The sequence below is a fragment of the Zootoca vivipara genome, chromosome 4 (genome assembly GCF_963506605.1).
Source record: "Zootoca vivipara chromosome 4, rZooViv1.1, whole genome shotgun sequence".
Classification (NCBI taxonomy): domain Eukaryota; kingdom Metazoa; phylum Chordata; class Lepidosauria; order Squamata; family Lacertidae; genus Zootoca; species Zootoca vivipara.
Window position 1 is genome coordinate 64,494,681 of NC_083279.1, and position 113,783 is coordinate 64,608,463.

The 113,783-nt window shown below is 41.0% G+C and overlaps 3 protein-coding genes across 6 annotated transcripts; 1 reads left to right on the forward strand and 2 right to left on the reverse strand.

Annotated features, from left to right (window-relative positions):
- Window positions 1-49,592: 49,592 nt before the first annotated feature.
- Window positions 49,593-67,160, reverse strand: NSUN3 (NOP2/Sun RNA methyltransferase 3). The gene is made up of 6 exons (XM_035114826.2): window positions 67,049-67,160; window positions 64,697-64,806; window positions 62,878-63,221; window positions 61,317-61,471; window positions 60,340-60,461; window positions 49,593-51,808 (listed from the first exon to the last, which is right to left on the reverse strand). Exons 1-6 carry the CDS (start codon window positions 67,145-67,147, stop codon window positions 51,547-51,549), a joined length of 1,092 nt encoding a protein of 363 aa, XP_034970717.2. The 5' UTR covers window positions 67,148-67,160; the 3' UTR covers window positions 49,593-51,546.
- A 2,087-nt stretch (window positions 67,161-69,247) lies between these two features.
- On the reverse strand, window positions 69,248-112,575 carry ARL13B (ADP ribosylation factor like GTPase 13B). Of its 4 annotated transcripts, XM_035114824.2 has the most exons (12): window positions 112,317-112,574; window positions 111,417-111,574; window positions 109,949-110,019; window positions 106,872-107,121; window positions 84,659-84,764; window positions 83,042-83,244; window positions 77,143-77,257; window positions 74,911-75,166; window positions 73,290-73,406; window positions 72,235-72,306; window positions 71,255-71,298; window positions 69,315-69,405 (listed from the first exon to the last, which is right to left on the reverse strand). In XM_035114824.2, the coding sequence occupies exons 2-11, from the start codon at window positions 111,473-111,475 to the stop codon at window positions 71,291-71,293; spliced, it is 1,257 nt and encodes a 418-aa protein (XP_034970715.2). In that variant the 5' UTR covers window positions 111,476-111,574; window positions 112,317-112,574; the 3' UTR covers window positions 69,315-69,405; window positions 71,255-71,290. The 4 variants fall into 4 exon arrangements, with proteins under 4 accessions (XP_034970714.2, XP_034970715.2, XP_060129649.1 ...); XM_035114823.2 differs by lacking the exon at window positions 71,255-71,298 and having other exon boundaries at window positions 69,248-69,405; XM_060273666.1 differs by lacking the exons at window positions 69,315-69,405; window positions 71,255-71,298 and adding an exon at window positions 71,589-71,728.
- On the forward strand, window positions 87,406-98,390 carry STX19 (syntaxin 19). The gene is made up of 2 exons (XM_035114825.2): window positions 87,406-87,676; window positions 94,024-98,390. The coding sequence occupies exon 2, from the start codon at window positions 94,080-94,082 to the stop codon at window positions 94,953-94,955; it is 876 nt and encodes a 291-aa protein (XP_034970716.1). The 5' UTR covers window positions 87,406-87,676; window positions 94,024-94,079; the 3' UTR covers window positions 94,956-98,390.
- Window positions 112,576-113,783: the final 1,208 nt, after the last annotated feature.

The following is a 113,783-nucleotide window of genomic DNA, read 5'->3' on the forward strand; positions in this document are numbered from 1 at the left end:
GTCTGTGCATATGAATGGTTGCAGTGAAATGCCATGATAAGGGCTGATCTGGCCCCTCAGCTAGGATCACAGAGGGCATCTCTGCAGGTGGGTTTATTTAGATGTTCAATGTGCTGATTCGGTGGATTTGATTGCTGCCAGGCACACAGCACATGTGGCATCTTGCTAAGCAGCACAGGGGACCATGTGCTTGGAGACAGACAGTAAAAGAGAAGAAAAAGAGTGTCACCCACACTACAGTGCTTTCCCCAAAGCACTAAATGTTTGGATATAAGATCTGGATATAAAGTCCTCCTGTACACCCTGTGAATCCAAAAGTCTAGCAGCTTGCCTTACCACTGCCCATGCTGTGATGCTTTTATGGATAAGGGAAACGCTTCAAATTCTAGGTCAGGCAATCCAAGACCCCTGTCAAGTATTACAGTCACTTACAGAATAATTCGGGATTATCTCCGATTAATGTTCACCCAGGTCACATTCAGTGCTTTGAATCTCTCATCCTCTCTTTCCTCTTCCCCTCCCTCTCTCTTTTTAAACTGTTTCAAAATCATCTTAAACTTTAGTAACTATATGTAACTTCTCACTGCATCTTGCAATACTGGCTTCATTTTTACATGCGCGTACTTAGGCACGCCAGGTATCTGTATCTTCCTGATTCCACATTCTACAAAAGTGAAAAGATGCATAATGGAATAGCCATTAAAATGACTAGAATTTTTAACCTATTGGCAGTATGCCTGTTTATAAAACTCTGAGGCGCACGAATTCCAAAAGCACTACACTGTCACTATTTTCCAAGTGGGATTTAATCTCATAACAGCAAGTTGTGCAATTAAAGTAGATTTGGCACTCTTATGCAACAAACCTTCAAAATATGACTTTTCTCTGGAAGGAACATGACTGGGAAATTAACTGGAAAGTTTGGTATAACCAATGCTTTTTTCTGGGGGTACCCAAAGGTACGCAGTACTGACACCATTTTTTTCCTAGAAGAAAAGCACATTAAAAGTGTGGCAGTTACTGTAACAACTTCATGATGAGTAAGAGCACCTTTTTTTTTCCTAGAAGAAAAGCACTGGGCATAACAACTGCTTGATGCTACAGCCTCTAAATTCCCTGCAAATACATCTTTGCTTTGCGATCAGCGCAATCATCAAGATCTCCCAGTGGGGGCAAACTGTTTTCATAAATGTCTAATTGCTGCACTTGCTTGCTAGTTGCCTTCACTTAGGAAAGTGCCATGTCTGAGCACTCAGCAGCCCATGAACTCGTGCATTTTTTCACATTGCGTGACTAGATACCCAAGGGCAGGAAGGCAACCCTCTCAAATGCATAACAAATGCACTCAGCTTGAAAGAGACATGGATGTTGTCATTGGCCTCTGGAATCAGCTTGTCAGATGTGGTGGGAAGAGGAAACAAAAAGCCTTGAGTGTGGAGAGAGAGGGGGAGAGATGGAGAGAGAAGTGCAAGTGTCACAGGAAATGTAACTGCTCAGTGTTTACTAACAATGTCAGATGCAGTTTGATGACTTTGATTTTTTTCATATTCACTCCAGTGATCAGAATGCTTTGCATTAAGAGTGGGAACCATAAAGCACTGGGGGTGGGGTGTTTTATCTTTTCTTCTTTGTCTCCCTTTTCCCTTTTTGCCAATTCACACTTAGAATCCGAAAGTCACTTATTAAATGGCTCTTGAATGTATGGGATTTCCCAAGCCCATCAGAAATCATTTTGCTACATCTCAAACACAAATGACAAGCATGCTTTTGAGGCTAGGACCCAGGTTAATACTACTTACTACTACTACTAATAATAATAATAATAATAATAATAATAATAATAATAATAATTTGCCTACCCTCCCAAAAGAGCCCGGAGCTCTGTTAGATTTAAAACATTTCAGAAATATGATATTAAAACATTTCTATATTAAAACATTTCAGAAATATGATATGATATTTGAAATGGTGCTGTTGTTTTTAATGCCCACCTCTACGAAACACCGTAGCCTTCTTCAAGCATTTTCATTGTCAACAACTCCATTACAATCTTTTGAGAAATGCAAAATCTGGTGGCTAAGTAAGTTCAAATCCACACATTAGTCTGACCGGTGTGGATCAGATAATTTCATATAGGAACCCAAATACTGAATTCCTCAAGCTTTTCTGGTTCTTGGGCTATTAAGAAATATACAGAAGCATAAACACTGCAGTCCTATAAACTGCATGCCTCTTAAGGTCAAATACATTTAAATAGAAAGACTGCAAATCCTATGCCTGAAAGTAAGCCCCATTCACCTCATTTGTACTTATTTCAGAGTAGGCATGCATAGGCATGCACTATAAAAGAGTTTGCACAGAGCTACCAAGGAATCACAAGCATGCTCTTCTTGTTTCTTGGCCCCTCACTCCTTCATTCCCTCTTCCTTTCCCCCCTCCCTTTCCTCCCAGTTTTCTTATCTATCCACCTATTCCATTTCTTCCTATTACCTTTGTTCATTTGTTTGTTCAATAACTAACCTAAAAATACAATGCAATATTATTAAACAAAAACTACATATTTTAACATTCAAGGGGTAGACACATGTAGCAGGAATCAAGGTGAACCAAGGTGAATTTACTCTAGAAGTCACCAGAGAAGAACAAACAGATATTGAAATCCAGCAAGAGAAAGCTGTATGTAAGCAGGTTGTTATGTAGTCTTCTGTTGCATCAGCAACTATAACTAGATGCCTACTAGCTCATAAGCCATGCATGCAACACTCAACAGATGGGAAATTAGGCTCATACACAGATGTGTTATGAATGCTTCCCAGCTGCATACCTAGATGCTGTCTAGCCAGTGTATGAAATGGACTGTGTCTTGCACTGCAGATGTAAATTTGCACCCCCTGATTCCCTCTGCTCTTTAGACCCAGTTAGCACAATTATTACCCCAGGTTCCGCTAGTTGCTTCCCACCCCTTGTTGCATATTGTCAGGGGATTGTTGTGGCTACTCTCAAGTAAAGACGCTCCAGTCCGCACTGTCTTTAAGAGTTTTATTGTGCATACTATTTACAGTGAAGAGATAACAGAAAACATGACCGCCTAGTCCAATTCAGAACCCGGCAATGGCTGCCACCTGCATTTTGGCCAGCATAAAAGCCTGGGCACCCTTTCACCCTATGTGTGGGCGCGCACCTCAATTCGGGCGCCGGAAGGAGAGGTCTCCTCTCTTGCTGGGGCGGTGCCTGAGCTCTGATGTCTCGCTGAGTCCCTCATCCGCTGACCCTTGACCAGAGCAGTGCCAGGGCTCTGACACATCTCTGAGCCCTCTCTCCAAACCACTCCATTCCTCATTCCCTCTTCCTGACTTGCAGCACGGGGGGGGGGGGGGAGGCTCCCTGTAGGGAGTCCCCCTGACACATATGATAATCTCAAGACCAAGGCCAACTTCTTCCTGAAAAATCCCTAACTATTCATAGGGTGCAACCAACTCTGAGGTCTTTCCATCAATGGTTTACTAATAGTATGGGACAAATGGGACAGTGAAACACAGAGATTTCTGAGTGGCACCATTGCAATTCCTGGTACTCTTTAGGTATGAAAAACCCAGGACTCTCCTGGTACTGGGTTTTCATACCTAAAGTTCATCTTCAGCTCTTCATTTCCCCCTTTCCCTGGCTTTCGGCAATCTCTATTCCTGCTCGTGACAGAAGCAGCCACTGCATCTTTCTTCTATCCCTGTGATTTAACTAAATTTCACATCAAAACAGCAGCTAGGGAAAATAAACCCTCAATACCAAGAGAGAAAAGTTCATTGCCATTCACCAGTATCCTTCCACTAATACTTACAATGTTTCTTTGAGTGATGAATGCCATCATGTGGCTGAGCTGGGTAACGTTCTATCAGCCTTCGGCTTGGTGGTGCTAATGCTTCTGCAATTAGTAAACATGGCCTGATTGTGGGAATATATATCTGAAAGCGTGGGCCAGAAATCACCAAAGCTTTTGCTCCAGGAGGAGCACCTGCTTGACTGGCAATAATAGCTCCTACTCAACTTTAAAGCTACCGACAGACTTAATAACAGGCATCATGTTAGCTGCTCTCGATAATGATATTGCCTGCTACAAAAATAGAACCCTGAATGTCTCTGCAGTATTTCTCAGCCAGCTCTATATTTCTAATATGTTCCTTTAAAAAGAACTAGGCAGTATTATATCCCCATGAGTCAGAGAAGAACTCGGTCCTGTTTATAACTGCTGAGAGGGAAAAGGAGAGGGGGGGAGCTCACTGCCCACATCACCAAATGAATCAACCTGATTAGCTGTCGAGCACAGAACTGCTGAGGGTCTAACATGGAGCGGTCACCTTTACACATAACGGCACAGGATAATTACAATTTCAAAAACATTTAGACACTTATACCGAAGGAGCAAATCCAGTCATTTTCTTGAGCGTTGCTTAACACAATTTCATGCCCTCCCAGCCTGGCTGAGCAGCATTATCTGCTCCTGTCTCGCGACGAAGGCAAGGTAAGCGATTAAAGCTGGCAGAACGGGCAAGTCCTAAACATCACTGGCTTGGAGGTGCTGAAAACTGCAAATAGACTTTGGACTGTTATTCAGGCAGAGGCTGGGCTGGAGAAAGCAGCTAGATGCCGTGTCTGCTTGGGTGAACATACCCATTTTCTGGGTTCCAGGGGCCAAAGATGCCCAACAGAACCCAGTTCCTGCTTAGCACTAGGCCCCATCCACCTCTCTCACAAGGACATATAATTTATGAGTCACATTTTTGCACCCAAGGGCCTCAAAGCAGGGTGTGTGCAATATATATATATATATATATATATATATATATATATATATATATATAACCACAGCCTTTAGCAGAAAGCATTGCCTTTAACAGAAAACTAAAGTACATCAAGTCATTGGGATATTTGCACATATGCAATAAATAAACCTTTTCATTATGAGGAACCTCAGAGGTCAGATACATTTCTCTCCATCTAACCCTCAGGACTCTCCTCCCAGGCCACACTCCTCACCAGCTCTGCTTGCAACCCTCCTTGGAAGCAAGAAATGCTTTTAAAAATATAATTTACTATTGCTGTATGTCCAGCCTGGCCTAGGTCCAGTAATGACCCTTTAAAAGCATTTCTGTATAGGCAAGCCTACCCAGACATGTAGAATGTTGACATGTGTTTTCATCCATGTCTTTTAGTTTATAGTTGATTTTAATCATTATTTTTTAAAAAAAATGTTTTAAATAATTGTTTTTAACTGTTTTGCTTGTTTGTTTGTTTTTGCTAATGGTATGATTATTTTATTCTTTTTGTAAACAGCTTTGAAGTTCGCTCATGGTGGGGGGTGTCGTGGGGTTTTGTGTGTGTTTTTGTGTTCATCTTCAATGAAGCTCCTATGTTAAGATCTATAGGAATGAATCAGAAAGACGTAGTACTGCGGTGGATGCCTGCCTTCCACATGTACATCCTTTCTGGTTGCAGCCTGAGTACACTGGCTGCATGCGTTGCTGACAAGGTAAAGGTAAAAGGTAAAGGGGCCCCTGACCATCAGGTCCAGTCGTGTCCGACTCTGGGGTTGCGGCGCTCATCTCGCTCTATAGGCCGAGGGAGCTGGCGTTTGTCCACAGACAGCTTCTGGGTCATGTGGCCAGCATGACAAAGCTGCTTCTGGAGAACCAGAGCAGCACACGGAAACGCCGTTTACCTTCCCGCCAGAGTGGTCCCTATTTATCTACTTGCACTTTTGATGTGCTTTCGAACTGCTAGGTGGGCAGGAGCTGGGACCGAGCAACGGGAGCTCACCCCGTTACAGGGATTCGAACCGCCGACCTTCTGATCAGCAAGCCCTAGACTCTGTGGTTTAACCCACAGCGCCACGTGGGTCCCCTGAGTGCACTGGCTGCATGCGTTGCTGACAAAGTGCAGATCAAAACATCACAAGTCTAATTTTTGACCCTAACCCACCACCCCCAACCTTGAAAGTCCTACAAACACATAAACTGAGAGTAAGAGGAGACAGTTGTATCTTTGTTTCCCCAGGCACTGCAGGCATCTGCATGCTGTAAAATTTGAAAATCGCCATAACTGTTGAGAAATCCTGAGCCCAGCAGGTCTGTGCTTGAGGCGAGGAAAGGCTTTGTGCCAATTTTGTTATCACCTCCTTTTCAGGGCCGCTTTGAGTACAAGGGTGATCGGAACTGTGCTTCTTTCCCTGGCCCCAATATGTGATCTAGATGAGAAACTAAAGAATTAGTGGCACAATGCCAGTTAGGATTACACATGAAAACCAAGAAAAAAATTCTCCTGCTGCGGTAATCTTTTGTTAACCAACCATTACGTCAATTTGAGACCCTTGGATCTAACAGAGTGCATTTAGAATTACCGTTGAGATGCATCTAAAGGCTGAAACTAAACTGTGGGTGAAAACCCATTAGCCCCTTTGTAGACAAACCACAAAATTAATTGCACAAAGTGTCCCAGCATTAAACATATACTGGAGGATGGTATTTTTTACAAATGCAGTCTATTGTCATAATTTTCAGTGGCACTATACTGTTGTGTTTCTTCATAGCTAAAGGAGGGATAGGAAACATTTCCAATTGCAGGCCAGGGGTGCCAACCTGAATAAAATATTGGGGGGAGGGCAGGTAAGCCCCACTGCACATAATCAATCACATGAAGTGATGTACATGCACCATTTGAATGGTAATACCCCTCAACTTTGGGGGGCCCAGCCCCCTCAAATATTTTACTGGGAGGAGTGAAAAGACCTTAGCCTCTGGGAGTTGGCTGCTATATTTCAGGCTGAGACCTTCCCTAAGGTGTGAGATGCACTTGAACAACCATGAGCCTATTTTGAGTCAAATCAACTCCTTGGGTCTGTGTGTATGTCTCTAGCAGTTACATAGTCTTCATTTCAGTGTTCCATAGATGGGAGGCAATTTTGCCAGGGGAGGGAGCAAATTGTTGTGCTATCCAGCTCTCAGAACTCTCCCCAGGCCACAGCCATCACTGGCTCTGCTTTGCACTGCAAGTGGTTTTGCCGGATGAGAATGTGTCCTTGGATTCTGATAATACCAAATGCTTCTTTGGATGATAGCGTGTATAGAAAGCAGTCTACTGTAAAATATACATGTTAGGCCCACTTTTCTCTGGTCCCACCCACAACTGGCATGCTGCCCTCAGAAGGTGGCACAGAAGGGAATGAGGCCCTTGGACTAAGAAAGGTGTCCCCCCACTGTATTCTCTAGTTTGCATTTTGTTTCATGCCTGCTGCCTACTTACAGGCAACCTCTGCAGGGCTACTGAAATCAATGAATGTGACTAAGTCAGGGATCCATTAATTTTAATGGGCTTACTCTGAGGAAAACTTAGTTGAATGCCATTGGGCCATTCTGAGTAAAGGGAGATGGTCTAAATTACGATGGCGTAAGTTAAGCTTCATCCTGAGCCCATTCAGGAGGGCCTCGGAGGGGCAAATGTAGGTGGAGGCATTCCCAACCTGGAAGAATGTGGAGAACCACCAAAACACGGAGAGGAGACATCACCATGGGCATTGCACTCTAACCTTTTGACATGCATGAGGGTTCCCAGGCACCCTTATATTCTCCACTCTCAGGCTATGCAATAAATCAGTTTCAGTCTCCTCTCACTCCTTATATATAGGTGTGGATTAAAGTAAATGTCAAGAGGGCTTTAAACAAAGTGCAGTCAAACTGCTCATGAGTGTCTGTTGTCTCCCACTGCTCCAGATGTAAGGGAAAAACCATTTTAGGCATCAGAACAAAATAGTGGATAACATTGTCTTTCATTAAGATTCATGTATTCAATAAGGGGTTCCATATATCTTTCATTTTATTCCATAGCTTATATTTAACGTTACCTTTTAGTATGTTATTGTCTGCCTTATTGTCATGGTCCATTCTGCTTCAGGAAATGATAATTTATCCCTCCATTGCCCTTAATATGAAACAGTAGGGACATTAATCAGCTGCCTATTAGGCAGTGTTCTCCTACTGCTCTGTTTCACCGGATTTTCATTTAAAGGCAAAAAATACAACTACAGTACATTAATTTTAATAATTCTGAAAATGTTTTCACAGCATCTTACCTGTGTGTGTTTTGGTATAGGGCCTTTCCCCGAAGCAATTATTGCTGTATTGGGCTCAAAAAGAAAACAAAATAAGGGGTCATCTTTTAAGGTAAGCTTCTATTGGTGTAAATATATGCCAGCTTTTGATGGACGATAAGAGGAACTCGTTGTACCTCTTTTAATTTACACAACAGTCCTCAATGTTGTGGATGCAGCTTTAGTAGGGGCCATCTGTCTTGGACTGTGGTCAAGAGGATTAGAGGCTTTACGCAGACATCTTTGGCATATCAAATTTTGTATGCCACACACATTTCAGAGACAAAAATATAGATACTAGTGGTGCTGTTATTATATGGAAATAAAGATGGCTGCATCCACAGAGGGTCTTGCTAGTCCGTCCCTCCTTCCACCCTCCCCAAATTTGGGAGAGGACTAAAAAGAATTACTTCATTGCAGTTGTAGTCCAGTATAGTCCTAAACTGCCTCCTAACTCAGCCAATCCCTCATTCTGCATAATGCATAGTATGATACTCACTGGCAGTGATTCTCTAATATGTTTCTGGATCAGCTATTTTGGCTCCTAGATATCACTGGGCAATTTCTCTGCCGCCATAATACATGTTGCTGTTTTTTTAAAAAAAAAACAACCCTTTGAACTCCCATACACTGCAGAAATACTTAGGCTTTTTGAATGTGTGATTCATCAATCCTATTTTCCGCTCAATACTTCTGTGCAAATAATGTGTGGTCCCAAGAGCAGAGCAGTGTACACTAAATTGGCTCACTTGCAAGAAAGCTAAGCCAGGACCCAATATAGTAGGCCTAATGTGAGTGGCTTGGGATGTTTGGTTTTGTAGCTATTTTGTTCAACACAAAGGTTCAATTTCCTCAACAAATGATAGACACTGCCTCCAGAATTGTGGAACTCTGGTCTCAATGGAGCCCTGTGTTATTATAACATAAAAATGGTTATTAAGCTGTCAGTAGGTTAATAGTTTCATCTTAATAATGATAGATGACACACATTTCAGTTGCCCACCAAAGTCCCACAATGGGGTTTAAAATATTTTCCTTTTGGCTTACCGTTCATTTCTCACAAAAATGTAAGGACAATGTTCTTGCTAATGCATATAGGTTTCTTGTCATAACAGCTGCTTTTCCATTGCTGGGTCTGGCTGATTAATTGATCTAATTTTATCGACAAAATTAAACACTCTCCTTTCTCTAGATAGGTATTTAAAGAAGCCACTTGGATACCTAAGGGCCTAAATTTGCTTACAGTTCTGCCTCCTAGTCAGTCTTGCTATTTTTGAAATGGTTCCCCCTTTGAAAGATTCCCTCCAATATCAAGGTTATTTATCTTCATTCCATTTCAAAATAAAAACATAGCTTGTGAATATTTTTAGAAAGATTAATCAGATTAATTCATATCAAAGCTCGAGGCATTCAAAAAAGATGGTGGCACTTGCTTTCATATCTTAGGAAGGCTGGCCAACTGGCAAGTGTAAAGGATTTACTATTCTTGATCTTTTACAAAGCTCTTTGTAAAACTGAAGCTTGATCCTATGAATTCAAAGAAAGGCCCATTGAACCCAGTGGTGTTTACCTGCAAGCAAACATAGCTAGCATCAGAATGTTTGAGTACAATTCTAATACTGTAGTCCTATGCACACACCTGGAAGTAAGTTCCATGAACTCATTGTTGACATGTATATTACTGCACTGTAAAGGAAATGAATTATATTGAAATCAGTGGGACATATAATCATATATATATATAAATGTAGGCATTGCGTGCGTAGAGGTCACAGCCTTTCTCCACTGAACTGTAATGTAACAAATTTGGCCACAACGTTCCATGCCCATCAGTGAGGGATCTGGCATAATTTTTTTTCCCCAAAAGCAAACCTTGCATACCTAAAATAATGATTAAACATACAAAAAAGTGACACCGAAATTAGACATCACTAGCAGAAGCTCTGAAGACTCCAGCAGCATCCAATAGAAAGGCAGATCGGCCACTGCTGCCTCGAAAGCCGCACCACCAGATGCATAGCTGCCAAGTTATCCCTTTTTTACAGGGATTTTCCCTTATGCTGAATAGGCTTCCTCGCGAGAAAAGGGAAAACTTGGCAGCTATGACCAGATGACATCACAAAATTCCACAGCAACCAACTGAAAACAGGCCTTTTGCAGCAACAAGGCCCAACATTGCCAAGTGGAGGTAGGGGCCTGCCTGAGGGGGTGGGGGGGCGGATAGGGGGCAGGGATAGGTAATGGGTCGGAACAGGGTGGGGGGAGACACAGGGATGAAACCTGCCCTCTCCACAGTATCTTGCCTCAGCTTTGCAGACTAGGCTGAGTGGATTTAGGGGCCTGCCTGGGTGGGGGATTGGGGGGGGGCTGAATAGACTGCAGCATAGAATCAACTGAATATGTGCCTTTTGCAGGGCCGTGCCTTTGGGTAGAATAAATGTTATTTCACATAACACACGTGGGTAGGGGAGTCAGGGTTGGGACAGGGCAAAATTTTACAGAACACGCGCATTGGGGAAATGATTGTGTGCAAAATGAATGGGTCACAGGGATAATCTGGTGGGGGGTGGATGGAAGAGAAGAGGGAAATAACAGGGATATGTGGGAGGGTTAGGGGAAGGAGAGGGGGGAAATCACAGGAATAAGCCGGGGTGGGGGGAAGAGGGGCATAATAGGTCATAGATCAGGAGAGAGTTGGGGGATTCACAGGGATGAGGGAGGGGGAGGAGTGGGGGAATCACAGGGATACGTGATGGATCGGCACAGGGTAGGGGAAATCACACAAATAACCCACAGCAACGCGTGGCAGGGCCAGCTAGTATGACTATAAAAGTTCTAGCTACCTCACCATCAAATCAGTCTTGTGTAACTAAAACACAATGCCTTAATTTTACAGGCAGAAATTGAGAGTAAGAAATAGTGACTCTGAAGTGCAATAGTGACTCCATAGTCCAATAGTGACTGTGCAAGTCATCCAAGACCAAGCTAGAATTTGAATGTAGGCTTCTCCCCATGTCTATCTAATGGATTAGGATCTTCAACCTGTGGTCCTCCAGAAGCTGCTATACTCCCGACTCCCATCACACCCAGCTGTTATGGCTGATGTTCAGGGATGATGGGTGAAGTTGATGTTCAGCGACATCTGGAAGGCCACAGGTTTCTCACCCCTGTACTAGATGCTAGTAGAGTCAAAGGATCAAATTTGTCAAATATTAGGAGGTTTTTGGGCATCCTTATATCACCTGCATATTGTAACTGGAATAATAGAACTTCTGAACTAGATCCACAAAATTAAAATCATCCAGGTATGGCCTAACATTAAAAGCAACCCTTGTTGGAACAAAAACAGAAAACAAGAAGTCCAGTTATACATAGCCCTAATTGCCCGATTACCGTATTTCTTGTGTCTCATAACCGGGCAATGAGTTTGTGACCATGATTGCTCCATTTTGGTCCATGCAAAGGACCACCGCTGATGATGCTGATGCTGGAAAAGCAACAATTAATTTGTTCATAAAAAAACATATTCCCCTTTTTATTTTTGACTCTCTTGGGTGCAGGAATTTAACCCCAGTTATTTACAAAGAAGGGCTTTTTCGCTAGCTAGGTTCAATTCTAATCCCTCTAACCTCCGCTGGGGTAGGTTTGTGGGGATGGCAGAAGGAGATAGGATCTGCCCATGTGATGCCCACCTGGTGGAAACTCTAACTCACATGGTCCTCAATTGTAGAATGTATGGTGATCTCCACCAACAATTCCTAGACCATCTATGTATCCCAATATGGAAACCGGAGACAGAGGTTATACGCTTCCTATTACACGGGAGAGATCAGGAGCTCACCAAGACAGTAGCTAAATTCCTCTATTTGATCTTTTGCCGCCGAAGTACATTACAGGACCCTGCCCTTGTTGGAGACCCACAGAGATGAAATAGATGGTTGGCCCCTCTTCCCTTTGGCAAGTGACTGTGCTGATGATATGGCAAAGAGATCGTCCTGTCCTATTTACTTTGAATGTTTGTAAGTGATGCCAATAAAGGTTTTGATACTGATACTGATAATTTGTTCATGGCAGTAAACTAATTTACATACCATGGCAATAAGAAACACATAACTATTATACATAAAACAGAATAAAGTCACAGGCTGCTCTCCAAAGATAACTCTTCAAATAATATTTCCAAAGGATTTCCACTATGAAGAGAGATCAAGCATTTATTCTTCTGCCATCTACTAAATTATCCATGTGCCTGGCAGCATCGTTATTCCTAACACAATTACTCATAAGCTATTATCAGGATCAAGAATTTAGGAAGTACAATGCAAAGTGCTTATAGAATCTTTCATAGTACCTTTTTTTTCAGCCCGGGTCATTGTGCTGTAACAGGATGCATACTACAGAAAGACAGTTATGTAGGATGACATAAATGCACCGTTAAGCTCTTCTAACCCATTGGTTTCAATGGAGAATAAGTGCACTCAACAGCCTCTGGATCAAGTGTACTCTGTACTATTGACAAAGGAGGCTGAATAGAAAGCAGCACAGATTAGATACAAAGCCTGAAACAAAGCTGGCTTAATAGTTTAATTGTAGGTGTAGGGTGCTGATTTTCATCAGGACTGCATTGCTTAGGAAGGGCAGTTAACTCCCCCTCTCCCCTACTGGGAAGCTAATGAAAATAACCTCCCCATAAGTTGCAATTGGCTTTACCAATTGGGAGGGCTCGTATTGACTCCCATAGGACGAAGAGTTATTAAGGCTAATTGCAAGGTGTTTTTTTTATTGGAATCATGGCTGTGAACTCCTTGCATATTACAGTTTGTATGTAAATTACACACACACACTTTATACAGCCTGAAATAGCTGCTATCTATGCAGTTAGCGCAACATCCAATATGACCCTATGCTTACAACAAGAATGGATATGGTCTGCATTCTCCTCTGCTGCATAATACTCCAGACAGATGGCCTTGGGGTATCTGAACCCAGGTTTGTGATTTGCCTCTCCCAGAGTTACTGCTTGGTTATAGCTTGTGTTTTGTCTGAAGCAAGACCAGGTTCAGACGACAGGCGAAGCCAAGTCATGGCTTAGCTCCCAGCAGCAGAAGAGCAACAGGACTGTAGGAGGAGCTGAGTGGCCAAGATTTCCTCTTCAGGAGCCTGCACTGTTGCACCAGACTAAGCCCTGTTTTGGCTTAGCATTACATGAGAACCAGGTCTCTGAGAACAGGATGCTGGACTTGCTGGGCCTTTGGGCTGATCTAGCAGATCTCCTATAATGTCCTTGCACTGTAGCCCTTATCAGATATGCGCCTGACCCTCATTCATTTATGGTAAGATCCGAAAGAGCCCCTAAGTGTACATGAAGCTCTTTCCATGCAGTCAAGAATGGCCACTTACCCCCTCTTGGGTGGGCAACTGTTGTAGCCCCTCATGGATTGGTCACAGTCCCTGGCAGCTGGGCCACACAGTTTTCGCTGGCTGCTGATAATCTCTCCAACCAGCTGCGCTGCAGGGCAGGACTGCCCACCAAAATCCTGAATTCAAACAGGCCAATCACAACTTTTGGCACTTAAGCCACTGGGTGGAATCCTAGTCATCAAGCTTTTAGGTGAAATGGTGCATCACCCAGATCTGAACAAGCATTGTATTCAGATACCCTGTTAGAGGGGTCTTGGTAGAAGTCTCTGTCCATTAGCCAAATGTGTAGCAGATGGGCCATAGAGCTTCCAGCAGTGGCCTAGCAGGGCCACCTCAGTAGCTTGGTGTCTTGCAGAGGCCATACTCCTTGGCACAACCCTGTCAAAAGTTTCAGCCCTCTGGCAGGAGGCTACATCATATATATAACCAATGCCTGAGCCAAAATCCACCTAACTCTGGAATCTATGAAGTTGTGGCCATTTTTAGCCCAGATGGTTGCCAGCTTCAGTTTGTTCATTTCACCTTAGCTATAGCCACTGCACAGGGAGGGTGGCGCTGTGACTGGGACCACAATTCTGCTTTTTCAGGGATTCTAGCTGCATGAAGAAAGGCCTCTGTTTGTATCATAAATGTGTAGATGTCAAGCACATGTGATCTCACTCCCTTCTCCTTCCACTATATAGTCCGGACAGGTGAGGTAGTGTATAGAACAAGTAAGCATAAAGAAGGTCTTGAGGAAGAATTTTATGGAACCTAAAACATGTGGGTGGGGGTGGTTCTGTTTTCCCTGCACTCCCTAAATTGCTCCCCTGGACTGGAGCAGACAAACAGCAACAATGCTATCACTTGCAGCAAGGTTGCGCCCTTCTCATGTATGCAATGTAGATGGAATATTACACTTCACCAAAAACAGAGGATTTGTGTGGCTGGACTGGGGCATGCTTTGATTGATCATACAGAAAAGTCCTGTGCCTAATTAGCTTTTGTGGATACACATTAACATCACTGGTCCTTCAAATATAGATTTTTTTCAAGTTGGATAATCAGACACTGCAGTTATTTCTGCCATCAAATTAGATTTTCTGCAGGAAGTCTCTCTTTTTCAAAGTGAATGTATTGATTGTAAGTGTGAGAGTAATAACCCAGGAGATGCAAGCTTTCTGATTATTTTGGGAATGGCTTGCGATGTGCACCATGCTGGAGCAAAGACTTCCCTATTGTGCTTTCACAATCTGCCTCCATCATGCCCTATGGGAGCCAAGGATTATTCAGTCATAAAGCTCTGTCAGGCTTTGGTTTTCCTGCTGGGCTTACCAACAAGCAAACCAATTAGTTAAATCAGTGGATGACTTGGCTGCTGGGGGATGAACTGGAGTTAAGCATCAACATGAGTTGGAACTGGTGATGGACCACAAGGCAGATAATATATTACTCTCGGTTATTGTGGGATAACCAGCCTCATATAACCAACATACTTAAGTTTAATTAATGCATGGAGGGATTACTACCATAGAGTAAGATGTCCTGCCAGGCTTAGCTATGCACACTTTCCTTACCTTGGGAGGAAATAGGTAATCAGGCTTATTGTCTTCCCTAGTCTACCTGAGAAGCTCAGTGTGTGAAGAGCCTATGCTGGTTGCTCTAGATCTAGGACATACCACATGGCTCTCACAAGCCACTCTTGAGTTCCTTTACCAATAATTTAGGAACTTTTACAACTGTAACTAGGTCAATCAAACTAAGCAGCCAATCAAAACAAGTCCGAATTTTGCTGAATATGTCCGGTTTGTGACCAAGGGAGTGAAAATTGGTACATTCTGTTATTTCCTTTACCCATTTAAAAATAACAGAAATTAAGCACAGGGGTGACCAACCTTTTTGGGCTTATGGGCATGTTTATAAACTGGAGAAAGTGACACACAGAGAGAGGTCCACTTGACCCAGCAAGACACACACACTGCAACCAACCACACTCTGGGCCCTATGGTATCTCGTAGCACCAGCAAAAATAAAATGCCTGCTTACATGATGCTGACAAGAAGCTTTGCTCATATGCAATGTAAAAGAATGAAACTTTACTGTCTCCCCTTTTGCTCTTCTCTCTCGTTCCACTTCTCTTTTCCCTCAACCCCATATTGCCTATAAGAGTAATGTCTTACTTTGAATATGACTGACTTGTTTGAATGATTCTTTGACTTGAAAACAGATTCTGTATGTTCTACTGTCACTCAAGAAAATCTTTTAATAAAAATATTTTTTTAAAAAAACAAAACAAAACCTGGGCCTTGACCATCGGCACTTCATGTTTATCTCTGTACCATAAAAAGTTTCAGCTGCCAATCCCTGTATATCAAACGGCTGCTAAAGGCACAACTACAGAGGCCAGGTGGGCAGCTGGCAATATTGTTAGCTACACAGTGATAATTTAGAGTATATTTAAATTATCAATCCCTTTCTCCTCCTCCCTTCCTTTCCTTATGTTTGATTTCACACATAACAAATGGAATAATCAGCCCTCCCACTCATTTTCTGCTACAGTTTCATGCCTGAAAGGATATGAGTCATCATTAGGTGACCTTTTAAAAGCAGCACAAAGGAAGCCATAGGTCACATAAAATCAGTGTACATGGACAAGTGACGTAGTTTAGATACCACCCACAAGCGATATGGAAAGCTTTCCTGATAAACACCCCCCTCCCCCAATAATCTGCATTTGAGGAGATAAAATACTGAGTTGAGTAAAAATAGAGGGAGTGAAATGTGAGCAGTAGACCTTACTCACAAGAGACCAGGTGTGGCATTGTGCTTCCATTCTTAATGTTTTAAAACAGCATAAATCTATGAATATGGCAGGTGCTTTTCTTTTTCCAATAAAGGGATATGGGTTTTTGAAAAACAACCATCACATTAAATGGGCACAAAATATATACAATTTGAGGATTGGGAAAAATTATAGAAGGTAGATTTGAAATTCACATACTGTTCTCTTTTGAAGGAAAACTACATGAAAATGATATACAGATGGTATATTAAAGGTAAAGGGGGCCCTGACCATTAGATCCAGTCATGACCGACTCTGGGGTTGCGGCACTCATCTTGCATTATTGGCCGAGGGAGCCAGCGTACAGCTTCCAGGTCATGTGACCAGCATGACTAAGCCACTTCTGGCAAACCAGAGCAGCACACAGAAACGCTATTTATATACCTATTTATATACTTGCACTTTGACGTGTTTTCGAACTGCTAGGTTGGCAGGAGCTGGGACTGAGCAACGGGAGCTCACCCCGTCACAGGGATTCGAACCACCGACCTTCTGATCAGCAAGCCCTAGCCTCTGTGGTTTATACCACAGCGCCACCTGCGTCCCCAGCATATTACAATATATTAGAGTATATTACAATATGGTATATTACACCAGTAAAAAATGGCAAAAATGTATAAAACCGGATCAAACATATGTTGGAAATGTGAAGAAAAATAAGGTACTTTATATGTATGAGGAATGTAGAGAAGTCAAAAAATTCTGGGAGATGATATATAATCAATTGAAAAAGATGTTTAAAATGACATTTGTAAAAAAAATCCAGAAGCATTTTTGTTAGGGGTTCTAGGACAAGACCTGCCAAGGAAAACAAAGAACTTGCTCATGTATGCTACAACAGTGGCAAGAGTCTTGTTAGCACAAAGATGGAAGAATGAGGAAATCCCAACGAAAGAACAATGGCGAGAAAAACACAATTGGACTAAGTGCACTGGTGCTGCTGTGCTCTTACAGGCCATTTTAAAGGGGTGGGATGTGAAACTGACAAGCCTTTTCCAGGGCCTTGCCATTTTGGCCAGAAATAAGACAGCAGGAAGGTGGTGAAGGATATGCTCATGCTACAGGTATCTATAGAAATGGAAAAGGGAAGACCTGCTGAGGATCAAAAAGTCACTTCCATATAGGGTTAGGTGTAAAACATTGTTCCCAAATGTGTGCAGTTCAATTTTAAAAAATAGTGGACGTCAAAAATAGAATGCACCTGATCCCCGGCTATGCAAAAAAACACATACAAGTAAAAATGTATACATCATAAGTTTGTTGAGGGAGACTCCCAACCCTGACCCAATAAATTAGTGGATGTTAGAATATAGCTAATATTTAGGATAGGAAAGGAAAATGCATCCTACAGAAATGTGCAGACAATGAATCCTTGGGCTGGCTTCTGCAAACCAGCCTGGATAGGCTGGTTGAACTCAAGCCATTATGAAAAAATGGCCAGGCATTTACACATCCAATAAAGTTCTCGGGCCAGTGCAAAACAGGGGTTGTCAAGGTGATGGAGAGGAAGCTTGGGTTTTTGGAAGAGAGGTGTGCGGGGGTGGGGGGGAGAAGGAGAACAAAGTGCAGACTTCTGAACTGCTGGGCAGGCCAGAACCACCATGGCACTGGCTGGAGGAGGCTGCACGAAGACAGGAGCCATGGCTGACCACTGCTTTGGGCGCAACCTTGGTGAAGCTATGAGCGGGGCAATGAGAGATAGTCTTGGGGTATAATGTTCTGCACCCCCTCAACTGAAGCCCCCTCCAACTGTAAATATGTGTGCAATAAACCATATTTCTTAAAGACACTAGCCTCTGCTCTTCCTTGATCTTCCCAACGGAAACACAACCCTGGGGATAAGTGCCTGGAACCTTTGAAATAATCACCACTTGTGAAGATTGGGGTGGCATGTAACAATATTCAAACATCTGATCCATCTGCATTGAAAACAGCATTTCTGTCTTTTGTATATATGTGCTTAAAGTGGGAGAATGGCTGGAAATAACACGGGAGAAACTAAACCTTTCAGGGAGAAATAAAGCAGTGGAGAGTGGTGTTGCCCAAGCTCATGTCCTAGCAGGGCTTTTTTTCCCAGCCGAAACCCCCTGGAAATCAGTTCTGGCACCTCTCAGGTGGTCACCATGGCCATTCTAAGAGAATGAGGGATGTGTTCATGGTGAGTTCCGGCAGCTCTTTATCTAGAAAAACAGCACTTTGTCCTAGTAAGATCACTCAGGATAGCTGCCTAAGCATAACAGTTGACACTGGTGAAGTTAACCGTCTGCTTAAGAGCTTTGCTAAACAGGAGTTGGCTCCAGCAAGTTATTCTTAAAAGCTTTCCTGCCTCGGGGCTTTGGAGAGCTCTCGCTGAAAATGGGGACAGATTTGCATTTCTGCCTTTTCCATATTCCCCCAGAACATAATAGGTTTTACTTCTGCTTCTAAACATCCCCAGAATGTTACACTCTCTTCTCAGCTTCCCCCATCTACCCAGAACATTTTCTTTCAAATGGCCTTTCAGAAACAAGGAAATGGAAATGGAAAAGGTATTAGAAATAGGAAAAAATATGTATCATGCCATGTGTTGGGTGTTAGTAAAAGAGAAAGGATACCACCTGGGAGAGAGACAGTACTTGGGGAAGCATGTACTCTCTTATTAATTCTTACTTTTAAACTTGAAACACTTGTGACAGTTCTAGCTGAAGTTGCCGGGAAATGTCTGTTCTGAAGCCCTGTTCTTTCAGTTACTTATAACTTTTGAAGCTTTTATGTTTCTTCTACAGTCTATGCTCTAACAAAAGTTTTCCTTTACTGAGCAAAAAATAAAATGAAATATGGGTGTTAGAAGTCAGGAATATAAACGTATCTTTTCAGATATGAATGTCAGAGCCATCTAAAGAGGATTCTTTAAAAGACTCGATTCCTTAAGATTGCCATGCAAAATGAAATAGTGGCAAGTGTAATGAAGGGATGGCCTTACTATGACATTATCCAAAATGCATGTCACTTTTTATTTTAACCTCCTCTTTTTATACTTCTCTCCTTTGTCACATTCTGCTTTGCTAAATACTCAATGCCTCATTTCTCACATTTTTTTTTACCTGTCACCCATTGTTGCATGCCATACTTTATGGATGGTCCCCATGGAGCAATATGGGGAAAGGCTATAACTAAGTGGTAGAGCCCCTTTTTTGTATTCAGAAGGTCCCAGGTTCAATTGCCAGCATCTCCAGGTATGGCAGGCAATGCCCTCTGCCTGAAACCCTGGACAGCCACTGCCAGTTAGCGTAGACAGATAGACCAATGATCTGAAGAAGCTTCCTGTCTTCCTACCGACTTTACAAGAAAGACTGTTCTGAGGATTATGTGGCGTGGTTCAAATCCTGGTGTGTAACTTTAAGTTCAACAAAGGAAGGGCAGAATCCAAATGTGAAGAAGAATTATAAGTGGAGGAAAAATGCAGCTTGAACAAGTATTCAGCAAACAGATCCATTTTGCTTTCAACTGTTTTCAGGTTCTCAGTGAAGTTCTAATCATGTTTTCCATTGCTTTTAAAGTAAGCAATGCCATGCAACAAGGGTGTAAATAACCACAAAGAGTCTTACTCCGAGACAAAGGTTCTTAGCGGAATAATTCTCTCTTCCTGCAGAGATCCATCTAAAAGCTTCCCCAGCTATTTCTTGCTTGGCTTCCAGTATTGATTTGCACCAAAAAAAGTACAGAATACTTACAGATGGAAAACCCTGTAGTGTCTTTGGCCTGTAAAACACTTCAAATAATTTGAGGGGTGTGGACGGGAAATAAATAGTGATGCACAATATGGTGCTTGGAATGATCAGCTGGAATACAAGACAGATGAAATTAGCGATGCTTTCCCTAGCAATACTTTGGGACCAACTTCATCAAAGCATTCTGCTTCCTATAGAAACTTTTAAACAGCTTGAAGGCATTCTCTCTTTTTTGACCAGCTGTACATTACATCAGTAAAACATCGAGAGGAAAGAGATTCCCCCAACAGAGGCACCTGCAGGATGAGCTCTCTCCTGCTGCTTCTCCTTTGCAGATTTCTTCAATGCAACCATGCGCCATCACAGCCTCATCAATTCCATTCACAATAGACAGCTGGTGCCTGGTAAATGAAACACTCCACTTGTTTATGTTGTCAATTGTTTAAAGGAAAGGCCAGCTGAAGAGGTTTCTCCATATTTGAAAATGTTTAATTGCACTTTGCATCTGCACATCCTCCCTAAATATACTATTTCCCTGTGAAAGAAGAACTGGGTGGGGGTATTGCTTTGCATTTGCCAGAAGAGAGATGAATTGCCTTGCCTAATCAGAGGCTTAGAAAAAGAAGTGTGTGATTATTGCAAGAATCTACTTGATAAAGACAACACTTGTGTGGAGAGAGCTGATATAGGATAGAGGCTAAGAGAATACGGTACAGTAATCCCTGGACTGAATCTTGTCTACACCATGAACTAAACCTGCCGGCCTTATATATTATATTGTTCCGCATTGTCCCATGAATTTGCGTAATAAGCTCCGCCTAGTGTGCATTATGTCGTACCTTGATGAACTGATTCCAGAAGCATCTTATATACACCGGGGCAAATAATATTGTGTCTCATTCTGAAGAGGCACTCTACGCTTGGTTTAGATATGCTACAGGAAGAGAAGTATGAAAAATGGCTCTAACTGAATTTGCATAAATGGCCAATCTCATTGTGGCAGGGTTATGATCTCCAAGTCATGTCTTCCCTTCCATCAAGTATTGCTACTCTGAGCTCTCTGTCATAGCTGAAGTGAAAAGTGGAGCTGGGGAAAAAAGGCAAGATCGGAACAATTTGTGTGTCTGCTATTAAGCCCAACACAAAAGAGAATCTTCTGAGTGACAAAAAACAAGAAAATGTAATGGAATTATGTGCCCTGAGAGCAAACCCAGTCAATGATTTTTTTTTAGCTTTTCACTATTTAGTTGAAGAGGGGTTTTTTGGGGGGGGGAGAGAAACCTCACAGTTACAGAGGGCTTGAATACTGAACAAATTCTTGAATGACATCTTAGACTCTTTTACAGGCCGCTTTTGTAACTGCATTTGCCAAATGAACAAAATACCTGTGGGTTTCCCCCTATCCTAAATGAATCTACGTACAGTACTAGCATTTTGTTGCATCAGCTGCATAAAGTTTATTGACTCATTTATTGATAAAAGTGAATTAATTCCAATTAACAAAAGAGTTATAGCAGTGTATTTGCAATTAATGTAATATATATTGCCATTATACATTAGGATTCTAGTTTTATCTTGTAGAAATTTCTTAAAATGGGGTACTTAATACTGTGTTGATGTAAACTGTTGCTAGAAATCTATTGTCTATAAATACTACAGAGCGGACTTTAAAAGGGAAAAGGAATGTATAGATTTCTATAAAGACCTTACAGCAGAGACAGGGAACCTGTGGCTTTCCACCTGCTGTTGGACTACAACACCAATCATTCCTGACCGTTGGCCATGTTGGCTGTGGCTGATGGGAGTTGGAGTTTGCAACATCTGGAGAGTCACAGGTTTCCCCATCCCTGCCTTGTATGTGTACTGTATACAATATAGGCAACACTCAGTTTATATCATGGGGGTTACATTCCTAGGATAGCACATTAAGCCAACATCAGGTAGAGTCTAAACGCTTTGGGAGAAAGAGAAGGTGAAATTTCAGAAGTCTTTTTTCCTGGACATCTGCCCCAATTCTGCCCCCTTTCTTATTTTATTTTATTTTTAATTGCCAAACACATACAGCTGAATTGTGCTAGGCTCAGCCCAGCAGCTGTATCCATGGAAATGAAGTATCCATGTAAATGTCATGGGGGAGGGTTTTGCTTGCTGCAATGGGGGAAGTCTGTCTGCACCTTTTTTTAAAAAAAAAAGCAAGATGACATACAAGCACACACTGGGATCTTGTTGGGCGAGAGAAAGCGTGGTGGGGACATCTTGGATGCTTTTGCCCATGTAAAGAATTTTTGTCTGGGTTAAGAAACCAGAGCGGATAACTCTAAAACTATCTCAGGTGTCTAACATGTGTCTGCTAGAAATCAAGAAGGAAAAGCATGGTGAGATATAATGTGAATCTGATCTCTAAATGGCGTCAGAGTTGGTATCCGTGTGTTTCAAGAAAATGGAGTGTACCTCCAGGGGTGAAGTCAAACAGCTACGTTAGCAGCATTGAAGTGACTTCTCTGGGGCACAAGCCTGGGCATTGTGTATAGAGGTCCTGGGCTGCCCAGATGACAAGACCCCTCTCTTAGCCTCACTTTCATTCATTTGTTCATTCATTCATTCATTCATTCATTCAACAGATTTCTAGAAAGTTATTACTCTCCCCCATAGTCCTAATATGAATACAGGGGTGGTGGTGCTGGTGGTTAGTGTGCTGTGTTCTATATAGATTGATTTTCCTACTACTCAGCAGTGCATTTTCCACCTGTGTTCTCCCTATAAATGTGCTTCTTTGAACACAATCAAGCTGTTGTTTGTTTTTTCATGGATTCGAACAATGTTCCCCATGTATCTTGTTAAACAAGAATGCACAGCTACAAGCATTCACCCTGTAGGAGAGCGGAGGAAAATAAATATGATAGATATCTAGGTGCTAAGCAAGGCATACTCCTGCAAAGTTTTCCCTAACCGTGTAAATGTGCATAACACTATGCTCAAATTATTTATGCCCTTAAAGAGCCAGAGAGACATTACCAACCTACGAGTCATTAATATAGGAAACCTAAAAGAAATAGCCATGCTCTCAGAGCTGTGGAAAATTGAAACAGCAGGGCTTGGGCTGATCATTTGGCTGTAAATAAACACTGAAAGGCCTTGATCAAAGATGAATGACCCATTCAGACATTAGTAATGCAGCCTGTAACAGTGAATGCTTTATGGAAGTGTGTTCTCCCTGTGTCATGCATATGAGTGCATACATATATATGGAACAGAAATATCCATCTTGCATGGAAACATGGATGAGCAAAGAGCAAAGCATACCACAGTATTTTCGCAGATGATGCCAGACTCCCTAGAGCAACTGCAGTGGTAGAGTCTGTATTCAAGTCTGGGTTTTATTAGAATTTTTCACACAACCTCCCCCCCCCCCCACATGTGTTGAAAGAAGATTTGAGGGAATCAGAATGTGTCAGAAATGTTCCATAAGTGGGTGGCCCTTTGTGTGATGAGGGACTAAGACTCAATCCCCTGTGTGGAGGATCAACACAAGAGCACATTGGTATGTAAATAGAATTTCTTTCGCATGTACAGTCATACCTTGGTTTAAGTACGCTTTGGTTTGAGTACTTTCAGTTTAGGTACTCCGCGGACCGTCTGGAACGGATTAATCCACTTTCCATTACTTTCAATGGGAAAGTTCGCTTCAGGTTAAGTACACTTCAGGTTAAGTACTCTGCGGACCGTCTGGAACAGATTAATCCACTTTCCATGACTTTCAATGGGAAAGTTCGCTTCAGGTTAAGTACAGACTTCCGGAACCAATTGTGTACTTAAACCAAGGTACCACTGTACTTTGAACATGCGGACGTTGGGGGCATAGCAATTGGGGCCTGAAGAGGTCACCTCATTCTGTCTAATGGTAGAGCTGGTCCATGAAAAGACCTTTTCAGAAGAGGCTGGTTATTAGTAGAAATGAAACATATGTACACAGAAGTGTTGATTGCCTGTAGCATACAGTTAACTTGGGGTTTAAGGACATCAAAGAGCTGGAGTCAGGTTCAAAATGAACCATGTATGAAAATCTATCAAGCTCCACAGTCTCCTCACGCCTCAGCTACTTAATAAAAGGCATGCAATCAAGCCACCATTCTGAGCTGAATGCCTCTAACTTATTAATTCCTCACCGACAAGATAAGGAGAAAGAAAACCTCTGAAGCATGTAAATTCCATTGTCTTAAAGCACAATCACTTTAACCCTCTGTAGTCTTGCCAGATCTTTGAAGTACCTATGTTCTGTCAGTCCCTGAATGTTAAACAGGAGATTTATTTCCTGGCTTGTGATGGTTATCTTAGTGTACTTGTTCTGAAGTTAAGAAAACAAAACAAGGATGGGGGGGGATGGGGGAAGGGTTTATGGGAGATTTAAAGAAGACTGGTTTGCCCCCAAAGCCAGGGTTATAACAAAATATATTGTCACTAAAACAAAACAAAAAACACGATTAGCAATTTTTGTTGAGAAGATAGGGTTTCTTTCTACTATTATTGTGTTTGTATATTAATACAGAGATATTTCCCAGGTCAAATGGTATGTTGAAGGCCTGAATAACTAATGAAACATCCTTGTAACTGATTGCTGTGATTTCATAGCTGTAGGATTTGGGCCTACAGAAAAAGGAGGCTGCTGAAATGGTCAATCTAGTTTGCAAGTCAGTTAAGTAGCTGCAAGCTTGGACCATAGCCTTGACATGTAGAAAGAAAATAGCTAGTGATGTGTCTGGAAGGTGAGCTGAAGGGGGCATGGCATCGCTCCCCTTTCCTTGGCTGAAGGTGGTGTCATCAAGGCATGTATTTGAAACAGAACAGTTAATTTGAGGACGGAGACAAAAGAGGTCTGACTCACTGTTTCTGCTGAATCCCATAATATGACACTTGAGAGCCACCTGCAAACCTAATGGGGGAGCAGGATCTGTGAGAAAATTAATGTTGTGAACCTTTCATTTTATGATCAGCCTTACATCCCCCCAAATGCCAGCAGGCTCGTGACTTATGTTCTATGGAAACCAAACCCCCAAGGTATGCACTGGAACCCCTGAGTTCTCTTACCATTCACAGATTGGTATGTATGTCAAGTTATGGTTCTTAGCAAACAATGAGAATAATCCTGGTTTGAATGTAAACAGGTATTTCAACCCAGTTAACAAAGCTGCATTCACTGATTTTCTCCCTTGTTAGATGCGGATACAATAAAGTTCTCTGTGTGTGGTTTTCTTCTCTGATGTATCTTGGCTATTAACCACCAGAAAAATTAAATGGGCTGCAGTTTCCATCATTCTACCATCCTGTGGAACAACTGACTGGTAGGGTTTAGCCATTTGAAAAAGGAGTCTGTGGGCACTACTCTGGATCTGGGTGACATAACCCTCCTCTTCAGTAGAAAGCATAAATCTGGGCCAGGATCACACCAGTATTATTACATTATCTAATATAGCAGAGAATTCCCTAAATACTGATTTATTGCAGAACTAGGCAAGGTTAATTTAGTGGAGCCGAGTTCGACTTTGTTCCAAGGGGACAGATGAGGAGACTTCAGTGAATCCAAAAGGTCTTTTGATCAAGCTAAAAAATTCAAGAGCAGGTACAAGAAGAAATATGGCATTTCCTTTCCCGACTGAAACGACAGGGTGTAGGGTTTTTTTTGCCATAAAACTCCCAGGGAGCCCACCAGAGTTCAGAAGACTACATGACTGCGATACACTGTCCAACCTCACACGCCTTTATGGTGTTCATTCATTAGTGTATGTGTGGCTTCATTTCTTGCTTCTGCAGAGAGACTCTCAGCAGGGGCGAGAGAAAATTAATTTCCCAGAGTATTTGCAGTGGCATGCAACCACACAGCCAACTTTTCAAGTGCAGCCTGACCGTGTTCAAAGAGCCCTAACTGTTTGCAGGGAATTGAATTCCAAATGATTAACTCCTACAAAAGCCATATTTTTTTCTCCTGCTATACAGTGCTCACAGGATAGAACTATTTATGAACAGCAAGTCCTGTGGCTCAATCTAGTGCTCTATCATAGGTACACAGTGGTTATAGTCACACACACAATTAAAAGTAGAGGGAAACTCTCTAAGCAAGGACTCTCTAGAAGCCCGTCATGACAGTGGCAGGCTTTGGACTCTCAAATTTTAGTGGTGTCCTATGTGATGCTAAAATCTGGCAACCTCCCCCACAATGCTCCATTCTACAGGATTGTTTTGGCACACCCTGGGCAGTACCCAGGGCAACCGCACCAGTCATGCTACCCTAAAACAGTCTCTGATCATGAGGATGCATACATAAACAAGGAACACTCCAATTAGAGTTATAAAGCTCTTGACAAATCTGTGGTTCACACTGTTCTAGCATTGGGTTGGACCTGCAGTGGATGCAATTTTTCTAAAAGTCCCATTTGCAGAATTCAGCTAGTCATGAGATGGGATTTGAATCCAGATTTTGAATATCCTGTGCCTGGGAGGAGGAGGACCACATTACTGACTCATAACATCGCCTGCATTCTTTTCTGAATAGGATATATTGCTTTTTGTCAAAGACATTGGCTACCCTTGATTATGGCACTCAGTACTAATTTAAAGAAAGCCGATCATTTTGATAATTAGTATTGGGAAAGAATTGAATTGGAGTTGGCTCAAATGAAAGCAGATAACCAATAGCATTACCCAAAACTATTAGTTAGTTGTTGACAACTGGAAGAGCTAAACACTGGGGACTCTTTATCTTTGCTTGAAAGTATGGAGTCTTAACTGCTTATGTGTTCCAAGTGTTTATATCCATAAAAGTACAAGATTCAAAAGAGACATTGAGATGGAGAAGTTAAACGATTCTCTCCCTAACATCTTTAAAATAGTCTATTGACAAGTTAAATGCTGGAATCAAACATCTGATCTTCAGAGTGACAGAGCTTAGTTTTCTCCCTTTCACTTATATGACATACCATTTTTAATAAGGGGGGAAATGAGACAAATTGCTTGACTACAAAATCACCAGCTATTTCCAGCTAACTGAAGCTGAGCTTGGGGTTAGCAATAAGTGGGAATCTAACCATTTCTGGATTTTGAATTCCTGTCTAATTGAAAACTTGGAAAATAAAAGAACAAAAACTTACTGAAGTTTTGAGGAGGGTGTGCTTTCAAAAGATATGTTGAAGTGGAGAGGGAATAGCTATAAAACCTTGTCAGCTGCAAGGAAAAAATAAGAAAGAACAACTCTGGTGTGCTGGCAGGTAGAAGCCATATACAGGTTTATTTTTATCACGCTCCTTTACAGTATGAGTTAAGAAATGATAAGGCTATACGATAAGTAGTTGAACAATCATCTACCCTTTTATTCATTCATTCCCTGCATTTAAATACATATGAATATTATCAAAAACCTCGGTGCAGCTGCCTGTTTCAGATTCTGAAGGAAGACTAAGATTATCTACAATTTATTCAGTATAAACTACCTTTTTTTTTTTACGAAGGACTGTTCTTGGATTGTGCTGATTATTTTGATCCATTCCACTGGATGGCAGATAGACTTGCACTAGGGAATGAATGAATGAATGAATGAATGAATGAATGTGTGTGCAATCCTGTTGTTTCTCCTGTGCTATGCCCCCTGGGGTCAAACTGCAGGGCATGAGGCTAGGGATTCGGAGTGGGAAAATGAATTGTCCTCAGAGACAGTCCAACATGGATGTACTGAATTAGAGGCTCTGGGCAAGAGCAACCTGTTGGGTCTGTGCCTGTCCAGGCCAAGGAGATTGCATTGTCCTCCTTTACTCTGAAGACTCCAGCTCAGTGTTCTCCACTCTTGTTGGTGGAAATAGGATGATCAAGCCTGTTAACACCAATATGATATGGATTGCACTGGTTGTCAGTACATTTCTTAGCCCAGTTTAAGGTGTTGCTGTTTAACCTATAAAGCCTTAAACAGTTTGGAACCAGGTTATCTGAGGAATCATCTTCACCTGTACCAGCCTGCCTATGCTTATGAAGATCAGGCTCAGAGGCTCTCCTTTTGTACCCAAAGGTACAATCTGTCAGGTTGTTACACAAAAGTGGCAGTGGTCCCACAATTAAGGAATTCCCTCTGGAGGGCAATGCGGGGGATGCCTTGAAGGCTCATTTGATTTAGAAGGCCTTTGAGTAAATAGGCTGTGGTCCTAAAGAATTTTAACTGGCTGAAGGATTTTTAAGGTTTGCTGCATTCAAATTTATTTTACTATGCTGGTTTGTTAGGTTCTTTGTTATGGCCACTGTTAGGACATTGCTTTTTTTAATAATAATAATAATAATAATAATAATAATAATAATAATAATAATAATGTCAGCTTTGTAATTAGCCTGTTGATATTGTGGTTTTTGTATTGCACTGAAGCTCCCATGTAAGGAAAGAAAACTCCACATTTAAAAACAAAACCATCCTTTATAATTTATTTATTTTTCATATCAAAACCAAAATGGCTTTTAGAATATGAATGAATAAATGAAAGTGTGTGGGTGGACCACATAATAGCTGAAACAAACATGTTAGGCAAACAAGCGTATTAGAAACTATGTGAACTTCTGGTAACTTGAACAGCCCTTCCCTGCTTATTGGCTGATTTTAACCCAGTGCTCCTGCTGTGCATTTATATTTTGCTGCTTCTTTAAAGGTAACAATTCAGCATTCATAGTAGTTTCCCACCTGGAGAAATTAACAGCTGTGTAGAGGAGTGAGTGGGGAAGAGTTACAAGCCCCCTCCCTCATACCATGGTACCAATCCTGATACGACCCACCAAAGCTATTCTATTTGAAGTAACAACAGGACTGGGCTGTGTTCATTTCCTTACATAGTGCTTCAGAGGGGCTACCAATGGCTAATAACCATGATGGTGATTTACTGCCTCCAGGCATGGAGACAGTCATGCTTTTGAGTACTACCGTAGTTGCTGGAAGCCACAGGAGGGCTCTTGTGCTCAGGTCCTGCTCAGTGATTTCCCACAGGCATCTATTTGGCCACTGTGAGAACAAGATGCTGGACTAGATGGGCCATTGGTATAATCCAGAAGCTTCCTCTTATGTAGGATTTCAAGCTTTCTTGATGGTGGGTAACTACTGTAGTAGTCAGCTATACTGAAGATTCCCTTTGCTTGGGACACTGTTATTGTCCTCCCTGAGACCCTTAGTGTTTTTGAACCAGCTGTCCAGTCATCTGCTGGCAACTCTCTAGCTAAGTTCCTGTCTCCCCATGGTGGGTCTCAACCGTCCATGTGAGAATAATTGACTTAGAATACCACATTTAATAATCCCATTTAATTTCTACGTTGCTGGTGTAGGCAGATATATATTTAACAAGAATGATTCTGATTTTGTTACTGTAACTATACAAGGAAGCTGGAGAGCCAGAATTGCCTAACCACAGAATACAACTAACTCCATGGAATTCAATGGAAATTATTCATATCCTGCTGGGAGAAAAGTAGGCCTTGGGATCAACCTCTGACATTGCATCTTTAAATCTTCTTGACAAGTACAATATACCCATCTGTGCTGCTGTCCTGAAGATGAACCTGCTGGCATAATTGACTCTCAATCTTTTGGAAAGAGCCATTGAAAATAACTTTATCTAATGCAACTTCTTTATTACAACTGCAAAGGCCTTGTCTTCTTTTTTCAAGGTCATGGGCAGAAAGCTCAGCAAGTTGCATAGCTAAAGTGGTCTATTGAAATTCAGCACATCCACAAGCAACATTGCACAGATCTCCACCACACTAGCCAGCCAATGGGTTTAGAAAGGTCTAATGCTAAATTAAACAAAGAACTCTTTACATCCAATATATGGTGTTGGTTGAAAAACAACATCAATGATTACAAACCATTGGCCATAAGAGAAGCACTTCTGGATCAGGAGAATAGTGTATCTAGCGGCTAGCCCATCATCCTGTTCTTGCAGTGGTCAACCAGGTTCCTACAGGAAGTCTGTAAGCAAAAGAAGGGTGATTAGCAAAGACAAAAACAAAAGAAAATCCCACCATTTAGAAAATGCAATATACAGCTTCCTGGCATTTTCAACCATTTCTCTTTATCAAGACAACCTGGGCGAACAAAACAAAACCAATTTTAAAAGGATACAATTATATACTCTAAAAAGACAACACCCAAATGATTGAACTGTGTCAGAAAAATTCTACCATTTTTAGCACTGAACGTTCACACATTACATTCAGCAAAAATGCCATCTGTGTACGGAAAACAGTTGAGCTGTACACTTGTAAATTGATGGACGTGTAATTTTCAATGAATGCACAGTATGTGCCTGTGTAAGGAATAGCAGAGCAATACAAATGAACAAGTATACACTTGTACAAAACTAGAGGCAGCTTGTCCCTGTATTCAATATTAGATGAACATTCAGAGTATATTTTACTTAAACATTTTATACTCAAACTATAATATCAATTACTCACACATCTATCATTCATTACAAAATCTTATAAAACTTATAATGGAAAGGCTTAGAACCCCTGCCTCCTTTTCATTGAATAGCCCAATCTGACTTCTTCCAGTTTTAAACTTTTCAAGACAACTTCTCTTTCAGCTCACCTAAGCAGACTGAAATATAACCAATCCATATTAGTCTTTTCTTATGTTGTGAACCACCCTGTGATCTTCGGATGAAGGGTGGTTTACTTACTTACTTACTAAATAAAGTCATGATCTGGAAACATGCCCAGCACACCAAAATGTTGTTGTTGTTGTTGTTGTTTAGTCGTTTAGTCGTGTCCGACTCTTCGTGACCCCATGGACCATAGCACGCCAGGCACTCCTGTCTTGCACTGCCTCCCTCAGTTTGGTCAAACTCATGTTCGTAGCTTCGAGAACACTGTCCAACCATCTTGTCCTCTGACGTCCCCTTCTCCTAGTGCCCTCAATCTTTCCCAACATCAGGGTCTTTTCCAAGGATTCTTCTCTTCTCATGAGGTGGCCAAAGTATTGGAGCCTCAGCTTCACGATCTGTCCTTCCAGGGAGCACTCAGGGCTGATTTCCTTAAGAATGGATAGGTTTGATCTTCTTGCAGTCCATGGGACTCTCAAGAGTCTCCTCCAGCACCATAATTCAAAAGCATCAATTCTTCAGCGATCAGCCTTCTTTATGGTCCAGCTCTCACTTCCATACATCACTACTGGGAAAACCATAGCTTTAACTATACGGACCTTTGTCGGCAAGGTGATGTCTCTGCTTTTTAAGATGCTGTCTAGGTTTGTCATTGCTTTTCTCCCAAGAAGCAGGCGTCTTTTAATTTCGTGACTGCTGTCACCATCTGCAGTGATCAAGGAGCCCAAGAAGGTAAAATCTCTCACTGCCTCCATTTCTTCCCCTTCTATTTGCCAGGAGGTGATGGGACCAGTGGCCATGATCTTGGTTTTTTTGATGTTGAGCTTCAGACCATATTTTGCGCTCTCCTCTTTCACCCTCATTAAAAGGTTCTTTAATTCCTCCTCGCTTTCTGCCATCAAGGTTGTGTCATCTGCATATCTGAGGTTGTTGATATTTCTTCCGGCAATCTTAATTCCGGCTTGGGATTCATCTAGTCCAGCCTTTCGCATGATGAATTCTGCATATAAGTTAAATAAGCAGGGAGACAATATACAACCTTGTCGTACTCCTTTCCCAATTTTGAACCACTCAGTTGTTCCATATCCAGTTCTAACTGTAGCTTCTTGTCCCACATAGAGATTTCTCAGGAGACAGATGAGGTGATCAGGCACTCCCATTTCTTTAAGAACTTGCCATAGTTTGCTGTGGTCGACACAGTCAAAGGCTTTTGCATAGTCAATGAAGCAGAAGTAGACGTTTTTCTGGAATTCTCTAGCTTTCTCCATAATCCAGTGCATGTTTGCTATTTGGTCTCTGGTTCCTCTGCCCTTTCGAAATCCAGCTTGCACTTCTGGGAGTTCTCGGTCCACATACTGCCTAAGCCTGCCTTGTAGAATTTTAAGCATAACCTTGCTAGCATGTGAAATGAGCGCAATTGTGCGGTAGTTGGAGCATTCTTTGGCACTGCCCTTCTTTGGAATTGGGATGTAGACTGATCTTCTCCAATCCTCTGGCCATTGCTGAGTTTTCCAAACTTGCTGGCATATTGGGTGTAGCACCTTAACAGCATCATCTTTTAAAATTTTAAATAGTTCAGCTGGAATATCATCACTTCCACTGGCCTTGTTATTAGCAGTGCTTTCTAAGGCCCATTTGACCTTGTTATTAGCAGTGCTTTCTAAGGCCCACTCTCCAAGATGTCTGGCTCAAGGTCAGCAACCACACTACCTGGGGTCACCAAAATGTGAACTTGTGCTAATTTCAACACATTAAAATGGTTGCATGAATCAAGCTCTGATTATAAATGATCGTGGTAAGAAGTAAAGACAATAATCTGAAAATCTGGTCTCGCCTAATGTGAAGGGGAGGTCAGGTTACCATAGAAAATAAGCTATGCCATTACTTTTCATAATGAAATGATTAAGCACTCTTCTGCTTCAAAATTCAACACATCTTCTATCTTCTTTATTGAAAACCCATAACTACCAGCATGATGTGGCTAATCTGTGAGCCTCTGGACCTTTCAAAAAAAAATCTCTAATTGCTGCCATTTTGCACCAATCAATACATTACAATTCCTAATAGACAGCCCTGCTAATCAGTGAAAACAATTCACACCAAGAATATATGACTGCATTCACATGTGAGTGCAAAGGTTAATTCATACTATACTTGTATTATACTGATCTAATTATCTACTAAAGGAATCTTTTCAAGGTATGTTGTCAGTTCTGCAGACTGGGTTCAATGGAGTGAAACTCAGTTGAATGCCTTTTATCTAAAAGCAAAAGCAAAAAATAAATAAAAATGTCTTGACTTTGCTTTGTAAAGTGATTAGAAAACAAGATGAGGTTGCTTTTGTGTTGTACCATCCCCACTCTCAGGCATAGCATGTGTCAGGGCTATTGTCAGAATAAGTTTGCCTCATTTTATTTTGTTATGCAAGAGGGCACATCTCCAGAAGGATGGCTATTATGCAGTAATGAAAATCTGGGTTTTCAAGTAGCCTTTCAGAGAAGGCATTCCAAAATGTAATGGCTAGAGTCATAAAGCAGAAGACCCTGGATGCCACCGAGCCATCTCCTCCATGGGGAATATTACTGAGAGTTCTTACAAGTGCACTGGCAGAAGCAAAAGACCCAAAATTAGAACTGGTTGCTAACAATTGCTTAACTTAAGCAAGAAAGCAAGGGGTTTTTTTATATAGTGGGAGCTAAAGACCAGAGGCAAAGCTAATGATGTTATGAAGATTCATTCGGGGAAAGCCTTATGTTGTTAGTGCAATGGTTTTATGACAGGATTTTTAAGGTCCACTAATTTTGCTACAGAATAATGGAAAGGGGCAACAGTTCTCATACTAGATTAGATTAGAGACAGACTATAGTTCCATTTTAGAGAGCTGAAAGCGGCATGTTAGAGCAAGGTGATACACTTACTTTTCCTGAATTGCATAATTTGTCGTCAAACAGGCTTCAAGCTTTTGTAGCACCTCATGAACCAAAATTAGCATGAACAGAGATTAATGTGATGGGCACAAACCTGGCCTCTCCTGGGTCAACACAGGGAACTGCCTTATACCGAATCAGAATGTTGGCCCATCAAGCTCAGCATAGGCTACAGTGATTGGCAGAGACTCTCCAGAGTTTCCAGGGGAAGACATTCCCAGCTCTGCTTGGAGATGCCTGAGATTCAAACTGGGATTTTCTGCATGCAAAGAAGAAGAAGAAGAGGAGTTTGGATTTGATATCCCGCTTTATCACTACCCGAAGGAGTCTCAAAGCGGCTAACAATCTCCTTTCCCCTCCTCCCCACAACAGACACCCTGTGAGGTGGGTGGGGCTGAGAGACTTCAAAGAAGTGTGACTAGCCCAAGGTCACCCAGCAGCTGCATGTGGAGGAGCGGAGACGCGAACCCGGCTTCCCAGATTACGAGTCTACCGCTCTTAACCACTACACCACAGCTGCTCTACTGTGGATAGCCCTCCCCCTCCCAGACTTCTGATGCAGCTACATGGCGGAGTTCAGAAGTTTTTATTTCTGTTTTTTTAAATCAACCTTAGCTTGCTATAATTGCTTAAACCAAGGCTTAACAATGGTTTGTTTAAATCGAGCAGGCTTGAAACCTACATATTTATATATTTTTGCCAGCTGTATACACCCCTTGGTTGTAATACAACTTCAAAGTGGTTTACAAAAAGAATAAAACAAAATTTCAGTTAAAATCAACTATTTATAAAGCACTCAAAAATCAGTAAATTCAATGATAAACAAAAAAAAACCAGATTGAAACACACTACAACATTCTTTATGCAGTTGTGTGTCGTCGCCCCCCTCCCCAGCAAATTGTAGTTAGGATTAACCACAGTTTAGGATTTGGTTGTAACATGAAACTAAGGGTAAGGAATGTGTGGCTGTCCAGATGTTGTTGGACTCCAAATCCAATTAGCCCTAGCCAGCATGACCAATGGCCAGAGATCTGGCAATTGCAGTTTACCAACATCTGGGGGGGTCATAGGTTGTCCAGCCCTGCATTAAACTTGGATAATTGGGAACAAAAGCATCTGGAGGAGGAGAGGAGAGGGAAAAGCATATGAGGATAGACTCATTCCTATCATAGTAAGCAATGATATCTGTACATGTATGTATACATGAGGATGTTGTCCACATGTGTGAGCAGGAGAGAGAGAGAGAGAGAGAGAGAGAGAGAGAGAGAGAGAGAGAGAGAGAGAGAGAGAGAGAGAGAGAGAGAGAGTCTGCTCATAATGTGGAGATTACAATGGAAGTCTGTACTTAACCTGAAGCGAATTTAACCTGAAGTGAACTTTCCCATTGAAAGTAATGGAAAGTGGATTAATCCGTTCTAGATGGTCCGTGGAGTACTTAAACTGAAGCGTACTTAACCTGAAGTATGAGTGTAATTGGCTCTGGAAGTCCGTACTTAACCTGAAGCGTACTTAACCTGAAGCGAACTTTCCCATTGAAAGTAATGGAAAGTGGATTAATCCGTTCCAGATGGGTCCGCGGAGTACTTAAACTGAAAGTACTCAAACCGAAGTGTACTTAAACCGAGGTATGACTGTATATATAATATCTCTCTTGTCATGCATGTTTTCATGAGACATATATCTATTATGAATTCTAAAAGCTTATCAAAAGCACCATTTTCTGCTAATAGGATTTTTTAAAATCAAGACAAGTTCAGTGCCCAAAGGTGATTGCAATGACATTACTATACATGGCATGTAGACCTCTCTTTCCATGCTCTGAAGTGTTTTAACAGCAAGTCTTATTTTCCCTGCAGACAATAAACTAGCGGCATTACACTGCAAGACAGCTTATAACAAGTATTTAATGGGCTCATTTCTACCAGTGGATGACACAGCAAAAAGTAGTCATAACTTATGAACTGATTTTTAAAAGCTACATTAAAACTTTGTCTAAGGCTAAACGTATTAAGTATAGTTGACAGTTCAAACCAGTGATAGAAATCAGCGACAACAGACCAGCAAGGTCTGGAGAGGATATGGGGAAGAAAAGGAACTAAAATATAGTGAAAATGCAGATGAACAGTAAGAACAAGGAAATATTAAATCACACCTAGCAAAGTAAATCAAAGCCTCTTAAATAGTAATGAAAATATATAGGAATACAATACTAAAACTTAAACAAGGTCATTTATAAGAGAGTATCTGTAGCATATTTTCAACCCACTGCAGAAGGGAAAATTCATGAATAATATTAGAGGTATTTACATGATCCACTTTCCGCTAGTACAGTGTTTGCCTAATGTAATGAGATCTGGATTGCTCGAATAAAATACAAATTTCAGAGTGATATACCTGAATCTTACAGTGCACATTTTTTATTATTTAAAAGGCAAACAGGAAGCATTTTATGCATCTAATACTGAATGTTAATATTGACACTTGCCTGCATTAATATTACAAGTTATTGTGAGTGAATTAGCAAAACTTGCACATTAACAAGTTTGTAGATTACATGAGCAGCTTCACGATAAAGACTCTGAAGGATTAGTTTCTATTCAGGGCAAGGTCTTGCCACTCTAATTTCATTTGTGAAATTCAAATCTTGTTTTGGGAAGCAGAGTGCATAGTGAGATAGCATCTGCAAAGATTTTGAGAGATGGATTTGCTTTATTCACAGAAATGCCAAGTAAAATTTATTTCCTTGAGTCCAACCCTTCCAAAGTCACATTGCTTTAGGTTTACATCTACACACTTGCTGAGAGAAAGAGAGATACAATTTTAATCTACCCCATTCCAGAACTTCTGCGTCCTTTTTTTAAAAAATGGCTGGTTCTGCTGCCATGGCGACTACTTCGTTTTTGTACTATCTTAATTGCCACAACGAAGTAGATGGGGGTGGGGAGAGATACAGCTAAAATTGTTGCGCTAACATACAGTGTATATACAGTGGTATCTCATGTTGCGAATGGGATCCATTCCGGCGGCCTGTTCGCAACATGAAAAGGCCGCACATGAAGCGCCACGTCTGCGCATGCACGTGACGCAATGCGGCACTTCTGCACATGCGCAAGGCACAATTTGGCACTTCTGCACATGCATGCAGGTAATGGATGCGCCAAACCCGGAAGTAACCTGTTCCGGGACTTCCAGGTTCGGCGCATCCGTAACCCGAAAAGACGCAACCTGCAGCGGACGTATCCTGAGGTATAACTGTAGGTGTGTTGAAGTAGAACATAGACATGCAAAAGATATGAGAATGGAAGTTTGGAAATTTAGGGAATGATCTGACTTTTCAGTTGCAACCATTTTGAAGGAAAACTGCATTAAAATGGCATCTCTGTAGCACTAGACCATTCCTGAAGAACTAAATGATCAGTAGGGTGGAGGATGGGAGATGTTGCTTCTGTCATGAGGAAAAGGGATATCTTTTTCATATGTGATGTAGGTATAGGAAAGCCAAAATATTTTGGCAAATGGTTATAACAATCATTAAGAAAATATTTTAGGTGGAAACAAGTGTGCCTTTTTAAATTATACATGATGCAATTTAAATAATGAGGTATATTAAACACAAATACGCAGCAGCTCATACAAGAATTTACTTTTCTAGGACATGGAAGCAGAGTCAGATACCAAAAACCCTACCAAGAATTAGTTAGGAAAGATTGGGAACCATTAAGAGTCATTTAGTTAACTGAAATGTTAAAGGTAAAGGGACCCCTGACCATTAGGTCCAGTCGTGACCGACTCTGGGGTTGCGCGCTCATCTCGCATTATTGGCCGAGGGAGCCGGCGTATAGCTTCCAGGTCATGTGGCCAGCATGACAAAGCCACTTCTGGCAAACCAGAGCAGCACATGGAAACGCCGTTTACCTTCCCGCTATAGCGGTTCCTATTTATCTACTTGCATTTTGATGTGCTTTCGAACTGCTAGGTTGGCAGGAGCTGGGACCAAGCAACGGGAGCTCACCCCGTCACAGGGATTCGAACCGCTGACCTTCTGATCAGCAAGCCCTAGGCTCAGTGGTTTAGCCCACAGCACCACCTGGGTCCCTAACTGAAATGTTACACCCATCCAAAACAAGAGTGGAAAAAATTAACACTGCATTAGAAAAGGAATCCTATATAGTAAAGTGCAAGTGTCTCTGCGTTCAGTATTCCCTGTGTCCCTGGGTTTGCGCTACTGTGCATGTGCCCCACGGGCAGCCGTTGGGACTTGGAGCGCAGAGACACAAGGCATTCGGCTCCCTCCCTCCCTCAGTTCAGCCAATCAGTCTGTCAGAGCTTGAGAGTCTTGTGTTGTTCGTTGGCGGTGGCGGAGCAGGACTGGGCGGTCTGCTCCGGAGACTGAGCCCGGCTTAAGCCTGCATGCGTTTACTCAGGAGTAAGTCCCTGTGTTATGTGGGGTCTACTTTCTGGTAAGAGCGCTCCACACAGCCCACCTAACGGACTTGGAATGCAGAGGCACAGAAAGCCCGGGAGAAAAAGTGAACAGTGCTGCAGCTTGGGGGGACGGGGACGGGGACATATATATTCTTCTCCTCTTCTCCACCACCCCTTACTTTTCTTATCTCCTCGACGCTGCTGATGCTGCTCCTCCGTGAACGGAGATCAAGAGCAAAGCTGGTCGCGCTGAAAGCAATGGGGAGGGAAAGGAGAGAGAGTGAGGGTGAAAGGAGGGCGGGGGGGGGGGAGTGAAATCGCCCTTAAAAGAAAAAAAGGAAAATCCCATTGAATTGTATTGCCAGTTCCCTTTCGTTCAGTGTTTGACTGGGGATTGCGAAGTCCTGACACGGACTCTCCACTGACTCTGAACTGGAGCTACCTCCAGCCTCCACCTCTTCCTCCAATCTCCACCCCAATGTTAGGCTAGCCTTTAAATGGGGGTGGGGTGGGGTGGGAGAGAAGCAGTTTAGGAATATTTCTGAGAGGAAATTTTCCTCTTTGGAAAACATAAACATGGCATTGCATGACCATAGCTTTTCAGAGGAAGAGCAGTAAACATTAGAAAATAAAACTGAAAATGAATAGGATTGGCCTAAAATACTGGCCTAAAACTTCCCTGTTCTATTAGAAATGGCATTGGTTCTCTTGGATGTGCCACAGTTGTTCAGTTCCCTTTTTCCTTTATCGTCTGTGTTGCACTGATTCTTTTACAAAGATTACACCACATATGTTCTAGCACCCGTTATTTTAACGGGCTTCAAGATACTAGTGTTAGATATTATGACAGATGCTCTAGCATTATAACCAGTCAAACTAATGCAATGAACGCCACATCTGAATGCAGTCTACATATTTGGAGGGCAAGGAAGCAAAATTGCAATGTAGGGCCCAACTCCTGGCTTCCATGTGTGCATCATCTCTTCTGCACAGGCAGTCTCATAAATAAGGCTTATGAAAGGGCAGGGATTTATTTTAATTTTTAACAATAAATCCAATTAACCACTGACTCCATGTGGCTCCATCTATTAAGACATTGCTTTCCACATTACTGAGCTTTGTGCTTATTTTTATGCTCTCTTATTTTGTAACAAAACCTACAGTCAGCTAGGTTTATTTTTTTTCACCAGACACAACAGTCTCTGGGTAATTTCTTAACAAACCCTTTAGAAACACTGCTCCAAACCTGCCAACCTTGATAATGGAAATATGGGCTATACGGTACAATACATCTTCAGAGAAAGCAACAGAGACTAGGGAAAAACCTCCTGGCATAGAAAGGCGATGTTTCCAGTATGACTTCGGAGCAATGGGGGTCAACACAGAGAGAGAAGCTGTTAGGTAGTCTTCTACTCTATCATTTGTATTGACGTTTCTCAGTAGTGTGTGGTGGCAAGATAAAATATGTTATAATATGGATTCCAGGACACAGTTACATGAGTTGAAATGAGAAAGCTGACAAGTATCTTGTAGTTTCTTTTGATTTTTGAGGAAACGGGAACATAAACAAAAGACAAGCCTGAAGCTGGCTTCACATGCTATCTATTCCAGAGAATTTCTATAGTATTATAGTCTGTAGCAACTGCCTGTGACAAAGTTTGAAGTGCTTGTATCAGTGGTGACTATCACAAGTCATTTCTCAGTGTAAAATCTTTCTCTCTTGCACACAAACGCTCACACACAGAGAAACACATACACTTTTGTTAATCATATTCTGGCACTGTTAACACAGTAAACTATCATGGCTTTTATACTGGTTTACACTTGTTTTGTGCCGATTCTTTGAACTGTTATTCTATTTATTTTATGGATTTTTAAATTGTGAAACCCCAAGAGGACATGGTTGATTGGGCAGCATACAAATGCCAGAAATAAATAAATACTTTGATTAGGGTATTTGAACAGTTGCTACCAAATACTGCCTCGCAGAGAGAGAGCCCTGCAATTATCAAGCATTCCTGATAATCAGAAACCTCCTGTTTCTGAACGTCAACTGGGACTGCTTCCAGATTCTTTCCATCTTCTTCTGTAATGGCTCTAACAAGCTGCAGACTTGACCCTGATACCTTCCTTCCCTTAATTAAGATCTGTCCCTCAAGTCTCTGTCTGTTTTCTCCTCCTCTTTTCCCATTTCCTAATCATCCATTGCTTGCTAAATTTATTTATTCCTCTTTTTTTGTGCTACTAACGTGAGAACTTTATAACACCATTCTCCTCTTTGCCATTAAAGGCTGTAGATACTACATTTGCCATGAGTGGAAGGGAGCATTCCTCAACAATGGATCTTTGAGGCATGTACAACAACATACTGTACTGCTATAATATATACAAGCACCTTTTATGAAGGATTGTGATTCATCTGATCATGTGGCAAGTATCCAGCCCAACTACCAGTGATTTCTGGAAATACAGTAAGAAATGACAAATAGCTAAAATCTTAAAAGTCCAGGAACAACAATGGACTTCACCATTCCCCCCTCACTTTTTGCCCAAATGAATAATCACAGCTTCATTGATATTTTATGGATGAAGTTAAACTTATTATGATTTGTTCTGGTCAGAAACAATGATATTGTACAATGTTCTTAAAGGCCATCACTGAAGCTGAAGTTCACCTGCCAGTTCATAAAGGCCAAATGGGGAAAGGGAATCCTTCTCAATTACTTGCTTTCTAAGTGTGCAGGCAAATGAACAATGTAATGGGATGTTAATAAAGTGTGTGTGGGGGACCCCCTCTGTGGAACACTCACATTTGTACAAGCTACTTCTAGAAGTAAGCATGTAGACAAGCACGGTACGTTCTGCAAACTTGTACATTCTTTACGATAAACAGACTTACATGAATTTATCTACTTGCACTTTGACATGCTTTCGAACTGCTAGGTTGGCAGGAGCAGGGACTGAGCAATGGGAGCTCACCCCATCACAGGGATTCAAACCACTGACCTTCTGACTGGCAAGCCCAAGAGGCTCAGTGGTTTAGACCACAGCGCCACCCGCGTCTTTTTACCTTTGCCCAAACCAATGGATTCAAATTACAAGAAAGGAGATTCCAACTAAACATTAGGAGGAACTTCATGACACTTCATGACATGACAGTAATAGCTGTTTGACAGTGCAAAGTAGACAGTGCCCTACTTTGGAAGGTGGTGAACTCTCCTTCATTGAAGGTCTCAAAGCAGAAATCAGATGGCCATCTGTTAGGGATGCTTTGGCATTTGAGGATATTGAACTTGATGGCCCTTCCAACTCTCCAGTTCTATGATTCCAACACAGGAACTGCAATCGCAAAACAACCATACCGTGCAATTCTTATACTTAAATGTATTGGGGGGGGGGGGGAAGGTGAAGAAACAATGTAACCATAGTAGAGGAAACGTATCCTCTTAATGCAGGAAATAGCTTCTTTTCGTGTTCATTTATTTATTTAATTTCAGCTTTGACTTTGGCTTGTTTTTAATCTTTGAAACCTCCAGAGCTCACGGTATTTTACAGCCACCACGGTGGCATCTGCTACTGAAGGTGAGGAAAATTAATTTGGAGAATACCAGCAGCTGCTGTGTATTGCCAAACAGAGTACGAGATGAAATGCCATAACCATTCCCTTGATACTGGATTTGAACTACCTCATGCAAAAATAATCATTTTCCCCAATTAAAAGCAAAGCACACAAACACATACTGTACTGTAGTCTAAAAAAATATATATACTGTCACAGCTATCCTAGTTTTAACTGACAAGCATGTGATCAGAGTATAAATTTTAAAATGCTGCTATAGGCAAGGGAGGAGTTGTTTTTCATACAGTGTCTCTATCAAGCACTCTGCAGTCTGATCCAACTAAAGTTAGTTTCAGAAAATGTAAATGATGTCTAGTTTGTCACTAGCACTAACCAGAAAGCATCTGCTACTAGTCATTAGCTTCATTCAATTGCCTTCTAAGCAATAGTGGGTAAGTGGAGAGAAAGGGAAAAGAGAATCGCACTTAACCAGAAACAGCAGAAAGAGCTTTGCATGATGATGGTATATAATAATAATAGTAATAATAATAACAACAATAATAATTTATTATTTATACTCCTCCCATCTGGCTGGGTTTCACCAGCCATTCTGGGTGGCTTCCAAAAAAATATTAAAAATACATTAAAACATCAGTCATTAAAACTTCCCTAAACAGGGTAATGGCTGACCAATTCTCTATTGCTAGGCAAATATCCCCCATTTTGATATACGTTAGTGGAAAGGGGCATTTTTTAAATTCCCCCAGACCCCATTGCACATTTTTCAGAACAAAAGTAGACCTCTCACATTCCCCACTTTAATTGCAAATGGAGGAGATCCATGGAAAAAATGTATCCGGCAGCCCTGTCAGGTATAGTTTGGTCATCTGTGCTGTCTTTGCTTTGAAGATTTACACATAAATAGTATCACCATAATTTTTTTTTGCTGTACTCTCATTGGCTTGTCTATACATTGAACAAACACACATTGAAGTATTGTAATACACATTGAAGTTATCCAAATTACCCTTCTGTTGGCTTTCATCTCTCTTGATTTGTGAAAATGTCCCAATTGATTTTTGAGATTTATTTTCTGACCTTAACTGTCTCTGTTAGGGATAGAGAATTAGGATAAAATCACGTCAAGCTATTACTTGATTGCATGGATGCATGGCGCTGCCATTATCAGTCACCATAAATAATTTCCACTTATATGTCAGGCATATTATCTCCAATGGAAGCCTACCTAGGAGATGCAAATAAGGGCTTCACAATATGTGGGTGGACACTCAACACTTTAAATATGTGAATTCCCATTAGGTCAGGGGTTGGGGTCCTTTTTCACCCCAAGGGCCTCATTTCTGGGGGCCTTAAATACAGTGGTACCTTGGGTTACAAACACCTCAGGTTACAGACTCCGCTAACCTAGAAGTAGTACCTCTGGTTAAGAACTTTACCTCAGAATGAGAACAGAAATCACGTATCAGGATGCCCCATTAGCTAAAGTGGTACCTCAGGTAAAGAACAGTTTCAGGTTAAGAATGGACCTCCGGAACGAATTAAGTTTATAACCAGAGGTACCACTGTATGAAGCCAGAGTATGGATGGGACTAGAGGCAAAAATGGACAGAACAGTGGACAGAACCTTTGTATCATAGACTAGTTTCCACACATATCCAAGCAAGATGTCCTGAACCCCTGGCCTACTTGGCAGCAAATAAGGATATCAAGTCCCCAGTCCAGAGCCAATCCATATGTCCAAAGTCCAGACCAAAGCACAGCGCCTCAGAGATCCTGGTGCATTCGAGCTAAAGTCTATCAACATGGGCAGTTGAGCAGCCCCAGCACTTTAGCTCTGCTGCCCAGTTATACTTAACATGATGATTGTAGCATCTGGGCTTGATGAGGCAGGTGACTCTCACCTGCTCCAAGCCTATTCCAGCTGAGGACTCACACACTTCCTCCCAGAGCTAGTGAGCTGGGCCATGGGCCCTTGCCTGCCTCTGCGTCCTGGAGCACCCCACACCTCAGAGCCCACTATGTTTATGGAGACAGCAGCTTCCCTGGCTCTCAGGATGGGTCCTGCTCCTCTGCTTCCTGTGCATTGGCCTCCATCCCCTTGCCATCTTCCATCACCCTGTGGGTACTTCCTATGCCAACCTCTCCTCCCCCATCCCCAGCTTGCCCTGGTGTGTCCCAGTCCCAGCTCCATCCCTCGCCAGGATCCTCTTCTTCCTCCCCATAGTATACCAGTTCATGACACAAGAGACATTATCCTAATTCCAAGGACACAGGACAGCTGGTCAAAAACGTGCAGGGTGTGAAGCAGGGCAAGTCAGGAGTGTGATGTGGCAAGGAGTGGCCTAGAGACAGTTCCGGGGGGCAGATAGAAAGGCATGGAGGGCCACATTCAGCACCTGGGCCTAAGGTTTCCCATCCCTTCATTAGGAGGCCAACTCATACTAAGCATGATCTGCTAGTCTTATTTAGGATCACTCTAGTTTTTAACATTATCCCTGGTTGGGGGGCCCTCATGGTAGCAGCCCTCCCTGTTTGCAGTGTTGGACCTAGCACAGCCCATGTTCATCCTTACCCCAAGTGCAATATTTCAAGCTGTCCAGTTCTTCGTCTTATTTATTCCTTTATTTTCTATTAAGATTTAGATTTATTTGTTGGATTTTTCTCAAGGTCTCCAAGTGACTTACGTTTAAAAACATGAATACTGTCAAAAATTCACATAAAACAATAACAATTCTCATGCAAAATACAATTCATACACACACACACACACACACACACACACACACACACACACACACAAGGACCTCCTACTGGAGTAAGAGGTTAGGCAGCCAAAAAACTATGGATGAAACAGCTATAACGGACAGTTTTAAAACACTTGTGGTCTTGAGTTCCATCCCAGAGTTATTAAATGAATGCTGAACCACTAGCCGTGAATCACACAGGTGTTCAGACTGTAATATGAAATATTTAAGGACTATTAAATATTAATAATACATAATCCAAATTGAATAATTTTTGGATAAAATAAGTGTATAATTGTGGGGGAGTGGGGGTATCTCTTTGTTGCATGTTAAGGGGAAGGCTGTTACTCAGAGCAAAAACTCCTAGAAAAATTCAGTGCACACGCACATAAATAATGAAAGCTATACCAAGCTCGGTTTTATAATTTGACACCAGCCCCTCCCCTTGAGAATGGTTTCACAGCCACTCATCCATGAAAGAGAGTTATGACATTTTTGCTGAAGAAGGAAGTCATTTTATTTTAGTTACTACCTACAATGCATTTTAAATAGGGCCCTCTGAGCTGTGGGATGCCTGCCACAACACACTGTGTAGTTCTGTAAACTGTAAGGGGTGGGGAATCAAGGATAATATGTGTGTGTGCATGTGTGTGTGTGTGTGTGTGTAGCCAAGCCCACTACAGCCCCTCAAGGGCTCAGCAGGCATTCTGGGAAGGCTGAAAGACTAGCCGATGAAAGTGCTTTTTGACAGATGTCTCTTTGCTGTTAAGAAAAGGTTTATGGAAAATTTTCCTCAGTCAAAATTGTGTATGGGAGACACGACGCAGCTTCAAAGATGAGGGGAGCTCACGTGTAGTCCCCATGCTTGCCGTTTCAGTTTGACAACCTGATTACTGTATGGGTAAATAACTTCCACATTTACTTTCATTTGTATTTAACAGTGGGAACCTCGCGAATCCCCGCAGCACACACAATTGTGGGAAGCTAGGCAGCAAGGCTGGATTCGTGGTCAGTGATACTTTGTCGAGTTTTCCTACATGATGCTGACTTGAGCGGCTTTAAAAGAGGAATAGACCAATTTGATTTGATATTTGTATTCCGCTTTTCCGACAACATGTTGAGCTCAATGCAGTTCACAACAATCACAACAGCATAGAAAGAAAGAAAGAATCCACCAAACAGCACAATCATTGTAATATCAAACACAAAAGTATGCAAATAAAGCAAACAACAGCAACAAATTAATCAAAACTAATACAAATTCAATAAGGGAAATACTGTAGATGTAATTGGTCGCTGTGTAGCTATTTTTGTATTGGTTTCCATGCAGCTGAGATGGTTCTTGCCTTGCTTTATTCATATGTTGTAGTGCTTGTTGTATTCTATAGTTATTTTATTTTATTGCTTATCGTATTTTTATGGTGTTTTAAATTGTTAACCGCTTCAGGGTAAAGAAAAATGAATGGGAGTGATGAGTTGGCACCAAGAACATGAATTATTGGGATTTTCCTAGAATACATTTTGTATTGTTCTAGGACAGTAGAGGACAAAAGTGTCTCAATACACCTTTAGTCAAATACACCCATTCTTTGAGATCACATTGTCTGGAAATAGGAATTGAGGAGTGATTGAAAAATAAATTGCTCATTTATGTATGCAATTAAAATATGTAAACAAGTCTGAAGGAAATATAGAGATGGCATATGGAAACACCATTTGCATCCCAACATTGTGCACATTTACAAATAATGTGGCTAAACATAGACCCAAACAACCATTAACTGCTCTTCCAGGCCTTCTCTTTTTGCTACTGACATACAGTGGAACCTCGGTTTATGAACACCTCGGTTTATGAATTTTCGGTTTACGAAGGCCGTGGACCCATCTGGAACAAATTAATTCACTTTCCATTACTTTCAATGGGAAAGTTCGCTTCAGTTTATGAACAGACTTCTGGAACCAATTACACCCGTGCTTCGGGTTAAGTACACTTCAGGTTGAGTACTCCATGGACCCATCTGGAATGGATTAATCCACTTTCCATTATTTCAATGGGAAAGTTCGCTTCAGTTTATGAACGCTTCAGTTTATGAACAGACTTCCGGAACCAATTACACCCATGCTTCGGGTTAAGTACGCTTCAGGTTGAGTACTCCACAGACCCGTCTGGAACAGATTAATCCACTTTCCATTACTTTCAATGGGAAAGTTCGCTTCAGTTTATGAACGCTTCAGTTTATGAACAGACTTCCGGAACCAACTGTATTCATAAACTGAGATACCACTGTAATGCTATCAACCTAGCCCTAACTCCCCATTTCAATACAACCTCCTTACTTAAATCATGGTTCCTTTGCTGCCTGGTGGTTATTGCTCCTGTTCCTGTTGTCATTTTTTTTTTGCTTTCTCTCCTTCTATACTAAAATTCCAGTGTCCAGATTGCCCCCAATTGTACAATATCCACCTTCTTTATTTCTGGTCTGGGCAAGGCAGCTGAAACAATGAATTAACTGTACATTAATTGTCATTGCCCATCTTCTCTTCTTCTACCTTTACTATGCGCAAAAAACCCTCACAACAAACCTGTCTAAAGAAACAGTGGGGAAAGTAGGAGAGAGGAACAGGCTGCAAATCATTTAGGAGAACACCAGCCATATTTTTTTTCTTAAAAACTTCATAGGAATATAGGAAGCCTGGCTTGCTAGACTTTCAGATGGGAGTTTTTCTTAGCCTTATCTGGGCACTGCTGTTCTAAGCAACACATCTCAATGATTTGTTACCATACATTTCCGCATCTCCTAGGACATTTCCAAACATTGCATTGCTGGACTCCAGTGTGCTTACTCGCTCTCTGTCTGTTGTGAATGGTAAATGCAGCGTTTGACGCATAAAAAGCCAATTTAAATTCTAATTATGTAATCCCAGAAAGGTGCTTATTAAATTTGAGAAAGACGCCTTAATTTTAATAATATTAAATCTGCTCTGGTGATAACACACAAAAGGTATAGCAAATGCATGTATTTTCTTCCATTTGAGTCCTTCCAGTTACCCTGGCAGAAAAAGCTGCCTGGCATTCCTTGTGATGCTTTTGTTGTTGCTGTCTCAGGCTTCTCGTCCTCAAAGGCAAGGCTAAGAGTGCAGCCTGGCAGCTCAGCAGAAATCTCTAGTTTGTATTAACCATATCAATCACTTTACAGGCCCCCTGACAGGATCACTTTAGACTGGGAACTGGAAGCTGTTCCCAGATCTGAATAGGATGCCAGCTCACTAGATTTTCGCCTGACCCAATCATGGTTGGTTTTTGTGGGGGGCTTTTTGGGTGAGGGATTTGCCAGTTGCTGGAATTTTTGTTTGTTCCCTAGTTTTTATGTACAATTCCTTGCATGTCGAGGTACGATTGGAAAACAAACACTGGAACTCGCTGTGAGCTGGTTTGACTTTGTTCAAGGCAGTGCCCTGTGTACAAGCTGATCATCAGAGTCATAAAGGTTATAAAATTGCCCTTGAAACCTGAAGAATAATCACACGAAGGAACACAATTCCTAATACATTCAGATGACAATCTGAAAACACCTAACAGCAGTAATCCCCAGAATATTACATGTAATGCCGGAATTTGGAATCATTTCAAGATATAAATTCAGTTGAGTGAATCACAATATCCCTGTTGCAACACTTTCCATCAGTTTTATTTACCATGTAGGAAGTGTAGCAGAAAAGCAAGAATATATTTTATTCAGCACACAAATCAAACACACAGCTGAAAATAACTTGAAGCAGCGTAATCCAAAGTACAGTGGAAGAATGTTTGAAAAGCTGGGCTTCATTACAGATCTGTAATCTCAGCCCCACTGAAATCCATGTGATTTGTTTTTCAAATAAGCATGGGTAGAACTGTGGTGAAGAACTGGTTTTAATATGGCCCATGGTCATATCGAAAGCACATTCAAAGGTCATTCCCCCAAAGAATCCTGGGAAGTTTAGTTTCCACCTTACAGAACAACAATTCCCATCACCTGTAAGTACAGTTCACAGTAGTTCATTAGGCTGATAAATGCATGTTGACACCTAAATATATGTACGAGATGCGGTAAAATCCATTCTGAGAGCTTTTAAGGGTTAGGTTGGGGTGGGGTGGGGAGGATTGTGTGTTTAAAGGGCCTCTGTGGTTCGTACAAACTTTGATCTGCACATTTTTATTATTATTTTTGGCAGTTTTATGTGAATGTGCTTGCTTCATGAATTGCTGGGTTTTTAAAAATTATGTTATAGCTTGGTGGTGCCTTTTAATTGCTTCGCTGTTATGTGGGCTGAGGGAGCTTTTAAACATGCTGTTACTAAATGCTGTAGCCTTGGAGGCTAGCCCAATCTATTGGCACCCTGCATGGAGGACTTCTCAGTCTTAAACAACAAAAAGCTGCGAGGCTGTGCAGTTACTTAAGAGCAGGTCTCACTGACCTTACTAAGTAAATGTGATCAGTATGATGCTAAAGGAGACACGTAACTATTTATGGTGGTGCGAGTTCCTGTAAACATTTGTTGTAAACTGCGGAGGTGGAACATATCCATCAGTGACTACTAACCTTCATGGAGATGTTCTGCCTCCATAGCTGGAGTATGCGTCTGAATACCAGCTGGTGGAAAGCACAGGAGGGAAGAGTGCTGTTTCGCTCAGATCCAGCTTACGGGCCTCCCATAGGGCATCTAGTTGGCTACTGTGAGAACACGGTGCTTCACTAGATGAGCCAGCAGACTCTTCTTAGGTGAGCCATTCTGCATATGAGTCAGTCTTAGGCTGTCCTTGTGGGAAATGCTAAAGGCCTGGGAGCACAGGTCCACTGGAAGCGGCCTTGGTCTATTGAAGTCTTGGTCCATCTAGCACAGCATCGTGTATCAGGGACAGGAAAGCTGTGACCCTCCAGATGTGGTTGGACTCCCAACTCCTCAGCCCCAGCCACCATGGCCAATAATGGAAGTTACAGTCCAACATCTGGAAGACCAAAGAACTGGAAGAACTGAGGCAAAGGTTGATGTCACTCAGAGTGAAAACCTGGTTGGACTGGATACAGAGTGATTGATGGAAAGTTGCTCATAAGCTCTAGAGAAGGCACCCCCAAACTTCAGCCCTCCAGATGTTTTGGACTACAATTCCCATCTTCCCTGACCACTGGTCCTATTAGCTAGGGATCATGGGAGTTGTAGGCCAAAATATCTGGAGGGCCACAGTTTGGGGGTGCCTGCTCTAGAGTGAAAATCTGTTGGCACAGAATGCAGCCTTCTTTATGTGAAAAATAAGGAGAGTGAGTGAATATCCTATTTTCTATATCCAGATACTTGGTTAAATTGGAAATGCTAATTGTTGCCTTAACATCAGTTTAGTTTAGTTTTATGATGGAGCTGTTAATTTATTTATCGATTGTTTCTATGGATTGTGTAATATTTGTATATTATTTTTGGCATGCTGCTATTATTTTATTTCATCATTCCCTGCTTTAAAACTGAAATATTCAGTAATGAGCGGGTGATCAATACCGAAGAAATAAATATTAGTATTGTTTTGCAATAATTCATAAATTATGACTGGACATTTGCTTGAGAGTGCCATTTCTTCGTTCTCTCTTGCATTCAGAACAGAACTGACATCACTTTAGACAAGCCATTTGTTCAGGACTGTTTATACCAGTAATTATGGCTGAATTTGTGTAGAAATGCTCTTGTAACACTGTGTGGCGGCTACTGCCATTTGTCATCCTAGTTTCATTTCAAGTATTTGTTTTGCAGCTGCCAGATAAGATGCATTTATGTCTCCAAACTCCATGCCAAAGCACCACATTTGCTTGACAATCTGCTGTTTTAGAGGCCTTTCAACACAATCAACTCTTTCATTGCATATTCTGACAGAGATAAAAGCAGTAACAGTAAGCTGGTTTCCATGTGTCACCTACAACCTCCAAGGGAGGCAGAAAACAATCCTTGAAGGGAACAAGTTACTTCATAATAAAACTGATTTTGTTGGCACATGACACAGCTTCACCATCATATAAACCAGACGCTGACTTTTAAAAAGTGCATGATGATATGCATAATCTGGTAGGATAGTGGAAAATAAAGTGTTAATAACTCTAAATCAATCTCTCATTGTCCTGAAAACTGGTCCAGAAACATGGCATCTGAAAAATCACAAAACCCAAGTTACTTCTTTGCATGCAAAAGAAATGCTATCCAGTGGCTGAACTTTCTATTTAACATACTTACTTGCTAATAAGCAGTAGAAAGTTAATGTTTCTAGAGATGCCTGCTCAGCAACTTTCCCCGGTTAAATGAGGTTGATGGTGGCTGTTTAGGATTCACTGAACATCCTTGGAAATGGAAGGTTGGTGAAGCAATTCCAAAACAAGACTATTTTGACAAACCAAATTTGAGCTCTGCAGCCAAGCAGAAGGATCTTGGGCAAAAGGGATTCCAGTTGTCACTATTTGCAGGGTGCGGCCGACACTGCATTATAGATTAATGCGATCTAGGTGTTAACTTGCTGTCCACTGCTCAATGTGTGCGCAAAACTAGAAGATACCACCAGAATATCCAACTCTACAATTCTATGATTCTAATACGAAGTCTCCACTCCTGGTTCTCATAAAAAAAAACCAGAATTCATAGCAGGCATTTGTTCCTGAAATTTCCCCCTGTTTTGTGTAGTGAGGTGCTGTGAATACATGAAACAATTGCTTCCATCTTTTTAAACTGTTTGCTCCTAGTGTCATCCTGTGTTGAAATAAGTTTCTACAAGCAAATACATTTTAACTGGATTTAAAATTAGTGCTCAAATTCTGACAATTCCGTTACAAGCTACAGGCAAGTGCACACACATGGCCCACAGACTAGTGAATTGGGTGTTCTTCAACACGCCTACAATTCACGTTTGGAATTGGGACAATTACTGAAAACACATCTCTGCATGTCTCATTGAGCATCCCCCTGCTCCTCCCCCAATCTTCCAATTGGGTACTGAAATAGAAAAATGGATGGGGATGCTGCTAGCAAATAGAAGAGATTGGATTTCAGTCTCCTGTTCAGGTTTTCACTTCAAAAAGCTGTTGCCCCTTAAAAAAAAAGGATTGGTCATTATGACCTAAAAGAACTGCAACCACATGAAGAATACCAATCACATTTTCTTTAATTTAGATATATACATTGGTCCCCAAGCTTTCCCCCTTTCTGGAAGTACTAGAAGTTCATGCTGCTGGACACCAGAAGCAAGAGTGAATTCCTGGGATGCAGAACTGGCCAGGGAGCTCATATCCACTGGGCAAACATTGCTGCAGGAGTCGAGGATGTGTGTTACGACATCACTATTCTCCGCCTTAGAAAGAGTGCATGTGGAATAAACCAGAGATCCTCCAGGACGCAAGGCTTTAATTGCAGACCTGTGTGCAAGGAACAAGAAATGTTGAGTTGGATTGATTCAACGTATGCATTTCAAATGAGAAAGCCTTGTAGCAAGATCCACACTTTCCGTGGACTGGGCATTGCCTAGCTTATCAGCAGCAAGTCATACACTTCTTAACACACAACTAAGGAATATAAATTCCGATTTAATTATATTACAGAAACCATTAGTGTGTTATTTGAGAAAATACTTTTAAAGTCCAATTTTGTATCATTAAATCTTCTATTAGAATAGCATTTGGGGTTTTTTATTTATTAACAGTGTCATGTTATACCTGTGATGCTGACTGTGAACAGAGAACTGCTAAAACCAGATATGCATACTGAAAAATGACGCAAGTCACATGCTTATAAAAATGTCCTCATTTGTGTGTGCAATTACAGCTGTTAAACATCGATTATGGTGTATCTCTTTCCGAAACTCACAGCCAATATTGCTTTTCGCTAGAAACTCGCCTTCTCATTTCACCATCTTACAATGTACCTATTATGAGGTCACCAGCTTGCTTAGCAGTATAGCATTCTAGGGCTCAATGGGCAGACTATCCACATACATTCCTGATGCAGGAATATTACATATCCTCATACACTGCTGTTATTGGGAATGATATTACATACTACTATTTAAATTGTGCTGTAGAATACAACAACAACAACAACAACAACAACTTATTATTTATACCCCGCCCATCTGGCTGGGTTTCCCCAGCCACTTTGGGTGGCTTCCAACAGAAGTATTAAAACACAATAATATGGACAAGGTCAAACTGGCTTCTGTGTATCAGAACTGAGCCAAATGATAAACTATCAACAGACGGTTATACAGTGTATTTGAAAGAGTTTCAATTTGTTGAAGAGTTGCATGGAACCAAATTTCCACAGCAGTAATCTGCCAACAACCTGGGAAAAGACATCACGTAACATAGGTCATACTCTTACATTTGGTTGATTTGTGCCAATGGTACTAAGACTACTTTTGGGGATAAGTGATAGAAAGGACAGGGAGATGGAAGGAGGCGTAAAAAAACATATGTATCCTGGGTCAAATCCACACCATATATTTAAAGCCCATGGCTTCCTCCTAAAGAATCATGGGAACTGTAGTTGAAGGGTACTGGAAACTGTAGGTCTGAACTACAGTTCCCAGGATTCTTTGGGGGAGCCATGTCCTTTAAATGTATGGTGTAGATGTGACCCTAATCCAAAGTAATTAAGTTGCACTTGTATTCCATTGAAATCACTGAGAAACAAGCTGCAACTACCTTGGCCCACTGTTTTTAATTAAGCACAACCAACTTTCTTGAATCGCCCCTTTACTTCCCCCACAGACAGTAATATGGTAATAATACTGGTCACTCCTACAGGGCTCCTTTAAGGATTACTGATATAAAATGTGAAGTGTTTTAAGCACTCTGGGAAAGGGCTATGTAAATTATACGCAGCATTATTATGAGTTTAAGCAAGGCTCAATTAATCGCAAATTTAGCACCAGCTCAAAGAACAACCGTTGAACACGATAAATGGATCGATCACAAAGCAGGGAAGATGAAGAATGTGGATTTAAGCCATGGATATAAATGGGACAATAAACTTTTTTTTTTATCCCAAGCACTCTGAAGACTTAAAAGCTGTTAACGCATTCTGAATATCCTCTAAAGGCTTCCATTAGCAGTAGCCGGAGAGAAAACAAACACGCAAGGAAAAAGAAAGGCAAGAAAAGAAAAATAAGCAAAAGAGAATATAGGAGCAATAAGTATCACTTCAAATTCTCAGCAACTTTGAAAAACTTGACATTTTAAATGTCACCTCCCCCCCCCCCCCGGCAAAAAAAATCTTGTTGCTAGAAGTTGCCAAAAAGCAACTCCTTCACATAAAGACACATTAAACTTTGTGATAGACTGCTATTTATTTGTTCTTGGCCTCTCCCCCCCCCTCTCTCTCACACATACACACACTTTATACAGAGGGAGGCAAACATACATACATACAGATAGGGCAATAGAGTTGGCAGTCATTCACATTACAAACTCCACTTCCTCAGCCCACTCCTTGAGCGACTAATTACATGTTCTTTATCCTGTTAGAAGGACCAGCATTAATTATGTCCCTAATTTATGCACTGTTCGTATTAAAACAGCAGCAAAAAGAGAAAGCAAAAATTTCAGGCTGAGTTATGGGAGATTTTGCTGTACTTCAACGCTGCCATCTCGTGTTTGCTATTAGAAGTCGTTTTCTGAGAATGCTGGGCTGCTTCTGATGAGCAGAAAAGCAATCCCCTCTAAGCCACTCAAGCAGCTGAAATCACATTTACTTTCATCCCCACATTCCTTCTTATGAAAGTGATCATAGATTTTGTTTTCCTTTTAAAGATCAACCTGTCCTAGCCACATCACAGCCACTCCACTTACATTCCCCAGTTACTGTAGGCTTTCCCCTCCCACACAAAATCAATCCGAAAAGGCCAGAAAATCCCTTCTGTATCCACAATATGCAATTTATCATATGCCTCTGAAGCGTGGCGACACGCTGGCATTGGTGGTGTGCCAAAAGCAGTGCCAGAGAGCTTCATACATGTCTCACCTCACCTTATGGAGGTGATGATAGCTCCTTTTGTATAAAAATCCGGCAAGAGAAAACAGCATTTTAGGTTGAAAGGGATATATATGAAGTTGAAATATTAGCTGAACTGTTATCATTCACATAGTCATCCATTGTTTTCATCTAATTTTTGTTATCCAAAACAAGACTATGCCCGGGGAGGGAGAGACCGAGAGACTGCAATCTTGATTAATCTTTACATTTTAGTTTATCCAGCTGGTATAGCTATAATATTGTTGCCCTTAAAGCCGTTGCTCTTAAAAGGGTGTGTAAGAAGCCCTGTACTTACGTGTAGCTTTTCAACCTACAATGAAAAAGAAAGATTCTTCTGTTTCCTGGGGGAGGAGGGAAAAATTGGCAAAAAGGGGGGGGGCTTCTGTGGGGGATCTGTCACCCCTCTCAGTTTGCAGTTTTACAGCGATGGGAGTGGGCATGTTGCAAAAAGGATTTGTGTGTAAAAAAGAGCAAGGCTTTGAGGGATGCTGCAGGGCATTGCGGCTAGGGCTGAAACCCAACTGAACTGATCATATGAGTTTTAGCTGTATCATTAAATTTGCATATAAGTTGCAAAGCATTGTTTCTGAAGTGTTGTTTCTTTGTCATAACGGAATCAGAAGAGGGATTCATCCGGTGCATGAGAGAAGGGGGGGGAGCGCCTCTTATAAGACGGTGCTTACATCCAAACACACATTAAATTCCAAGCCTAAATCCAGTCTATATATCTTATATCTGGAGCACTGACAACATTCTTGGAAATCTGGATGGAGGCAAATCAATAGAGGTATAATAGACCCAAGGGATAGTAAACAAATACTGAAGAAATTCCCATCATTCCTGACTGCTGGTCATGCTGAAACTCATGTGAGTTGTAGCCCGGCAACATCCTGAGGGCATCAAATTGGCTACCCTCTATGAGTCAGAGTCAACTACCCGGTCCCGCAAGCAGAAACCCATATACAGTCATACCTCGATTTAAGTATGCTTCGGTTTGAATACTTTCAGTTTAAGTACTCCACGGACCTGTCTGGAATGGATTAATCCACTTTCCATTACTTTCAATGGGAAAGTTCGCTTCAGGTTAAGTACACTTCAGTTTAAGTACTCCGCGGACCGTCTGGAACGGATTAATCCACTTTCCATTACTTTCAATGGGAAAGTTCGCTTCGGGTTAAGTACAGACTTCCGGAACCAATTGTGTACTCAAACCGAGGTACCACTGTAAGTGCTTCTGCTAGGGCGATGGGACTTCACACTAAATTTCTCCACATGGCCCAAAATTTAGTTTGGGCACTAAAACTCAGCTCTCTCTCATAAGTAGTGCAAGGTGAAAGGAAAAAAATATGTATTTTGCAAACATGGTTGATGTATCTTGTTGCTATTTTTGTTTTATTGTACATCACCCTAGGCTCTTAGGAAGGTGATTAATGCAATGAATTAATAAATGTAGCTCCACCCCTTCTCCTAAGAACATGCCCAATTAACACTTGGCCATGCCTGCCTTTAAAGAAATGAAAGATTAAAAGGATCATCTGATACAGACTACTAGATTAATATTCATAACTCCAACCCAGACAGAAACTGGTGCCATACTTTGTCCAAGCTATAGACAGAAATATACCTAGAAATTTTTTTGAAAGATCACAGCAGTACTTTGTGCCTGACTGTACATCACTCACTTCCCCCACTGTGTGTTCCAGCCTTCCAGCCATTTATAACATGTAGAAGAAGTAAAGCTCTAAATTACTGCGATTCTTTGATCAAAATGAAGTGAGCCGTTAGGTCCATTTGCATGGCATAGGAAAACCATGGTCTGGCTACTAGTGCTATGCCTCAAATCTGTGCAGTCTCACCCTCCTTCTTTCCCTGATTAGTTCCAATTCACTCCTTCACTTTCTGGTCTCCAATAACTCTGAGGTTACCATAACACCCAAATTTAGCAAGCTACGGTTACCTGCAATCCAGACCCGGAAGCACAGTTGAAGCTAGCCCTCTTCATGGCCAACTAAACAGCGAGGACTGTGAGCATGCCAGCCTACCCCCTTCTTCACTGTTGCTGACCTCAACAAGTGAGAGGGCAACTGTGTGAAGTGGGAAGCCATGTGCACTCATTGATGCTCCAAATGTCACCCACACCCTCCAACAGTCCCTTCAGCCAAACCATGAACTGTAACCAAAATTTGTTTGGCGGAGATGAACACAAGCTCAGGGTTGACTGTAACGCTAAGCCAGACCACAACCTAGACCTGGTTAGCGTGGCAGCAAGACCTGAGGAGAAGCAGAATGGCTGTGATTTTCACTCCAGGATTTTTGCCCTTAGTCAGTGTGTTAATAATATGTTAATGGGTAATACTGTAAACCACACGGAGTGATCTCATGCACACACATAAGCTGTAAAATCCCCCTGTTTCAGAGTCTTGCTGGTTCATGGCAAAACAGTGAAATGTTATAGTATTAATAACTTACTTTTATTTGTTTTAGCCAGAAGGCATAACAGAAAAGGGACGTATAACAATGGATTAATCAATGCATTTATTGTTTTATTTATTTATGAATAACGAGAGGTGGACGGCTGAATTAATATTCAAAACTATAGCAGAAAAGTTATTGGTTTGCAGCTGCTATTGCTGTAGCCTGGTATGCTTACATCAAACACACAATTTCTCTCTCTTCTAGACAGCAGGCCCAATTGGATTAAATGTGCTTTGGGGAGATGGGCAATTTTGGTTTGTTTGGATTTTTCTCTACCAACAAGGTTCCTGCTGTCAAGAATGTTCCACTTCAGTATTATAATCTAGAATGATTTATACAAATTTGCAAAAAATTCACTGAATGATGTATGCTTCCTTGAGCCAGGAGTTCACAAATTGGATTTTACATGTCAAATATTGGAAAGAGAAAACTGAAGGAGGTCAGTGTTTTAAATGTGATTGATTTCTCCAAAGGAAATGGGTGACATGATGCATTACTGCAATAAGACACTCATATTTCGGTTATAAATCACAAGCTTCCTGTAGACCTTTTCTTGAGGAAGTCATGCAAAGAAAAGGGAGAAAAAACAGTCCCCAACCTTCTCTTGTGCTGCCATTTATGAGAGCGTTCCATAAAGAACACTACTTTTAGGAAAACAAACTATTTTATTTCTCTCTCAATTCATCCTGACAGCTGGGATACTTCTGAGGTGATACATAGCACTACATTTAAAAGCTTTAGCATTTGATCAATAGCCATAAAATAATATATAGCGGGAGAAAATGAATGAGGAAGAAGGGGGGATATCCTTGCTTAACTCATTGGCCTCCCCTTTCATATAACCTTATCATATTATATGGCTCTACATTTTACATTTCTAATCATTTCTACTTGCCTCAGTAAAACATAAGGCAAGGGCAACAGTATAAGAAACAGTAAACCAAATACACCTAATTCAAGCCATGAATTTTCTTGAGGACAGATGAAAAACCTAGAATACATTATTTGGAAAATTAATTGTATGGGTTTGGCTAGCAATGACTAAGGGCTGATGAAAGTTGCAATCCCACATAAAGTAAATCAGGATATTAGTCCCACTGAACTTGATGGGACCAAAGCAGGAAAAATGCTCTCTGGAACCAACCCACGGCGCGAGAAAGAAAACCTTCCTGTTAATTGTTTATCTATTACAGCTCCCTCCTCCTTTTTCTTGAGGATTCCTGGGGATTCTGCTTCTGAGAGTTGGCTAGGTACTCCGCACACAGCCTAGATTCCCACCCTCAAGATTTTCAGCACAATCCAAACTTACAATTTCCAGCTCAACTACAGGAGGTTTTAACAATTAAAATGGCCTGAAATGGGTTCCTGTTTATAGTGCAGGTCGCCACTATCCAAGCTCAATGTTTGCTGGAAAGAGACGATGTAAACACCATTACTTTCCTGCTGGCCTCATGATCTGGCTAGGAACACTGATAAAACACAGCACCAGTATACACAGTATAGGGTCCCACTGGGAGCATTCTGGGTATGCTCTTAGAGTAAGATCCCAGCTGAAAACGTCTCCTCTGGATAGAAAGAATTTTCTTTGTGAAGAAGTAAGTGAATAGTCAAAGTTTTTTTTTTTTTTAAAAAAAATATAGGATGCCCTATTGTCAATTATGACACATGGAATACTATGGAATATATCCCATATTACAAAGTTGGTTAAATTAACATACTTAGTAAGATTTGGGAATAGTGAGATAAGCAAGCCTTTTCCCCTATGAACCTGATTAGATACAAATAAGTAAATCTGATCCGAATTTTAGAACGTTTTTTATTCCAGTTAGAACTTGCCTTGTGCCCCAGCAAAACTGTCCCCTCTCCGATCATAGCCAGTTGTAGAATTTATGTTGAGTGATACCGATTCTGCTTCTGTGATCATTTCGAGGCCAACTGCATTTGTAAATGTTTGCAAGCAACATGGACCCTCATCTCAACAGGTGGCCAGACTTAATGGCAATTTCCCATCAAGGGCCTTTAGGTGACCCCCTTCTTCTGTTTACAGTAAGACCTTTCCGAAACGTGGTGTTGAGAGTTGCCTCAAGCATCTTTGTGAGCAGTCAGCCAGAGTGGCTCACAATCTCGGCCAGCTTGGCTGAACAAGAAACTTAAGAACCCATTTACAGGGTTTTGCACAGAATATAACAACTAACAGCTTTCTGATCAGTGTGCCACCAGTCAGAAGGTTGGCTAAGGAAAACATGACTCGGGGAAACAATCAAACCAGAAATGTGGCCACAAACCCTTGTCTACAAATCCAGAAGTGTCAACAGCAGCTTTCTTTGTTTAGAAGATTTGACACTTCTGTTATGTGCCAAAAAAGGGGGGAGAACAGCCATTCTCTTTCCTACAATGCATGATGATGCAGCAATTTCAGACAGAAATCATAATGAAAGCATGAGATTGTTCTTTATTATAATAAAACAGAAAGTATTGTGGATAATTCCAAATGCACGATCAAATGGTGACCAAGTGCTGGTATTATTTGGAAACCAAACAATCTACAATGGACAAAACAACCCAAAACCAACTCTTCCTAACAGATCTGGAGGGGATCATATCCTAGGCTAAGTCTAGAAACATACCCAGCTCACCTGAAATGTCAAGAGTAATGCCCTACCACTGCGGACACCAAGAGAAGGGCAATGGCAAAATAAAAATAAAAATGCAGCAGCCAATGTTTTATGCATGTTCATGATGCAATGTGCTATTTCACATTTTAGAAACTGCAGGGTCAGTTAGACTCTACATGCCATTCTTGTAGGTGTACATACACCGAGGTACTATTTCTGGGTTAGCGGAGTCTGTAACCTGAAGTGTCTGTAACCTGAGGTACCACTGTACTTAACATTGTGAGGTACTGTTGGCCCGATGACTTACAGGCAACAATATTGTTATACCGGAAAAGGAAAGTTCTCAATACAGGTGCAAATGGTCCTGCACTTCATACCCTCATACTCAGGTAATGTATTTTTATGGCTTTCTTAGGATACATGTGTCCCCCCAAAGTGTACTGAGGTGATAAAAAATTATATTATTTTTTCTACGGGTAAAGAAAAAGCTTTCTGAAAAAAGGTTTAGGAGACTGTGTTGTATTGAAGTACATTAAAAGGCAAGTAAGCGCAAACTGATTCCTCTGCCTCCTGTGACTGTCCTAGTTACAGGCCTATCGCTCAGCATGAAGAGCAGAATCTCTCTCTCTCTAATACCATGACAGTTATTGGGAAGCGACAGTGTAGCTCTATGCCTTCTTAAATGATGACTGGCTCTGTGTGGCTGCATATGGAGAGGGTAGTATATGGGTCAGACAGACACCGGGCCTCAGAATACAATTCAGCACGTCCTTCAGTCCAGGGCTGAGCGTTATTGAATTTCAGTCGTCTTCCTTTGTGTTTCTTACCTTAGCAGCTGTATCTGTACAGCAGATAATGCTTTCCTTTGTGCTAATCGTAGGGTAGCCTGCTGGGTATCGGAAGAGAATAACCAACTTCTGTCATTTGAGCATGGAGCATCCACTAGTACCTGAGCGACCAAAAGCAAAGCAAAAATAAACTGAACATGGAAACTCTGGACATAAAAATCTCATACTGTGAGAATATCACCTAATGACAGTGCCATCTCCCTACAAATCAAAGAAACTTTTTACTGCATTTCAAGCACTACATGCATTTTATTCAAATGCAAACATTTATGGAAATGCAAAACAAAAATGTTTATAAAAAAACGTTTCTAAACCAGTTTAAACAAAAAGTATCAAAGCAGCATACAACCATTAAAAAAAATAAAGCTGCACGAAACCATGTAAGAAATATATACCTTATACAGTACACTAATAATAAATAGTGAGCCCTTAAGCTGGTGACCAAGGGTCCCCGAAAGCTTGGGTGAGCAAGAACGTCTTCAACTGCTATTGAAAGCTCAGCACTGGATTGTGGGAGTGGGGAGGGATTGTTCCATAATGTAGGTGCCATCGCAAATAATGCCTTTTTCCTAGTTGATGCCAGATCAATCACGGCAGGCCATGGCACCACCAGAAGGGGATCTTCTAAATATCTTAGAGAATCATATAGTTTGAAAAGGCACACGTGTTTTTTAAATATTTTAATATTGCTGTGTCTGCCGCCCTGTGCTCCTTCTGGAGGAAGGGTGGGATATAAACTGAAAAAAATGATGTTAATATCAGTGCCCTGTTGAGAGATCTGACGGAACCCTCTGCAACCCAAAGGATAAATGCATGATTAATAAATTACAGTTTTTATCTTCCTATTTTATTCAAGAGCCATCAATGAGAATGGTGATATCCCTGAACTGAAAAGGGGTTGATGGGAGAATGAGGAAGTCTGAGCCCCATGAAGCTAGCAGCCATGATAAAGATACCTTATCAAAGCCTTCAGGCTGAAGATTTCCAATTTGCCTTCCATCCAACTGTGAAACAGTAATGAGACTCATCAAAGATTCTGGGATGAAGGATTCCAGTGTCTGCTTCAGCCAGCGTGATCTCAAATGGTCATACTCATTGCAGTGCAGAAGCCCTAAAGAAAAAGAATCTCAGATCAGTTAAGACATGCAGTCAATTTGCCACCTGTCCCAACAAACTGGCCAAGTTGGCATGCAAACCAGACTATCAGAACAATCCCTGTGAAATCGGAAGCCAAAGCTAGAAGTAGCAACATTATCTCAATAATTAGAACTAAATAAAATAAAATAAGAACACATGAGCATGTAGTGGTGAAGCAATCAATTGATTGGTCTCTCCCATTGCCAGATGATTTGACAGTACACAATACGAGGAGTGGAAACCATTTGCAGCCCAGGGGTACCCAAAATGTGGACCACTGCTTGGTCCATGAGCTTCATTCAGGTGGTCAACAGTGTGTCTATGGATTTGTGGTTGAAGACAGGAGACAGCAAATCCTTCACATTAAATATCAATACTGATTTAATTGTATTTCACTTGCTTCTTTTATTTCTCACATTGCATTTTACTGTATTACAATTTGAATTCTATGGAAGAAATAAAAGAAGCGATAAAAACATAATTAAAAAAACAACCATACAGCTCTAGCACAGAGCATTACATTTGCTACAACACACAGAAAAATCATTTTAGGTTGTTGGGTGGGAGATGAGAGCTTTGGGAACCACTGATCCAGCCAAATGGTCAAGCAGTCTCTTTTGGAACACATACATTGATGGTAGAATAAAAATATTGTAAGATTTGCCTTCGGTGGCAAACTACATTATACTCCAGGTGTGTGCAATGAAGCACCTACTGTCCCTTTTTTACTGCAAAGCACCCACAGGAAGGAATGATTTGCATTACTGGGGTGATGACAGGCCAGCATCCTTCACCAGGTCTGAGAGCAGCAGGCTAGCTTAAGGGAGCATAGGGTAGGGTATGTGCCCACAAAGTCTTGTCCTCCAAACTTGCTGCTGCCCCTCTTGAGGCAGCCTCTCCAGTCTGCCAAATAGTAGCACTGGCCCTGCTAATCCTCTCGCATTCTCTTTTCATGTGCCTCCTGCACTCAACAAACTGGGAAGTGTTCTTTTAATGTATCAGCACCTCACAAGCATGCCAAGGTTGCGTTGGTTCCCTCTCTAGCTGACCCTGCAAAATTAGAGTACCAGAGTATCACAAAGACGATGTGAAAATATCAGAGGACTGCAGAGCACTTCTTTTCATGTGCCTTCAGACTAATGCACAGAAAAATTGGTGTCAGGCAGCAAGGGCATAATATGCAGATTGTGTTTGAAATAAAAATTACAACAGCTCCGATTCCAGTTCCTGATGTGCTGGGTTTTGACTGCAATAGAGGGGGAAAGAACGCCGCAAGAGCTTTCTTAATGAATCCCTCTGAATAACCTGCTTAATAGGTTATTTAAGCAATCAAGCAACCAATTTGTGTGTTCTAATTGGCTTAGGAGTGCAGTGGTTTACCTGGCCAAGCATACTGAAGCGTTGCTATCGATTTACCCCCTGGAGCAGCGCACATATCTAAAACCTTCTCTCCATTCTCAACTTCCAGGGCCAGCACAGCCAGAACTGACGCTGCATTCAGCAGGTAATATTCTTTCAGTTTGCCAGCTCTGTGTTTCTGAGCAGGGAATCTTCCAGGACTGCTACTGATGTAACACTTGAGTGACTGCCGAAAACAGGATGAAGTTTCCGGGAAAATGAGGCGATAGCCCTTTGAGTGCAAGTCATTCTCCACTTCAGAGGAAAAATTGAATTTATTAAGGAGGACAGCATACTGCCAGCACTGAGGTGTTGAAAGCACTTGACTGGAGATTAAAAAAGAAATATACATGTTACACATAAGCATGCTCTGGCATATAAGGAAGACAAAAGTGTGTCAACATCAGGAAAAGGGGAGAGGAAACAGCTCAGCACCAAGCAGAGATTTATGCTAAACTGATGGGCTACAGGTAATTTGCAGGCTGCATTACATGCAAATGCATTTTCATCATCACCATTTGGATCAATACACTGAATGAAAGGCTACAGGAGGGTGGCCTATGGCACCTAATTTTTAGTCTGGAATTAGTCACTCTTAGTGTGATTTGGATTATAGAAACTGCCTTTGAATTTTTCCCTTATCGCATGATTTACTTTCTGTTTTCTGTGGTATTACAGGAGAGTCAGAGTGGTGTAGCGGTTATTCGGGCTATGATGGGGAAGACACAGGTTTGATTGGCATGAAGCTTTCTGGGTCAGCTTGGGTGGGCAAGTCACTTTCTCAGCCTCGCTAGTTGGCCACTGTGAGAACAGGATGCTAGACTAGGTGGGCCATTGGCCTGATCCAGCAGGCTCTTATTATGTTCTTAACAGCATATGAGAGTTTGAAGTAATGCTTAGTCCTGGCTGAGCAAACCCAGACAAACAGAATTTAGTCCATTTGTCTGTATTAGATTAAATAGAAAGGTTCTTGTGTCATTTGCATGCATACTAGGCTTCCTGTGCCTAATTACGAACTCTTCTTTTACATTAGGGATGTCCAACTAGCAGTGAACGGGTCATATCAAATCCCTGGAACAATTCTTCTAGTCCTTGGTGATCCAAATTTAATCAAGGTATATTAAAATGCTTACCCAATTTCATTTGCCAGGGAAAACAACAGTAACAATATTTCCAAGTTAGCAGTTATATTGTACATCTTATTATGAAACCAGAACGCCAATGAACTGCTAAAAACAAGGTACTGTGTGTATTCCTAAATAATTAGATAAATAAGGTACATGGCAAAATGTACTTTCAGCCCGGGACTACTCATGAGAAATAGAGCCACATGGTGCCATCCAGATGCTGTTTGACTTCCATCAGAGATTTGCAGAGTTGGAAGGGACTCTGAGGGTCATTCTAGTCCAATCCCCTGCATTGCATCCTTGGCCATGCTGGCTGTTGCTGATAGAAGTCGAAGTTCAACATCTGGAGGGTTGGACACTGGCCCCTAAAAACCCATAACTTTGTCATCCCTTTTTTATGTACATAGCTGCCAAGTTATCCCTTTTTTACAGGGATTTTCCCTTATGCTGAATAGGCTTCCTCGCGAGAAAAGCGAAAACTTGGCAGCTATGTATGTAGTCATCAGATTTGTCCCCCGCCTTCTCAGTATAAAAGACAGGGAACAGAAAGCACATTTGAAAACTCAAAACTTTGCATTAGTTTGCATTCTGAGGAGCTATGCTTACTGTAATTATTTTATGGTGCATTGAACAAGGGGGGAGGGTGGGGGAGAGAAAAGAAACAGAAAATTGACCTGATTGAGTTCCACACTTCTCCCAGCTCTTTAGAGTATTGTTTCTCAAAATGTCTGAGAACAACTTGGCATATTTTCTTTTGAAGCTTTGTTTCTGATTTTGTTTCCAACTTGGAGAGAAGATGACAAAAAAGCATATATGAATACCAATTACCCAAAGGCTGTACTGTACTTGTACTTTAACTCTATGTGGTACAGTTTAAGAAGCTGTATTACTGACTTGCTAGTTGCTTCTTACCAGGTTTTCCCATGCATCTTACAATAAATTTACAAATATAAAAATGCAGAAGCAACAGTAAGAAAAACCTCTAGAAAAATGCAAATACGGCAGCAAAAACCTTTAGAATAAGCAAGCAAAAGACTGTTTCTTCCTGCCTGTCCACAGAACCAGTTCAAAATATTTTGCAGCCTGAGGCAAAGGGCAAGATGGTCCATTTGTCCCCAATTCCATGTATGGCAACACTGGCAACAGAATGGCATCATTCACTGCACCTGGATGTGTATGGCAGGCTGTGTGGCTCTGATCTCCAGCAGAGGGAGATCAAATGTTAGAGGCTCAGGAGTGCTAAGGACACTTCCCTCCTCCAAGTACCCTAGGTGATTGCCTCACTCTGCCTAACAGCAGGGTTGGCCCTGCTCAACCTCAGCCTTTGTCATGGAGGGCTGAGGTCACTGGGCCCAAGTCCCCAATGCTACATCATCCCTACAAGAGCCAGCAGGTAAGAGGACAAGGCAGCTTCCCCTTGCCCAGATTTCCTTGCAGGGCCACAAGCAGCAGGAGGAAGCAGTATCCAGGTTCCCCAAGAAAATACACACAGAGTCCATCATCTCTACCTACTCGCTTACCCTCTCTCGCTTGAATGGGAGTGAGAGCAAATGGACCTCTTAAAACACCTGCTCATAATCTCCTATGCCAACTGTGCTAACCAGGACTGATGGAAGTTGAAGTGCAAAGCAACTGAAGGTCACTTGCCTGGGGAAAGGTATTCTACACAGATAATCAGATGCCTCTCCAGTTTCTCTTTATGTCGGTGGGTGCAGTAGAAGGATGGAGGCAGAACCATTGTGGTTACTAAGATTGCAAGAAACAAGGTTCTTGAAAATCAAGCTTCAAATCCCCACTCAGCCATGAAGCTCCCTGGGTGACTTGGTCTCTCTACCCAAAACTAATTAACGGGCTTGCAGGGGAGGATAAAATGGGGAAGAGGAGAACCAAGGAAGCCGGCTTGAGCTTTTTAAAGGCGGGATATACATGTAATAAATACACATGGCAGGCGTTGGAACTGGCCATGCCTGATGATGGCTACTTAAAATACCATAGGCAGATTTACTCTCCACTCAGACCCAGTTGGGAGACAGGTGGTGGTGAATTTATCAGAATTCTGTTCCCCATCTTTTACTGTGTTCACAGAGATATATTAAAAAAGAAAATCCGGCAGCTGCATTTTATCAGTTGTGGAAAAAGATATCCCAGTTCTGAAAGGGGAAACCATTTCAAATGCCCCCTTAGGGCAGAAGAATCAACATTTTGATCGAGCAGGGAGGGCACCGGCGTGTGCGCCTCATCCCTAAAACAGCAGCGGGTGAAAAAGGGCTTCAGTTCCTTCTAGCTCAGGCTGCCCGAGAGTGACTTACGACAGCCGTGCAACTTAGTGTGGAATGAATAATATTGCAGGGTGGGGTGCACGCTGAAGCTGCAGCGGCTCGGTAAATAAGCAAGCAGCATGCAGCAATCCAGAAACATAACGCCGTGCTAAGGTCGCCTCGACTTGGAGGTGTGGCCGATCCTGGGTCTCCAGGCAAACCTTTCCCCATACCAAACAACCCCTTTGATCAGTCGCACAGAGACGCATTAACGCACGTGCAGGAAGGCCGAGCTTTCCGCTTTACGCGCGAGGAAATCCTCTGCAAGTCTCCTTCAGAGTAAGCCCCAACCCTAGCCAATGGGGGAAAGGGCGCAGGGCTGCAGCTTTCGAAACTGTAATTAAAGACCCGCGCGCAAGAACAGCAGGAGCTACGACGTTTTGTTGTGCGCGCGGGGGGTGGGGAGGGAGGAGGAAGCACGAACACCAGCTTTAAAGTAACGGATGGATTTCAAGGGACAGCCCTTTAAGGGGGGAAATAAGAAGTTCTGTCGAGTCCGGAAACTGGCGCTGCATCTTTCAATCTAAATTTTAATGCGTCTACAGCTGCAGCTGGGCTTCCAGTTTTCAAAGCCTTGAGGGAAGAGGGGAGGAGCTAGCGGCGCGCGGCCGGGAAGGCTCTGCTTTGCGATTGGTTCCCGTAGCGGCAAGGAAGCCCGGGCTGCGCCTTTTTCCCTGCTGGAGGAGGCGACGCCTGCTTGGCGCTCACCTGCTCCTTGGCCGAGGAGTGGGTGTCTCTCCGGCGACAGACGTCTACCCAGCTACGGAGCCGCCGGGCGAGCCGGCCCAAGCGCCGCAGCGCATGCATGGCGCCTCGTGGGCCGGCCCTTCGCAGCGGAAATGGAATCGCCGAGCGCGCCGGGTCATCAGAAGGGCGGGGCTGCAACCCCTCCCAGAGCGGCTTCGCTTCTTCGCAGGAAGTCAACCCGCTGATTTCTGTCCCTGCAGTTGCTGCGAAAGGAGCAGGCTTCCACAAGGGACCTCGAGGGCCATGCAGTGCAGCGAATCTTTCTCCCGACGTGGGGCTCGAAGCTACGACCCGCAGGGGAAAGCAGCGTGGTGCTGGGCGGGACAGTAGCTCGCCTACTTCACAGGGTTGTTATGGGAAATTAAATGAGGATAAGAATGTAGGCCACTTTTGAGATCCTTGGGAGAGAAGGGGGAGAAAATGCAGCAAATAAATGCTTTTCAAAATGATGCTGTCGTGCTCTGACAGTACTATTGGTCAAAGCATGTTTTTATCAGACAACACCCAGTTAAAATACCCCCTCCCCAAGACAGGATCATCCTCAGATGTGGTAATAGCTGGTCCTGTGGTTCCTTGCTTTTCCCAGGCAAGGGGAATTAGTGGATGGGTAACTTCTACATACACATGCAAATAAAATTTATATTCACACAAGTTTTAAGTTAGATATATTTCAAGGAATGAAATTTACAATTATGCAAAATTCACAGAAGTTTAAAGTCAAATGTGATGCTTCAAGCAAGTGTGTCAGTTTTATTTCTGGTGTACAAGTTACTCTCTTTAACCGATATTCAAACGCACATAAACATAGTACCAAAGAAATATTTTCATGTTCCTTTCCTGTCCAGTTTGTTAAAAGTTTAGAAATACATTGTCAGAACATGACAGTTTTCAGAGATCCAGAGGGCTCCAATAGGAGAAGAGACTTCCTTATTCACTTTAATTCTAGGGTGAATTTGTACCCACTGTGTCCAAGAATATTCAGAGCTGTCCATCCTACTTAAGTGTACAGGGGCTTCCCTGATAATATATTCTCATATGCACAAATCTGAACACGAAAATGTGAAAAAGTAGCATTTCAGTGTTACCTTATGAAAAATGCATACACACTAAATCTGTGGCCCTCCAGATGCTATTTGACTGCAACTCTCAGCCAGCTGCAAAGTTATGGATGACAGAAGCTTTAGTACAACAGTATCTGGAGAGTGACAGGTTCCCAATTTCTGCAATAAGTGATTTAATTTTCCAGGAAACTTAAATTATTTTCAACTTTTTATTGCTTGTAGTTTCTGTTCTTAGACTTGGGCCTTTTGTTCTCAGATAATTCATTTTAGGTTACTATGTAGAAAACTTATCATAATTTTGGATACAATTCCATTTGTCACACTAGAGCAACACAATCTAACAGGAAGAAATGAAAAATCAATTCAAGGAATGGTCATTACAAACAGACTATTACTAATAATCTATTGGAAAGTGAGGTGGGGGGTGAATTCAGTCCCCCTACTTCACTCTTGCCTCCAGAAGATATAAATGGTATTATTCCAGAAAGTCTAGCTGTGGTTCACTAAAGACATGAGCACAACATCCATTTGCACTCACATTTCTTCTTGGTGGATCAGAGCATGACAAAGTAACAACAAGACAACATGTGAGGCAAATCACATGCAAGAGTGAAGTGCTGTGAAAATGTGACATTCTTAAATATGTTCTGCTTATGAATATAGCCATGGACTTTAATATTTCAAAATAGTTCTGTTAAAACAAAATACTAGAAAAATATAAAAATAGTTAAAATGTACACTTTATACCCCCCCCCCACTTGAACATGCATGTATTTTACAACTCCACAAAAAGAACAAAAGTCTCTTTGAAGTATTAAGCCAAACTTAACAACAGTCCTTGCAGGTGCACAGTTAAGTTGCATTTGGTCTTGAAAATGTTCTCTTCAGGATTGCCACTACCCTTTCCAGGAAGGAAAACAAGTGTTCCATTTCCTAAGAGTTTTACTTATGTAAGTTCTCTCGTTCCACATTAACCCTGAAGAAGAATTGGTGAGTCAAGAAGGAAATAGGATAGTTAGTGAGGGCATCTTCACGGCTGAGCTATCAAGGCAGCCTTACTGTCCTTGCCCAGCAACGTTTAAGAATAGCAGGTGTCTCTGGAAACAAGAACACAGTGTCTTATACAGGCCTTCCCTTTACATGATACGTGCTTCTTTAAAAACTGCCACATGAATGTTGGTTAAGAAATTACTTCATGGGTATCGCTGTTAGGTCTTTGCCGTATAGTCAGTGGAGGCAGCGGCTTTCCATAGAAATCTAACACACATCAGAAAATAAACCAAGTTAACATATATAATACCATATACGGTATCTAGCTATTCTTTTGAAGAAGAGGAACACCAATGTGGAACTGTCTGCTGGTTTAGTAAGTATGGGGGCATGACAAAATGAATGGCAAAACATACAGTACTGAAAAGGTATACCTTTGTAAAAAAATTTACCCATCTTTTGCAATTTCTCCTAATCACATTTTGTCATGAAGACTTGCAGAAGAAAATTGGTAATGCTTGAAACATTTCACAGCAGCAGATACAGTACTTAAGTCTACAGGTAATGTATTCCAGCGAGAAAAATCATAGTATGTTAAAAGAAATATAGGAATAGGGTCAAACATAATATGAAGGAAAAAGAGGGGAGGGAATTAAAAACGTCTAACCTGAATTGCTGGGGTGATATGTTTCATTATATATACAGGCGCACCCCAAACTGTTGCTGCTGCTATTTCCCCCAACTGCTTTATAGTTAACCGTGTGAAGCCCACATTGACCAGGAGCAATAAAGAAAGGGAAAGGAAGAATTTCAAGGGACCATTCACTTGCAGCCCCCCCCCTCCACTGTTTTCCACATTAACATAGTTTAGCTATAAAGCAGCAGTAAATAATAGTAGGGGCCTTCAAGTGCAATGTTGTCCAGACACACCAGCTCCAGATTTGCTTGTGCACTTCTGAACAGTCATTTGGGGAGTTCTTTTTTTAATACAATACAATGTGTTTCCTACGATAAACAGGATTTGGAAAAGGAAAAAGGAGACACGCCACCCCCACAGCCAAAATAATAAATATAGCTAAGAGAGAAGGAAAACATTCATCTTTACACTAACTAAATTTCCATGTGTGATACATGCAAGCTTAATACGTGCAAAATTATCAAGTAAGAAAAAAGTAATGGCTTATGTGCTCAGCAGAAAAGTGAGAGAGAGTGCAAACAGGAAAAGTGCATGCAAGCAGCTCTTAGGATATTTTTGAATCGGTGGCACCAAAAATAGATGGTAAGCTATGTACATCTTACTCCCCCTAGTTTTGATTCAGTTTGTCAAGTTGATTATTTTTTCATATTTTGCATGATATAAGGTATTGTCATATATATTTGCTACATAGTTTTCTCTAGTAAAAATATACATGAATCCAATGGCTTTTCTTTCTTTTTCCTTTTTTTGTATAGGGGAGTTTTTAAAATAGTCTGAATTTTAGGGAAATTGTCTCAACATCCCCCAAACCTTGTGCCTTCCAGATGTTTTGAATTACTACTCCCATCAGACCTGGCTGGCCATGCTGACTAAAGATGATGGGAAGTGTAGGCCAAACCTTTTGGAGGGTTGATGAAGTCTGTTGTTTCTCCTGAAGCTGAACAGTATTGGAATTCTGGCAAATGCACAGTTTCTAACAGAAGATTCTAAACTTTCATTAGTGCCCATAGTAGCATCAAAAAAGCCATGGCACAGATTCTGTTTTATCATCTCAAATCCAAGTTGTGGGTCTTTGTTAATGACATGCGGAAAAGAATGCAAGGAACTCCATGGCAGAGAAGCATTATTAACTGTATTTCTGGGAATCAAATCTATAGGTGATGAATGCCACATGCATTCTTGTGTCAGCAATTCACCAAGCTGAGTTACCAAGTGCAATCAGAAGTATTTCTTGCATGAGAAGATTTTCCATTTTACGTTTACACATCAGAAAGAGAGGGAAAGTTGCTCCGTTTTGGGTCCAAGGATATATAAATATCTTTGATTTCTATTCTCATGCTCTAGGCACAAATCAGGATGCCTTGTTTTGAGCAAAGGGAATGAAATCAGTAAATGCAAGCCCTTCACTCTCCTCCCTACCTCTGTTGTTCTCTCTTTTCTCTTGCTTTCTTCTCTTTATACTCCTTAAAAAGAAAGATGCATTTTGTTACACAAATTTGTGGAAAGGCATATTACGTAACTGTTTCATTACAGTGCAAAGTATTTGTGCTTACCACCACAAGTATTAACTTTTTTTTTACTTTTTTGGAAAAAATAATAGTTCTGCAAATGTATGAAGCTGCCTTCATCCATCTTAATATTACCTATTCTGGCTTGTAGCAGTTCTCTAGGACATGAGTCTTTTGCAGCCTTTTCTAGGGGAGATCCTTTAAAGTAGAGATATGAGGTTTGATCTTGTATATGCAAGGCATGTGCTCTACCACTGATTTAAGGGCGTCCCCATTCTTGGAAATATTGTTCAATAGAAATGCTTAAGCAATGAGGATATGCTATAGTGCAAAAGCATCTGGGTGTATTTCACGGGTCTTGAAATACTTTCCCTCCATTAGTCATCTGAGAAGAAGAAAAAGGCAGCTGAATTTTTAAAAGAATTGACTCATTTATTGTACAATCAATGAGATTTAGAACAAAGGTCTATTTTAAAACAGATTTATCCCTACATCTCACCTGAGCTTTAGGAATTCACTGATATATGTAAAGCTGGCAATATATGCAATTTATTTCATTTTTTCCTCTGGTCTATACCTAAGTACATATTTAGTATTATATGCAATGGGATCCGTTACCACGGGGTGCTGGTTGCTTTATTTGTAAATCATGGTGCAGGGGCACACCAGAGACCAGTTTTTGCTTCATTCTGTTTGCTTCAATACAAAGCCCACACTTCGCTTTAAATGGGGGAGGGGGAGCTAGAACAAAGAATGAGCTCTTTTCGAAACTTGAAAAAATATGCTATTAAAGCTGCACATGGTTAGTTGAAATGAAAGAAAAAAGCCAGCATGCAAAATTGAATAGGTTTCTGAGGAAAACCAACAAATTGTGATCTCCTCTGAAATTACCATTACGTCGGGTTTCACCAAGAGGTTCAAGTTTTCGAATTCTGTTAACTTTAGTAGGAGTTTCCCAGCCAACTACAGGAAAAAGAATATCAAAGAGCAATACCACATCGTCAAACAGAAATCTACTGATGCAAACATTCATCTTTGTGAAGATGGAACGTATTCATTCATTCATAACCCAGAAAAGGTTCCACGCATATATTTAAAGGCAAACAAACAACATATCACGGAGACAATCAAAATACACAAATTACACAATCTCACTGAACATTTTCCTTTAGGTGTCAGTGGGAACCAAACACAACATGTCTGCAGAGATCTAGGCTGTTGGGGAGAAATTCATAATATAAATAAACTATGCATTGACAATTCCATTTTAAAACAAGCTGTCAGGGATGAGAAAGAACGCAAAAACATTTGTGCTCCTTTTTTTGTTGCTACTAATGACAAGTACCATCTGTAATGGGCCATTTAATCCAGTTTTCTGTCTCTAGCAGTAACCAACCAATATTTCTGGGAAACGTATAAGCAGGGCATGGAGAGAAAGAGATTCCCTATATGCCCACAGTCACCAGACTATTTCTAATCTGTGTCACCTTCACATTTGTTCACTTATTATTCATTCTGTCATGTTTCCCATTAATCTAGTATATTCCCTCAAGAGACATATTTTGATATGGCTTTCACCAAGAACTGCCACCAGAACATTTGAGAAGTGGAAAAAGTGGTGGTTAATCCATTAACCCCAAGCGTTTTGAATCAGGTCAATTATTGTCAGAATTAATGGAGATCCAATTCTTCAAGCATCTTAATTCTAGGAGTTGTAAAATGATGCTCCCAACTATCTTCCAGTATGTGCTGGGTGGGGTGGGGGGAATCCCTCCTAGTAAGAGTATTGTTCACTCTGGAATAAAATCCAACAGCGGCAGGTTTATTCTTAAAATTTCTATACGTTATGAAAAAGCCACGTGAGATCAATTTTCTTATAATCTGAAAGGTCACGTGAAATGGCCTTTTGGAAACTGACATCCCAGTAGTTATTCATGTTTACGAACCTGGTGCAAGAGGTGCTACTGGTATAGGATTCGGGGAAACCGTCTCTTCTGTATTGACTGGTTCTACTCGATGACTCCTTTTCAATTTTAGTTTCTTTGTTTTCTTTTTGCTGTTATCTAAAGCAAAACACAAGCAACACTTGCAATTCAGAATTTGCATCTAACCAACTCTAATGTTTACTTTTTCGTTTAACAAATAAGTATCCTGCCTTTTTATTTTCAGAATGGCTTATAGTATCCAAATGGTAAAAACAGTGTAATCCTTTGAAACGACAATCAAATAAAAACAGCAAATAAAACTGCAACAACTTTAGCAGAGGTTAAAAGGCCTGAAAAAAGAAAAAAAGTTTTCACCTGGTACTGAAAGGACATTCACGTGGACACCGGGCAAGCTCCCTGGGGACAACAATTTAAAAGTTGTGTGGCATAATGAAGAAGGCGATCTACAGTTTTCTCTCACCCTAGATAATGAGGAAATCTTAGGGAGAACCTCCAAAGAGGCAGGCCAATATGGGAATACCTGACGATTTTCAGGCTAGCCTTCCCTACCCTGGTGCCCACTGAATATTTTGTTATACAGCTTCCAACATCCCTGCCCACAGACCATAGTGGACCATTCTGATGGACGTTATAACCCAACAACACCTGGAGGGCACAATGTTGAGGTTAGATTTGATTAAAGAGCCTCTGACTAACAGCACAAAGCAGAACGCCCCACCAAGTGTGTTTAGGATTGCATGGACTTTTGACTTTCCCTGCTAATTTCCATCAGGCAGGATGAGCAAGGTTACAACTTCTAACCAGATGACCCTATCAATCCAATGCCTGGTTGCTCAGAACAAGCACAAGTGCACTCTGTGAAATATATACAGATTTGCAAGCTTATTTGGGGTTTGTTTTATTATTTTTATCATCATCATCATCATCATCATCATTCAGAATAAAAGATGAAATTTGACTGTGCCCATCTGACGGTCTGGGGAAATGGGGAGATCCATTGCATGAGTGACTGTCTGCTTGCATGATGTTGGGATGTCATCTTATAATAAGTTATAACTTATACTAACTATTACGACTTTGCCCTTAAATAAACAAGGCAAACTTTCATCATAACATACCACAGAAACATATTGCGTACCTCTTATCCAATTAAAACAGTCCAATCTAAAGAGCAACATTTGTAATATGGTATCATAACAAACGCATCAGCTTACGAAATAATTAAAAATAAAAACCCACTCAACAAGGTCCCATTTGGTAACAAAGATGAAGGATTTAGAGCAGCTTTTAAACCCCCAACCCGTACACTTCATCTCTGAGCAGAAACTTACATTGCAGTACGGAAGCAGGAACCTCTTATTGCATTCATCTTCTGCAAATGAGGTAAGAACCCCTACATTTCTCCCAAATCCTGTTTAATCAGAAGCAGGAGGAAAAGGCAGCTATCCTGCTGGGTCTTCACTTCTCCAAACTGTAGTGCAAGTGAAAAATATTTCCTGCCTTTCATCCAACCATTATGTGCATGCTAGAGGACAGAGAAGGGGAGTTGTGGCAAACCCAATAGAAGCTGGCTACTAAGTGAAAGCCAGTGTTTATATTATGAGCATGAAACTCAACCCACCTATTCCAGAATTCAAAGTGGCATTATCACCAGAGTCAAGACTTTCTGAGATTTGCTGGTCATTCTCATCTTCATGTTCCAAGCGTTGTGTTAGTGCAGATTTATAGTTTTCTACCAATCTATTCTCATTTGATTGCTGGCTGTTCAGGCTCTGAGTGTCCATTTGCTCCTGATCTGTTTTAGGTTTCAAGGCAATGGCAGACTTCTCATTTTCCTCCCGCTGCCTCTTCTTTTCTTGTTCAATTTTCTTTTCATTCTAACAAAGCAGAGAAAAAATGCAATTTTTGTAAACCAGCAGTGCAGACATGAAATTTTGGGTTGGACAGTGGAACAGGGGAAAAGTCAGCAAAAAGAAAAACAAAAAAACGAACAACTCTACAAGGATCAGTGAAAATATATTATTATTATTATTATTATTATTATTATTATTATTATTATTATTAAAATCATTTGTAGCACAAACTAAGCAAAAGATTTTATAATTGTTTACATTCAGCTCAGCAATAAATCTTCAGAGAGAGAAAAGTGCTTCTATTTGAAGCGAGTTCACAGTCAGCCTAGATTTTTTATTAATCTCCTAGGAAGCACACCATCCTTTCTGCTAGATCATAGATAATCAATAATATAAAATGAATTAAACTTCAGATATAGAAGACTTAATCTCTGAATATTAATTAGTTTCTGTATTCTTAGTAAAGATATATGCTATATGCAACTTTACATTTTAATTGTTTTTAAATGTCAGGTATTTAAAGGTTCAGCTGTACAAATATTTTCAGTAGCGTTAGTTTAGTTGCCCTATATGTACACAGAGATTACTGGGGAATTCCACAAACAAACCACTGTGTATAATGTACTTAGACTTTGTAATATAGCTTCTTCCTTGCTGAGAATACTAAGCTTTTAATCACTTACACTGATTTCGGAAGCTGAGCTGCTGACATTTTTTGGTAATATTACGGTATTCTAAACCAGTTTAACTATATAAAAAAAGTGCTGCTATTATGAAGGCAGTTCTGACCTTAATATCTGCTTCCAAAGGTCTTTGGCTCATGGCTGGGGGAACCCGGCCAGATGGGCGGGGTATAAATAATAAATTATTATTATTATTATTATTATTATTATTATTATTATTATTATTATGGGGAAAGGAACAATCAAGAGTGGTCGTAGTACAAGGAAGCTTATTTTAATGCAGCTCTTTTGTTAACACTTGTTTTTGTTTTGAATTATATTTTATGTTTTCAGCAAATTTGGAAAAGCAGGAGCATATACATTTTCAAAGAAGCTCATAGAAATGAAGTATCTATAAAAGTTAGATTGCATAGATGTAACAAGCCCATATTTAGTATTTTTCCTAGAACTATGACGGCTATCCTATAGAACGAGCGTCATACCTGGAGCAGCAGCAGAAGTTTATGGGACTCCTGGATAGGAGGAGCCAAGCCTACAGTCCTAAGTATGGCGCTCTTGTTTGCATTACTTGCAAGGGGCTGCTGCCTGGTGTGCAGACATGTATATGTACTATAATGTGAAATATCAAATAGTTTAGGATTAATTTTTGGAAAACCGCCAAACAAGATGTCCACCACAGTCTTCGCTTGACTATTTAAGATACGGAGTTGTAGCCAACGCTGCTGTTCAGTTTGTACAGCAGAGTTCCATTTGCACAACAGAACTTCCGCCTCTTCTGCCTTGCAACCCCCCGCCATCCCCACATTCAACCTCAAAATCTGTTCCACTGGGTTGAGGGACCCTCTGGAGCAGATTAAGGAGAGGCACATGGGAAGAGGAGAAGAAAGGAAGTCTAGTTGCACGAGTGGAACACCATGCTCACACAGCAGTGGATACAAACCAGTTTTAAAAATTATACATTGAATATTTAGTCTGACTGTGGGAACATATTTTAATCAATGTTAATAACTTCCAAGGAAACAATGGTGATGATCATGTTGAAAATCCCCAATGTATATTGTAATGTACCTCTTTTAAGACTTCTAGACCATCTTTTTAAACCCAAACCAGCACCTATCTAGGATTCTTGATATTGGTAGGGGCAGTTGCTGAACTGTGTTACTCCAAATACTTTTTCTATTAAGGGGAAGGTTGAGCAGGAAAAATCACTTCTAATCAACACTCTGACTCAGAATCCATATCCATTATTGAACAGTATCAGTCTCAAATATATGGATTATCAAAAGCATTTTTTAAAACACACGAATGTTCTGATACCTCAGTGATTACAGCTGATATAGGCTGGAATGGGTTGCCTCTTATTGGTTCAGAGTAATCCTCATTAGGAACATTTCTTCCTTCACGTTCTGCTTCTTCTCGCTCTTTCCGATCTCTTTGTTGTTGTTGTTGTTGTTTTAAAAAAGAAAGACAGAAGATCTTCAATCGGCACAATTCCAAAGGAAATGCCATTTAAGTTATGTTCCTTAGCAAATAATAATAATAATTAATAATATATTATTTATACCCCGGCCATCTGGCTGGGTTTCCCCAGTCACTCTGGGCGGCTTCCAACAGAAAAATAAAACACAGTAATCTATTAAACATTAAAAGCCTCCCTGAAACATTATAAGTGTTTAAAGCATTTTCTGTACATTATGTCAGTAACACCCCTTGTAACAAATGCATATTATTCCTCAAATTGCAAAGAACAAATGTGAAGGTGAGAGCACTGGCTTTTTTGAGGCCAGCTAGCAGGGGCTGAAATGAGATCCAAGTCTGAAATGTCCTGGCTGATGGCACACACTCTTATCTATTAGCACCACCAGCTTTCAATATGCATTTGAATATGCATTCTGTTCTATCCTTAAGGCAAAAAATTGAGTGTAAAATTCTTAATAAAATCAGAACAAGATAAAATTCAATATCCCTATATTTTCCAAAGATGCTACTGCACACAAGACCACCACCTGATTCTCATGACAGGTTTCTCCAATTTTGTTGTTGTGCTATTGTTAGCAGCACCTATTTTGGATGATTTGAGAGTTGCCTGTTCTTTGAAAGCACACAAGGGCAGCCTTATTTACCAGGTGCAGCGAGTAGAAAGATAGATAGAAGAGAGTTGAGTGTGTTTGGGAACCTCTAATAAAGCACACTCCATAAAGAGGCATCATTTGACTAGCTTGGAGGTAGTCCATGTGGCGCTTCTGGACAATTTAATTCAGACAAACAACAGTCAGGAACCAAAAGGAAATAAAGGCATGGGGGCAGCTAGGAAAAAGGTGGGGAGGAGAGAGAAGAGGAAAAACAGTGGCAAGGAGGCTTGTGTAGGAGAAGGGGGAGAATCAGGAAAGGAGGTTATGGTTGTTAACCATATAAAGTTTTCAGTACACAACACTTGTGAGTTAGATCCAGTTAGATGCACTTCTTCTAGTGGAAAGTCTCTGCTGGAACCAAATCTGTATTTCAAAGCACTTTTCTGAGAGAACAAGAAACATACTGATTCTTTGTTAAAGTTTTGCAAACTTTCGTAAGAGATTTGGTGTATGATCAATGTACATGCTGCATTCGCTGTAACTTAATTACTTATTACATGGATTTTTAATCTTTTCTACATTATCTCATCTATTTTTCTGCACACCGTATACTAAAATGACACAATGCTCCCATAAATTCCACAGAGACTTGTAATATATATATATCCATTGTTTGCTTTAAAAATATATATCTTTTCAATCCTAGAGACAGCAACTATAGAAATCATGGGGACAGGAGTGAAAGAGGAGAGCAGAGAGATTGGGAAAACTAGTCATTACTATGATCAAGATATCAACATCTCTTTTCTGTTATAAAGCTTCAGTTTGGAAAGAGATCACTGGCTGGGCATCTGTCTACAAAGCTTTCTCTGACGTATGGTACTATTTTCACCTAATTTATCATAGAATAGGAACAGAAAACTATAGGAACACAAGACTACTGATCAGCCATTTCTAGGATGTTTACATTAAGTGAGAAAAACTGGTGCAAAGTACCTGCCTTTTACTGCCTCTTGATGAACCATGCAGAATTTTCTGCAGCTGCCTTCCTCTAATTTTTACTCTACAGGCTTTACTATATGAAAAAAAGTGCTCCCAAATGCATGCAGTCATGGAAATAACTTGATACTGTGCAATCTTACATCATCTACAACTTCTACCAAAAACAAGCTTACAGGGCAAACCTAATCATGTCTACTCAAAAGCAACTACCGCTAAATTGAATGGTGCTTACTCCAGGGTAAGTAGAGTTAATGTTGCAGCCTCAATGTGCACTGTTACATACATGAGTGCCATGCCTGGTCATGAGAGCAAGCAACCAAGGCAGATGCTTGAGCACATGGACTCTGTATGCTCAGTGTGTAAACACAATGTTTCTCAGCTGCTTTTGAAAGTTTAGAAGCTGCACTGAAGCACAATACATTTAAATACATTTATTATCAGGACTGATTAAATGATACTGGAACGCTGAACTTTAGAATGGTCATTTAATGTGTGAACAGTACACCCTGTACTGAATAAAACACAAATCAATGGAAAAGATTGGCATGTTAAGGAATTATGAACACAGATTATTTTTTTAAGAAACTAAACAAAAACCTCATGTGGTCCGTCAGTAAAATCATACATGGTTGTTTTACTCCAGAATGCTGTGCACATCATCATAATAACAGCATGTAAGAACCTGAACCTAGTCGTAAGATTTTGCAAGGAACAGCAGGCACCACCTGTGCTTCACTGTCACAGCCTCACTCTAATGATGCTCCAGGTTCTGATGAAGTAGTTGATGACTTCTACCACACGATTACCAATACACTTGGAAAGCTACAATTAACAGCTCTGGAGGGTAGGACTCAAACCAATGGCTTCAATTTACAAGAAAGGAGGTTCCAACTAAGCAGTCGGAAAAACTTTCTGACAGCAAGAGCTGTTTGGCAGTGAAACAGACTCCCACGAGAGGCGGTGGACTCTCCTTCCTTGGAGGTTTTTAAGCAGAGGTTGGATGGCCATCTGTCATGGATGCTATAGCTGAGATTCCTTGGACTAGATGACCCCTGGGTCCCTTCCAAGTCTATGATTTGATGATTTAGTAATCTCCAACACATGTACTTTTCTAGTTGAGTTAAATGAATGAATTTATTATCACGGTCACAGACCAGTTCCAGCCCACATACAGTATCAAGGAAATAATAAAACACGATAGGGATACATTTGAATTTGCAATCAAATATAACAGGGACAATACAGATATAACAACAATTATAAAAAATATATAAATTAAAACTTAAGTTACTAAAATACAACCTAAGATTATTGTTTAAGGCCTTAATCATTATGATAGCACTTGTTCCCTGCGTTTTATGGCAGTCACACAGAATTTGGCTACTCTTAACATGATCTCAGGATCCTTGTCCTCTACCAGGGATTTTAGACACTGAAGTTTGGATTCATTTGAAGATTTTTTACAAAGCAGGGGTAATGAATACCGAGCGTATATCCCCATAAAAACGGCAACATAACAAGGCATGGGAGACAGTTTCTACCTCCATCAAGCTGCAGGGGCAGACTTGTTCCCCGTATGTTTTACCCTCGAATCTGCCCTTCAATAAGGCAGATGGTAGCACGTTGAATCTAGCAAGGGTAAATGACCGTCTGTATTTAGGTATTTGTAATTTTGACAAATAATTTGCTGGGGGAAATCCTCTCCCATTATCTTTTATTGCTGAGTGTTTACTCATCTCGCTCATGTGGCATTGCAGTTCCACATCCCAAATGCGTTGGCGGATTATTGCTCTAGCTTTCTCATAACCTAAGCCTCTTAGCTTTTCATGCAATGTAGCTTTCCATTTTGATTGGTAGGAATCCAGTAGGGTTAAGGGTGCCAACCCAACAGGGAAACAGGTACCGTGTTTCCCCCTTTTTAAGGCGTAGTCATAAAATAAGCCATAGCAGCATTTCTAAGCATTTGAGAAATATAAACCGTACCCCGAAAATAAGCCATAGTGATAGGCGCTGTGCGGAAGAGATCACTGAGCTCCCCGAGTCAGCAGCAGCAACGCCGGCCGCAGCAGTGTTTGCTGAGTCCTTTCTTGCTTTTGGGACTTGGTTACTGTGCTGGCTTGGGATGGTGTGTGTGCAATTGCTGTTGCTGCTTCGTGTTTTTCAGCTGGATTCTCTGGGTTCTAAGCACTTTCCCCCGTTTGTTTGTGAAGCAGCACTCGGCTGCAGCCCCTGCCTCTCCCGACGGCTGCATGAATGCGAGGCTGGAGTTGATCGCTATCTCCTTTTCCATTTCTTTTGTCTTTGAGCACCCGGCCCCGCCCCCTCTCCCCTTCGTGGAATGAAGAACAGAGTTTTAGCAGCATTTCCTCATTATAAAAAAAAGGTCAGGAACTTTTACTTTAACCTCAAAAATGGGATATTTCCTCTCTCTAAAAACAACTCTGACCTGAACACCAATAAAACGGGGGTAGATCACCTCCAGTTTATAAATCCGCAAGTAGATCGCAGTCTCTTGGAAGTTGGGCTCTATACTTTGGCTGATTGCAAGCCTTTGCATCTTTAAAAAACAAAAACCATGCGCTTCTCAGTCTTAATTTTCCTTTAATTCATCCCCCTATACCCTCCTCCAACCATTGCCTCCTTCCATTCCTTACCCCCCTCCCTCTCTCCCCACTTCCCTCACTCCTGTGCGATCTCATTTAGTCATATACTTGCTTTTTCTGTTGTGTTGTCTATTTTATATTTAATATTATTACCCTTTATGATGTTATTTTTCCCCTTGCGATAATTATTTATTTTTTATCTTTAACTAACTTTCCTTTCCATATTTTTCCATATATAACTCAACACTTTCCCATTCCTTCTTAACTCTTTGGATAGAGTGCCCCCCCCATTATTGTTGTTAATTTTACAATTCCTGGATTTTTTATGGAACCGAACAGCTCGGGTGCTTCAGAATGTGCCTTCTGTTGCTACAGGGCTATGGGGCTTCACTATTTGACCCCCCACCCCAGGTTGGGATTTTTAAAGTAGTTCTGTGGGTCCCAGGGCACAGAATCACCCCGATCCTTTCCTTTGTCTAAACAGACCTCTTCCCCCCTGACTTTGGAAGGCTGTGCTTCAAGGGTGATACCAGGGGTTTTTTAAGACCTGCGCCTCTTAAGGATTGTTACGGTCCATAACTTCCATTGCTTTCTACAGGGTTGGGGGTTTAAAGCACTGCCACCCCCACCCCACCCTGCAGGCGCTCGGAACTGGCAGCGCCAACAACGCGCCCAGCAATGTGCAGAAGAGAGCACCGAGCATCCTGAGCCAGTGGGTCCCAGTTGTACCAGCACTTTTTTTTTAAAAAAAGACACCCCCTGAAAATAAGCCACTGTGTGTTTTTTTGAGGGAAAAAAGTTATAAGACGGTGTCTTAAAAAAGGGGAAACACGGTAGGTTTTAACCAATAATGGATCTTCAGAATCCATATCCGAGCACTAATAGGGATTTACCCAATCTCCAGGTAGACAGCTATGTTAGACACACAAGAAGGGATCCCTAGCAGGCAGCGATAGAACTTAGTTTGGAAAAAGAGCAGGATTTTTGAAGCTGTAGATCTGAGAGCCATATGTCAGTTGTGTTAATATTTTTGCAGCAAAAACCTGGGAGGCTGCCGGAATATATTGGCCCCCTTTCCCATAGAAAAATATTATAACAGCTTTGGTAGATCTTTCTGCATTTGCAATAGTATTTAAATAGTAACTTTAACATTGTCATGGAAGATTCATCGACTGTTCCCCTCCAGGCACCCATAAAGATATCAGTAAACAAGATTGTGCACATTACACTTTTCTGATATGTGATGTTGTTTCATGCTGTACACAACACTGACATTTGGTATGATGAAAGGCAGTAGAAGAAAAGGTTTTATGTAACTGCTTATTTGGGGTTGCTATTATATTTATTTCAAAATAAATATTTGTAAGTAAATAGAAGTTATTCTGTCATTTCAAGTTATTACTTCAAAATAAATAAATGAAAGTTATTATGCAACTTCAAACTAAACAAATGACATGCTTTAAATAACTAAATATTTTTTTTAAAAAAAACTTAGTGTTCTTTCATACAGTCCCTTCTTATAAAGCAAAACAAACATACCTTTCTTCCCGTATCTTTCTCACTCGTTCTGCCCGTTCTCTTTTCTCTTGTTCTTCAGCTGCTTTTTGCTCTATGGTGTCTTTCTGGATTCGTTCATGTAAGGCATCAAAATCTTTGGCTATAATATGTAACAGCCAGAGTAAACCTTTCTTTATAGATTTGTCAATTTTCTTTCCATAGCCCATGATCGCTGAACAAGGCTCCTATATGCAAGAGAAAAATCAGCAGCATTATATTGTTAAATTACTATCAACGTGGACGAAGAGATCCTAACTCACTGGCAATTATACAGGTGCTTGTCAGTTGGAACTCATACACATTTTGATCCAACTCAGTACTGAACTATAAATACTGCAATCCAGAGAGATGCAGGTGCAGGTTTGCTTACACACTCCAAAAATGGCTTTTCCAGAAGCTGTCCTCATATATATTCCCAAAATATGAGGAAAGGGATCACTTTGGCAATTTGGTACAAGAGCGATATAAATGAGAATTTAGACACTCATAGCTGCCAAGTCTCCCGTATTCCCCGGGAAACCCCCATTTTTCCAGCTGTTCCCAGCCGAAAAAATGGATCCCCCCCCCCGGTTTATTCTGGCGCGGCGGCCATTTGGAACTGGGCAGAGCCTGCTCAGAAGCGACTTTTGATGCTGCTCTGCCCAGTTCCAAAATGGCTGCAGTGCGACTTCTGGTGTGGCGGCCATTTTGGAATGGGGCAGAGCAGCATTAAAAGTCACTTCTGAGCATGCTCTGCCCAGTTCCAAAATGGCGGCAGCGCTACTTCCGGTCCGATCCCTTATTTTTCAGGCAGGAACTTGGCAGGTATGGACATTGAATTATTATTTTTTTACTAGGGTTCTTCTAAAGCAGTACACATGCGGCATAACATTAACGGAAATGAAAGTGCTGTCATCTTAAGCATCAAAGAATAAAATGGGAGAAAGGAAGACCCCACCATGCATCCAAGGGACTTGTGAGGACGGTTGTGAGGCTGAGCTTACTAGCCCCACTCCCATGTGTTTGGCATAAGTACATACCAGCATATGGCACAGACCCACAGATAGAAATGTTCCAACAAATACCACAACCCTGGAATAAAACTTATGGTGAAAGACATGTTGGGAAGATTTGCCATTGCTTAAACTATTTATTTCACCCGGTTTGTTTGTTTATTTATTTATTTATTTAACTCGGTTACTCTAAAGGTTACTGATCCCGCCCCCCGCTGCCACCTTTTAGGAGCAACATTTGTTAAATAAATAAATTAATAAAGCTCAAGAGCAGCAGTTAAATTCAATGCAATGATGGACACTACAGTAGAACAGTAGCCTAAAGCATTTGAGTGGTGGCAAAGGCTAGGATGGGTTTGGCCTTAATTTCCGTACAGCCTGGATATTAAGCCACTGAAGCAAGTCTACCTGTCTTGTATTAAAACTGGTGCAGCAATCACAACCAGAGCTCCGGAGCACAGAAGAAGAGAAAATGGCTGATAAAGTGGATGGGAACAATGGGATTACACAATTCTAGTTTCAAAGTTCTGCTCACACATCAGGTTTAAGAAAGTTAATCAATCTTATTAAAATGAACCTACAATTAATCTTATTAAAATGCACTTACAATCTGACAGAGACATTTGTGCTCGTTGACAAGCTTTTCGAGAGATAAACACTCAATTACATCTGCTTCTGCCAAGGCGCCTTCTTTATCCTGCTTATTTGCTAACCTAAGAAAAAGAAAGCCACCAAGTGAGAAGTTGCAACAGCGCTGTTTACATTAGTAAAAGTACAAGACAACAAGCAACAGCAGGAGAAAATCTCAATTTATGTGTGCAATAGAAGGCAGTAACAGTCTCCGATATTGCCCATTTACAATAATTCTCAGAGGAAAAAGTTGCACATAATGGTTAATTATCAGAAAAGGAAAAGCATAGTATTGTATTAATTACTCTTAAAACACACAGTATACACTTCTATTTTATTTGAAGTAGGTGAATGTCAAGCTTATCATTTTGTTGTAAATTGTTCAATGCACAAATTCAAAGAGTTATTTTTAAGTAGAGTTCAAACTTGTGTTTACAGGTAGGTAGCCGTGTTGGTCTGGATCGAAGTAAAATAAAAAAATTCCTTCAGTAGCACCTTAAAGACCAACTAAGTTTTTATTTTGGTATGAGCTTTCGTGTGCATGCACACTTCTTCAGATACAGTGAAATGGAAGTTTCCAGGCACTTATGTAGAGAAGGGGTGGGGAGGGGTGGGGATGGGGAGGGGGGATCACTCAGAAGGGTGGTGGAAATGGGTGATTGACTGACTGATAGCTGTTGATGACCGCAAACGACTGCAAATGGTTTTGCATGAAAAAGCAAGGGTTGAGATGGCTGAAGATCGCTTATCATGTATAATGAGATAAGAACCCGATATCTCTGTTCAAACCAGGTCCCTCCATGGTTTTGAGCTTGGTGATAAGTTGCAATTCAGCAACTTCTCTTTCCAGTCTATTTCTGAAATTCTTTTGTAGTAAGACAGCTACTTTGAGATCTTGTATAGAATGTCCTGGGAGATTGAAGTGTTCTCCTACTGGTTTTTCTGTCTTATGGTTCCTGATGTCAGATTTATGTCCATTTATCCTTTGGCGTAGGGTTTGGCCTGTTTGTCCAATATAGAGAGCTGAAGGGCACTGTTGGCATTTGATGGCATACACAATGTTAGAGGATGAGCAATTAAATAGTCCTGAGATGGTATGTTGGATGTTGTTGGGGCCAGTAATGGTGTTGTCTGGGTGTATGTGGCAGCAAAGTTGGCATCTGGGTTTATTGCAGGCTCTGGTACCAGTGTCCATGTTAAGTCTGGTGGTTGTATTATTGTGGGTGAGGAGTTGTTTAAGATTGGGTGGCTGTCTGTAGGCAATGAAAGGTCTTCCTCCCAGAGCTTGAGAAAGGGAGCGGTCATTGTCCAGGAGAGGCTGTAGATCTCTGATGATGCGTTGTACTGTTTTAGCTTGGGAGCTGTATGTGATGACTAGTGGTGTTCTGTTATTTTCTTTTTTGGGTCTGTCTTGCAGCAGGTTCTCTCTAGGTATCTGTCTGGCTCTGTTGATCTGTTGTTTAACTTCATCAGGTGGATATTTTAGTTCTAAAAAGGTTTGCTGTAGATCTCTTAGGTGAGATTCTCTGTCTGTAGAGTTGGAACAGATGCGGTTGTAACGTAAGGCCTGGCTGTATACGATGGATTGTTTGGTGTGTTTGGGATGGTAGCTAGAAGCATGTAGATATGCTTGTCGGTCAGTTGGTTTTCTGTATAAGGTGGTGTCTATATGTCCATCCTGTATTTTTATAGTAGTGTCCAAAAAATGTATTTCTTGCATAGATTGGTTCATTGTTAGGTTGATGGTGGGGTGAAAGTCATTGAATGTCTGGTGGAAGGTTTCCAGGGTCTGTTGTCCATGTGTCCAGATAATAAAAATATCGTCAATGTATCGCAGGTACAGGAGAGGTTTGAGTGGGTAGGAGTTAAGGAAACGTTGTTCTAAATCTGCCATGAAGATGTTGGCATACTGTGGGGCCATGCGGGTGCCCATGGCTGTGCCGCTGATCTGGAGGAACAGGTCATCACCAAATTTGAAGTGGTTGTGGGTAAGGACAAAGTGGCAGAGTTTGGTAGCAAAGTCCGCTGTGGTTTTATCTGAAATGGTGTTCCTTATGGCTTGTAAACCATCATTGTGTGGGATGTTGGTATATAGAGATTCCACATCCATAGTGGCTAGTATAGTATTGTTAGGAAGATTGTTCAAATATTGTATTTTCCTCAGAAAATCTGTGGTGTCACGTACGTAGCTGGGAGCACTGATAGCATATGGTTTCAGAACAGAGTCCATACTTGTGTATATTCAGTGGACAGAACCAAAAGCTCTGTATTGTGTTTCATGCCTGCGTGATAGCTATTTCTAAGGTCTCTCTCTCTCTCTCTCTCTCTCTCTCTCTCTCTCTCTCTCACACACACACACACACACACACACACACACACAGCATCTCATGTGAATGGATGGCATGGAGTGGGGAGGGATCAGTCACTCTGTACATTCACACAATAGCACTTTGTGCATGCTTGTTGGCCTCTGAGGACCCCAGCATTTCCTCCCCTCTATATTATCTGTGATCCCTGGCAATGATATGCATAGTCCAAAAATTCCTCTTATTTGCATGCCAAGTATCCGATGTTCAGGGGATTTATTTTTAGGAGTAGAATCATATTAAGCAACAGGCATTTGCAATGTAAACCAGCAAGTCCAGTAAGGAGGCAGGCAATGGCACTTCCTTGTTCTGCCTCATTAGAATAGAATGGCCCGCCTTGAAAGCAAGGCTGGGTTTCCAACAGGCAGAACCAGATTCCCCAAGCGTAAAGTAAGCAATTTGCTCTGTTGTACATCATAACTGGTGAAGGCTCTCACACTCCACAGCTTTCTAAGATGCACTTTCCCAATGATTATTAAGGTCTAGGTCCAGGAGGATTAAGTAAGCAGAAACTGTTTTAATGGAAACCACACTCCTGCTCTGTTATTTACCCTCACAAGGATATTGGAAAGCACCTTGAAGCACCAGATCCTAAAGAGGCTTCCGGCAACTCAGGATTTTTAAAAAAGGTAAGTAGTTCGGTTTTATTTTACATCAAATAAATCAAAGTAGAACACAGAGTAATTTAAAAGCCCCCAATGTTAAGATGTGTTAAGAATACAGGAGACGTCTGCCCTCTGCAAAGTTTGAAAACATTTCCAATAGATATGTTTGTAGAGCTTTATTACTTAGGTACATGAATACTAATCTGCTAGACGTGTTTTATGCACCCAAACTCGTTTTATTTGGAAGCATGCCAGCAGCAGCTTAAAAGATGAGAGTTCATTTTTAATTTCCCAAGTCAATAAAACCATTCTTTGCACAAATTCTGCATTTTAAAACTGGGGAAGTTTCACAGCAAAATATATACTTGAAGCTATATTCTGGGAGATGGGTGGTTATAAAATTAAGAATACCAAGCTAAACACTGCATGAAGGATTCTTGTTTAATTTACTTGTATGCTTATTATACCTACTTGAATATGGTGTGGAATCAAGGAAACAGAAAAAGGTTGTAAGAGCCTCAGGGGACTTTATTACAGTTGGAGAACTTCAGCACTTTTATTTTAGGAATCATGGGAAAGGGAGTGTATGTGTACATTTGACAGAAATGACATCATCTTACATTTATGAAAAAAAATATGAGTACTGTATGTAGAAACGCTTACAGTCAAAGGTCATGCTCACAGATAACAGATGTAATGAAATTTTACTCCAGGATTTCCTTAATCCTCAAAAAGCTGGGGTATTATTATAAAAGGTTAAAACATGATTTTTTAAAAAGTTCAGCTAAATTTGCCTGCTGCAAGCTGCAGGGTAGCACAACATAATGCCTCAGGTGGCACTTTCATTGATACATTAAAAATCTCCTATAAAGTCTGGCTTTACAAGTGATTTAAAAATATTCTACTGTATTTCTGCACTCTGAATTTAGATAGTGGCTTTTCATATTTTCTGCATTCAGAAACTGCCTTGTACACCAATTTGTCTGTCAACAACCCCCCTAAAAATAGAGAGTATTCTATAATATTCAGGGCATTCTGGCAAGAGCCTTCACTGCCAAGTTGTCCAAAGTCACTTCAGAATGCTGGTCTTCAAATGGTGAGTCACAGCATGACCTAAGGTGGGTCTCAACTGTAACATTACCACCATAGAAATATGCATTAAAACATTAAGAAGTGAGCTCTGGAAAGCCTTGTTGGGGCTAAACAATGGATCCCAAGTCTCAAAAGGTTGAAGATTGCAGCTCTAGAACACCTGCAGCATTTCATACATTGGGGACCTGCTTTTCAGAAATATTTTTCTGCCATTCTTGTTATTCTCCTAGAGAATCTCAGGGTTCCCCAAACTACAGTTTGGAAAAGACTGTTCTAGACAAATGCTGCAATGTTAACACTGCAAACACTCAAAGGAAACATTAAATCGAGATATCAACAGATTTTGTATCTCTCTTAGACTGATTAAATGTGCAATAACCACTGTGAAGATTTCAATGACTAGCTCAACTGCAGGGTATCCAAGTCCTTTGAGTATTTCACCAATATAGAAGTAGACATTTTGTTAAGCAGCTGAAACAGTTCAAGACTCCCTGTTTACCAAGGAAAGTGTCAACAAGGGAACAAATCATGCCTGCCCTCCAAAACTCGCAACACAAAATCTGTCTTGCAATGACAACCAAAACTCTTGCAGAGAACAATTCCTACCTCCAAGAGTATTGGCACAGCCCATATGAAACTGTTCATAACATTATTCAACAAACAGTACAGTTGCATTTACAAATACAATTGATTTCTCCAGTCACCAAGAACATTAACTCAATTTATTTATGGCTCTTTCCAAGTAACACATACATTTATGGTGCTGGTTTTTTCAAGTTTGTTGCTGCCGATTGGCAACTGAAGCTCTGGTTTCATTATGAGCAGTTTCTTATTACGAAGTGCTTCTCCTCCTCCTCGTTTCTGAATCACACTGCCTTTCTCTGGGAGTATTCATTTAGTGATCTCCACCCTGTATCATTTGGTTCCTCCCTCTGGAATAATCAACTCTCACCCAATACCCTGTTATATAATAAAACTGTTGCAAAAATGATACATGTGTTGACCTTGGTCCAACACCAACAATGTAGAATCTTCACAATATATATATGTATTACACATATGTGTGTGTGTGTGTGTGTGTATGTAATACTGCAATAGGGTGGATATATTTATAATTTCAAACATTTAATATTTCAATTACAGCTTCCTATGTCACAGTAGCCGACAATAGAATGATAAAGCAAGTAGCAAATATAGAGTTGTGGCCAATGAAGTTGCTACACAAGGACTTTTGCTGGTGCAATGGAATTTCCTTTCCTCACCCCGTGCACCAACAAATCTGTTCTAGGGGTACTCCCAATCCTCGGGAGCAGATGGGGGGCCTGAGGGGAGAGGAGATGATGAGGAAGTTCTACTGAGCCAGCAGAAGTCGTTGCACCAGTGGGATGAATTTGAAGACTACTAGCCTAACATCTCAAAATGTTGCAAACTTTTTAGAAAGCAACAGCAAAATGATAAAATGCCAAAACAACAAGTAACAGAGAAAATAAAATTTAAAATCGTCATATATTTTTTTTAAAAAAATAGTTTGTCCGGGTGCCTAAAGGAAAGGATGGCCTTCAGGAAGAGTGCACCAAAAATGAGATACCACCATTCAAAAATTTAAAGAAATCTATCCCGGCTGCTAGTCACTTCACCTTTGGAAATGGGAGCACCAACAGAATAGGGTCTTGAGGAAGATCTTAACACTCAGGCAAATTCATATGGAGGCACAAGACTTTCTAAGTTAAAACCAGGGCAATCATATTGAGTTAAAAACAGAGTTTTGAGTTGTTCCTGGAAGCAAAAGAGGCTAGTGCAAAATCTATTACAGCCATTTTCTATTCTTTGTTGTATACACTTGTGTTTCACAGCTAGAGAGATGTAGCAATGGAGTACTGAGCCTCTTAAAAAGCATATGAGCAACAGCCAACTTTTAAAGGTTTTATTTTTAACTGTAATAACAAGGCTTCAAGAATTACAATTTTACATTAATTCAGTTTAATGCAATCCAAGTCAGTGTTTTCTGTAGGTGACAAAATAGAGACTATTGTTCTGCCATTTAATTACTAAGTGGTTAGACATACTAAATTAATGCTGGCCAAGGATGTGTTAGAATGTGCTAAGAGATATTTTCAGGTTGCTACCCTGAAGTCTCAATTCAGTACATCAGCTCATTTTTACATGCACCAAAATGATTTAAAAAGAAAAAAGAACATGCTAAATTGTACCAAGCAGTTTTATAACATTACTGAAGAAAGTCATCATAAAATTTTCTGCTCTAGAAGTCACAGCGTTTTGCAATGTATTATCAGAACACAGCTTATTTTTCTTGTAGACTGCAAGTTTCCAACAACTGGTACTGAAATATGCTTGCCTATTAAGTTCCAGAACACTCATGGTATTCTAAGGAAATGGGATAAGAGACTGCACTTTAGGAGAATGATACAAGGAGGCACAGAAAATTATTCCTCAGTATTAAGGAGGGAGAAAAACACATTTGAGAAGGGACTAATAGGACATACTCGGCAGTTGTATCAATGAATTAGGTGTTTCCCACAGTATCATATGTCAAGCAAATACAGATCTCAGGCCATAAACCCCAGCTATATAATTTTCAGGCGCTCAAAAGGTTACATCAATATGATTACAACAAGGTACCATATTGCTGGTGCTTACTCACCACCTTCCTTAAAGGCACAGTCTGTATGGCGTCAGATAAGCACTGCTGCCAAACCCAATCTATTAAATTAAACTATGGATTGTACTTTAACCAAACCATTAATTGATTTGGGAACTATTCCTGAAGCAAGCACTTTAGAGAAGTTCCACTGTTTACAATCGCCAACTGGAAACTGTTTCAGCATGGAAGTATTCAACCATTGGCGCTGTACAATAAGTAGACTCATTACCGTGTGTTTTCGCCAAACTGAGTGGAAAATCCCAACACCAGAACTGCAAATGCGTAATGGCATTTACTTTAGATGTCCTATGTGATCTGGCCAAACAACAGAGTAAGTGGTTTTTAAGAATCAAACTTCCTGCTTCATACAAAAGTGAAGTTTGTACTCAGGCAGCCATGTTGAGGGAATCAATTTATGAAAAATCCCACTGAGTACAGCTCAAAGCCTACAGCTCTTGCCATCCACTCCTTATCCAGTTTTCACAGATAAGTCTACAGCATATAGGTACAGGATATAGTTATAAAAAAGGGACACCATAGATTATACAGCAGCATACAAAAATGCTGTAAACAACAGAAAAATGAGAGCGAACCAAACCAGCAAGCAATACACCAAAAGGTCAGTCAAACTGAAAGCCTACCAAGACTTTTGCTTCTTTCTCTCCTCCTTTCTCTCTCTCTTTCCCACCTCCACCCCCCACAAAAAACCCTTCAATGAAAAACAAGCATCACAAGAGCTGGCATTTGGAGCATAATCCTGTGAGAAGCACTTTTATCAAAGAGCCATGGGACTGCATGTTAGGGCACACTCTACTGGGACCAGTTCATTTGCAAATGTCAAAAACATGAATAGAAGATTTTCCCCAAGGGATTGGATCCTTAGCATAGCTGCCAAGTTTTCGCTTTTCTCGCGAGGAAGCCTATTCAGCATAAGGGAAAATCCCTGTAAAAAAGGGATAACTTGGCAGCTATGATCCTTAGTCAGCAATCAACAAGCTATTTAATCTTCAGAGAGTAGAAACTGAAGAGTAAAGAGACATTGATATTACTTCCCTCAGTCCAGTACAGAATAAAGCATTTGTGAATAACAAGTTTTTATATATAATCATACTCACATTCTGGTAATGTCATTGGGAATGCCTCAATCCTTTAAACAAGCTGAGCCACTCTTTTCTTTTTAAAAAAGTTATTCAAATTGGGAGTGGTGTGTGCATGCATGTGTATTTGTCAAGACACTATTTACAAATGTGTAATAAAAAAATCCCTACAATAACCAAATTTCCAATATAACTGACGGGGATCTTATTATTTTTAAAAAAGACCTGTATTTTTATCTGCCTATTTTATCCGCTGTTTTATACTTCATATGGCTGTTTGATTTTATTTATTGTTTGCAACCTTGGGCACCACTGGGTGGATCGAGGATACAGATATTTAAATTATGTGATGCAGAGGTGGGGAATCTCAGGCCCAGGGGGCAAATATGGCCCCCAGCATGCACAATCAGGCCCTTGGGACCTTTGCAGACCACACCCCTTCTCACCAGCCCTGCTCCATGCCCTCAATTGCTTTTGCCTGACTAGAATGCTTCCATGAATTGTGTTCGTTTGCCTGGATAAAGTGAAGTATGTAGGCTCCTGTGTGTGTTTGTTGCGTGGATGCAACAAAGCCTAATGTACAAAAAGGTCAGAGTCTCAAGCCATCATCCCACTCACTTTTGCCTGTCATCCCACCCAACCCTGGAAAATGTGGCTCCCAGGTTGAAAAAGGCTCCCCATCCTTGATATAAATAATCCACCCTCTCCAAATCAATGTAATGACTCTTTAGGTTTACCAAGCATTTCAGGTTTTTAGAAGCAACAGCTGTATCTCTTCTTAGGAAGTACAAAATAACTGGACTGTTTCCATGCCCAAAAAGAAACTAGCTTTTTGTTTTTGTTTTTAATGTCACAGATTTAGCTCTTTCCAAGGTGCAGAAGTAATGTTTCTGACTTTGTAGTCATGATTAGCAGATTTCCGTACAGATTTCTTGCACAAATTATCTTACTTATTTCATTCCTTTAATAAATACAGTTGTATTTATTAATAAATGCAGAAGAGTACATTCTAACCAGACATGGTAATTGTTTACTTTCATACAATGTTTCACTACACCAAGCAGTTAGCTCTGCAAAGTTTAGACTGCACCATGGTTAGCTCTGGAGAGAGAAGGTAAGAGGTGAAAGATCATGCAAGTCTCTAATTCATGATTAGGATTTTTAAAAGATTTTTACATATGTAATTTTCAAGATATTGTCAGCTTGCAGACCACTTGAGTTTTCCTTCTGCCCATCACACCAAAAGAATAATTTAAAAAGATGCAGTACAATATTGGACCAGTATTAGGCAGTCAACAATTATGTGTATTTCCTGCACGTTTCAAAGAATCTTGAGAAGCTTACCACTGACCAAGTATTTCTAAGGGGAAAAAAAATTGCTTTATGTGCAACCTATTTATGGTAGCTTATGCTGCTGCATTTTTCTGACTCCCCCTCCCTCTCCGTTAAAGGTTTTCTGTCATCCTTGTAATAGGTCTGTGGGTAAACAACAGCTTACTAAAATGGTTTTTAATCCTTAGGTTTACACAACTGTCTGGTTTTAAAAAGAACAGAACCACAGAAAACTCTACAGAAGATGAAAGACCGCCTTCAAGAGCTTAAATTGCGAGCAAAGGAACTGCAATTAATAGAAGAAAACAGCCGTTCTCCTAGTGTTGTGGCAGAGGAAAAAGAACTTGAACAAACTGCTGTCATTTTTGAAAAGGAGCCCATAACTGAAAGGTACCTGAATGAAATCCAGCAACTTCACAATGATATTAACAATTTGGCAGCAGACGTCCAAAAGTTCAGCCAGCAGCAAAAAAGCCTAGTGGCTTCCATGAGGAGATTCAGCGTACTTAAAAAGGAGTGCAGCATCACAAAAGGGATAAAGGTTCAAGCAGAACACATTAGCAAGTGCTTGGACGACTTGTCAAAAACACTGAAGAAAGCAGAGAAAGAACATGGTTCATCATCTGCCATTATAAGGGTTCTGAGTGCTCAGCGGGCGGTCCTATTCCGTCGCTTCCAAAATATCATGTTTCTGTACAACGCCGCCATAACAGCCAAGCAAGAAAAATGCAAAGCTTTTATTGTGCGCCAGCTTGAAGTGGCTGGAAAAGAAGTCTCCGAGGAAGAACTGAACGACATGGTACAACAAGGAAAATGGGAAATCTTCAACGAAAACTTGCTCACCGAGGTCAATATCACAAAAGCTCAGCTATCTGAGATTGAACAGAGACACAAAGAACTGGTCAATCTGGAGAACCAGGTGAGAGACTTGAAGGGCCTCTTTGTCCAAATCTCACTTTTGGTGGAAGAACAAGGCGAAATGATCAACAGCATCGAAATGGAAGTTGTCAATACTCAGGACTATGTTCAGACAACAACAGAGAAATTCAGGATGGCAGCAAAGTATCGAAAGAAGCATCCGTGCAGGGCAATATGCTGCTGGTGCTGTCCCTGCTGTTAATAGGGGGTTTTTTTGGGGGGGGGGGAAATACAAGCAGTTAAATGTTCTTTGCAATAGCCCTAATCCAGTATGTAATGAACATAGGTGACCCTGCTTTTGGGGGGGAGGGATTGTACCATCAGGCAAAGCCACAGTTTGATTCAACATTTCCTTTCCTTTCACATGCCCTGAATGCTGCAATATTTGGCAGGGGATCTAAGGAACAAAAGGGGTGACTTACAAGGGAACAGCCAGACTTTCTGACGCTCATTCCCTGCCATTGCTTTTTAAGATCTAGTAGAGGACTTTGCTATAATGGTGAAGTTTCTCAAAAAGGGGAACAAGGTCGTGCTGGGTGTAGCAGGATGGAGTTCTGTTACCAGTCACAGGTCACAGGAACTAGTCAAGCAGGTGCTTGTGACAACAGGTACAACCACGTGCCACACAGCACTTGCCTCCACATTCGATTCACTTCCTTGGGAAGTGACTGTATGCCCCTAGCAATTTTATTCAGCAGTTTAGATGAAGGAAAACTGCAAGCCCAGAGTAATAAATGCTAGGACAATGTCATCCAGAATGTGCTCAGCAAATTTGCAGCGAGTTCACATTCCTCTGTTGTATGGCTTTTCTAAGAACAAAGAGTTTGAAATAATTTGTGACTGTGGTATTTGACAAAATACTATTTGAAGAACAGGGAAATAGATTGTTAAGCTACAAGAGCTGCACTGAAACAGGTTAAAAGGGGGAGAGATTACTACAAAAACATTGTATGTGTAAAATCTTTAAGAATGCAGTAAAGAATATACTGTAGCTATTTTTGTATGTTACACATTTTCTTCCATGTCATTTGTATAAACATAACAGTTATATGATATTTTGGGAGATGTGCATATGTAACCAAGGTCTTGGTTTATACTTTCAAAACATAAAAAGTTTTTTCAATATATATGATTTAAAAAAAAACAAAAATTGATGCAAATGTGTAGCATGCTTCACCCAACTTTGAACATTTGTTATTCCAAAAAAGGAATTATTTTGGCAGCAGAGCTTTTCTGTGTCTGTTAAACAGGTCTTAGCAATACAGGTTTATTAATGTCATCCAAAGACTAGGGTCAAAAAGAAAAAAAGGGGGGAAAGACTACTATATACATTATACAGGGGGGAAATTGTTCCTTCTATGTGGCCAGTTCCAGTTTCCTGATGTAGAGGGCCTATGTAAGCTGCCATCATGCCTCAGGCTAGAGCCAAGAGATCTATTTTAGGCATGTCCAAAGGCTTCATCAACCTCAATAGACTTTCTGGTCTATTACCCTCCACCAAGCCATTTAAAAAAAGCAAGTTATTTTCAAAAGTTTTCTCGGTTCACAAATGTTGTGTCATAGAACATAAAACACAAGCTGAAAGTTGTATTGGTTACATAGAAATAGGTATGTGGTTCTTTGACCCTGAGCATAACAACTATTTATGTAAGCATTGCAACAATTAGACCATAAAAGGGATTGGTCCGTTTGTGGCATGAGATTCTTGTGGTCATCTCATAAATATGATTCCTACCACAATTATGTCAGAACACAGTAACATGACATTGACTACTAAAAACACAAAACTAAAGACTTATTATTAAGTAGCTTAAGTCAATTGATTATAATAAGTGTACTCTGAAAGTGATTTAACACTGGAGTCATAATTATTCAGAAATGAAAGAGCTATTGTCTGCAGAACTTTTTTTGCTGCCAGCAGCTTTAGCTCTCCATAGTTGTCAAATTACCACATTTCACAAATGCTAATTTAATTTATTTAAAAAGCTAATTTATTTTTACTCAGAACAGAAAAGTAAAAAGACTATTACCATATATACAGTTTGTTACATAAAGTGCAAATCTATCACTAGTGTGAGACAAGCATGGAAAGTATGTGTGGGGAAGATTAAATTAAACCATGTTGGCAATTTACATATTAGAGAACTATATAAAGAAAACATGTTTTGTTGTAATTATAAGAAAGAAAGGCAGTAATGTATTTGAAATGTGTAGCTGAAACTTAAAAGTTAAACAGGCCTAAAACAGGAAAATAAATGTTGGCCTAAGTATGCAAGGAAAGTCACTGGACATTATAAGGTCAGGAAAACTATAAATATTTACTATTCTGCTCCAGAGTGATTTTATAAAGGTTTTATTATATGCAATATACTGTAATTGATAAGTACTTCATACATGTCATATTTAAATGAAGCTTTTAAAACAAGTACTTAAGAATACAGACTACATTCAGAGCAGATTCAAGCATTACATTTTGAATTCTAGTAAAAAATGTGCTGGCTATGTGTCTTCCACAATTAACATGGAAGGAACAAATGAGACCTGGCCCCACGTGCAGTCCAGGTTCCGACAAACTTTCAAAAACCATGGCTTATGAATCTGGGAAGAAGTGTCAGGGCTAAGCAAAGAACACTCCCTCTTCCATTTAGCTTTGGGCAATCATTCCTTGCTGGTACAAAACTAAAGGTAGCATTATATTAAATCACTTTGTGCATGGAAAAGCCCAGAGTACTTTCTTATGTCCCAACCAGGGAACTCTGTGCTATCAGGAAAAGAAAAATATACCCTTTGTGACTAGTAGGAAAATGCAATAGGCTAGTGGAAGCTACTCTGCTTAATAGAAGGCTTTTTTAAAGAAACAAAAACAAAGAACAAGTCTACCAAGAGGTTAGAAATCTAAGTTCCCATGTGAAGTGCCAAGTATGGGATTTTTCTTCTATGGACAACATGGAAATGCAGAGTGATAAACTTGTAGCAGTCTAGCACCTTCCTTGGTCGCGCTGCTCGATGATCTCCGACGAGCTAGAGACAAAGGTGAGAGCTGTTTCCTAGTTCTGCTGGATCTCTCAGCGGCCTTTGACACCATCGACCATAACATCCTTCTGGACCGTCTAGAGGGGCTGGGAGCTGGGGGCACTGTTATACAGTGGTTCCGTTCCTTCCTCCTGGGCCGTGTTCAGAAAGTGGTGTTGGGGGATGAGTGTTCAGACCCCTGGGCACTCACTCGTGGGGTGCCTCAGGGTTCCGTTCTCTCCCCCATGCTTTTTAATATCTATATGAAGCCGCTGGGAGAGATCATCAGGGGGTTTGGGCTGGGTGTTCATCAGTATGCAGATGACACCCAGCTCTACCTTTTAAATCAGAACCAGTGAAGGCGGTGAAGGTCCTGTGTGAGTGCCTGGAGGCGGTTGGAGGATGGATGGCGGCTAATGGATTGAAGTTGAATCCTGACAAGACAGAAGTACTGTTTTTGGGGGGCAGGAGGCGGGCAGGTGTGGAGGACTCCCTGGTCTTGAATGGGGTAACTGTGCCCCTGAAGGACCAGGTGCGCAGCCTGGGAGTCATTTTGTACTCACAGCTGTCCATGGAGGCACAGGTTAATTCTGTGTCCAGGGCGGCTGTCTACCAGCTCCATCTGGTACACAGGCTGAGACCCTACCTGCTCGCGGACTGTCTCGCCAGAGTGGTGCATGCTCTGGTTATCTCCCGCTTAGACTACTGCAATGTGCTCTCCGTGGGGCTACCTTTGAAGGTGACCCGGAAACTGCAATTAATCCAGAATGCGGCAGCTAGACTAGTGACTGGGAGTGGCCGCCGGGACCACATAACACCGGTCCTGAGAGATCTACACTGGCTCCCAGTACGTTTCTGAGCACAATTCAAAGTGTGGGTACTGACCTTTAAAGCCCTAAACGGCCTCGGTCCTGTATACCTGAAGGAGCGTCTCCACCCCCACCATTCAGCCCGGACACTGAGATACAGCACCGAGGGCCTTCTGGTGGTTCCCTCATTGCGAGAAGTGAGGTTACAGGGAACCAGACAGAGGGCCTTCTCGGTAGTGGCACCCGTCCTGTGGAACGCCCTCCCAGCAGAAGTTAAGGCAATAAGTAACTATTCTACTTTCAGAAGGCAACTGAAGGCGGCCCTGTTTAGGGAAGTTTTTAATGTTTGATGCTGTACTGTTTTTAATATTCGGTTGGAAGCCGCCCAGAGTGGCTGGGGAAACCCAGTCAGATGGACGGGGTATAAATAATAATAATAATAATAATAATAATAATAATAATAATAATAATAGTTGTTGTTGTTTAGTCGTTTAGTCGTGTCCGACTCTTCGTGACCCCACGAACCATAGCACGCCAGGCACTCCTGTCTTGCACTGCCTCCCGCAGTTTGGTCAAACTCATGTTCATAGCTCATGTTCATGTTAATAATAAATTATTATTATTATTATTATTATTATTATTATTATTATTATTATTTCTGTGGTGTAAACCACTGACCCTAGGGCTTACCGATCGGAAGGTTGGAGGTTCGAATCCCTGCAACGGGGTGAGCTCCCATTGCTCAATCCCAGCTCCTGCCAGCCTAGCAGTTCAAAAGCATGTCAAAGTGCAAGTAGATAAATAGGTACCGCTCCAGCGGGAAGGTAAACGACGTTTCTGTGCGCTGCTCTGGTTCGCCAGAAGCGGCTTAGTCATGCTGGCCACATGACCCGGAAAAACTGTCTGCGGACAAACGTCGGCTCCCTTAGCCAGTAAAGCGAGATGAGTTCCGCAACCCCAGAGTTGTTTGTGACTGGACTTAACTGCATAGCTGCCAAGTTTTCCCTTTTCTCGCGAGGAAGCCTATTCAGCATAAGGGAAAATCCCTTAAAAAAAGGGATAACTTGGCAGCTATGCTTAACTGTCAGGGGTCCTTTACCTTTACTAGCACCTTACTTTTGTTGGCTTATTTCCATGGCTGACTTACTCACCTGTTAACAAGCCAGGACAGAAAGACAAGATCAGGTCCATCTTAATAGCCTGGTCTGTTAACAGAGATTAAGCCACTGTTCCCTATTTTGGAGACAACAAAATGGGAATTGAGCCTCAAATGCCAGCATTTGAGTGGATGGGTGAGCAAGGAACACTCTTCCTCAACGCCTGTTCCTAAATTATGTTTTATGAAGTCCGGAACAATCATGCAAACCTGGTGTTTAAATGATAGATTGAACAATTTTAAAGTGGCTACAATAATTTGAACCAGACATGTAAAATTTAGGACTCTTGTATCAGTTCATAAAGGAAAGCATGAACAGCCGATGCTGTTGTTAAACCCTGAGAACTTAAAATTCCCCCCCACCCTGGCAGCATTTTGAAAAAACCAAAACAGTCCTTCCCATTTTGCAAGACTAGCACACACTAGTCACTACCAAGCTAGTCAGGTTTTTCAGACCAAGCATGTCCAGTTAAAATCTCATATAATATTTTCTTCCAACAGCAGCGTATTTACATTCATGCAACCTTGTAATTTAAAGTAACCTGAAGGAATAGCTGTGGCAAAAATGTAGCAATACAACATCATGGATTTTACACTTGCCATTTACATAATTTTGTACACTTAAAAGCAAAGGCTTTTCCGTTTAATGTGGTAAAAAAAAAAGATAAAGAATGATTTATGGGATGAACTGGTTATCCTTATAAGACTCTAAGACACTGTTTCCCTCAATTATTTTTACAACACCCGGTTTCTCCACCCTCTCAACCAACCAGCCATTATAGCTCCTTAGTGTAATGGCTATACAGTATTTTCTTCCTACACTGGTCTCATTCACATCTAACACTAAGCCAAACTGTGGTTTACTGTGAATGAGCAAGTGTGCTGGTGCACAGTGATGAAACTGCAGCCACTGACTTAAGTTCCTCCCAAACTCCTCTACATTACTGAGAGCTAAGCCATGGCTTGGTTTAGTGTTCAGCGTAAACTTAGGATCCTGGGCTCTCCCAAACACACTATGAGCAGTAAACCAATAATAAATCTAAGTTACTGCTAATGGATCATTTGGAGTCAGACAAACTGCAATCTCAAATTTGGACACAACCATGAGTGAAACCATGGGAGAGGAAAGCAGCAGCCACTGTTTCTTCCTGGTGCATCAGCACAAAAGCCATAGACACAAACACTGCCATGAAGTTCCCAGGAATGGTTATCAGCTAAACATGCTTATAGGTCACCAAGATAATCCAAGATGAACTGAAGCAAAAAGGTATCAGAAAACACATGTGTTGCATTATTGACAGTCATTCTTTCCTTCTCTTTGATCTGCCTCCTACTTACACTGGAGACAAATAAAATAGCCATGGCATGGAACAGTCCACAACACTGTAGGAACAGGCATATAGCAAAGACAAGTAAGAGACCATTCTTGATCCACTATAACTGACTGCAACTGATATTTACACTCACTGGCATGAAGAGTCTACGGAAAAGTGCCTGAAATAGATTACGGCAGTGGTATGGGAGCCTCTTTTCGGAAGGCTCAGTAGTATTTAAATAACCACTAAGTAAGTGGTACAGAAACCATGCTTACTTCACCACAGCTCCTAATCTAATCTGTGTGGCAAAGTTCTGTTTAACCAGCCCTGTACATGAAGTATCTGGCTTTAGCAATACCTTCCCCTCCCCTTCCCTGCAACTGAACATACATCAAACTAGGGATACAATTAAACATCTTAAGGATTTTTGCCTTGGCATATTACAATATTACAAGTTGTATGTTGCTGTGATTCAGAACATTTGCTAAAAAAGTACAGGATGTACTGCTGAATTTACTTCCTAAAAATCTCAGCTTTTATTATTAGTCATTATTGCTACAAAAAAGACACTTGAAACCTCAGACTCAGGAGTAATTAAATAATTTTAAGAATAAGAGCTATGTTACAGCACCACACACATTCCATCAGAATAATTATTTTGCGTGATTTGGTAAACAAGTTCCCTTCTGAAAGGATGTGTTACTCACTTATCTCTTCCTGACTGTGACAAGGATGCCATCTAAAACAAAGCTTCAAACATTGTTTGAAGGAAAACATTGTTTATGATTATGGAAAAGCATTAAGCTAAGTTTATTTTTATGGACAAGAGGGACAAAAATGTTTCCATCTAGAAGTAAACAGTGGATTTTTTTTAGCAGGCCACAAAATGTATTTATAGAGAGTCTTATATAGTACTGTACAGTGGAACCTCGGTTTATGAACACCTCGGTTTACGAATTTTCAGTTTACGAACGCCACAGACCCATCTGGAACGGATTAGTTCACTTTTCATTACTTTCAATGGGAAAGTTCGCTTCAGTTTATGAACGCTTCAGTTTATGAACAGACTTCCGGAACCAATTACACTCATGCTTCGGGTTAAGTACGCTTCAGGTTGAGTACTCCGCGGACCCGTCTGGAATGGATTAATCCACTTTCCATTACTTTCAATGGGAAGGTTCGCTTCGGTTTATGAACGCTTCAGTTTAAGTACTCCGCAGACCATCTGGAACAGATTAATCCACTTTCCATTACTTTCAATGGGAAAGTTCGCTTCAGTTTATGAACGCTTCAGTTTATGAACAGACTTCTGGAACCAGTTGTGTTCATAAACCGAGGTACCACTGTACATCAAATCTCCTGCCTGCTGCTCTGTCATTGGCCCTAGCTTACCAGAAGCGCTGGTTATGACCTATAAAACCCTTAATGTCCAAGCTATCTGAAAGATTGTATTCCCTCATGCAAATATGACCTGGTTTTGAGATTTTCAGCGAAGCCCTTCTCTCTGTTCTACCACCTTCACAGGCATGCCTGAATAGGGGAAAGAGCCTTCTTGGTGGCTGCTCCGAGACTCTGGAACTCCCTCCCTGGAGAAGCTGATTCACCCCTCAAATGCACACTTTTTTGCTGCTGCTGTGCCTGTAGACCAGCTGACTACAGCCAGGCAGGTGGAGATGCTAGTTGCCAAGGGTGGCGCCCAGACATCCTCCAGTCGCAAAAGGCCAGTTGCCAGTCAAAAAATGTGACTGGTGCTCAGCTAATTTCTAACGCTGACTCCAAAATATAGTCTGGCTGATGGAAAGCTCCATATGGTTTAGAAGAGAATTCCTAGTACAATATTGGAGAAATCTACTCAGAAGCAAGCCCCCACTGAATTCAATGGCACTTACTCTCTTTTCTGTGTATAGGATTTCAATCAATAAACATTTTTAAAAATCTTCTAATCCCCTCAAAAAGGTATTGCAACTCTAAACGTATTTGACTGATTCAGTACAAGAACACATTCAGAATGTATTCACTTTTATCTACAACTTTCAGCACTGAAATCCTCACATCCCTCTGAAATAGTTTAGGCTGATATATAAATGCCAGAGGCAATCTATAGAGCTTTATAGCCAGATAGGCATTTGTAAACTAAGCCTTCGATATTAAATTCCTGTGTTCTATACCAGAATGGTATTTTTCTTGTTTTACTAGGATTGTGCTCACAAATACTGATCACTTTAAAAAGGGGCTTTTGGCTGAAGAGTACTTAGTCTCTGATAATGTATTTCATTCATACAGGCAGCAGGTCCATTCAGATACTGTGCATGCTTTAGTACAATACCCATGCATGCTTTACTGCAACAACATGATCCTAATTCCCCTAGCCCAACCAGAGGTGCAGTTAAGGGGTATCTGTTATGCTATCAATAGGAGGCACGTATAGCATACCTTTCCAACCAACAGTGGCTTACATTTAGGTGTCACTTAACAGTATGCAAGGTAATGCTGCAGATATATTAAATATATTTTAAATATATTTTAAATATATTAAAAGGCACAAACACATACACTAGAATAATTGCTCCAACTATTTAAATCAGGACCCACAACCAGTCTCTTTCTGATTTCATATGAAATGCACTAATATAGTAAAACCACTTTCAGGGCTTCTTTAACATTTGTTTTTCTTATCAGATAAATAAGAGCATAGGAAAGTGAAAAATAGCACTGATTTTACCTAAGATTGGGGTATAGTAATCTGCCATTAGATTACAGGAATGCAGAACCTAACAGAGGTCTCCAGATGCAAAGGAGGCTAGAGCTTGGGTGTGAAAGAGAAAAATTCAGCCCATTAAGTATCTGCCAGAATTCCTTTGGTGAGAGGTGGTGGGAGGGAGGGAGATGGGCAGGCGTGTGCACATATAATAATTAAAACTGGGTGCCAATTTGCATCTATTGGTTTAAAGGAGGGAGCTTTTTGGTATGAAAATGTTAAAGACGGTTGCACTAGTTAAGCTGGGGGAAAAATACAGGATTTGTACAAATTTGGAAATTTAGAGCTTGTTTATATGGAAGAAAGCTATCAACATGTTGAACTTATTCATCTATCAAGACTTTGAGTGAAAATATTATGGACAACTAAGATGTACTTTTGTACATAACTACCCATGCTTTTGCCCCTGGTATGAAAGAGGAGGGCACCCATGGGCCTGATACCTCACAACCCATTTCAGTGTTTTTAGATTACCGTGAGTGAATCAATCTAGTTCTCAGTTTCTACAATTTAACCATAGCTGCCAAGTTTTCACTTTTCTCGCGAGGAAGCCTATTCAGCATAAGGGAAAATCCCTGTAAAAAAGGGATAACTTGGCAGCTATGAATTTAACATAGGTCATTAGTAAGACATATCACGTCACCACCAAATCCTTTATACCAAATAGGTGCAGAAAGCTTTTTGAGATAACGGGTAAGTATATTATTATGTGTCACAGGGAAATACAAGTACATAGGCATACATCTCTCTCTCTCTCTCTCTCTCTCTCTCTCTCTCTCTCTCTCTCTCTCACACACACACACACACACACACACGAACTACACATTCACTCTTTCTTTCTAGCCAGTAAAGATGGATGGACTTTCAACAAGTATTGACTGAAACTTCAACAGAGACAAACAAATCTAATTCTAGATAGTGGCTCAGAAATAAATAAATAAAAATAGGCTAGATATTCTTCTGCAAAACCATCCATCCTAAAGTTACAACCTTATACTAGCTTAAAGGGATCATAACAAGAAATTCCATATAAGCCTAACTTCATTCATTTCACCCTAATTGTTTTAGAGCAAAATGTTGTCAGTATTTCAGTTGTCTAAAGTGAAGATGGTAGGACTAGGAGTATGATCAATTCCCTCTCCCAAATATGTAGCTCAATAATTAAGTTAAGAAATAAAAAATCCAGCTGGCAGCTATAGCTAGGTCATTCCAAAACAAAACTCTGAACAGTTTTTATTATAAAATGATTGAAGTAGCTTATGACAAGATCTTCACCTGTAGGGATTTATCTATAAACAAGAAGCTCCTAGACAAAAATGTGGAAAGAGTTCTAAAGCAGCATTTCTCAACCTTTAACCCATGCCCCCTCTCAGATTATATAAAAATGTTATGCCCCCATCCACATCTGGTGCCCCTATTTTATTTTTATTTTTAGAAAGTATTGAAACATTGTTGACCTTTATCATAAACAGTATTTTGGGGCTTAATTTAAAAAACAAATCAATAATACTTTTAAAGTGTATATATATATTCCCAAAAAAATTCAAAAAAATGCACATGAAATTTAAAATTTCAAATAGTCAGATCTTAGAACACTTTAAATATCCAGTCTGTTGCACAGCAAAATCAGATTCACTAAGGCATAAATTGTATAATGTTGTGGAGAGCCTTTCTCCTGTTTTGGGATATACAGGGAGATATTTCAACCAACATTTCCCCAAACTGAATTTCCTGAAATCCTTGTCAGCTGAATCACATTTGAGTTCCAAAAACCCAACATCAGGGATAAAAGGTTATTCAGAGTGTTCTCTGCAACTGGCAGGAAGGTTTGCTCAGTTTCCTCTGCCAGTTATTTTATACAGTCATCAGAACTAAGTTGCCAACCGGAAGAGTAACTAGGGTGGTGCAACTGGTGTCAGAACAACGGGTGCGAAATGAAGGAGGGTGTGAGATTGGTCACAGGTGATGCAGTATAGAAAGTCATTGTAATAGCACAAATTTCACACAAAGACAATTTTCACATTTATTTTGTTACCAAAAAAATACTACTACCCATGGGTAATTAATGCAAAAAATAAACAAGTTAATGGTTTTAGTAATTACATGAAACACTGATTTATTTATTTATTTTGATAATTAAACAATATGAAATTCATCTCCAAATGTCTGGCATTTGTTCAATTATATTTTAAGCACAACTTTTCTGTCAATTAATAAACCGTCTAGTAAGTGCTGTATTAAGTCCTGTTGTGCTGAAAACACAATATATTAAAAATTGTAGCCCTATCAGGTCAAAATGTTACCAGCTGCTATTGAGTGTCACTTTTCTCATTTCATTCTAATTCTAAATTCACAGATTCACAGTTCTAATTTAAACTATTAAGCCCCACTGCTTTCAATGGAAGAATTAAGAACATGTAATTTAGCATTACATTAAAATGGACTTAAACCTGCTTCACTGTGGCTGGATCATGACCATATTGTTCAGAAAGGCAGAAGGCTATTTTACTCTGCAAGTGTCTAAATTGCAGTGCATCCACTTTCTGCTACATCGCTACACTGAACATGTTGGAGTAAGACCTGCACAGATCCCGAGATACAGAGTTATTCATGAGACAACTTCAGTTTCTAGATACCAGGTTCTTTTGATAATGTATCACTTGCACCCCCTGGTGTTAAACACAGAGACCTCATTAATACCAACGGTTTGCTATGCTTATATTAGACAACACAAGGGTCATATTACTTGTGTTGACATCGTTATTCGTCAAAACAATTATAGAGTTATCACTACAGGCAATAATGGAATGTTTGCAGAAATTATATAACTCATTTCAAGAGTGTTTGCACAGACAATGGTTCTGCCATATTGAAGCCATCATTTCTAACGACATCAGCAGCAGCACAATACAATTCAATTTCTCTGCTTGTTTGGTTGGAAAGAAAATAGTGTATTCTGCTTTAGAGGCAGCTTAAGGAAAAAGTAGTATCACAAACTCAATGTTTTAGGGAATATATTTAAGTTATAGATCAGTACTTAAAATAATTCTTGATTTTTGTTACTTACACCAATACAGGTTTCCCTGCTATCTTGGGATGCTTTAGAACTTCCGACATAGTTTCTTTTGTCTCTTCCATTCTCTCAACATCACTGGAATCCACAACAAATATTACCCCATATGATTCAGCATAGTAATTCTTCCAGATAGCCCGGATTCTCTTGCCACCTCCCAAGTCAAAGATTGTGACTTCAAACCGGCCTTGCTTAAGATCAATTTTAGAAAAGCCAACAGTTGGGGCCACATCCTCTGGGGACTCTGATGAAATTAAAGGACAAGTTATGAGACACTTGTGATACAGTTTGAATTATCTTTTTGAAGGGACTGTGGGCACTTTAAGACAGAATACTGTCTTAACAGACACACAAGCATGTGTGAGCACACACAGAGAGACACTTAAAATGAATATCAAGAATCATAATCCTCAAAGTATCAAATAAAGGAAAAGTGAGAAGAGGATAAGTTTTCCAACTCAAGATCAAGTTTGGAGAAAGGGAAAACATGCTATTCCTCTCCAGCCTACTTTTGATGAGGTAAGGGAAGGGGGGGGGGCAATGCATCAATCTGGTAGGAGAGATTGATGTACTTTCATGATCAGAATAACATGAATTTTACAGACCCATTTCTAGTTTTTCTATGTATATAGTGGCTACAAATATTACAAACATGGATCACAAGATGTCATGTGGATAGACAATAAAGCATAAGCTGCTGTACAATGAATGCAAATTAAATTTATTATCAGCTGGCTTGCTGCGTGATGGTAGGCTACCAATTTGAGCCTGTAGAACAGAACTATACAAATCCTGGACATGTTTAAGGCAATATTTTACTGTGGGACTGGAAATTCGTGTTAATAATGTCTACTTCATATGCAAAACAATGTCAGTTTATGAAGAACTGAGAGAGCTAGGTAACATACCCTGAGTAGAACCCTTGAAGAATCAACCCACTAAGGACAGGGGGAGGTAACAAACTCCTCATATTAAGATGATCTTGTTTCACTTGATTTCATATTCCCACATTTCAATCCAGATTTGTATTTAATGAAGATAATTTGTTGCTGGCATGCTTTCTGCCAGGGCTTCATAACCCAAGAAAAGCTAGAATGAGAGCTTGTTTGAAGCTACAGGCATCACAGTGCCCAAAGATGCTCATGCACATGCCAAGAGCTTTCAGGGCAGGGGATAAGTGAAGTGACTTTCTTTTTTCACCAGTTGCAGTTGAGAACCATAACACAGAGAATACCCTGGTGTTCACAGTGACTTTTCAGGGGCCAGGAGCTTCTACTGAGATGCTGAAAACGAAAAGCCCTTGCCCATGGGCCCTTTGGATCTGGGTCATACTGAAGTCGTATGATCTTTTCACCTAGAAAAGATACTCACTATTTCACATATGAAAAATCCACTGTTATTCTGGACCGGATTCATCTAAAATAATGTGTTCATGTTGTATGTCAGCAAACTACCAAGCACTTAGAACAGACACTTCTGAAACTTCTCCCCAGCTGAAACAGAAATTTTATTTGATGCGAAGCTTGCATGCTGTTTTATTGGAGCTGGCAGAGGGGGGGGGGAGTGATGCTAAAAGAATTTTTTATGGCTGAAGGGATAAAGGTGATCTGGAAAATTGTTGGTACCTTCCCAATTATAAATAGGGATATAAAAATAACATTAGAATAACACTTTGCTATGCACATACAATTCTCTTCTTTCCAAATTATATCCCAAGTCAATATCATAAAAAGGTAATACCTACATTGATTTTTAGGTAAAATTTACTGATGTCTGCTCATTACTGTGCATTTCAGCAAATAAGAGTTACTACACATATAAAAGGGGGGGGCAAAAGGGGATCATTGATTTTCTATCCTAAACTAAAATGTGAAATGCCTCATTAATGTGGATATTTTATATATGTGCTATAATTAAAAATAATTTATTTCAGCAGTTCCTCAAATGCTTACCAAAAATGTTTCCCTTCCATTTTATGACACAAAGTGATTCCTAACAAATACTCTCTTTCTCTACAATGATAGGGGCACCAGTCTTCTCCAACAACTGTCTGTAAACCCTCTATTGCTCCCAAAGTTTTGGATATCCCAAAGTGATATCCAAAGGCTCTGGAAGCAGTAACAATGTGCATGTGGCTAACAATGTCCAAAACAAATGAGAGCAATGCTCACAAAAAAGTGAGATGTTCTGACAGTGATTCACTGCACCATCTATGCAGGCATACTCAGAAGCAAGCACAACTGTTTTCAATGGGGCTTGTTCCTTGGTAAGTGCATGAGGTTGTAGCCCAAGTGCCTATGGTATCTCCAAATATAAGCCCATGCAGAATCCAAAGGAGGGGCACAGCCATACAATAGAAGTTTTGCTTTCAACCAGAAAAGAATCCACATTCAGCTTAAAAAGTGCAACTTGTAGCATCAAACAGAAAGCAATTATCCTGCTATATTGCATAGCTTTTCCTAGACCTACAGTGGTACCTCTGGATACAAATTTAATTCATTCCAGGGGTCCTTGTGCACCCCGAAACATTCACATCCAGAGGCGCCGCTTCTGCGCATGTGCGCACGGTGGTAGCCTGCTTCTGCTCATGCAGAACCTTTCCGTTACTTCCGGGTTTGCCACTTGCGCAACCCGAAGGATACATATCCAAAGATGTTCGCAACTAGAGTTACCACTGTATCTGTGGTTTTGGTCACTCATTTGTATTTGGTACCGCCTGAATGAAGTAACAAAGTGCAGTATCTGTAACGTATGCCTGAAAGTGTTAAATATTCTGAGAGTAATTAAACAGTATAGTCATTAACACAAATTCTTGTTTTATTCAGTTGAGAGTTTTGTATTTACTAGCATTATATGGCATCTTGCAGCACAATCCTAACCATGTCTACACAGAAGTAAATACTACTGAATTCAATGGGGTTTACTCCCAGATAATGGAGGTTAGGACTGCAGCCTTGGCCTTGTTTTAGCCAAGGGCAATAAATTAAAAAATTCCTCCTGTGTAAACATTATTTTAAAAAGCTCATACTTAATACTTTTATAAATACAAAAATAGTTTAGATATTACTTACCTCCTTGGATTCCTTTCACTGTTGCTGTTTTTCCAGCATTATCAAGACCCACCATGATTAATGTTACACTCCTTTGAATTATATACAAAGAAAAAATAGTTTCAGACTTTGACCTGACTGAATGCCATACACAATTATTATTATTATTATTTTGGAGGGGGGATTGAATGTATCTTTGAGAATAATCAACAACCAAGTACCTATTATTTATATGCAGCACCATTTGTAACTGTAGTCTTACATGGAAGCAATGGAGAGTTGGGAATGGAGGCATTGGGAATACAGGGGAAGAATACTGTATGCAATTTTTTTCAACTACTCATACCATAGGGTAGTGTGACTAGGCGAGCTACTCCAAAGGCTTCCTGGAAAATGCAAGTTTTGAGAAGGGACTGGAGCACAGAGAGATCCTGAGATGCAGTTACATGAATATGAAGCAGAGGTCTCCCTATGTACTTAAATATGTTTTTTGTCAAGTTCCCCCCCCCCCCCACACACACACATTTGTACAAACTCTGAAATGTCTCTGAGCATTGTGTTGCTTTCCTCTTCTGCTATGTTCAGATACCTCTGTTGTTATAGGGCCATACTGCGGCAATAGAAACAAGTACGAAGAGAGAACTAGCAAGCTCTGGATATTGAGTTGGGTAGAAGAAATCAATTTTCTGCTAAAAAAAGAAGAAGCACATCAGTGCTTCTCAGAAAAAAAAGTAAAAAAAAGTGGGATTATGTTTTTGCCAATTGATGAATGTGGATAGATGTCAATTGTAGCACTGAACAGAAACGTTGTCGCCGTTTTCCTACTGCCATCTTGCCATGCCTTTTACCATCACATTTCCCCACATACGGATTATGTTCCCCCATTTAAGAAAGACATCATGCTCATATCCAGAGGTCTTTTGTTCTTGAACTAATCTCCAGCAGAAAGTGGTACAGAGACTAAAAATGGAGAGACACAGGGACCTTTACCTGCAAATAGTTCCAATAAGTTTTTAAATAAGACTGGGGAATAAGAACAAGCACATGAATGCCACTAATAAAGGTCTATTGTATTTTCACATCCACATGCCCTTTCAAAGTGCACATTTAAAGTTACCAATTTCTTTTACTCTCTTCAGTTTACAGTTTAAAAAATATGCCATTTCAAAATGGTTGTGCTATTGTTGTTTTTAAAGCCTTTGGGTTGTATCCAATGCTCCAGGAGTGACACTCCACCTGCACAATGACCCTTTGTGTTCTCATTCACCCTAAAATCTGGTCTAGAGGGATCCCAGGAACAAATTTTGAGGTTGTGCAGTGGCCTTTGGGAAATCAAGAGCTCCTTTGCACAAGCAGAAGTCTGCTGCACGAGAAGAACAACAGCATTGGACATAACTCAACGTATTTGAGACACTTGTCAGACACAGAACAATCTTCAGACTACTTCAAGGTATTGAAAAGGAAATGGTTCTAACGTCTAGTAATTTACCTGACAGGTTCTCGCCACCGCTTTAGCCAGTTGCAACAATTGGCCATCAGACTATACATCCCTATCTAACAGCCATTCAGCACACCAAATGAATTAAGGACGCATGTAGACGGATCCTGGAGTTCCAAGACATGAGCAAGTTGGATGCTGTCTTACACCTAAAAATTTTAAAAAAGGAGGAGGGGATACAATGAATAATGAATCATCAAACTTTATTATTTCAAAACCAACTCAGAAATCAACATCTTTTATAAGGTTGGCTTTCAAGTGTTGCCCAAGTGGCTATCCCACTGAAAAAGTTGCAGTTTAAAAAAGCAGGGTTTTTTTTGTTTTCAGTGTAGTGGAGCATCATCTCTTTGCGCCAGATACACATTTTTTGTAGCGCAGTGAAGAGGAACAAGCTGGATCCCAAATGTACAGTAAAGGTAAAGGTACCCCTGACCATTAGGTCCAGCCGCAGACGACTCTGGGGTTGCGGTGCTCATCTTGCTTTAATGGTCGAGAGAGCTGGCGTACAGCTTCCCGGAGATGTGGCCAGCATGACTAAGCCGCTTCTGGTGAACCAGAGCAGCGCACGAAAACCCCTTTTACCTCCCCGCCGGAGCGGTACATATTTATCTACATACTTGCACTTTGACGTGCTTTCGAACTGCTAGGTTGACAGAAGCTGGGACCGAGCAACGGGAGCTCACCCCATCGCAGGGATTCGAACCACCGACCTTCTGATCGGAAAGCCCAGGAGGCTCAGTCGTTTAACCCACAGCGCCACCCGCGTACAGTAAATGGATACAAAATATTCCCATAGGCTGGATTTTAACCTTTGGGAATATTTAGCCGGCACCCCACACTGGATTGAGCCTCGTTTGGCAACTGGGCCCGAGCCTTACGAACCCCTCTTACCAGCGCCTCAGGGTAGGAGCACGTCAACACACCGAGACAAGTTTGGCTTCCCCATCACAGCCAGACCCTCGCGGAGAGGGGGGCGTCCTCTTCGAAGGCGCCGCGCGGGACTCGCCGGCCCCTCCCTCTCTTCCCACTAACCGCCCTTTCTCCGCCTCACCCGTCACTCTGGGAGCCCCCAAAGCGGCGGCCACTTCTCATGAGCGCCCTTCCAACGGAGACACGTGACCCCCGCTGCTTTCGTCCCGCCTTCCCTTCTTTCACGTGACGCCTCGGGAAATCGCTTATTGGTTCGGGTCCCCGAGGCAGGCCGATAACGACGCGGGGCGCGCAAGGGACGCGTAACCAAGCCGGTTTCCAATGGTTACCAGGAGAGCGGAGCGAAGGAAACGGGGGCGGGGGCAAAGAAAGCAAAGGAGCCAATGGAGAGCGGGCGGTGGCTGGATTGGCGGCTGCCCGCCGACCATTAGTTGCGAAGGAGGCGTGGAAGGGTTTCCACGGTGATCAGAGCTGGCGCGGGATGCGGATGCGCGGCAGCAAGGGCTGCCTTTTGAAAGACTGTTCTCTGTAGCACGTAAATCCTGTGCTCCCACCAGTCGACACTTCTTTAAAAAAATTCATTTATATCCCATGTTTTTGCCCGAGGAAGTCCAAGTGGCACGCATAGTTCTCATTTAATTCCCACAACAACCCTGCGAGGTAGGTAGGTTAGGCGGAGAGGCAGGGAGTGGCTCAATAAATAGTAATTCCTCCCTAAAAGTCCAATACCTACATCATATGGAATGGGCGTCCTGCCAGCAGGAGTCCCTGGCATAGCTGTCAAGTTCTCCCTTTTTTTTAAGGGAAATTCCCTTATGCTGAATAGGCTTCCTCGCGAGAAAAGGGAAAACTTGACAGCTATGGTCCCTGGGCTGGTAGTATGCTATACAGATTGGGTCCCTTCCTGGATTCCCATCTCAAATCGACTGACAAGAACGGCCGCTTATGTAACTTAAAACGTAGCCTACCTTACAGGGCTGTTGTGAATACACAAGAGGAAGGGGAGGAAAGCGCACACAACCTTGAACTCCTGGATAGAAAAGCAAGATAGAAATATGCACAGAGCATAGTTTTAGCAATGAAACACACTTCCATGGGAAGTGGTGATGGTCACCATCTCAGACTGCTTTCGAAGAGGATTAGACGAATACATGGATGATGAGGCTCTCAGTGACTGCTAGTCGCAGTGGCTAGGCCAGGGGTCAGCAAACCTTTCAGCAGGGGGCCGGTCCACTGTCCCTCAGACCTTGTGGGGGGCCAGACTTTTTTTGGGGGGGGGGAGGAATGAATGAATTCATATGCCCCACAAATAACCCAGAGATGCATTTTAAATAAAAGGACACATTCTACTCATGAAAAACACGCTGATTCCCAGACCATCCGCAGGCTGGATTTAGAAGGCAATTGGGCCGGCCCCGGCCCCTGAGC

What these genes read in the sequence shown, in the direction of transcription:
- NSUN3 (XM_035114826.2), bottom strand. Translation starts at nt 67,147, where the DNA reads ATGCATGCGCTGCGGCGCTTGGGCCGGCTCGCCCGGCGGCTCCGTAGC. An exon ending in GAAGTGTGGAACTCAATCAG is followed by an intron (nt 63,222 to 64,696) that starts GTCAATTTTCTG and finishes TTTAATCTCCAG; the next exon opens with TCAAGTGCTTTCAACACCTC. An exon ending in GTACAGATACAGCTGCTAAG is followed by an intron (nt 51,809 to 60,339) that starts GTAAGAAACACA and finishes CCTTGCACACAG; the next exon opens with GTCTGCAATTAAAGCCTTGC.
- STX19 (XM_035114825.2), top strand. Translation starts at nt 94,080, where the DNA reads ATGAAAGACCGCCTTCAAGAGCTTAAATTGCGAGCAAAGGAACTGCAA.
- ARL13B (XM_035114822.2), bottom strand. Translation starts at nt 111,475, where the DNA reads ATGTATAGTCTGATGGCCAATTGTTGCAACTGGCTAAAGCGGTGGCGA. An exon ending in CGGTGGCGAGAACCTGTCAG is followed by an intron (nt 110,020 to 111,416) that starts GTAAATTACTAG and finishes TATAATTCAAAG; the next exon opens with GAGTGTAACATTAATCATGG. An exon ending in ACAAATGTCTCTGTCAGATT is followed by an intron (nt 83,245 to 84,658) that starts GTAAGTGCATTT and finishes TCTTGCATATAG; the next exon opens with GAGCCTTGTTCAGCGATCAT.